This window comes from Mobula birostris, chromosome 18, assembly GCF_030028105.1.
Source record: "Mobula birostris isolate sMobBir1 chromosome 18, sMobBir1.hap1, whole genome shotgun sequence".
NCBI lineage: Eukaryota > Metazoa > Chordata > Chondrichthyes > Myliobatiformes > Myliobatidae > Mobula > Mobula birostris.
Genome location: NC_092387.1, coordinates 68285941 through 68430119, shown reverse-complemented (window position 1 = coordinate 68430119; position 144179 = coordinate 68285941). Strand labels below are relative to the sequence as shown.

At 43.2% G+C, this 144179-nt stretch overlaps 2 protein-coding genes across 12 annotated transcripts in view; one reads left to right on the top strand and one right to left on the bottom strand.

Moving 5' to 3' along the window:
• Nucleotides 1-6551, top strand: part of drgx (dorsal root ganglia homeobox) — a 13388-nt gene extending 6837 nt beyond the window's left edge. The window contains exon 6 of the mRNA XM_072282055.1: nucleotides 6289-6551. Coding sequence (XP_072138156.1) covers nucleotides 6289-6551 — 263 coding nt within the window. The remainder of the gene's footprint in view (nucleotides 1-6288) is intronic.
• Nucleotides 6552-40211: 33660 nt separating this feature from the next.
• c18h10orf71 (chromosome 18 C10orf71 homolog) lies at nucleotides 40212-134964 on the bottom strand. Of its 11 annotated transcripts, XM_072282896.1 has the most exons (6): nucleotides 134854-134964; nucleotides 133770-133901; nucleotides 61821-61923; nucleotides 54447-54620; nucleotides 53878-54027; nucleotides 40212-44249 (listed from the first exon to the last, which is right to left on the bottom strand). In XM_072282896.1, the coding sequence occupies exon 6, from the start codon at nucleotides 44108-44110 to the stop codon at nucleotides 40415-40417; it is 3696 nt and encodes a 1231-aa protein (XP_072138997.1). In that variant the 5' UTR covers nucleotides 44111-44249; nucleotides 53878-54027; nucleotides 54447-54620; nucleotides 61821-61923; nucleotides 133770-133901; nucleotides 134854-134964; the 3' UTR covers nucleotides 40212-40414. The 11 variants fall into 11 exon arrangements, with proteins under 11 accessions (XP_072138997.1, XP_072138998.1, XP_072138995.1 ...); XM_072282897.1 differs by lacking the exons at nucleotides 133770-133901; nucleotides 134854-134964 and adding an exon at nucleotides 130579-130598; XM_072282894.1 differs by lacking the exons at nucleotides 133770-133901; nucleotides 134854-134964 and adding an exon at nucleotides 110573-110777.
• Between the last annotated feature and the right edge of the window lie 9215 nt (nucleotides 134965-144179).

Below are 144179 nucleotides of genomic sequence, written 5' to 3'. Positions count from 1 at the left end.
TTTTACAGACCCCGACCATTGCGTCCTGTTGCAGATCCAATCGAGCTGTGATTTTAAACATTATTAAATGCGGCTAGAAATAAAATTGTCACCAGGTACTCACCTAGCAGATTTGAGCAGAGAGTAGTGGAGCGGTTGTGCCTCAGATTGGAGAGGTAGTCCCGTGAAATATAACTGATTTGATTCCGTTTTAATTATTGATCCGTGCACAGAGGTGCCGGTATCACATCGAGCGTGATTAAGGAGGCGAGAATTGCATCAATTAATGTCTGGACTGTAACATTCACAAACTATTGTCACTTTCAATATTTATACCACAAACTAACGAATCTATTGGAGACGGAAACAAATAAGCTTAGAAATAATTATATTTGAATCGGACGGATGCATCAGGTACAGATTCAGAAGAAATTGGGGTTGGGTTAAAGTTAAGCATGGGTGAAGGTCATGATTAAAGTCCCGATGAAGAGTTAGCATCCGAAACGTCCACTCTCCATGGATGCTGATGTGCCTGCTGAGCTCCTCCAGCATTTTGTGCGTGTTTCTTTGAGTAAAACTTGGCATTTTATCTCGTGTTCTAGTTAGCTGGTGGATAGCAAAGGAAACCATGCATTTTCTCGGTTGGTCCAGGTTTGATATGGGTTTTGAGTTTACTATGAATGACGTGTTTATAGCGTGGAGATCCACGACAGACCCTCAGCTTCAAGCTAAAGTATGGACAGATTTGTAAATCGGTCACAGTCGGGTCCATGGCAGAAATGCTGTACAGATTGCATATGTATCCCACAACAATGGCATTGTTCCTTCCAGTCACCATGAGAGTTGGTGAACAGCTCTGATAGTACTTGGTCCTCAAGCCCCTTTCGCCACAGAGAACTGATCAGGAAATTCGAAGCAAATTTCTCTCCAGATAACCCCAATAGGTTGTTTGAGCCACCCCAACACTGAACTGATTCCACAACCTATGCACTCACTTTCAAGGACTTTACAACTCATGTTCAGAATTGGAATCCTGTTTAATATCGCTGGCATGTGTTGTGAAATTTGTTGTTTTGCAGCAGCAGTACAATGTATATATAATAATGAAAACTATGTGACAATAGGTATATAGCCAACTGGTACTGAGGAAGTGTTGACGGGTTCATTGTCAGTTCAGAAGTCTGACGGCAGAGAGGAAGAAGCTGTTCCTGAAAAGTTGAGTGTGTGTTTTCAGGATTCTGTACCTCCTCCTTTCTCAATATTTATTAGTTATTTATGTACTAGTATTATTATTATCTTGTATTTGCACAATTTGTTGTCTTTTGTACTTTGGTTGCTTTTGATTTTCAGCATTTTTCAATGATTCTATTGTGCTTTCGTTTGGTATTTACTGTGAATGCCCACAAGAAAATGAATCTCAGAGTAGTATATGGTGACATATATGTACTTTAATTTACTTTGAAGTTTAAACTTTGAAATTTTACATGAGCAGGACTAAGTAGGATTCAGAGTCCAGATGAAATTATATCATCTAATTGTTAAAATGAGTAAAAATACCTTAATGTGTTCAGTAATAATTGATTAAATCCACATTCTGGAATTGTGGCACTATGAAACATACAGCAATTTATAAATAAATTTAATGCAAATTACTGTTTCTGGGCAGTTGATGATTTTACCATACAAAAGGACATGGTATGATAGAAGGTGATGGGGGTGCATCATTTTAAGGTGATTGGAGGAAAATATAGGGGGAGGATGTCAGAGGTAAGTCTTTACACAGAGTGGTGGGTGCGTGGAACACTCTGCCAAGTGTGATGGTAGGGACAGACACATTAGGAACATTAGGGTTATGTAGGAGGGAAGGGTTAGATATTCCTTGGAGAAGATTAAAATCCTGTACTGTGCTGTAATGCTCTATTTTCTATGATATTCTGTGCATCTCCAGAGCTCAAAGTCCAAGCACATGTTTGGTCAAGGGGCCCAAACATGTCCTTCCAATCTGGACCAAATAGTGGAATGAAATAGATGAGATCAATGACATTGAGGAATCTGAGTGAAAAGCTACGGTGGTGTAGCTGTTAGCACAATGCTATTACAGCCTGGGGCATCAGAGTTCAATTCTGGTATACTCCATCAGAAGTTTGTACGTTCTCCCTATGACCATGTGAGTTTCCTCGGATGCTGCAGTTTCTTCCCACAGTTCACAGATGTATGGGTTGGTAGGTTAACTGGTCATTGTCAATTGTCCTGTGGTTAGGCTAAGGTTAAATAGGTGGGTTGTTGAGGAGTGTGGCTCATTGGACCATAAGGGGTGTTCTGGGCACTACTTCTAAATAAAATAAAAGCAAGGTTCCCTTGCAGAAATCTCGGCCAATTGTTTTACAGGAGCAGATGGCAAGTCAGGTAACCAAAGTGGCATCAAGTATGTGTTGCTCATATTTGATCAGCTTTGTGAACTGGGATCAGACATCTAAAGTCATTGCTGTACAAAGCAATCCTTTAATCCCTGGACCTTTTAATGATATTTTACCTTTCCTACTTTTTTCTATTAATAGAAATTTAGGCATATATAAATTGAGATCAAAATCCAGAATTCTTTCAAACCCAGTTGATTGTAGCCATTAAAGTTTGAAGTGATGCTTCTTACTGTTCATATGTGGTCTATCAGTACCAAGGAATTGATCTAGTGCAACTTGATCTGAGACAGAGGATTCTATATAGTAAACTATAGATTTGCCAATGACAATACACAGTGGGAAAGAATTCAGTTTTGAGGAAGATGACCATTAATCTATTAAATGTCCATAAGACCATAAAATATCAGAGCAGAATTAGGTCATTTGGCCCTTCGAGTCTGCTGTGCCATTTCATCATGGCTGATTCATTTCCCTCTCAGCCCCAGTCTCTTGCCTTCTCCCCGTGTCCCTTCATGTCCTGACTCTATCAGAGCATATCAACCTCTGCCTTAAATATACCCAATGCCATGACCTCCACAGTCACCTGTGCCAACGAGTTCCACAGATTCACCACCCTCTGGCTAAAGAAATTCCTCCTCAGTTCCATACTAAATGGATTCCCCTCTATTCTGAGGCTGTGTCCTCTGGTCCTAGACTCCTCCACTATAGGAAACATCCTCACTACGTGCACTCTATCTTGGTCTTTCAATATACGGTGGGCTTCAATGAGATCACCCCTTATTCTTCTAATCTCCAGTGAATGCAGGTCCAAAGCCCATGAAACACCCTACTTACATTAACTGTTTCATTCCTGGAATCATCCTCGTGAACCTTCTCCAGACTCTCTTCAGAGAGTACAGACCCATAGCATCTACTATTCCCCTTTCATTCCTGGGATTATTCTCATAAACCTCCTCTAGAGCCTCTCCAATGCCAGCAGATCCTTTCTTAGATATGGAGTCCAAAAAAACTCACACATAGTCAGACCAATACCTTATAAAGCCTCAGCATTACATTCTTGCTTTTATAATGTAGTCCTCTCAAAATGAATGCTAAGATTGCATTTGTCTTCCTTACTACCATCTCAAATTTATTTATTTGTTTAGAGATACAACACAGAGTAGGCCCTTCTGGCCCTTCAAGCTGCACTGCCCAGCAACCTCCAACAATCCCGATTTAAAGCTAACCTAATCACAGAACAATGTTCAGTGACCGATTAACCTACTAACCCATATATCTTTAGATTGTGGGAGGAAGCTGGAGGACTCGGAGAAAACCCACACATTCCATGGGGAGAACATACAGAGACTTGTTAGAGATGGCACCAGAATTGAACTTCAAACTCCAACGATCCAAGCCGTAATAGAATTGTGCTAACCGCTAAGTTACAGTTGCAGCCAAAGCAAGTCAACCTTTAGGCAATCCTGCACTAGGACTCCCAAGTACCTCTGTATTAAATATTAGCTTATAAACTCTGCAAGATAGAGTATTTGTGTATAATTCTGAAAGATACTTGAGGTAACTGTGTATTTTTATTAATTTTTCAAAAGAGACCGGTTTTACATGTTATACTAGAAATCTGAAGTGAAGCAAAAGAATCTCAAAGGAAACTATCTCCACTGCTCTGCCAGACATGTCATTAATGCATTAACTACTATAAAAATTGAACCTGGGGGACACAGTTTTGGCTTTTTAGATACTGCCTGAGAAGGGCATTGTTGGTTCACCAGACTGATTCCTGAGATTGCAGGACTGCGGTATAACAAGTGATGGGTCAACCAGATTTGCCTTCACTGGAGTTTACTAGAATGAGGCTGAACTCTTATTGGAATGTATAATACTCAGACACGCTCAACACATTATTGCAGGGAGAATGTTTCCCTTGAATGCGGATCATCTGGAGTTAAGTATCAGAGAGACAGAACAGGGAACTGAGATAAAATGCTTATAAGAGGTTGGTGAAGCTGTGGAAATATTCTCCAAAGAAATGTATGGAGACCAAATCACAGGATTTATCTAAGAAAGCAATAGAGCATAGGACATGGGACAGTACAGCACACTAACAGGGCTATAGCTGAGTAGCAGCACATTTGACTGTGAATTTCTAGTCAACAGTGCTTTTTATTTTTGTAATCTACAATTTGTTGTGTGTGTGATTTGTATGTGTGTTGCTGTGTATTTCCGTTTTGTGTATTGTGTGTGTATTTGTGTTTTGTGTGTTATGTGTTTGGTATTATGTGTGTTCTGTGTGTGGTGTTGTATGTAACTGCTCTGTGTGTGCTGTGTGTATCTGTTCTGTGTGTGTTGTGTGTGTATTTCTAAACAAAAAGCATAAAGGACCAAAGAGAGAGAGAGTAGAAGTATGGTATTATGAAAGAGGATCTTCCGGAATAGAATGAAAAAGGAGCAGGCTTGAAGGCTGAATGACCCAATGCTGCTTCTACTTTTCTACAGTCTATGATTCAAGGACTTGACCAATCAGAACACAACTCCAGGGCAAGGTCTTTGCAGAGTGGATGTTAAGCTTTCCCAGGAATAAAGTTGGGATAGTGCACTGGTTTGCTCAATAGAAACCTTGCCTATGTGTTCATTACAATTTTAGTTAGCATGTTTCCTTTATTTCCTTCCCTAACTTTGTGGAACTGGTAGGAAGTTTTGTTTGAACTGATGCAGGTATGCAAAGTATTAGAGTCATACAGCATGGAAACAGGCCAGTCGACCCAACCTGTCCATGCCAGCAAGCAAGTCCCATCTACCTGCTTATGTTCCATAGCCATCTAGAGCTTCCCTCTCCATGTACTTAGCTGCATGGCTTTTAAATGTTGTTAATTGAAGCAGAGGCAGACTTAATTACTCAACCCATTGATCCTTGATCCTATAATTACTGATGGAAGGGTATCCTTGTCAGATGATTATGATAAAGTACTTTCGGTTGGACTGAAGTAATGCAGATTGTTGTGAAGTGTTGATGACTTTTGCAGAACATGCCACTTTCCACCAGATTTGCAACAGTGATTCCTTTAATTATTTCACAAAGAAAGGAAACATCTGTTTTAATGTTACCAAACGGTGACCTGTACTCTGTGCAATAATGCAACTAATTTTTTATTTATGGTAATTGTTAGTAAGATACCTTTTCATTAAAGATTAAAATAATAAGCTTTATTTGTCACATGTACATCAAAACTTTAAGATAATGTCACATTATTTTGCTGTCCTTTCACACTATTTAATTTAATTTTTATATATGTATATTTACTATTGTAATTTATGGTAGTTTTTATGTATTGTTCTGTACTGCTGCCATGAAACAACAAATTTCATGTAAATGTCTGTGATATTAAACTTGATTTTGATTTTCTTAAAATAGCAGCTCGTCAACTGATCTGGCTGGTCTTGGGTTGGAAAATATGATTAGAAACAGTGAGTTGTCAAATTGCCTAACCTGGAACTGTTCTCAGATTTATTGAACTGGATGCAAAGCACAACATGAATTACTAGAATGCATCATTTTTCAGTCTCAAGATACCTTATCCAACCACATTACTGTGTAAATTTTAAACTTCCCATATTAACACAAAATGCTGGAGGAAGTCAGCAGGTCAGGCAGCATCTTTGGAGAGGAATAATCAGTTGACATTTTGGGCCAAGACCCTTCATCATGGTCCTGATGAATGGTCTCAGACTGAAACGTTGACTGTTTATTCTTCTCTATAGATGCTGCCTGGCCTGCTGAGTTCATCTAGCATCGTGTGTTTGTTCCTCAGAGTTTCCAGCATCTGCAGAATCTTTTGTGTTGATGATTTCCATATGCAAAGGAACATTATTAATGTACTTGTGTTCATTTCAGGGAACTCCCTGTGTTCCTGTTGCACACCAGACCCAATGGGCCTGTCCTTCCTGCCACCATACGGCTGCCAGAGTAATCGAACGGCCAGCGTGGCCGCGCTACGGATGAAAGCGCGTGAACATTCCGAGGCTGTGCTCCAGTCTGCCAACCTGCTTCCGCCATCCAACAACAGCCCCGCCATTGGAACAAAGGCTGCCTTGGATGGCGACCAGGAGAAGGCAAGCCTCCCCAAAGAAAAGATGGAGAGTGAAAGGAACCTATGAATAGCATAACTGTAGAGACAACACTTGAGATCACTTTACGACATCTTTGTGAATGTTCTGACTATGCTGGATCTACACTACCATCAAGCCGTGACTTCGACTGTACAGAAGCTAAGACGTTCTTACCTGAGTCAAAGCCAAAAGATGTAAATAGAGGGATTCTGAACTTTTGCAGCAGAATGTTTGCCTGCTTTTGTTTCCTTTAACCATGTTCATTCAACTCTTGGATTAATGGGAAGGTAGGAACTTTTTAGCATAGCTGTGCAATGGCTGTGGTCTTGGTGTGGATGAATGTCGCCAAGCGTTTCCTCAGATCACATGCAGTTTTATCTATTCTCTGATCACTATGCAGGAAGGAGGTTATAATCCCTGTCAGGTAAGTCATCACCGACCAAATGTGAATGGACACAGTAACAGCAGATTACTGATAAATTTGCATATGCGAGTGGTTCTTCTGCAAACTGAGACCGTTGGTGTACGATCCAAGTTTCTAGGTCATTATGATATAGTAGATTTCTATTAAGTGGATAAACTGTTAATAGGAATTCATTTAAAATATTAATAGCACAATTTCTGGTATACTTTCCACTGCAATAGGATTTATGAATTTAATTTATGCTGTTAATTTTAACTTGAAGTTCTGATGAAATATGAATACTATAACAGTTACAAAGAGTGAGATATTTCAGGGCTCTATGTATTGTGGGCTGTAAATACGATTAAAATGTGTGATTTTAGAAAGAAAATATCTTGCATTTAGTTAAGGGGAAAACAAGAATGAAACATTAAAATGTAAAGATCCTAAATTTTTAAAAATGTTCATTGTTGCTACTTTATTTGAATTAATTGGGTGTTTTACTAAGAAAGTACAAGTGGGCACACCATGAATCAGATTTCTAAATTCCAGAGCAATATTCCACTGTAATTTCTTTAAATAGCCTCTGTCTTAGATTAATTGCCATATGCTGTAATAAACTGTGCATTCCAGTCTTTAATAATCAAGTTAATACCATTTCCTTCTAAAATATGATTAACTGGCATAAAATTCAACTTGATATGATCCAGGGTTCTTGTAACCTAACTTTCATATTTAATTGTTTGATTAAATTTGTATTTCCAACAGAAAGGTGCATAAATAAATGACGATTGAACAAATTAAGAATACTTAACAGCATTGCATCCGAAAAGTAGTTACACTGATTAAATTTTCTGTCCTTGTGGATTTTCAGGAAATTACTTTTGATCGTCAATAACACAATTAAGTAAACTACACGCACATTAGCATGAATAATTGATAAGAAATTATGTATTACCACGAAGTACTGATTTAATAATTCAGGATGCGACACTAGTGACTATTGCCATAGCAGATAACGTGGATTTCTTGCCTGGTGTTTGAGGCAGTGTGCAATTACAGGGGGTGGAAGGTTGTGTATTTATGATGCATGGTTTAACCTCTTTGTTTTAAAAAAATAAATTAATAAAGATTAAAAAGCTATTGAGATGGCTCAATTTATTTAACAGGACAATAAGCATTAGGAGAAGAATTAAATCATCCCACAGATCTGTTCATACAGTCAGTGCTCTCGAAGTGCTCAGCACACTAACCTGTTTTATTCATGGCAATTTTATCCTCGTAACTGTTGTTTTTGCAACTCCATTGGAGCTGTGAATTCCATTTTGAATCCCAAAGCTTTTAAAGTTATTTGACTAGGATCTGATCAATTGCCCAATCAATTTTGAGCATCTCAGCTGCAAATCATTAAAATACTATTCTTTGGAAATGTTGTGCATCCTGCAGGATCGCACTATGGGTGGATACTATAAAGCTTGTTCAGCAGCCCTGTAAAAGCATGGACGTGGTTCCTTTCTGCCTTATTGAATATCACTTCCGACCTCACTGTCAGTAATATATCATTGTTGAACCTGATGCCCCTCACTGCCAATCACTTCATTTCATTACTTAGACTCTTCTTTATTTGAAGCATTTTACAACCATTTTAGAATCAAGTGTAATATCACTGGTGTATGTTGGGAAATTTGTTGTTTTGTGGTAGCAGTACAATGCAATACATAATAATAAAAAGCTATAAATCACAATAGGAACTATATATATGTTCTTTACATATGTGTATGTTCATATATATAAATAAAAATTATATATATGAAATTAAATAACTAGTGTAAAAAGGAAAAAATAGTGAGTTAGAGTACATGGGTTCATTTTCAGCTCAGAATTCTGAGGACAGTGGAGAAGAAGCTTTTGAGCGTGTATCTTCCTGTTTCTGTACCTCCTCCTTGATGGTAGCTATGAGAGGAGGGCATGTCCCGGGTGATGGGGGTCCTTAATGATGGATGCCGCTTTTTTGAGGCATTGCCTTTTGAAGATCTTTATTTGATTGCAAAGATGTTCACACAAGAAGAAAGTATTCCAGATCAAACAGAGTTTAAACAATTGGCTGAGTGTGTGGAAAAGAATTTTCTTTCTGAAATTTCTCTACTCTACCATTGTGTTCTTCGGTCAGTGACCAAGACCTTGGAGAGGGTGCAGAAGAGGTTTACCAAGATGCTGCCTGGATGAGAGGGCATGTGTTATCACGAGAGGTTGGACAAACCTGGGTTGTTTTCTCTGGAGGGGAGGAGCCTGATTGGAGATCTGATAGAGGTTTATAAGATTGAGAGGCATAGATAGAGTAGAGAGACAGTACCCCTTTCCCAGGGTTGAAATGCATGCATTTTAGGTGAGAGGGGTTAATTTCAAAGGAGATGTGAGGGGCAATTTTTTTTTACACAGAGGGTGGTGGGTGCCTGGAATGCACTGCTGGGGTGGTGATAGAGGCAGAAATAGTAGGGACATTTAGATAGACACATGGATGTGAGAAAAATGGAAGGGTATGGACATTCTGTAGGCAGTAGGGATTGGTTTAGTTGGCCATTTGGTTACCAATTTAATTGGTTCAACACAACTGTGGGCTGAGGGGCCTGTCCCTGTGCTGTACTCTTCTATGTTCTATTTTTCTCTATTCCTCCCAAGTGTTCTTCAACTACTGACTGAAGTTGTACTCTGACTCCAAAGCTGCTGGCATTTGGAGCCAAAGACAGACTGCTGGAGGAACTCAGCAGGCCGAGCAGCCTCTAGAGGGAGGGTAAAGCGGGGGGGGGGGGTGGAGGGGTGAAAAGAAAGAACTGTCAAAATTTTGGGTTGAGACCCTTCCTTAGGACTTGCTACTTAACCAACTGTGTTCTCCTGGTATTTTGTTTTTTACCTCTCCAGTTTTTTGTGTTTCACATTTGGCATCAGCTTACTAGTTAATATTAGATTTGTGCAGCACAGGTTTTCTGCTGGTTTCTGGGGGTGATTTGCAACTGTACACCTGGTCCCTTATTCTTCACTTTCTTTAGCCAATATTTGTGAGGTTTGTTCATTTAAAACAGGATTTTTCTGGTCCTTATTTTCTTTGACTGGCATTAAACATAGTCAACAAAATAACCGTGATGAATGTTTTAAATTAGAGAGACAAGAGATCAGCAAATGAAGGAAATCTTGAACAGCACCCACAAGATGCTGGAGGAACTCAGCAGGTTGGGCAGAATCTTACCTCTCACCCGCCAGTTTAACATTTTCACCCTCCCCCTACCTTATTCTGCCTTCTGCTGCCTTCATTTCCAGTCTTGCTGAAGGATTGTGGCTGAAAATGGCGGCTGTTTATTAGATGTTGCCCGACCAACTGAGCAATTTTGTAACTGTTACTCAATGTTTTAACTTATTTGGAAGTTTATGTAATATGTTGATTTTTTTTTGGATTAGGTTCTTTAGGTTACTGCAGGGTTTCCCTGGCACCTCAGTCTGCTTCTACATCCCAGAATCCTGTGTGTTTAATTGGCCACAATGGCTTTCTCTCACTACAGGTGGGAGGCACAGGAGAGGATCATCTGCAGGATTTCTGGGGAAGTAAGGAGAGGGAATGAAATGAATTCAGACTTCATGTACCTGAAGGGCTTAATGGCCTCCCCAGGCCGTAATAAGCGAAGTAAAATGGTTGAAGAGTTCACAACAATGGAGTCACATTGATAAAAACAATGCTGGGAATTGTAATAATCTCTGTACAAAAATTCATGGAGCATCAAAAGCTGTTTTTCTAATTTCAGGCTCATTTAGAGGAACCATCCAATATTTAAATCCATTCCTTGCAAACCGTATTTACAGGGAAGGCTCTATATTTTACCTTCCCTACTTGCTGTCAGGACATTGATGGTGACTATCTACACCCCAATGCTTTTATGTTGAACTATTCCATGACTTTCATCCACTGACAATGAAGGAAAAACACTGTTTGAACTCAAACACAGGAGACTCTACAGATGCTGGAAGTTCAGAGAAACACAAAGTGCAGAGGAACTCAGCAGGTCAGGCAGCACCAGTTATGAGGAATAAACAGTCAACATTCTGGGCTGAGAGACTTCATCAGGACTGCAAAAGGAAGGGAAAGAAGCTAGTAAAGAAGCCTTTCCTGGCTTCTTCCCCCTTCCTTTGCAGTTCTGATGAAGGGTTTTGACCTGAAATGTTGACTGTTTATTACCCCCCATAGATATTGACTGACATGCCATTTGTAGGTGGCAGTGTTGCTGTGAGGTGCTGCTGCAGACGTTCAATTTGCTGAAGTGTGTGGATTTGGGAAGAGCTGCATGAGGAGCTTTTGGTGTCAGAAGATGTAGAGGTTTAACACACAATCAGAGCAGCCAAGCCGATTCAGCAGGAAATAACACTTTACTAATAAACTGCAAAATAACAAGCCACGGTGGCGGGCGGGCTGCCAAACAAGAGAGAACAGGTACCTAACGCAACAAGGCAATGAGGTAACTGAAGGCAAACAGCAACCAGCTGAGGATGGGCAACAAAGTTTGTGGATGAGAACTGGGTTTAACTAGGCTGCAGGTGATGAGCTGGAAATGAATGGCAGGTGGCTCCTGTTAGCTGGGTGGAGACTGGGAAGTGTTTTCCTGGGTGGAGACTGGGAAGTGTTAGCTGGGTGGAGACTGGGAAGTGTTAGCTGGGTGGAGACTGGGAAGTGTTTTCCTAGGTGGAGACTGGGAAATGTTTGTCTGGGTGGAGACCGGGAAGTATTAGCTGGGTGGAGACCAAGAAGTGTTAGCTGGGTGGAGACTGGGAAGTGTTTTCCTGGGTGGAGACTGGGAAGTGTTTGCCTGGGTGGAGACTGGGAAGTGTTAGCTGGGTGGAGAATGGAAAGTGTTTTCCTGGGTGGAGACTGGGAAGTATTAGCTGGGTGGAGACCGGGAAGTGTTAGTTGGGTGGAGACTGGGAAGTGTTTTCCTGGGTGGAGACTGGGAAGTGTTAGCTGGGTGGAGACTGGGAAGTGTTAGCTGGGTGGAGACTGGGAAGTGCTTTCCTGGGTGGAGACTGGGAAGTGTTTTCCTGGGTGGAGACCGGGAAGTATTAGCTGGGTGGAGACCGGGAAGTGTTAGTTGGGTGGAGACTGGGGAGTGTTTTCCTGGGTGGAGACTGGGAAGTATTAGCTGGGTGGAGACTGGGAAGTGTTAGCTGGGTGGAAACTGGGAAGTGTTTTCCTGGGCGGAGACTGGGAAGTATTAGCTGGGTGGAGACCGGGAAGTGTTAGTTGGGTGGAGACTGGGAAGTGTTTTCCTGGGTGGAGACTGGGAAGTGTTAGCTGGGTGGAGACTGGGAAGTGTTAGCTGGGTGGAGACTGGGAAGTGTTTTCCTGGGTGGAGACTGGGAAGTATTAGCTGGGTGGAGACTGGGAAGTGTTAGTTGGGTGGAGACTGGGAAGTGTTAGCTGGGTGGAAACTGGGAAGTGTTTTCCTGGGCGGAGACTGGGAAGTATTAGCTGGGTGGAGACCGGGAAGTGTTAGTTGGGTGGAGACTGGGAAGTGTTTTCCTGGGTGGAGACTGGGAAGTGTTAGCTGGGTGGAGACTGGGAAGTGTTAGCTGGGTGGAGACTGGGAAGTGTTTTCCTGGGTGGAGACTGGGAAGTATTAGCTGGGTGGAGACCGGGAAGTGTTAGTTGGGTGGAGACTGGGAAGTGTTTTCCTGGGTGGAGACTGGGAAGTATTAGCTGGGTGGAGACTGGGAAGTGTTAGCTGGGTGGAAACTGGGAAGTGTTTTCCTGGGCGGAGACTGGGAAGTATTAGCTGGGTGGAGACCGGGAAGTGTTAGTTGGGTGGAGACTGGGAAGTGTTTTCCTGGGTGGAGACTGGGAAGTATTAGCTGGGTGGAGACCGGGAAGTGTTAGTTGGGTGGAGACTGGGAAGTGTTTTCCTGGGTGGAGACTGGGAAGTATTAGCTGGGTGGAGACTGGGAAGTGTTAGCTGGGTGGAAACTGGGAAGTGTTTTCCTGGGCGGAGACTGGGAAGTATTAGCTGGGTGGAGACCGGGAAGTGTTAGTTGGGTGGAGACTGGGAAGTGTTTTCCTGGGTGGAGACTGGGAAGTGTTAGCTGGGTGGAGACTGGGAAGTGTTAGCTGGGTGGAGACTGGGAAGTGTTTTCCTGGGTGGAGACTGGGAAGTGTTTTCCTGGGTGGAGACCGGAAAGTATTAGCTGGGTGGAGACCGGGAAGTGTTAGTTGGGTGGAGACTGGGAAGTGTTTTCCTGGGTGGAGACTGGGAAGTATTAGCTGGGTGGAGACTGGGAAGTGTTAGCTGGGTGGAAACTGGGAAGTGTTTTCCTGGGCGGAGACTGGGAAGTATTAGCTGGGTGGAGACCGGGAAGTGTTTGCCTGTGCAGGCCTGACATCTGGAGAGTGTTTGCTGAACACCCACCCTACTCTATAACTCTATTAAGCAGAGTGTGCAGCCACATCGATATTCTTCCTTCCTTCACTCACGACGGCGTCTGTGGCTGCTGGCACTCATTTGCTGATGTCTCTGTCTATTGAATGATTTTTATAATCATATTGTATTAGCCCATGGCTCTTTACAGGGTGGTAACAGGTACTGTGCTTAACTTTACATTGCAATACAGCGTTCCTTTTTTTAGAGCCTTTTGTTTGCGCCCAGAGTTTTTTAACCAATGTTGCATTTTATAATGTTGCACTCACTGCAGTAAACCTGCCAGTGTTCACTATCACTGTCACTGTTGCATAGGGCTGACCACGATTCTGGCAGTTTACTGCTGAAATCGCAGAGCCGCAGAATGTGAAGCAGTATGTCGTCACAGAGAGGCCCATGCTCTCAGCTTCTCCATTGCAATCATTCTGACATCACCAGAACAGGCAGCATTGATGGAGTGGAATAAACAGTCCTGATGAAATGTCTTTGCCCGAAACGTTGACTCTTTATTCCTCTCCATAGACGTTGCCTGGCCTGCTATGTACCGCCAGCATTTTTTTGCGTGTTACCATCCATTTCACCTTTTTTACAAGCTGCTCTTGATATAAAATCAGCTTTGTGGTTCAACATGTTTTAGAACAGAGAACAGTACAGGCCCTTTGGCCCACGAAGTTGTGCCGACTTTTTAACCGATTCTAAGATCAATCTGGTACTTCCCTCTCAGACAGCCAGCCGTTTTTCTATCATCCATGTGTCTTTCTCAGAGTTCCTTAAATGCCTCTAATGTACCTGCCTCCGCCTCCACCCCTGGCAGAGCATTCCACTCATTTACCACTCTCTGTGTAAAAAAAATCTTACTTCTGACACCCCCTTTACTTTCCTTCAATCACCTTAAAGTTATACCCCCTTGAATGAACCATTTCCACCCTGGGAAAAAAGTTTTTGCACTTTTTTTTCTTTAAAAAAAAATCACACCCCCCCCGGCACTTTTTTGACAAGCTGCTTTTGATAAAAAATCTGTTTTGAGGTCTAAAATGTTTAATATTTCTAAAAATTACTTGTATTGTAATTTATTTGCATGATTATCTTATAGAATATAAAGGATTTAGTAACCTTTTTATGTTTTAAAACTTACCTTACTGTATTTGTGTATTCTGTCTTTGTTAACCATGTTTTATGTAGCATCACTCCCAAGTTTGCTTTAAGAGGGTGATTCAATGTCACTGGCTGCTGAACCAAGTGCAGGAATCAGTGCTCAGTAATAATGAACCGGATTCTGATCCTGAATCCTCTCGCCTGCAGGTGCCAAAATCCGGAACTTCCCAGCACTTAGGGGGTAAATGTCAGAGGGCTATCACAGAACTGCTGGCCTTTGCCAGCAAGATCTCACTCAGTGCTGGTAACAAAGATGTATTGCTAAAACATTCACTAAGGTCAGCAGAACTCAGACTTAGATAGTTCTCTGGCATGTCCCAACTTATTGATTTATTTATTGAGATACAGCCTGGAATAGGCCCTTCTGAAGTGCTTTACATTCTGATACTTTATTCCAGTGAAATCAAGGGAGGTATATACTTTCTGTGATCTCGGAATTTGCCACTTTCACAAAGACCTACACCCATCCTCATCAGACCCACAAGAGTGAAATTGTTTGTGCTCTGTACTCTGCATGCAAAGAGCAAGGTGAAGTGAACCTACCCGAAGAGCAATCGAATCCTTCCCTCCCGCATAGCCCTCTATTTTCCTACCATCCACGTGCCTATCCAAGAGTTTCTTAAATATCCTTAATGTAGTGTATCTGTCTCTATCACCACCCCAGCAGTGCTTTCCATGCACCCGCCACTCTGTGTTAAAGACCCACCTCTGACATCCCCCTACGGTTTCATCCAATCACCTTAAGATTACGTCCTCTCAGATAAACCATGAATATGGAAATCAGAGCACCTGGAGAAAACACAGGGAGAATGTACGAACTCCTTACGGGCAGTGGCGAGAATCGAACCCTGGTCACTGGCACTGTAATAGTGATTTGCTAACTGCTACACTATGGTACCACATAACCAAGCTCTTGCCCATCTGCCCACTTCAACTGATGGAGAGCCACCCAGACTTACTGCCTATTAAGACTCCTCATGCTGCCAGACGGCAGGACCCCAAACTATCCACTTGCAGCATCCTGAGCCGAATCTGACCTTTCACACCTGGTTGTCACCTAGGTAACGGAGTTCCATGGTCTAGGTTCACGTAACTATATAACAAGGTTCCCAACCTCGGAACATCCAAAAGTCATTGACAGCACAGTGGGGATCAGCCTTTTGTTCAAGTCGAAAGGGGTTGCTTTACTCTTCAAGCAAGGATGATGCACAAATTCTTGAAACATTCAATATTGTACTTCTTCAAGGATCCCCACCTTGTCATGGAGAAGAAGCTTGTGAGTTCTTCAGATCCTGAGAGCGATGCCCTCTGGAACTTAGCTCTGGTAGGGTCACCCATAGCCTTACAGTCAAGTGGAAAGTTCCATCCAACCAAGACCTCAGCGGCGAAGATGGTAGAAGATGATGACACATCACGACGGCAGTAAAGGGTCCCCAATCATCTTGCACTCCATATCACTGAACCTGACCCCGATCTGTCAAAGACTGTGTGGTGGCTGCCCATGAACCAGCCTCCCTACATTAGACAAAGTCACACGCACGCGTTCTCCATTAAGGGAATCCACACTAACATCCCAGTCCTTCTCATGTAGCATAGTTCCTTTTTGAACAGATTTCCTCCAGGTGTATCTATCGAGTGAAATGTCTTCCCAGTTTTTAGATGTAGTGTCGAATTTCCTCAGGCTGATGTTGATGTATGTTTCAAACATTTCCTTTGCCCACCAAGAGCTCGCTGATCTTCCTTCAACTGGGAGCAAAGGATCTGCTTGGGGAGATGAGATTTCGGTATTCGGTGACATCACGTATCCATTGGAGTGGTCCCAGTGGCTACACATTTTAATTCCACATTCCATTCCCATTCTGACATGTCTATCCACGGCCTCCTTTACTGTAAAGATGAAGCCACACTCAGGTTGGAGGAACAACACCTTATATTCCGTCTGGGTAGCCTCCAACCTGATGGCATGAACATCGACTTCTCTAACTTCCGCTAAGGCCCCACCTCCCCCTCGTACCCCATCTGTTACTTATTTTTATACATACATTCTTTCTCTCTCTCTCCTTTTTCTCCCTCTGTCCCTCTCACTATACCCCTTGCCCATCCTCTGGGTTTTTCCCCCCCTCCCCCTTTTCCTTCTCCCTGGACCTCCTGTCCCATGATCCTCTCATATCCCTTTTGCCAATCACCTGTCCAGCTCTTGGCTCCACCCCTCCCCCTCCTGTCTTCTCCTATCATTCTGGATCTCCCCCTCCCACCCCCTTTCAAATCTCTTACTAGCTCTTCCTTCAGTTAGTCTTGACGAAGGGTCTCAGCCCGAAACGTCGATTGCACCTCTTCCTAGAGACACTGCCTGACCTGCTGCGTTCACCAGCAACTTTGATGTGTGTTCATTGGAGTTGGTGTTGCTTTATCGTGGTGGAGATGCTGTTCATGTTGGCTTCCTCCAATATGTCGGTGTTAGTACATCTGTCCTTCCAGCAGTCTAAGCAGCCTATGGTTTTCAAATTTATTGCTCCTCAACTAGTAACAACAGAGGAGGCCATTCTGCCCATTGAGTCTAGGCCAGATCCCAGGGAACTAATCCATATCACCTCAGTTCCCCTTATTTGTGTTTCTCCTGCAATTTGGTCTCTCTCTATCTGGCCATTAACTTCCCTTGGATTCTTTCCTGCCAGTAAATTACACCATGTGCCATCTACAGTGGCTAATTGAAGTCAAAAGAAATTGATTATCAAAATAACTATATGTTACCACATACTACTTTGAGATTCATTTTCTTGCAGGCATCTACAGGAAAATAAAGAAATAAATAGAATTTATGAAAAACTATACATAGCAAAGACTGACAAGCTAGCAATGTAAAAAAGAAGAGAAATCGTGCAAATAATAAAAAAAAGACAATATTGAGAACATGAGATGCAGACTTCTTAAAAGTGAGTCTGTAGACTACAGAATTACAATAGTTCATTATTGAGGTGAGTGAAGTTGTCCTTTCCGGTTTAGGAGCTTAATAGTACAGTGTTCCTGAACCTGGTAGTGTGGGACCTAAGGCTCCAAGACTAGCTTACTATTGGCAGCGGTGGGAAGAGAGCATGACCTAGATGGTGGGGTCCTTGATAATGGATGCTGCTACCTTGTGGCAGTGCTCCTTGTAAATGTGGTCAACGATGGAGAGGGCTTTGCCCTGTGACAGACTGGGCTGTATCCATCAATTTTTGTAAATGTTTTTGTTCCTGGGCATCTGTGTTTGCATACCAGTTAGGATGCTCTCCACTGTGCATCTGGAGAGCCTATGTACAAGCACATTTCTGGGATGTGGGACGAAGTTGGAGTGCCAACCAGAAAACGCGACATCTATCGTTAAGGACCCACATGGCCCAGGACATGCCCTTTGCTCATTGCTACCATCAAGGAGGAGGTGCAAGAAAACGAAGACACACACCCAATGTCTACCATTGTTGGTAGAATCTCAGATGATGACGAGAGGGCATACAGGAGTGAGATATGTTAACTAGTGGAATGGTGTCGCAGCAACAACCTGGCACTCAACATCAGTAAGACAAAAGAGCTGATTGTGGACTTCAGGAAGGGTGAGACAAAGGAACACATACCAATCCTCACAGAGGGATCAGAAGTGGAGAGAGTGAGCAATTCCAAGTTCCTGGGTGTCAAGATCTCTGAGGATCTAACCTGGTCCCAACATATCGATGTAGTTATAAAGAAGGCAAGACAGCAGCTATACTTCATTAGGAGTTTGAAGAGATTTAGTATGTCAACAAATACACTCAAAAACTTCTACAGGTGTAGTGTGGAGAGCATTCTGACAGGCTGCATCACTGTCTGGTATGGGGGGGGGGGGCTACTGCACAGGACCGAAAGAAGCTGCAGGGGGTTGTAAATTTAGTTGGTTCCATCCTGGGTACCAGCCTACAAGGTACCCAGGACATTGTCAAGGAGCGATATTTCAGAAAGGCAGCATCCATTATTAAAGACCCTCAGCACCCAGGGCATGCTCTTTTCTCACTGTTAGGAGGGACAGAGGCCTGAAGGCACACACTCAGCAATTCAGGAACAGCTTCTTCCCCTCTGCCAACCGATTCCTAAATGGACATTGAATCCTTGGACACTGCTTCATTTCTTTAATATATATTATTTCTGTTTTTTTTCCACGATTTTTAAACTATTCAATATACATATACTGTAATTATTTATTTATCTTATTATTATTATTATTTTGTTTTTTTCTTCTATATTATGTATTGCATTGAACTGCTGCTGCTAAGTTAACAAATTTCATGTCACATGCTGATAATAAGTCTGATCCTGATTCTGAAAACAACTTTGTAGGAACAGCTTCTTCCCCTCCACCATCAGATTTCTGAATGCACAATGAATCCACACTACCTCACTACTTTTTCCCCCTTTTTTGGTCTCTTTTCGAGTTATTTAATTTTAAAAGATATTACCGTAATTTATATTGTTTTATTATTATTTATTGCAAAGTAGTGCTGCCACAAAAAATAATAATCACAAGATGCAGGGTATGCCAATGATATTAAACCTGATTCTGATTCTAATGTTGATTCTGAACTGCATGTGTTTGAGGAGGGAGCGTATAAACTCCACATAGACAGCACACAAGGTCAAGACTCAGGACTAAACCTGTGCAGGGTCCCTGGCAAAGACAAGTTGAGTGATAGAAGGATCAACAATTAGTGTGTCCTAAACTTTTAGTGCATCCCTTCAGAATTAGATATGGAGTTAGATATGGCCCTTGTGGCTAAAGGGATCGGGGGGTATGGGGGGATGGCTGGTACAGGGTTCTGAGTTGGATGATTAGCCATGATCGTACTGAATGGCGGTGCAGGCTCGAAGGGCCGAATGGCCTACTCCTGCACCTATTTTCTATGTTTCTATGTTTCTAATTACAAGTCACAGTAATAACGTTTGAGCAAAATATAATCTGTAGGTTCAACCTGACTGAATGTAACATAGAACATACAATAGAATACAGAACAGACCTGCACAGTACAGGTCCTTCGGCCATGATATTGTGCTGACCTTTTAATCTAGTCGAAGATCACTCTAACCCCTCCCACCCAAATAACCCTCCCTTTTTCTATCTTTCATGTGCCTATCTAAGATTTTTTTTAATGTACCTAAGGTATCTGCTTCTATCTGCACCCCTGGCAGGGCATTCCACCCACCCACCACCCTCTGTGTAAAAAGCCTAGCTCTGACACCGCCCCCCCCGGCACAAATCACCTTAAAATTATGTCCCCTTGTATTCACCATTGCTGCCTTGGGAAGAAGTTTCTGGCTGTCCACTCTATCAATGTCTCTTATCACCTTGTATATCTCTATCAAGTCACCTCTCATCCTCCTTCTCTCCAAAGAGAGGAGTCCCAGCTCACTCAACCTCTCCTCGTAAGACATGGTTTTCAGTCCAGGCAGCATCCTGGTAAATCCCCCCTGCACCCTCTCTAAAGTCTCAATCCCCTTGTTTTTAATTAGGTCTTATATCTGCAAATACAAAAATAATAAATTTATATTTTATGTTTCCACCTGAATATTGAAATTATTTCCATACCGAGATCATTCCAGAGTACAATTCAATCCTTTGAGTGCCACTAAAGAATGATTAAGATTTACATGTCAGTTTCAAGCCTTCTGCCTCGGGGCCTTCTACACAATTATTCCTTCATCCATGGAAATCTGGTGCTTGAATTAGGTTTTAATATTAGCAGCATTAACTGATCACTTACTTGTCCATGTATTTGGACAGGAGACTTGAAAAAAAAGCACCCTGGGTTCCATTCCACTGGTGCATGTACGTTATCCCCATGACCGTGTGGGTAACCTGGTTTCTTTCCACATTCCAAACACGTAGGTTAATGCTCAGTGGGTATAGCTGGGCAGCACAGGAAGGTCCTGTTACTACACTGTATTTCTAAATAAAGTTTAAAAAATAAATAAATGAAAATGTATAATACATATTGATTCAATATAAGCTGCACGTCCTGAGTACCTTCTATGATGTTGGATTTAAGCTGTTATTAAAAACTGACTGGAAGATCAAACAGACATTGATGTTTGACAATACTTTTTGGTGTTAGCTCCAAAGCAGAATCATCATACCGCGGGCGCCACGGTAGCTTAGCGGTTAGTGTGATTTTATTCCAGCTCAGGGTGTTCTGGAATTCGGAGTTCAATTCCAGCACCATTTTGTAAGGAGTCTCTCCACATCCTCCCCCGTGGAGTGTGTGGGTTGGTCCCGTGTGCGCCAGTTTCCTCCCACAGTCCAAAGATGTACAGGGTAGATAAAACAGTTATTTTAAATTATCCCATCATTAGGTTAGGGTTAATTGGGGTTGTGGAATTGCTGGGGCAGCGAGGTTCGAAGGGCTGGAAGGGCCCACTCCGCATAGCATCACTAAATAAACAAATAAACTCCCCAATCCCACCGTATGTGAGACTGGGAAATACACGTTCAACGCTCTGCCTCAATTCTTTCCTCTTTCTTCTGGAAGGTCTTGATTTCTGCATAGATGGTGACCCTGGCTTTGTTCGTCGGTGGCCATTGATCATCTCTCTGTTATCAGTTGTGCAGGCTCACTCTGACTGCAGCAAAAGGACTGGGATTTGCAAATCACCATCATAAGAAATCCCGCAGGTGCTGGAAATCCAGAGCAACACACACAACTCAGCAGGTCAGGCAGCATCTATGGAGAGGAATAAAGAGTCGATGCTTCAGGCTAAGGTCTTGGCCCAAAATGTCGACTGTTTATTTCTCATTCTGCAGATCTGTTTTGGTTTGAAATTTTCATTTTATGAAGATGGTTTATTTTCAACATACTACGAATTATAACCATTTGTTCATCCATCCTGTCATTGCTTCACCCTGATTTCTCTTCCCTGCCTTGTTTTCTTTTCAGGTGTTGGAAATCTTGAGAAAAACACACAAAATTCTGGAGGAACTCAGCCGGCCAGGCAGCATCCATGGAGGGGAATGAACAGTCAACGATTTGGGCTGAGACCTTCTCAGGACTGGAAAGGAAGGGGGAAGAAGCCAGAATAAGGAAGTGTGGATAAGGGAAGGAGTCCAAGCAGGCAGGTGACAGGTGAGACCAGGTGAGGGAGAACACTCCCCTTCCTCTGGCTACACTCTGCACACCCAGCTCCCCAGATCACACTCAGACTGAGACAGATGCCGCAGCATCAGGATTTCTCTGCAATTGGTGCTAGATTCTCGGAGTGAACTGTTCCAGGCCTCAGTTACACTGCTGACCAAGACTTATCGTCTCAGTGTTAATTCAAGATCAGACTCAGGACTTGCCTTGATCTGGTCAGGGCAGATAGCATAAAAAGACCCTTGAAGAGAAATGGATAGACTCAAAATGCTGGAGGAACTCAGCAGACCAGGCAGCATCTATGGAAAAAAGTACAGTCGACGTTTTGGGCCGAGACTCATCGGCAGTACTTTTTCCATAGATGCTACCTGTCCTGCTGAGTTCTTCCAGCACCTTGTGTGTGTTGCTTGCATTTCCAGCATCTGCAGATTCTTTCTTGTTTGTGAAGAGAAAAGGAAAGATTGTTATTCTGAAAAAGTAATTATCTTTGAATTATTCCCAAATTTACTCATAAAATGGAAATTTTTTTCTTTGGTTGTCTGACAGAAATTCTAACTGGACTTTTAACATGTAATAGCCTATTCATACTAGCATATAATTATTATATTTACCTTGTTTATGCAGAAGGATTGGAAGCAATTTAACTCTGTCACACTTGTTTATCAGAATCAGGTTTAATATGTCCAGCATATGTCGTGAAATTTGCTACCTTGGCGACAGCAGTTCAATGCAGTACATGATAAATATAGAGAACATAACTGTGAATTACAGTAAATATCTATATATATATATACTAAACAGTTAAATTAAATAAGTAGTGTGAAAATAGAAGTAAAAGGCAATGAGGTAGTGTTCATGGGTTCATTGTCTGTTCAGAAATCAGATGGCAGAGGGGAAGAAGCTGTTCCTGAATCGTTGACTGTGTGCCTTCAGGCTTCAGCACCTCCTTCCCTATGGTAACAGTGAGAAAAGGACATGTCCTGGGTGGTGGGGTTCCTTAATGATGGATGCCGCCTTTTAGAGGCATCGCTTCTTGTTGTCCTGGATGCTTTGGAGGCGAGTGCCTGTGATGAAGCTGACTAATTTTACAACTAGGTCAATGAATATTAGTTGTCTGTTCACTTGCATGCTACTTTAGCTTTCTGCAACATCCCTGTTATTTCAGTTTAAATGGTTATAGCATTCACAATTCAAGATTTAAGATTCAAGTTTATTACGCATGCATTGAAGCATACAGTGAAACGCGTCACTTGTGTTAAAAACCCGTGTGTGTGCTCGGGGCAGCCTGCAAGTGTTGCCACACTTAGAACCAGAATCAGAATCACATTTAATATCACTGACGTCTTTGGTGCCAACATCGCTTGCCCTTACGAACCTTCGAATGTGTGTACTGTGCCTGCCCTCGAGTTCCTGCACAGCTCTGGATGAAATAACACTAATTGATTATCCATACACTGGAGCAAAAATGAGATCATATGGATTTCCGGTCAAACAGACTCCATTATAGCTCAGAACCCTTTGCACTGCTGATTTGGTGTGAGTATTGTCACTGATTGTCTTTTGGGCCAAGATTATAAAGAAATAACACAACAATTCCAGCAGATCAATCAGCGGCAGGAGCAGGCCACAGGGCTGAGTTTCTCACAGGTTGGCGACGCTTGTTTAAAAGTGTAGAAGGGACAAGCGGGGCAGCCATTGCAGGGAGAAGGCCAGTGAGAAGAGTGAGAGTTTCAGGCTTTGACTCAAAGGAGGCTTCAGCTCGGAAGAGGTGTTGCCTCAGGGAAAGCTTCTATTAAGGTTCTCTTCTTTTTATCATCCTGTACCTAGTGTAGTAAATGGCCGTTGTGTGCTCCTCATGCTGGATGTTGGAGCCCTGGGGGACCTAGAGTCTCCCAGGGAACTACGTCTGCATGAAGTGCATCGGGCTGCAGCTCCTTGAAGACTGGGTTAGGGACCTGGAGCAGCAGTTGGATGTTCTTCGGCTTGCAGGAGGTGAGTAGCTGGGTGATGGTCAGGAGAAATGGAAATGTGAATAGGCAGTTAACACAGCGCACTCCTGTGGCCATTCCCCTCAATAATAAGTATACTGCTTTGGATACTGTTGTGGAGAATGACCTCTCAGGGGAATGCCATGGAGACCAGGTTACTGGCACTGAACATAGGTCTGTAGAGCAGAAGGGAAAGGGGAGAAGAGGGAAGTGGTAGTCATAGGGGACTTGATAGTGAGGGGAACAGACAGGAGATTCTGTGGATGTGAACAAGACACCCGGATGGTATGTTGCCTCCCAGGTGCCACAGTTAGGGATGTTTCGGATTGCATCCAGGAACTCTTTGCTATTCCTCCTATTTCATTGGCACCTATATGTACTAAGACATCTGGCTGCTCTCCCTCCCTCTTCAAATAGGTCCTGAAAAGAGAATTTAGAGAGCTAGGTAGAAAGCTGAGAAGCAGGAACTCCAGGGTAGTAATTTCTGGGTTGCTGCCTGAGCTACATGCCAGTGAGGGTAGAAACAGGATGATTTGGCAGATAAATGCCTGGCTGAGAAGCTGGTGTAGGAGGCAGGGCTTCAGGTTCTTGGATCATTGGGATCTCTTCTGGGGGAGGTATGACCTGTTCAAAAGTGACGGGTTGCACATGAACCTGAGGGGGACCAATATTCTCAAGGGCAGGTTTGTTAGAGCTGTTGGGGAGGGTTTAAACTAATTTGTCAGGGGGGTCGGAACTGGAGTAAAGGGACTCAGGATAGGACAGATGGCAAAAAACAAAGCTAGCGTGCAGTCAGACAGTTAGGAAGAGCAAGCAGATGATAGGACAAAATTGCAGCCAGCAGGGTGAGTATCAGTGCACTAGGGATGCAGAATCAAAAAGGGCAGCAAATACAGTACTCAAAGTGTAATTTATCAATGTATAGAGTATAAGAAATAAGGTGGATGATCTTGTTGCACTATTTCAGATCGTCAGGTATGAAGTTATGGCCATCATTGAATCATGGTTGTAGTTGGGAACTAAATTTCCAAGGTTACATATTGTATTGGAAGGATAGGAAAGCAGGTAAAAGTGGCGTAGCGGCTCTGCTGGTAAAGCATGGCATTAAATCAGTAGAAAGATGTGACATATGATCGGAAGACATTGAATCCTTGTGGGTTGTGTTAAGAAACTGCAAGGGTATAAAGAGGCAGCAACGGAGCAACGGAGGCCTAGAGGTGATTGGTGGAGACAACAGAGGGCAGCAGATGATGGAAGCTGTTGGGAAGGGGAGGTGATGGGAAGCATCATATGAGGGAAGGGTAGATGGCAAGTTGGTGAGTCCAATTGACGGGAGGGAGGGGTGGGGGGGTAAAAGGAGGAATAGACATGTGAGACAGAACAGGTCACAGGGGTACATGGGGAATACTGTTATGGGAATTTCCTGGGAGCAGGTATTGATGCAATTGGCTGAACGCCCACCCTCTAGATCAGGGGCTCCGAACCTGGGGTTCACAGACCCAGGTTAATGGCAGTGGTCCATGGCATAAGTAAGGTTGGGAACCCCTGCTCTAGAGCCTCAGACTGTAGAAACGGACCCTTCAGTCCATCAGAACAGAATTGTCAAAAAGTGCCCAGAAGTTTGCAGTGAATACACAGCTCTGTTGGGATGGTTGATGCTTCAGTAAGACGTAGGGTACAGTGCGGAAGAATACAGCTATGTAGAAGTGAGAGGGGCAGGTGAGGCAGAGGTCCCTCGGGGATAGGAGAACTGAATGAGAGGTTAATGATGTTGGTGGAGTGGGCGAGAGGAATGTTGAGACAAAGGCCCCTTAGTTACAGCCATCAATGTTTGCATCGTACATAAGATCCTGTACAAGGGATTAATATTGTGCCAGAATATCTTGGAGGAGCCATACTTGGGACAGGTCCAATTCTTTGCAGCCACCATGTAATGAGCAGCTAATTAGTCCCGATGGGGAGATCTTTGAAGGGCAAACTCTTATGCATCTGTAGGAGGGGGTACCTTGCAATTACTGAGTGGGTAGTGGGTCTCTCAACAGCTGCAACTATTGCACGTTGTGAATAGGAGTTTCAGAGTTTCAGAGCTGATGCTGATGCTTGTGTGCAGCGATTCCTTCAATAAACAGACAGAAAATGTAATGCAACACACACAAAATGCCGGAGGACTCAGCAGGTCAGGCAGCATCTATGAAAAGGAATAAACAGCCGACATTTCAGGCCAAGACTGTCCCGATGAAGGGTCTCAACCGAAATGTCAACTGTTTATTCATTTCCATAGATGCTGCCTGACCTGCTGAGTTCCTCCAGCATTTTCAATGTGTTAAGCTGAGTTTCCAGCGTCTGCAGAATCTCTCGTGTTTAGGAAACGTTATGTTCTCTGCCTTCGATCTGTCACTTCCTGGAGACCTGTTACTGTTTGATGGTTTAAGACTTGTGCTCAAACGTGTTGCCACCAGGGGAGATGTTGTAAAAGCTGGCTTTATTTTCTTGTCATTATAAGGCTGCCTTAGGTAGGTGAAATTAAGCAGCAGGTTTCAGATTAATGCCGTGCTAAGTTAGAACTCTCTGCAACCTAGCAATCCTGAAGTAAAGACATTAATTTGTAAAGACACTACCTGGTGTTCACTGTTACGTGCAGCTGGGAGGTAAGCAGCAGAGAAGTTGGTCATTTCAGATCTGAGGTTTCCTAATTTCTAGGAAGGATCAAAAATGTGGAGGATCAATTTATTTATTTAGAGATACAGCGCGAACAGCCTTTTCCAGCCCTATGAGCCACACCACCAGCGACTCACCTGTTTAACCCTAGCTGAATCACAGGGCAATTTACAATCTGCAATTAACCAACTAAGCAGTATGCCTTTGTACTGTGGGAGAAAACCGCAGTACCCGGAGGAAAACCACGTGCACACGAGAAGAACGTACAAACTTTCTTACACAGGACACTGGAATTGAAGTCGAATTCCGATGCTCCGAGTTGTAATAGTGTCGCACTAACTACTGTGCTACCATGGCACCCTAAGAAGGTTGCAGTGTAATCAGAGAGTCTGTGAACATAGGAGCAACATATACAAACTGCTGGAGGAACTCTAAATCAGGCAGCATCTACGGAAAGGAATAAACAGTCAACAATTTGGTCTCAGTCCAAAATGTCAACTGTTTATTCTCCTCCATAGCTGCTGCCTGACCTGCTGAGTTCCTGCAGAATTTTGTGCATTTTCAGCATCTGCAGAATCTCTTGTGTTTGTAAAAATGGAATCCTTGACGTAAACCAACACAAAAACTTACACAGAGAAATAGAGAACACCTTATAACACTCAGCAAGTCAGGCAGCAACTATGGAGAGAGAAGTAGCTAATGCTTCAGGTCAAATACCTCAGATCAGAACTATGAAAATGTATAAGAAGTCCATTGTAAGTTGTAAAATGCTGATTGTGTTGCTGTCTGCAAACAAAGGCATCGGAGTCGGTGCATAAAGATGGTGTGCAGTCTAACAGACTGTCTTAGATGTTTCTCTTGTGATCGTAAGACTCTATTGGATATTAGTAATGTAAAGTACTTCAAGCCTGGTTCACTGAAGGGGGAGGAGCTGCGTGGCCTCAGTTGTAGTGAAGACTAGGCCTTATGATGTGGTGTTGCCTGTTGCAGCCACCCAGGAGGGGAGATGCTGGGGGCAGCATGCTGTGATATATATCCATGCTGGGTTAGGGGCTGCTGTGGTATCTATCCATGCTGGGTTAGGGGCTGCTGTGATATATATCCATGCTGGGTTAGGGGCTGCTGTGGTATCTATCCATGCTGGGTTAGGGGCTGCTGTGGTATCTATCCATGCTGGGTTAGGGGCTGCTGTGGTATCTAACCATGCTGGGTTAGGGGCTGCTGTGGTATCTATCCATGCTGGGTTAGGCGCTGCTGTGGTATCTATCCATGCTGAGTTAGGGGCTGGTGTGGTATCTATCCATGCTGGGTTAGGGGCTGCTGTGGTATCTATCCATGCTGGGTTAGGGGCTGCTGTGGTATCTATCCATGCTGGGTTAGGGGCCGGTGTGGTATCTATCCATGCTGGGTTAGACACTGCTGTGGTATCTATCCATGCTGGGTTAGGGGCCGGTGTGCTATCTATCCATGCTGGGTTAGGGGCTGGTGTGGTATCTATCCATGCTGGGTGCGGCATGGTGTGGTATCTAACCATGCTGGGTTAGGGGCTGCTGTGGTATCTATCCAAGCTGGGTTAGGGGCTGCTGTGGTATCTATCCAAGCTGGGTTAGGGGCTGCTGTGGTATCTATCCATGCTGGGTTAGGGGCTGGCCCCTCCCATCAGTGCTGCCCTCCAGTGTTCACTTGGTGGAAGACACGCTGGATTGTGTGAGTTCATGCGTATGTTTGTTTGCGGACTTTTGAGAACTGCTTGTACTTGCCAATTACACCCATTTACCATCAAATTACAGGAGATGACACTCAGACAAAAAATATTATTTTTTTTGTGTGAATGTATGTTTACTTATATGTTCTGTATGTGCTTTATGCTGTGTGACTGTTGGTACTGTGATTTGTATCTTGGCTACAGAGAAGCACTGTTTCCTTTGGGCCGTGTTCATGGGCATTCATGAATGGTTGAATGACAATTACACTTGGACGTGAATAAGCAGCACGGTAGTGCTAGTAACTCTATTACAGCAGTGACACAGGTTCAATTCCGCTGCTGTCTGTGAGGCGTTTGCACATTCTCCTTGTGACCAGTGGGTGTCCTCCCACACTCCAAAGACATATGGGTTACCAAGTTCACATTGGTGTAATTGGGCAGTGTGGGCTCGTTAAGCAGAGGGGCCTGTTACCATGCTGTATCAATATGCCCTAGCCTGTCCAAATTCTCCCCATAACGCACTCCCTCAAGTCCTGTAATGTCCTTGTAAGTCTTTGTTGCACTCTTTCCAGTATAACAGCATCTGCCCTACGGAGCAGGGTTCCCAACCTTTTTATACCATGGACCAAAACCATTAAGCATGAGGTCAGTAGATCCCAGGTTGGGAACCCCTGCTACAGAGCATAATAAAACCTGAGCGCCTCACCAGGTTCCTACACAATCGTACCGCGACCTTCCAACTGACATGCTGATTAAATTGGGAGAACAGATTTTGTGGGCTGAAGGGCCTGTTTTCCTGAGTGGTACTGCTCCGTGTTCCATGTATCATATAGTGTACTTCCCTTGGCAGATCAGTCAGTATCTAGGAGACTTGCATTTACATTAATATGCAGAAGGGTAAGAAAGGTGCTACGAAACAGGCAGATGTGGAAATGTTGACTGTTTAATCTCCATAGATACTGCCTGACCTGCTGAGTTCCCCCAACACTTTTTTTCTGTTACATGTGGAACTCACAGTGCCTGAATGACTGGTAGAGGACAAAATATTCATTGCATTTCAAAACTATCAAATGAGCACTTCAAGAGCTCAAACCTTGAACACAAGAGATTCTGCAGATGCTGGAAATTCAGAACAACACACAAGAGCTGTGAACTAAGGTTGAGACCTCAGGGAGTAATTTGAATAGCTGTGATTTCAATTGACATGATGACAACAGTGTAAACAGTTCTTCTGCATCATAAATGTCCGTGATCTATTGAAGTCCAGGACGGCTATTAATGGCCTATACAAGGCAGCAGCCTCTGGGCCTCTGGACCTTTAGTGAGACATTATCAAAATGCATTTACGGAAACTACAAGCTGAGGCTTTGAAGCCTTTGGTCAGACCACACCTGGAGTACTGTGACCAGATTTGGAAGAAAAGATGTGCTGGCATTGGACAGGGTCCAAATGATGTTCATGAGAATTATCCTGGGAATGTAAGGGGTAACGTATGAAGAGCGTTTCACGGCTCTAGGCCTGTACCTGCTGGAATTTTGAAGAATGATGTGGGACTTTATTGAAAGATATTGAATATTGAAAGTGGTTGTGGAGAGAATGTTTCCTGTAGTGAGGGGAGTCCAGGACCAGAGGACAAAGCCTCGGCAGACAAGGACGTCCCTTTAGAACAGAGATGAGGAGGAACTTCTTTAACCAGGGCTGGTGAGTTCATGGAATTCATTGCCACAGACAGCTGTGGTGACCAAGTCATTGGGTAAATTTAAAGCAGAGGTTGATAGGTTCTTAATTATTAAGGACGTCAAAGGTTAAGGGGAGAAGGCAGGAGAATGGGATTGAGAGGGATAATAAATCGGCCGTAGTGGAATAATGGAGAAGACTCAATGGGCTGAATGGCCTAATTCTGCTCCTATGTCTTCTGATTTTACGACGTTCTCCCTGTTTCAGCTGGCATGGTGAAAATGGTCTAAACAGTCTGGGGTCAGTGAAATCTGCAACACTAATCCTGCTCACGCTGATGTGGACGAAGGTTTACTGTCTGCAGGTGAATGATGACAAGCCTAACCCTGGCAAGGTTCATACTGCATTTACTTTCAAACACATTCTTTAATGAAGGGGATCAGGAGGCTGGAGATGTTCCTGTCCTGGGATTGGAGGACTATGTATGTGTGTGTGGGTTGGTGGGTGAGAGGGAGGAAAAGGTCTTGTTTTGGTGTTGTTGCTTTCTTGTTTGTCCTGTTGGGTTTTGTGCTGTTCTATGTTGCTTTGCCAAGCACAGTCGGCATGCTACGATGGAGCTGGAATGTCCGGCGATACTGCAGGCTCTCTCTATCTCACCCTTGGATGTTCTAGTTGTTAATGCAAACCTCACATTTCACATATGCTTTGATGTATATGTGATAAATAAATCAAAATCTAGAATCCTGAAGCAATTCTAGTGGAATATTTGGAATCTTAAACCCTTTATTAAAGTGTGTGCTCCATCTTCATTGACAGTTCGACAGTAAACAGCAACCTCTAGTGCCTGATCCAAGTGAAAATTGTTCAGACTCTTTTTCACTTGCTGACCACTCTGTGACATTCATGGCCCCTAGCTCACATTTCCTTTCAATTCCAAATTCGTATCTTCAGGTTCAACATTTCACTGTATCACAGTACATGAGACAATAATAAAACAACAAGACATAGGAGCAGAAGCAGGCCATTTGGCCCAGTGAATCTGCCCCACCATTCTCTCATGGCTAACTTATTATCCTTATCAACCCCATTCTCCTGCCTTCTGCCCATAACTTTTGAAACCCTTCCTAATCAACCTCTGCTTTAAATATACCCAAAGACTTGGCCTCCACAGCCATCTGTTGTAATGAATTCCATTGTTTCACCAAAGTTCAAAAGTACAAAGTTTGAAGTAAAATATATTATCGGAGTACATACATGTCACCACATACAACCCTGAGATTTTTTTTCCTGTGGGCATACTTAGCAAATCTACAGAATAGTGACTGTAAGTAGGATCAATGAACAACAAACCGAGCAAATGCAAATATAAATAAATGCACTCTATCTAGGTCTTTCAATATTGGATATGTTTCAGTGAGATCTCCCTTCATTCTTCTAAACTCCAGCGAGTACAGGCCCAGAGCCATCAAGTACTGCTCACGCCCTTTAATTCCTGGGATCAATCTCGTAAACCTCTTCTGGACCCTCTTGAGATGCCAGCACATCCTTTATTAGATAAGGGACCCAAACCTACTTCCAATACTCCCATTGTGACCTGACTAATACCTTATAAAGCCTCAGCATTACAACTCAAACCAACACCCATTCCAATTGCAGTTTTACAGGGAGTGCAGCAAACAGAACCAGGTGAGCTACATGTCAAGCCACAGGGGTTTCTGAAGAGATGAAAACTCTATTGGAGTTTTTCGAGGAGGTTACCAGGAAAGTGGATGAAGGGAAGGCAGTGGATATTGTCTACATGGACTTCAGTAAGGCCTTTGACAAGGTCCCGCATGGGAGGTTAGTTAGGAAAATTCAGTCACTAGGTATACATGGAGAGGTGGTAAATTGGATTGGACATTGGCTCGATGGAAGTAGCCAGAGAGTGGTGGTAGAGAATTGTTTCTCCGAGTGGAGGCCTGTGACTAGTGATGTGCCACAGGGATCAGTGCTGGGTCCATTGTTATTTGTCATCTATATCAATGATCTGGATGATAATGTGGTAAATTGGATCAGCAAATTTGCTGATGATACAAAGATTGGAGGTGTAGTAGACAGTGAGGAAGGTTTTCAGAGCCTGCAGAGGGACTTGGACCAGCTGGAAAAATGGGCTGAAAAATGGCAGATGGAGTTTAATACAGACAAGTGTAAGGTATTGCACGTTGGAAGGACAAACCAAGGTAGAACATACAGGGTTAATGGTAAGGCACTGAGGAGAGCAGTAGAACAGAGGGATCTGGGAATACAGATACAAAATTCCCTAAAAGTGGTGTCACAGGTAGATAGGGTCGTAAAGAGAGCTTTTGGTACATTGGCCTTTATTAATCGAAGTATTGAGTATAAGAGCTGGAATGTTATGATGAGGTTGTATAAGGCATTGGTGAGGCCGAATCTGGAGTATTGTGTTCAGTTTTGGTCACCAAATTACAGGAAGGATATAAATAAGGTTGAAAGGGTGCAGAGAAGGTTTACAAGGATGTTGCCAGGACTTGAGAAACTCAGTTACAGAGAAAGGTTGAATAGGTTAGGACTTTATTCCCTGGAGCGTAGAAGAATGAGGGGAGATTTGATAGAGGTATATAAAATTATGATGGGTATAGATAGAGTGAATGCAAGCAGGCTTTTTCCACTGAGGCAAGGGGAGAAAAAAACCAGAGGACATGGGTTAAGGGTGAGGGGGGGAAAAGTTTAAAGGGAACATTGGGGGGGGGCTTCTTCACACAGAGAGTGGTGGCAGTATGGAATGAGCTGTCAGATGAAGTGGTAAATGCAGGTTCTTTTTTAACATTTAAGAATAAATTGGACAGATACATGGATGGGAGGTGTATGGAGGGATATGGTCCGTGTGCAGGTCAGTGGGACTAGGCAGAAAATGGTTCGGCACAGCCAAGAAGGGCCAAAAGGCCTGTTTCTGTGCTGTAGTTTTTCTATGGTTTCTATAGTTTCTGAGAGCTGGATCAACACTGTGTCATGGTCAGGTCTCTGAGTATCGGCAGTGTCCCTTTAAATAGCAAATTAACCGTTGGACTAGTGTGATGTGCTCCTGGATCTACAGAGACTATTCCATGTTAAAACATAGAACATTACAGCGTCATACAGGCCCTTCAGCCCAAACGTTGTGCCAACATTTTGACGTATTCCGAGATCAATCTAACCCTTCTCTCCCACATATCTCTCCATTTCTATCATTCAGCTGCCTACTTACGAGTTTCTTGGATGTCCCTAATGTATCTGCCTCCACCACCATTCCTGGATGGGCATTCCACGCACCCACCACTCCCTGTGTAAAAAACCCACCTTTGTCAACCCTCTATATTTTCCTCAGTGACTTTAAAATTATGTCCCCTCGTATTAGCCCTTTCTGCCCTGGGAAGAAAGTCTGTGGCTTTTCACTCGATCTGTGCCTCTATCATCCTGTACATCTCTATCAGGTCACCTCTCATCTTCCTTAGCTTCTGTAGCCTCCCGACTTAATCAAAACTACCTGCCCCTCCACCTATCTTCATATCATCTGCTGCCCTCAATTCCATCATCCAAGTAATTGACATACAAGGCCCAATACCAAACCCTGTGGAACACCACTAGTCATTTGCAGCCAACCAGAAAAGGCTCCCTTTATTCCCACTCTTTGCCTCCTACTAATCAGGCATTACCTACCAAATGTAGAAAGAACTAGATAAGGTGGATGTGGAGAGGATGTTTCCTTGGTGGGGGTATCCAGAACCAAAGGGCACAGCCTCAAGTTTGAGAAGCGACCTTTTTGAACAGGGGTAAGGTGGAATTTTTTTACCCAGAGAGGAGTGAATCTGTGGAATGCTCAGTGGAGGCCAAGTCCATGCGTATATTTAAAGTGGAAGTTGATAGTTTCCTGATCAGTCAGGGCATCAGAGGGTAGGTGTCTGGGGGTTGAGTGGGATCTGGGATCAGTCATGATGGAAAGGCGGAGCAGGCTCAATGGGCTGAATGGCCTAATTCTGCTCCTATATCTTATGGCCTCAGCCAATCCTCTGTCCATGCTAGTATCTTTCCTGTAATACCATGGGTTCTTATCTTGCTAAGCAGCCTCATGTGTGGCACCTTGACAAAGGTCTTATGAAATTGAAGCACACAACATCCACTGATTCGCCTTTGTCTGTACTGCATGTTATTTCTTCAAAGAATTCCAACAGATTTGTTGGCAAGATTTTCCCGTGAGGAAACCATGTTGACTTTAATCTATTTTACCATGTGCCTCCAAGTACCCTGAAACCTCATCCTTAACAATTGACTCCAACAACCACCCAACCACTGAGCTCAGGCTGACTGGCCTATAATTTTGTTTCTTCTGCTTCCCTCCCTTCTTAAAGAGTGGAGTGACATTTGCAATTTTACAGTCCTCCGGAACCATTCCAGAATCTAGTGATTCTTGAAAGATCATGACCAATGTGTCTCTGCAATCTCTTCATCTACTTTGTTTAGAAGCAATGTTCCTTCTAATTTCTAATGACCAGTGTGCGCAAAGATCTTGTGCTGTGCAATCTCTGCCCAGTGACAACATGTGCACACTGAATAATCTCTTCAATAAAAACAGTATAAATAAGCTAGTTCTAAAATCCGCGGACAAATCATCACAAACTCCACTTTGACTACACCGTCCGCATCAGAAACCAGAAAAGGAAATGTGATTGTGTACGATCATGAAATATGCTTAACATGCCAACGACGTAGAGGATGACAACCTTTTGTGCGCAGTTTAAATTCCTTTGTGCGTTAGTATCTAAAGGTATGTGCGCGCACACATGTGTACACCTGAGGGGGAACATTGTTCATTACCCTGGAGTGCTGTCCATCTGGTTCAGGTGACTTATCTACCTTCAGACCTTTCAGTTTCCCAAGCACCATCTCTCTAGTAATAGCAACTACACTCACTTCTGCCCCTTTCGAACATCTGGCATACTGCTAGTGTCTTCCACAGTGAAGACTGACGCAAACTTATTCAGTTCATCCGCTATTTTGTTCTCCTCTATTACTACCTCTCTGGCATCATTTTCCAGCGATCCGATATTTACTCTCATTTCTCTTTTGCTCTTTGTAGACCTGAGAAAACTTTTGGTATCCTGTTTGATATTATTGGTTAGCTTACCTTCATATTTCAACTTTTCCCTCCTTATAGCTTTTTAGCTGCCTTCCATTGGTTTTTAAAAGCTTCCCTATCCTCTAACTTACCACTAATTTTTACTTTACTATATGCCTCCTCTTTTGTTTTTATGTTGGCTTTGACATCTCTTGTCAGCCACAGTTACGTCATCTTGTCTTTAGAATACTTATTCTTCTTTGGAATTGCTCGCAGAAACTCCTGCCATTGCAGTTCTCTGATCATCCCTGCTGGTATTCCCTTCCAATCAACTTCGTCATGCCTCTGTAATTCCCTTTACTCCACTGTAATACTGATACATCGGACTTTAGCTTCTCCTTCTCAAATTGCAGGGTGAATTCTATCATATTATGATCACTGCCTCCTCGGGTGCCTTTTAAATCTTTCCCCCTCACTCTAATTTTGGATTTCCTGACCTTGAGGAAAAGTCTGTTACCAGCCCCCTTATCTATGCCTCTCATAATTTCTAAGGTCATCGTTTTTTCTCCTGTGTTGCAAGGAATAAAGCCCTACTCTGTCCAATCTCTCCTTATAACCCAGGCCCTCTAATCCTGGCATTTCCTCATAAATCTCTGCGCTCTTTCTCGTTGAATCGTATCTTTTCTATCACAGAGTAACCAAAAGTATGCACAGTACTCCAATTGTGGGCGATTTATACAACTGGAACAGAATGTCCCTGCTCCTACAGTCAAAGCCCTGACTGATGAAGGCCGGCATGCTAAATACCTTTTCCACCACCCTGTGATACCACCTTCAATGAACTAAGCATGTGTACTCCTAACCCTCTTTGTTCCATTACACTCCCTCGATCCCTACCATTCTTAGCAATATCCTATTGTTCTTACCCTACATTTATTTGACTTTCCAAAATGTATCATCTTAAATATATAGTGCCTTTAAGAAGTATTCATCCCCCTTGAAAGTGTTTATGTTTTATTGTTTACAACATTGAATCACAGTGGATTTAATTTGACTTTTTTGACACTGATCAACAGAAAAGACTCTTTCTTGTCGAAGTGAAAGCAGGTTTCCACTCTTCCCAATTTCATGTCATTTGGAGTTACTCCTTAATGCTCCAACACACTTTTAATTCACTTGTTTTTAGATGTTAAGCAGTAGAATCTTCCAGTAAGATGGTGGCGTGTTCAGTCACAGCAGCTTCTATGGGGTCAACAAAAGGTGCTACTCTCCTACTTAAATGTGTTTTTAATGATTGCAAGATCCTGCTATACATCTAAAGTACTGCAGGTCTACCTGCTCAGCGAGTTGCTCATTGGTGGAGAGAACAAAGGACTTGTACATCGTGCTGCTGCCTGAGTTGAAGGAGGTGTACAGTCTAACTGCAAGTGCCCGTCTCAGTCGCCTTTCTTGTGATCGCAATACCCTTTTGGACATTGCTAATGTGGAATGCGGCAAATTCAAATCACTGATTTATTGGTGGAGTGCAGGTGCGGATGGTGGAAGAGGTGCGTGGCCTCGGTTTTTGTGAGGACCAGGCCTCAATCCTTGGTGTCGCCTGTTTACAGCCACCAGGAGAGAGGCGTCGGAGCTGGTGTGCTTCACTGAGGGTGGTGTGGCGTGGTGTCAGGCGGGAGTCTGTGTCTCCCCACTGGTGTTTGAAAGACCGGCAGAAGACAAGCCCTACTGTGGTCAAGTGCAGATTTCTGTGGCTTTCAGTGGGCTCAGGGCCTCAGGCTGTGGTGTCGCTTGCTTACAGCCACCAGGAGGGAGGTATTGGAGCCGGTGTGTTCCACTGGGAGCGGCCTAGTGCAACATCTGAAATGGAGTTGGTGCTGCCCTCCCCGGTGTTCGGTCAGCAGAAGACAGGCTCTGTTGTGGTCAACGGCAGATTTCTGCGGCACCAAGCTTGAGTTTGGACTCTTACTGTGTGGCTGTATCTTACTGAATAACTTTATGTGCTTGCTATATTGTACGTCTATGTGAGCTTTGTGCTGGGTGTGACTGTTGGTACTCTGTTTCGCACCTTGGCCTGGGGTAATGCTGTCTCGTTTGGGTGTATTCATGAGTAATTATGTATGGTTGAATGACAATTAAACTTGAATTGAATTGAAAAATAAATTTTCTAGTGGATGCGGTCAGGACAGGAGCCCAAAGACTCACACTCAGTGTTTAAGGAGCACCTTCTTTCCCTCCACCGTTAGATTTCTGAATGGTCCATGAACTCATAAACACTACCTCACTACTTTTTGCTCTCTTTTTTGAAACACTTATTTCATTTTCTCCCTACCTACCCACCTTTCTATCTATCTATAATATTTTTTATTATTGAGATACAGCACAGAGTAGGCCGCGCCACCCAGCAATCCCCTGATTTAACGCCAGCCTAATCACAGGACAATTTACAATGAACAATCAATCTACTAACCATCTTCGGTCAATGACCAGTCTACCACAGTCTTTGGAATGTGGGAGGAAATTTGGAGCACCTGGAGGAAACCCATATTGCAATGGGGAGAATGTACAAACTTCTTTGCAGGCAGTGGCGGGAATAGAACCGAAGTTACCCGTACTGTAAAGCTTTGTGCTAACCACTACGCTACTATGCCACCCCAAATATATATTATATATACACACACACAGAGTGGATTCCGGTTAATTGCGACCAGTACATTTTGGCCCAATTAGCCGAAGCTTCATGGAAATAGTTAAAAAGGTATTTAAAAAACTGAGTAATGAATTATGTATTTAAATGAAATACAGAACAAATTAGAACACTACCAATACTACTGCAGTACCATGGCTCCCTCTAAGCTGCACAGTTGCATGGCCACATAATAACTGAAATGCTCCTGTGCACGTAGCCTTTGTTGCCACGCAGCTGGAATAAAGACAGATGAGAAAACCTTTATAAAACATGAAATATTTTCTTTGCTGTACTGTATTTCATTATATCATTCAATTAATAAATAAGATCAAAAGTATGTGAAATTTCAATAATGATAAGTATGCTTATTACAAAAAAAATATATTTCAAGTGCCATGCAGTTTTCAGGCTGTGTAAAAATTTCCTGCTCAGAGCATTAGTTGGTCCATGCATCCTGCAAATGTTCATTTGCATTGTAACGTTCAAGATTATTGTCGATACCTTCAAGTTCTTTGTAGGTCTTAACTCATTGAAGTAGTGAAATAATTTCATTTTCACTCCTGGCTATTTCTGGCATCTCCAAGCCTGAAAGCTTGAAACTGCAGTGAGCAAAATGGTTTTGAATTGTCTTACTGTTTATTTCTTGCCAACCATCAGTGCCAAAAGTCACTGCTTTTTAAACACAAACACATGCAACCGATGCCATTTAAAACCTGTTTGCTAAACAAAATACTAATCTACTATACACAGTACTGTGCAAAAGTCTAAGGCATGTATATATAGCTAGGGTGTCTAAGACTATTGCACAGTACTGTAGTAATTTTATGTATTGCACTGTACTGCTGCCACACAAAAAACACACACATTTCATGACATATGTGAGTGATGATAAACCTGATTCTGATATGGGTCTCTGTCGTCGACTGAGATAGGGAAGAGGGCAGGGAGAGGGGAATCATGATTAGGAAAAAGGGGAAAGGAGAGTGGAGGGAGTGGGAAGCACCAGAGAGACATTCTGTAGTGATCAATAAACCAATTGTTTGGAAGCAATTAACCTTGCCTGGTGTCTCAGGGCTGGGTGTGTCTGCAACTGCACCACCCTCTCTGCCCCGGCACTAAAATCAGATAGCTGATTATCACAGTAATGCAGTTGGATCTAATATGTTCTGAACACAATTATTGAATGAGATTCGTGTCTTTGTATGCATGAAGCATTGCATAGTAGGGATATGTGTAGTGGGAAGTCAAACTAGTTGGCACAAAATGCCATCTACAAACTTGCTGATGATACAACCATCGTTGGTAGAATCTCAGATGGAGCCGAGAGGGCATACATGAGCAAGATATACCAACTAGTGGAGTGGTGTCGTAGCAAAAACCTTGCACTCACATCAGTAAGACAAAAGAGCTGATTGTGGACTTCAGGAAGGGTAAGACAAGGAACACATACCAATCCTCATAGAGGGATCAGAAGTGGAGAGAGTGAGCAGTTTCAAGTTCCTGGCTGTCAAGATCTCTGAGGATCTAACTTAGTCCCAACATACCGATGAAGCTATAAAGAAGGCAAGACAGCAACTATATTTCATTAGGAGTTTGGCATGTCAACAAGAACACTCAAAAACTTCTATCGATGTACCATGGAGAGCATTCTGACAGGCTGCATCACTGTCTGGTTTGGGGGTTTTTGGTGGTGGGGCTAATGCACAGGACCGAAAGAAGCTGCAGAGGGTTTTAAATCTGGTCAGGTCCATCTTGGGCACTAATCTACAAAGTTCCCAGGACATCTTCAGGGAGCGGTGCCTCAGAAAGGCGGTATCCATTCTTAAGGACCCCCAGCACCCAGGCATATTCTTTTCTCACTGTTACCATCAGGCAGGAGGCACACACTCAGCGATTCAGGAACAGCTTCTTCTCCTCTGCCATCCGATTCCTAAATGGACATTGAACCCTTGGACACTACCTCACTTTTTAAATATATTATTTCTGTTTTTGCATGATTTTTAATCTATTCAATATACATATACAGTAATTTATTTATTTTTACTCTTTTTCTTCTATATTATGTATTGCATTGAACTGCTGCTGCTAAGTTAACAAGTTTCATGTCACATGCCAGTGATAATAAACCTGATTCTGATTCTGACAAAAGAACCTTATAAACTTGTTTTCTGCGGGAAAGCAGTGATCCTCCAAGTTTGACCACAGTTCAAGCAGTGTTATTTGAATTCAAATTCAAGCCAGCCTGACTGGGGATGCTTTTGTAAACATGATATGTTGGAGCATTGTTAGAACTTCTCTCAGTGTGAAGGGATACTTGGGCTAGGAGGACAACAGATTTAAGGAGCAGCATGGTGCTCTTTACTTCATATCAACATATTCAATCCTTCTGCTAAGAACCATCATTGAAACTCAGACTTTGCTACCTGCTCGGCTTCACAAAGCCTGAAATTTGGAACACAAGAGATTGGAAATCCAGATCAACGCACACAAAATGCCAGAGAACCCCCGATCACCTGCCAGCTTGTATTCCTACCCCTCCTCCACCACCTTCTTAATCTGGCTTCCTCCCCCTTCTTTTCAAGTCTTGATTAAGGGTCTCAGCCTGAAACATCGACTGTTAATTCGTTTCCATAGATGCTACCTGATCTGCCAAGTTCCTCCACCATTTTGCCTCAAATTCGGTATGGGTCGTTATCAGTCATGTGACCAAGCCTGCCAACGCACCGTCATTAGCTGCTCTCCCTTCGTCATTAAGAACCAATACATTTTTTTACACAACTTGTGTTTCTTTATTTCACTTTCCAATCTTTGATGCCACATCTAATTTAACATCTTAAGGGTTAAGAACCACAATACAAAGCAGCACGTGTATGGACGCCTCCATCTGTAACTTCTGAGTAGCTCTATGGACACCAGTGGCTGTGACTCCTCTCCAGCAAAGGCCTTTACAACCTTCATTGTCTCTATGTTAGTTGTTTTCTATGGCAATATCCTCCAGTTCCCCCATGACTATTAATTCCAAGTTATGGTCTTCTGGTTGGATCTGACTATTTATCGCACTACACCAGGTCTCCTTTTCACTGGCTGCCCTGCTCCCCGTGTGAGAGTCATATAGTGTCTCAATATATGGCTGGTTCTCTTGCTCCTCCGTGTGTCCCAGATCAAAGTTAGTCCGTTCATTCAGAGACTCCTCCTCCCTTTGGATGTCGAGGAGCACTGCTGGGGCTGACATTTGGGAAGGAGCCCTAAGAGACGATGTCAGTGGTAAGGACAGATATCCAGGATACAGCACGTAGGAAGTGTTTAAAAAGTCTAGTGTGGTATTTTGACCTGTTGAGGGTATGGACACTTGGAAATAATTCCCAGTTTCTGGATCGTACAATGTCTTCTGCTGCACTTGGATGGGAATATCTACAACAAAGTATTGACCAGTTTCGGGATCTTGAAGTAATTTCTGTTGGCTGAATGGGAATGAATGTAGAGGGGCAAAGGACTGAGCGCTATCTAATGCCAGGCTGTCGGGAAGGGCGGGGAAATCACATGGAGTGAGTGGCGGTTGAGGAGCTGGAGAGCAATTCGCGGGCAGCGGTGATGGGAGTACACCTGTGGGAGACATGGGCACACTTGGAGCAGCGTCACTTTCTGCTCCTTCGCTGCTCTGATATCTCTGCTTGCTCTCTGACCTTTTCCTCCTAGTCGCCAGCTTTTTGGCCCGGCGTAATGCTTTCTCTGACTTGGGAGGGACAACAGGTGGTTTTCCTGCTGCTTTTGAATCTAGGCTGCATGCTGATTCCGGTCTTGGATTGGGAGTGGCTGAACTGGCCAAACACATCTCAACTGAGTCAGGCTTGGCACCTTCTGGGGTTTCGTTTGATGGAGGTATGGTTGGTGTTTCAGCATCTTCACCCGCCCCTTTGGGCAGAGTTAGCTTGGTGGGTTTAGCTTCTGGGGCGGTTCTCAGTACATTCTCCTTGGCTTTAACCAGATCAAGTCTCGGGGAACTCGGAATGTTACTTCCTGATCCGTCTTCTTCCTGCTTCGAGAAAATACTGTAGAACTTTTCTTCACACATGACCGCAGAACCATTGTCCTTTGTCTTATTCTCTGGCAGGCCTCTCAACATCTCCTGAGGGGAATGACTTTGAAATGTCATCAGTGTAGTCTGTTTCTCCCCTCCCCTTTCAGAGCCTGAAGCTGGATCACTCAGTGCGTAATACTCCAACTCATTCCTTTCAAAGGTTTTGTCGTTTTCGGCTGTAGGGCGACTCTTCAACAAATTGGCATTATTTCCAGGACACAGCTCCTTCGGGTGGTGAACTGCCAGAGGCTCCTGGACCTGGGACTTGCTGGTACCTAAGTGAATGTAGGACTGAGCGGACAGCTTTAAATCCTGCCTAGTCCTGTCTTCTCTTATAGAATGGGAAGACCCCCGGATGCTCGATGCACTCGGGTCTGTGGTTGGGACACCAGCATCTTCCGATCTCCGTGACATCAACGTTCCCTCCTGCCTTCTGGAGTGCCTCTCGTGTGTGCGACCATCTTTCTCTGAGTGGCTGACCAAGTCACATTCAGGCTTTCTGTCACCGTGGGACCGACTCCGTCTTGTCTCTGCCTTTTCTTGCACAATTGGAGACGTCTCTGGACTACCACTGGCAATCACCGAGTCCTGTGAAGTTGTCGTGGGAAGATCTGTCTTCAATTTATTCAGCTGATGTGAAGCTCTTCTGTGTGAACTTCTTCCTGCATGAATCTCTGATGCAGTCATGGCCGACTGAGGTCTGGAACTTCTTGTTCTCCAGACGGGGTAGCTCCCACCTTCTTTAACCATCTGTGGTGATGGCAGGTTCAGATAGTTATCATTCTTCCCCATGTCCAGCTCACCTTTGGGAACCATGACAACTTTGAAACCATCAGCAGAAAGTTTTGCATCTGCAACACTGGACACCCTGTCAACTCTCCCCTGATCAGTGGCATCAGTCGCACTGTTTTCCCGGACAGCCAGCTGAACAGGAGCAGAAGATGTTCTTGTGTTGGTTTGATGGGCGTTTTGATAAAGATAGTGCCTGGCTTTTCTAGGCTCTGAAAGGTTCTGCGGAGCAACAGCTGAGGAGTAGGTGGATTTTACCCGTTTCCTGACATCCTTCAGATTGTACATCAGATTTGATGCTTTGGATTTATAGCCTAAAAGTGTGTGGTTGTCACCTTTAATCTCATCGCCCTGATTGGTGCATGGCTGACTGAAGGGAGGTGTCACCACGGTGGGCTGGTTTCTATGCAGTTCTGTTTCATTTGCAGTGTGGACAATGTTTGGAGTCAGGAGCTTTGAGATGCTGAAGGAAGGACTTTCCCCATGAGCAATTGGTTCAGCCAGTGCCACGGCTTCAGCTTTCGTGAAGGGTACTTCCACACCCACTGACTCAGCCTCCATTTGTATTTTGTTTCTTGGGTACCTTGAGTTCCTCCACAGCTGAAAACCTTTCTCCTCAACCCCATTTTCTACCATGCCACCACTATCCTCTTCAGGTCTAACCATTTGAGGACTACCAGCCTGATTTCCCTTGACAGTGTGGAGATTTTCTTCAGCCACAGGCACATGGGGTTCCACGTCTCTATTACAGGGTGAACGGTTGACTGGATGCTGTACCTCAGTTCCTTTCACTTTGTTAAGAGACTTTGCCTGCACTAATGAAGGGGCTTGTTTCTCAGCGATGATACTTTCATCAGAAGCCTTCAGATGGACATTGGGCTGAAGATTGGGGTTCTGTGTTTCAATAGGAGCATCCTCTTTAAACAGAGACTTACTGTGATCCTGCCAGGATTTGAATGCACTGCATTCACTGTGAAGGAAACTGTTCTTTGCATCCAACTTCTTCAGCCTGCTGACCTTTTCAGACAGGACCTTATCCAGTGTTTTATTGGAGTCATGAAGATTCCTAAAGTCAGTAGGTTTTCGATATTGGGAGGGTTTCAGATATCCGAAAGTATTGGTTTTGCTGCCTTTCTCTTGAGGAGCATGTTTTTTAGTTACCCAATAATTCTCCTGACAAGTAGCCGAAAAGCTGGACTTCTCTCTGTGCAAGCTGATGATGGCTGATGGGTCAAACTGAGCAATGTTTTTAATGACGTCGTCCCCAGGTGGCTCAAGGTGTGAAGATGGTTTTGCATTGACCCCAACAGTTCCAGTGAAATTTTTGTCACATTGATGAAAAGCTCCAATTTTTGATTTCTGCTGATTTTTCTCATTGGACTCCATGGTTTCAATTAGGAAGCCATTTCCCATGCCAGCTTTCTCTTCTCCAACAGAATATTGTCCTGTTGATTCCTGGAATGTCTCTGGCAACTCTTCTGCTTGATTCTTGGTGACTTTAGGTGACACGTTACAGTTTTTCAGTTTGCCTCCAGAATACTTTTTCCCTTCTGGGGCTGGGGCAGCATGATTCACACTGACAGCCAGCAGTGCTCTGTGCGCCTCAAACTCATTGCACGAACCTTCTTCTACAACACACAAGCTCTTGAAAGCACGTTCCGTAAGACTACTTACTTCTCTATCTGCTTCGTCCAAAATGCTCCCAGCACTTGATGTATCACTAAAACCATCCACGGGTTTAGAATGTGCCTGCATGATTCTCCTTTTAGCTGAACCTCTATTATTAAGTGAGTCCATGGCTCGGATCTGTTCCCCACAGTCTGTTTCGTTGAGGTTCTCTGCGTTTCCACGATACTTTGCTTGGTACTCAAGAATTCTAAAGCTTCTTCATCCTTCATCCATTCAGATACCAGGTCATGAAACAAGGATTTCTTTCCTGTGTAATAAAAACAATGCTTTAGTTTAAAGGTTTATCATATTGATATCTGTCACCATAATAGCACATCTGCACACTTTTGTTTGGATACCCTTGAATGGAAAAGCCTAGAAACAGAAATGGATTCAGCCCAGTGTATCAAGGGTAAAGCGCTCCCCACTATGGAATGCATCTGTGAGGAGAGCTGTCACAAGGAAGCATCAGGGACCCCCAGCATCCTGGCCACGCTCTATTCAGGAAGGAAGTACAGGCGCCTTAGATCCCACACCACAGGTTCAGGACAGTTATTACCCCTCAACCATGAGCTTGCTGAACCAGAGTGAACACTGAACTGACCCCAAAACCTATGGACTCGTGTTCAAGGACTCTACAATTCATGCTCTCAAAATTTATTTATTTATGTATGTATGCATTTATTTATTTTTCTTTTCGCATTTGCACTCTTGTCTTCTGCACATTGTTTGCCAGTCTTTGTGTGCCGTTTTTCATTGATTTTATTGTGTTAATTTGTATCTGCTGTGAATACCCTCAGGAAAATGAATCTCCCGGCAGTATATGGTGATAATAAATTTACTTTGAACTTTGAACTTGGAGATGGGGCAAAGGGAGAGTGCAGAGCTTTACAAGATAATAGTAAATTGGTAAAATTATAAGTAACAAACACAAAATGTTGGAGGAACTCAGCAGGTCAGGCAGCATCTCTGGAGAGGAATAAAGAGTCAACATTTGGGCTGAGACTCTTTATCAGTCTGGAATGGCCTTGCAGTGACTGAAAGTGACTTCCCCCTCACCTGGTCTCACCTATCACCTGTCAGATGGCAGCTTTTCCCTTCCCCTCACCTTCTGGCTTCTGTCCTCTTTCCTTCCAGAACAGAGGTGAAGAGGAATTTCTTTAGCCAGAGGAAAGCAAATCTGTGAAATTCATTACAGTAGATGGCTGTATATATTTAAAGTGGAGGTTGATAAGTTCTTGATTAGTCAAAGCATCAAAGGTTACACTGGGAAGGTAGGGGAATGGATTTGTGAGGGATAATATGTTTAAGTTCAATTTTATTGTCATCTGACTACATATATACATCCAAATAAAACATTGTTTCTCCAGACCATGATGACCAGCTCAAAACATATATCATGCATAGCACAGAAAACAAAATATTATCATAAGTAAGTCAATAAAATATAATTCCAAATGCATATAGTGCATAGCATAGGTAACTAGTAAGCAGCTCACTGTTCTAGTGACAAGACATTAGCGGTGGTACAGTAATCAATCTACCATAATGGAATGGGGGAACAGACTGATGAGGCCGAATGGCTTAATTCTGCTCCTATGTCTTACGGTCCTCTGGTCTAATTTTCCAGCTTCGTGCCCCATCTTGCTCATTCCCACAGATCACCATTTGAGGTACGGCTCCCACCTGCCTTAATCTCCATGGAATGAGCATTTTGGCTGCTCAAACAAATAAAAGTGGTGTCAAACCTTCTATTCATATTGATATTATATACTTATGGTCCATTTCCTAACTTCAAACATTTTACCTTCCTTAACCTTCTCTGAACTGAGAAATTTGGAGGACAGCAATAGGTGAAGCGTTGTGCATTCTGGGTTAGCACAACGCTTTACAGCAGGTGACTCGGGTTCAATTCCCACCACTGCCTGTAAGGAGTCTGTCCATTCTCCTGTGTCTGCGGAGATTTCCTTCGGGTGCTCAGCTTTCCTCCCAGATCACAAAAAAAGTATCAGTTGGTAGGCTAACCAGTCGTTGTAAATTATCCTGTGATCAGGCTAGCAGTAAATTGGGGGATTGCTGGGTGGTGTGTTTCGAAGGGCAGGAAGGGCTGACTCCATTCTGAATCCCAATAAATAAATACTTCATTAGGAGTTTGAAGAGATTTTGTATGTCAACAAATACACTGAAAAACTTCTATAGATGTACTGTGGAGAGTATTCTGACAGACTGCATCACTGTATGGTATGGGGGGGCGGGAGGGGGGAGTTACTGCACAGGACCAAAAGAAGCTGCAGAGGGTTGTAAATTTAGTTGGCTCCATCTTGGGCACTAGCCTACAAAGTACCCAGGACATCTTCAAGGAGCAGTGTCTCAGAAAGGCAGCATCCATTATTAAGGACCTCCAGCACCCAGGGCATGTCCTTTTCTCACTGTTACCAACAGGTAGGAGGTACAGAGGCCTAAAAGCATACACTCAGTGATTCAGGAACAGCTTCTTCCCCTCTACCACCTGATTCCTAAATGGACTTTGAATTCTTGGACACTACTTCACTTTTTTAAGATATAGTATTTCTGTTTTTTGCACAATTTTTAATCTATTCAATATACATATACTGTAATTGATTTAGTTATTTATTATTATCATTTTGATTTTTTTCTTCTATTATGAATTGCATTGAACTGTTGCTGCAGTTAACAAATTTCACATCACATCCTAGTGATAATAAACCCGATTCTGAAATAAGTAAGTAGGTGAGTAAATAACTAAATAAAGTAGGTGAATAAATAAATAAGGTGGTAAAATATGTTGTGAAAAACAAGAACTTGTCTCAGTAATGAAGAACTTCTTAGCTTCAAAAGCCTGCCTACTCCCTTTGGTTTTCAGTACTATAGTCACATTGCCAGAAGTGTAACTGTGAACAGAATGGAATTAAAGAATTGCTAAAGTTTAATCATTCAGTTGGGGAAGTCAATGTATATAGCAGTCTTAAAATGTTTAATAATTTTAAAGGGGCATTGACATATTTTTCTATCATTTTGCTTTCCTGTGTTTAAGTCACATGCAATACATTTTTGGCTTTATGTAGTCTGATAACTGTGATCAGAAATATTAATGATTGTAATTCAAAGTTTGTTTTCAATCCCACAGACCTTGAATTAAGTAACAGTAAAGTTGTTTAATTTTTAATTTATGTTTGTATGCAATAATCCATCTTCACTTCTCTTATTTAATTAATGAACAGGCAGATATGTGGGAAGGAGAGCAGAGTATTCAATCTACAGTATGTTTACTTTAGAAATAAATTCACATTCAGTTAATCACACACAAAACCCCCACAAAGTTCATTGTAGTGTCTGGAAATTATTTCCTTGAACTTAACATAAATTTTATCTAAATTTGGGATCACAATAATTGGTCTTTCAGAAATCTAATTTTTGATAAAGTATTGGTTAACTCTGTCCTTCAATCGGAGACAGAGATGGTGACATTAATCACAAGAGATTCTGCAGATGCTGGAAGTCCACACAGAAAATGCTGGAGGAACTCAGCAGGTCAGGCAGCGGCTATGGAAATGAATAAACAGTCGATGTTTCAGGCCAAATCCCTTCTTCAGGACTGAAATGGAAGGGGGAAGATGCCAGAATGAAAAGGTGGGGCAAGGGGAAGGAGGATAGGTAGAAGGGGATAGGTGAAGGCAGGAGGGTGGGAAAGGTAAGGGGCTGGGGAAGAAGGAGTCTGATAGGAGAATAGAGTGGATCAGAGGAGAAAGCAAAGGAGAAAATGACTCAGGGGGGTGATAAGCAGGTGAGAATAGGTGGGGAATAGAAGAAGAGAGAAGGGGATAAAGGAAGAAGAGATGGCCAGAGTGGGGAATAGAAAAAGAGGGAAGGGGATAAAGGATCTCGGCCCAGAACGTTGACTCTTTATTTCTCTCCACAGATGCTGCCTGACTTGCTGAGTTCCTCCAGCATTTTCCGTGTGTTGCTCAATGTTTAAAATTATTTGGAAGTTTATGTAATATAGAAACATAGAAACCCAGAAAATCTATAGCACAATACAGGCCCTTCGGCCCATAAAGCTGTGCTGAACATATCCTTACCTTAGAACCACCTAGTCTTACCCACAGCCCTCTATTGTTCTGAGCTCCATGTACCTATCCAGGAGTCTCTTAAAAGACCCTATCGTTTCCACCTCCACTACCGTCGCCGGCAGCCCATTCCACGCACTCACCACTCTCTGCGTAAAAAACTTACCCCTGACATCTCCTCTGTACCTACTTCCAAGCACCTTAAAACTATGCCCTCTCATGGTAGCCAGTTCAGCCCTGGGAAAAAGCCTCTGACTGTCTGCACGATCAATGCCTCTCATTATCTTGTACACACCCCAACATATCACAATACTACGCAATACTAGAATATAGCGGGTAATACGTTAAGCTTACGGCTTTGGTTCTTTCTGCGTTGACTTCCCCCAGCATCTCACTCTGCTGCTACAACCCAAAGATTTGTGTTTTTGATTGGCCACAGTAACTTTCTCCCACCACTTTAGGAGAGGATTATTGGGAAATAACAAGATAGAAAGGAACTCTCATACTTGAAGGGCTGATTGGTCACCTCCGAAGAAGTGTTTGCTACTCTGAACTTCCAGCATCAGCAGAATTGCTTGGGTTTATATAGTACAGTCCTCTTTTGCTTTCCCTTCGAGAACAGGGTTCCTCACTGGAAGAGCTGAGTATTGGGGAACTGTTTGTTCCATATCCAGGATGCCCTGCCAGTTGCTAGGGTGTAGTCCCACAGAAACTGGTCACCCACCTGTACCTGTGGAGAAGCTTTGCTGCAAATAGTGCTTAGTCTCAAGGTGAGGGATAGGTATGAGAGACATTCGCTCCATCCGCAACGGTGGCCAATCATTTAAATTCCACTGCCCATTGCTACTCGGATATGTCAGTCCATGGCCTCCTCTACTGCCACAATGAGGCCATGCTCAGACTGGAGAAGCAAAACCTCTTATTCCGTTGGGTAGCTTCAACCTGAGAGCATTGACATCGATCTCTATAACTTCCAGTCATTTCTCCCCCTGCTCTTTTCTTCCATTCCCCATTCTGACTTTCCTCTTACCTCTTCTCTTCTCCTCACCTACCTATCACCTCCCTCTGGTGCCCACCCCTTGACTTTCTCGCATGGTCCGCTCTCTCCTCCTATCAGATTCCTTCTTCTTCAACCTTTTATCATTTCCCCCTATCATCTTCTATCTTCTCATTTCATTCCTCCTACCCACCCACACACCTTCCCCCTCACCTGGTCTCATTTATCACCTACCAGCTTGTACTCCTCCTCCTCCCCGCCTTCTTATTCTGTCTTCTTCCTCCTTTCTTTCCAGTCCTAATGAAGACTCTCGGCTGAATTGTTGACTTTTTATTCCTCTTCATAGATGCTACCTGATCTGCTGTGTGTTACTCTGGATTTCCAGCATCTGGAGAATCTCTTGTGGCTACAGGAAATCTGTTGGACTCCACCCATATTGCAGAATTTACAGGTATACATGTTCTACCACAAGTTCTTCGATATAATGAATAAGAAATGACCAGATTGATGGTGCTTACCTCTACCCGAACATCAGAAAGACTACCGCTGGATGGGATAACTCAGAACAAAGGGCTAGCTTTAGAACTGAGATGACAAAAAATGGTGAATCATTGCACAAGGTGCTGTGGAGGCCAAGTCATTGGGTATATTTTAGTCAGGGATAGGTTCTTGTCTGTTACGAGGGTTAAGAAGGTGGGAGAATGGGGTTGAAAAAAATCAGCCGAGGTCAAATGGTGGAACAGACTCAAAGGGCTGAATGGCCAAATTCTGCTCCTCCTTATGGTGTAAAGATAAAAGATTAGCTTTATAAATTGAATCATCAAAGCGTACAGTCAAATGTCTTGTTTGTGTCAAATCAAATCAGTGAGGATTGTGCTGGGCAGCCTGCAAGTGTTGCCATGCTTCTAGCACCAACAGAGCGTGCCCAGACCTAACAATGACCAGTACAGTTCTTTGGACTGTGGGAGGAAATCGGAGCACCTGGAGGATACCCACGTGGTCACAGTGTAAATATGCAAACTCCTTACCGACTGCAGCAGATCTGAAACCAGATCTGCGATGACACAGTAGTCCTTGTTCCAAAGAGAAAAGTTCTAGCTTTCAGCTCAGAATTTGGCCAACAGTAGTGCGGTCACTCGAGTTGAGTATGATGTTCTCCTAAAGGGTTGTGTATTGATCGGACTTCATGTGGCTGTAGAGACTGAAGTAGGTTCCATATAACGATATGAGGGTGGATTTCCTTAATGGAGAATGGCTTTGTTTAACGTGGGGAGACTGATGTACGGACAGTCACCACACGGTCAGGGTCAGGCTGCAGTGCAAGATGACTGGGAACCCTTCCTCCACCTTCACTGCCCTTGTGATGTGTCGTCATCTTCACCCAGCTCCAATGTTGAGACCTTGGAGTGGATCACTCTTTGTCTGGAACCTCCTGCTTCAAGTTACCACCGCAGGTGCCCCTACCAGGAGCTAAGCACCAGATGGCTAAACTACAGGCACATCACCTTCGGGATCTTAACAACCCACAAGCCTCTCCAACATGACAAGGTGACGACCCTGAGAAAATATCCCTGAATGCCCAGGCCAATTGTACCATCCCTAAGCATGTCACTATCTAACCACCCACTTTGGATTGAGCCTGGGATCAGTTCAGTGTTGTGCTCAATGCCAGGCTGGGAAAGCTGTTTACTTATCAGCCAAGTTTTTTTTCAATATTAAATAAGTATCAGCAACATGATAATAAGAGAGATTACATATTCATCCTTTTGAATTCTGGTTTCAAACCCAGCTCAGACTAACAGGATGTGAGAACCTTGCTTTGTCTAGAATGGTTTAGGATGGACTCAGTCCAGTCCAAAAGGCTCACTACATAAAACTCAGCCTAGGTCAGCAGTAACTCACAAGCATAGCACTGAAAAGAGGAAAGTGGCATTTGTTGTAATTATTTTATTTTAGTTTTTATTTAGATGGTATATCATCTTAACCAGCCCTTCTAGCCTAGCAGACCTGCACCACCCAAAGACACTCATGTGATGAATTAACCTACTAACTGGCATGTCTTTGGAATGTGGGAGGAAACTGGAGCACCCAGATAAAACCCACATGGTCATGAGGAGAACGTGCGAATTCCTTACAGGCAGTGGTGGAATTGGGCCTGGGTCTCCGGTTCTCCAGTAGGATTATGCTAATCGCTACGTTACTTAGAGAAGGGATATGCTGCTAGGTAGAATAAGATGAGCTTTGCAAACACCAAGACTGGTGGACAGCAGGTATTGAAAAGGAAACCATCACATTCTGTTGCACCAACTGCTCATGTTGTGCATAATCCCAACAGGTCAGATCCAGTCAAACATGGGACTAATTTACCTTTTTATTTATTTTCGACGCAGCACAGAACAGGCCCTTCTGGCCCAGTGAGTCACACTGCCAGCAACCCGCCTATTTAACCCCAGCCTAATCACAGGACAATTTACAATGACCAATTAACCCACCTATTTAACCCCAGCCTAATCACAGGACAATTTACAATGGCCAATTAACCCACCGATTTAACCCCAGCCTAACCACAGGACAATTTACAACGACCAATTAACCTACAAACCATTACACCTTTGGACTGTGGGAGGGAAGCGGAGTACCGGGGGGGAAACCTACGCGTACACAGGGAGGACGTTACAAACTCCTTACAGATGGTGTTGGATTGAACTCTGAACTCTGACGCCCTGCGCTGTAATAACGCCACGCTAACTGTTACATTATCATGATATCCCCGGTGTAATGAGTTACAGAATCTCTGTAATTCCAATCTGAACTGTGACTGAATATATTTAAATTATTCATAAAAACACTATAAAGTTAATTAATGAACAAAATGCCTAATGGTGTTTATTATCAACAGTTAGGATAATGTAATCTTCAGGATGTATTAAGGGATTTTGCTTGTTGGATCTATTAGCCTACAGAGGCTTGCGGACTCTAGCAGCTCCATCACAGGCACAACACACCACCATCGAGGCACCTTCAAAACGTGGTGCCTCAAGAAGGTAACTAAAGACCCTCATCATCTGGGATATCCCTCTTCTCATCACCACCATCATGGAAGAGGTACTGGAGTTTGAAGACCCACAGTTGATGATTCAAGAACAGCTCTTTCCCCCCTGTCATCAGATTTCTGAATGAATGCATGAACACTACACAAGAGATTCTGCAGGTGCTGGAAATCCAGAGCAACGCACTCAAAACGCTGGAGGTTTCCTCCCGCAGTCTGGTTAGTAGGCTAATTGGTCATTGTAAATTGTCCCGTGATTAGGCTAGGGTTAAATTGAAGGCTTGAAAGGCCGGAAGGGTCTATTCTGTGCTGTAATTATCTATTTATGTAAATAAATACATAACTAGATGAATAAGTGAATCAATAAATAAACGGATTTACACAATATCATTAGCCATTTTGTCCAGTCCTGATGAAAGGTCTCTGCCCAAAATGTGGACTGTTTATTCATTTCCATCGACGCTGTTTGACCAGCTGAGTTTCTCCAGCATTCTGTGTTTGAACTGTAAATGTAGAACTCATTATTCTACATTTCTGATTTATTTATTTATTCAGATGGTGAGGGACTGAACCTCTATTTGTAATTAGTTGTATTTATGTTTCTGCAGATGCTGGAAATCCAAAACAACACACACAAAATGCTGGAAGAACTCAGCAGGCCAGGCAGCATCTATGGAAAAGAGTAAACAGTCGACGTTTCAGTCCGAGACCCTTCATCAGGACTGGGAAAAAAGGTGAGAAGTCAGAGCAAGAAGGTGGGGGGACAGGAGAAAGGAGTACAAAGTGACAGGTGAAACTGGGAGAGGGGGAGGGGGGTGAAGTAAAGAGCTGGAAAGCTGATAGGTGAAAGAGGTAAAGGGCCAGCGAAGAAGTAATCTGATAGGCGAGGGTATAAGACTATGGTGAAGGTGGGGAGGCAATTACTGGAAGTTGCCATTCCCATTCCCATTTCCCTCTCTTACCTTATCTCCTTACCAGCTCATCGCCTCCCTCTGGTGCTCCCCACCCTTCCCTTTCTTCTCTGTATTTCTTTCTCCCCCACCCCACCTTATTGCTCTAACTTCTCTTTTTTTTAACCAGTCCTGATGAAGAATCTTGGCCTGAAACGTGGACTGTTTACTCTTTTCCATAGACGCTGCCTGAGTTCCTCCAGCATTTTGTGTGCGATATTTATATATGAATTGTATTTATTGTCAAGGACCAAGCTTCAGCTTTATTCACCATATACTTTTACATATGTTGGGGATTTGCCGCGGTGTGTTGGCCGACATGCAACAAAAAGCAACATTCAACAATTATAATGAATAAAGAATAACTGAAAAAATAAAGTTGGCGATTAAAAAGTGCGGATATGAAATAAATTGTGCATAAAAATACACCAATACCAGTATGAATTTACAATGTATACAGCATTTAAAAAAGGGGTTTAAACTTATTATATTTAATTTACAATACCCCCTTGCATTCTGAAATAGACTTAACTGCAATATTTCTAAACATTACAAATCCCTAGGATTTTATTTGGTCAAGTTGTTTTTGAAATAAAGGGGGGATGAATGAGTTGAAGATTTGACTTTGAAAGTCTTTGTCTGCTGACAAGTGTCCCGCCAGCAGAAGGCAGACTACTCCATGAAGTGGAGGATCCTCACATCGATTGCTACCTAGTGAAGTACTGAGGCACTAGGCCAGCTGAAAGAGTTTTCAGAGCATGGTAATGACTGAAATTCAATCTCACTCCTAGCCAGTAACGGTGATACATTACACATAATCAGCGCAGTCCGTAACAGGTGGTTCAGTCTCTCCGTGCCTTCATACTTGGCTGTGGCCACCAGGATCATCCCCAGATAGGTCATTGACTGCTCTTCCTTAACCAACACAAAATGCTCGAGGAACTCAACAGGTCAGGCAGTATCTATTGAGAGGAATAAACAGTTGATGTTCATCAGGCGAGGAAGGGGGAAGAAGCCAGAATAAAATGGTGGGGGAGGGGAAGGAGTACAAGCTGGCAGGTGATGGGGAAACAGGAAAGGTGGGTGAGTAAGGGAGGGGAGGGGGGATGAAGAAAGAAGCTGGGAAGTGATAGGTAAAGGGCTGAAAAAGAAGACACTGTAGGGGAGGGCATGGTTGAAAGAGAAGGCGAAGGGGTACCAGGTGGGTTGGGGAGAAGGGAAGGGTTGAGAGGTAACCAGAATTTCTGTTTCTCGTTGTCTTGTAGATGGCCCTCAAAACCCAGTGGGCTAATGAGAACTAGAGACCTTCCCTCAGAGATTCCAGACCTGCTTCATGTTATCAACAGTTCAGGTAATGGATTATTATGGCTTTGTAACTTACATACAACTTGGCAGAACTGTCACCATGACTTGATTTGTTTATTTGGCATCACAAAGGTTCAGCTGGAGTCACTGCATTAAGAAACACATGGATAGTGTTTTCCAACATGCCAATAAGAGATCTGACACCACAGAAAATTTACGTCATGGAAGGAGGATATTTGGCCCTTCATGCCTGTGTTCAAAGTTCAAAGTTCAAAGTAAATTTATGATCAAAGTGCATATACTACATTGAGATTCATTTCTTTGCAGGCACTTACAGGAAAAAAGAAGTAGAACAGAATTTATGAAAAACAATACACAAGCAAACAAAGGCTGATAAACAAGCAATATGTAAAAGAAGACAAACTAGCGAATAAAAATAATACCAGGAAGAAGAGTTGTAATATGTCGTTGAAAGAGAGTCTGTAGGTCGTAGAAACAGTTCAGTGTAGTGGTGATTGAAGTTATCCCCTCTGGTTCAAGAACCTGATGGTTGAAGGGTAATAACTGTTCCTGAACCTGGTGGTGTGGGACCCAAGGCTCCTGTGCCTCCTGCCCGACGGTAGTAGTGAGAAGAGAGCTTGGCCTGCATGGTGAAGGGTGCTGCTTTCTTACTGCAGTGCTACTCATAATGGTGGGGAGGAGGGCTTTGCCTGTGATGGATTGGACTGGATTCATCATTTTCTGCATCCTTCTCCATTCCTGGGTATAGCTGTTTCCCTAGTCGGCCATGATGCAGCCAGTCAGGATACTATCCACTGGGCATCCATAGAGATTTGTCAAGGGTTTTGATAATGTGACTCATCTTCACAGACTTCTGGTTGAAAACCATTCAGATCTTCTCTAATTGGTCCCTCACCTTGCAGGTCACAGCTCTCCAAGTATCTTTGCCCTTATTTTATTTGTATATGCTCATCATTGAGAAAAATAAAATAAAAACCATAGGTTCAAAATCTCTTTCCCAGAGATGGGAAATCAAGAACTAGAGGGTGTAATTTTAAAGTGACAGGGGAAAAATTTAATGGGAACCTGAGAGCAACTTCTTCATCAGTATATGGTCAGTATATGATCAGTACATGGTCAGTATATGATCAGTATGTGGTCAGTATATGATCAGTGCATCAAATTTGCTGGTGAACGCAGCAGGCCAGGCAGCATCTGTAGGAAGAGGTGCAGTCGACGTTTCAGGCCGAGACCCTTCATCAGGACTAACTGAAGGAGCAGCATCTGTAGGAAGAGGTGCAGTCGACGTTTCAGGCCGAGACCCTTCGTCAGGACTAACTGAAGGAAGAGTGACTCTTCCTTCAGTTAGTCCTGATGAAGGGTCTCGGCCTGAAATGTCGACTGCACCTCTTCCTACAGATGCTGCCTGGCCTGCTGCGTTCACCAGCAAATTTGATGTGTGTTGCTTGAATTTCCAGCATCTGCAGAATTCCTGTTGTTTATGATCAGTGTATGATGTATATGGTCAGTATATGGTTAGTATATGGTCAGTATATGGTTAGTAGATGGTTAGTAGCTGATCAGTATATGGTCAGCATATGGTTAGTAGATGATCAGTATATGATCAGTATATGGTCAGTATATGATCAGTATATGGTCAGTATATGATCAGTATATGGTCAGTATATGAACTCAGCTGCCAGAGGAGGTGTTTGAAGGAAAGGAAGCAAGATTAGCTTTATTTGTTACATATACATTGAAATGTACAGTGAAGTGTGTTATTTACATCAAATCAAATCAATGAGGATTGTGCTGGGCAGCCACAAGTGTTGCCACAGTTCTGGCTCCAACATGGCCCCTGTGCAGGTTGATGGGAGTAGGCAGTTTAAATGGTTTTGGCATGGACTAGATGAGCTGAAGGGCCTGTTTCTGTGCAGTACTTTTTTTATGATCCTATGACTCAATTGCATGACCACAACCTGTACGTCTTTGGAATGTGGGAGGAAACTGGATGCAGGTACATTGGAGTCATAGAGCACTAACGCTCAGAAACAGGCTCTTTGGCCCATTAGTCCATTCTGAACTATTATTCTGCCTAGCCCCATCCACCTGCACCAGGAACATAGCCATCCATACCCATCCCAACTATGTACTTGGGCAAACTCCTCTCAAGTGTTGAATTTGAACCCGCATCCACCACTTCAGGGGACAGATCGCTCCACACTCTCACCACCCTCTGAGTGAATAAGATCCCCCTCGTGTCCCCCTTAGACATTTCATCTTTCACCTTTAACCCTTAATCTTATGCAGCCTCAGTGGAAAAAGCCTGCTTGTGTTTACCCTATCTATACCCCTTAGATCAGGGGTGGCCAACCTTTTACATTTCATGCGTCAATTTTTTCACTCACCAGTTCAGATGCACCATATAATTCTTGTGCCCCCATTCAATTCTTGTAAAAATATGTTAATGTAGAACTTGTGCGTGAAAAAAATTGCAGCTGAACTCATGCGCGAAAAAATTGATGCATGGAATGTAAAAGGTTGGCCACCCCTGCCTTAGATAGTTTGCTTGCTTGTTATGTGCCTTGTCGTATGATGTGGGCATTCATGGTTTTTTGCATGACCATTATTGTTCTTGGCAAAATGTTCTACAGAAGTGGTTTGCAATTCCCTTCTTCTTTACGAGGTGGGTGACCCCAGCAATTGTCAATACTCTTCAAAGACTGTCTGCCTGGTGTCAGTGGTTGCATAACCAGGACATGTAATCTGCACCAGCTGCTTAAACAACCATCCACCACCTGTTCCCATGGCTTCACGTGACTCTGAACGGGGGCTAAGCCGGTGCTACACCTTGCCCAAGGGGGACCTGCAGGCTAGCGGAAAGGAGGAGCGCCGAATACATCCTTTAATAGAGACGTATCTCCACCCTGCCATGCTAATTTTGTATACTTCTATCAAATCTCCTCTCACTCTGCGGAATAAAGTCCGAACCTGTTCATCCTTTCACTACAACTCAAATCCTAAAGTCACAGCAAATTTTCTCTGATATACATATCCTCCAAGACAGCCACAGCCAAGTCGTGGGATTTAGAGGCTAACATACCTCAATGGCCTGAAGAACTATGCTGGCCGGAGTCAGGGCTTTATGCTTTGGCTCTTGGTAGGGTCACCCATGCCAACAGGTCAAAGTGTAGAGGCTAAACTAAGAGTGGTCCACCGGTCCTCCAGGTTCAGGGGTTCAGCTCAGGGTTAACAACCCTGACTGGTCAAACAAAATCAATGGAAACAGCAATGAAGAATCCTTCTGCTCTGAGTGTGATGGTATTCCTGAGTCTCCACCCGGGACTTGCATGACAGACAGTAGTGAAAACCGAGGAAGCTACTGACACGATGAAAGAAGCCCCGAACAGCGCCCGAGATGGAAGAGCTTCGTGGCTGCCCCGAGGAATGTGAACTAAATACAAGCAGATGGGAGTGGATTTGATGGGCTTCTTACTCAGAACGGGTGAGCTGGGCTGAAGTTGCTGTTTCCATATTGTGTGTGCTCTCCATATCCTTCTGGGCTGAGAATGCCAAGCTCACACTACTCCCTGGGAAAATTTCATTTCCCATCATCTCTCAACCATCTTTCAAGTGCTTGATTTTCATCCCCACCCAGATTTTTGGCCCCTCTGCTGAAGGAAACAGGCCAATCCTATTAGTCTATCCAAATGCCTCATCATTTTATGCACTCATAAACCTCTGATTGTTCAGTCCACACTCCATTTCTGGGGTACCCAGTGTTGCATTGTTTCTCGTGCCAGGGAAGCCTGGTTGGTCATTGATATTCCATGGACAACTGGAGGGTAGGCTCATAACTTAGGGTATGCCACTGAGATTGCAAACGAGTACACAAGACATACTTACTTACTTACTGTCCATTTCACCACTGGTGTCTAGGGCAACAATGAAGGTCCTCCAGCTCTGTCTGACCATACAATCACATACAGGTGTATAATGATTCTTCATTGCTTTCCGTAACAATTTTTGTTTGACCAGTCAGGGTTGTTAGCCCTGAGCTGAACCTGAACCTGGAGGACTGGTGGACCACTCTTAGTCTGGTCTCTTCCCTTTGACCTGTTCGGTATGAGTGACCCCATCAAGAGCCAAAGCACAAGGCCCTGACTCCGGCCAACATAGCTCTCAGGGTCAATGAGGCACACAAGCCTCCAAACCCTATTACAAGGTTGTGGTTCCTTTGGAGGATAAGTGTACAAGATAATGAGAGGCATTGATCGTGTGGATAGTCAGAGGCTTTTCCCCAGGGCTGAAATGGCTAGCATGAGAGGGCATAGTTTTAAGGGCTTGGAAGAAGGTACAGAGATGTCAGGGGTAAGTTTTTTAAGCAGAGAGTAGTGAGTGCGTGGAATGGGCTGCCGGTGACGGTGGTCAAGGTGGAAACGATAGGGTCTTTTAAGAGATTCCTGGATGGATACATGGGGCTCAGAAAAATAGAGGGCTATGGGTAAGCCTAGGTAGTTCTAAGGTAAGGACAGGTTTAGCACAGCTTTGTGGTCCAAAGGGCCTATATTGTGCTGTAGGTTTTCTATGTTTCTAAGACGTAGAATGGGGTGGAATTAGGCAGGAAAAACTATCATGTTTTAGTTAAAGATTTAACCACAACTTGCAAGTCCAAATGAAATTCCATATTTTACAAGAATCTTAAACTATGATGGACACTTTCAAGAAGATGAATAATCTTGCAAACAAGTGCACTTCAGTAGGACCAACCAGGGTAGGTCTTACACAGTTAATGGTGGGGCACTGAGAAGTGTGATAGAACAAAAGTATCTGGAAATACAGGTCCATCATTATTAAAAGTGGCGTCACAGGCAGATAGGGTCAAAAAGAAAGTTTGTGGCACATTGGCCTTCATAAATCAATGTATTGAGTATAGGAGATAGGATGTTATTTTGAAGTTAGGCCTTACTCTTAGCCTATGATCTCTGGTACACGAAATGAAGCAACTGGGTACTCACCATATTATCTGATGTTTGGGCACGAGGCGAAGTTGGCCATTGACCTTTGTTTTGGGAATGACGAGGGTGACTTACCACGGAAGACTTATCTGAAGTATGTGTCTGATATGAGGGGAGAGCTGAAAAGGGCTTATGAATTGGCTGGTGTCGTGGCCACCAAGCAGAATCGAGGAAATAAGAGGAGGTATGATCAAAAAGTGAGGTTCTCCCAACTCCTGCCAGGAGACCGAGTCCTCATAAGGAATTTGGGGCTACCTGGAAAGCACAAGTTGGCTGACCGCTGGGCGGCCACACCCTATGTGCAGGAGAGTCAGATTCCAAACCTACAAGTTTTCCGGATGAAACCAGAGGATGGGAATGGGCCTGTCAAGATTCTCTATCGGAACCACCTGTTGCCCCGGGTCAAGAGTGCAGGTAGACCCAGAGCCCGACTTGGAGTCTACACCTGGTAAGAGGACTCTGTGAAAATGCGGGCGACTGCAGGGCCCACAGCAGGAGAGGTAAGACCGGCCCCCACCACTGAGAGGGATACTGATTCGGAGGATGAGGACCTGGATGTGTGGTATATGCTGACTTTCGCTAACTCCCCAGTGATTGAGGAAGAGGCTCCTGACCCTTCGCCCATTGAGTCAGGTGAAGTGGGGGGGAACTATCGGTGGGCAGCCTGGGTTACAGCAGGACCCTGAAGGAGAGGAAGCGGGGCCTGGACACGGGACAGAGGGCTCCAAGTTGCGGGGGGGGGGGTGATGTGGGGGCACAAGTGACAGGTTGGAGGAGACTCGCCAAGTAGACCAGAAGTATCCCCAGTAGCCTCTGAGCCTGAAGAGTTAGGTGAAGACGTACGGAGGTCTCAGGGAATTAGGAGACCACTGGATAGGTTGGCCTATGTAGCGCCAGGGGAACAGGGCGTGATCTCTAACATTTTGGGGAGCTATGTCACTGCCTTTTGCACCTGGATTGGGCTTTGTGTTTTGCAGGAAGGGTTGGTGAATTATCTCAATGTCATGAGGACATGACTAAATTTGGTGGGGAGAAAGTGTAACATGCTGTAATGGCTTCTCTGTAATGTTTCACTGCTAAGGCTAATGAAATGGCTTCTATGTAATGTTCACTGCTGAGGTAACGGTTTCTCTGTAGCAGCAATGTTTGGGTTATGGCTGGAGATAACAGGACAATGGTTATGCATGTTAGCCAATCAGGATTTTGTTGCCCTGTCTTGTGAATCTGGAAGGAGTTGTTTTTGCGGGCTTTTGCCAGGGAGAGAGAGATGAGGAGAGAAGACATGAATGGAAAGATTTGGTAGACTGCTGGACGGAGGTCGATGGCGATTGATTGGCGTATCAGTGAGCTCCAACATTGCACACAGCATGTTTAATAAGATTCGGCCCTTTTTTTCTTTTATTTCGTTTCTCTACTAACCATATAGTCAAAGTAAGAGTTATAAAGCTCAATCGTTTAATCGCATATTTTGTACTGTTTGTTATTTCGGGGTACTGATTTGTAACAGGAGACACATCACGCAGCATCCACCCAAATGCGATTTCTTAAGTTTGGCCGGGCCAGGGTTTATCACCCCCTATATTGAGCCGCTAGGCGAAGCGAGAGTTACAGTGAAACGTTTAAGGGGAACATGAGGGGGAACGTCTTCACTCTGAGGGTTGTGAGAGTGTGGAATAAGCTGCCAGCACAAGTGGTGCATGCGAGCTTGATTTCAATGTTTAAGGGAAGTTTGGATAGGTATATGGATGGTAAGGGTATGGAGGGCTATGGTCCCAGTGCAGGTCAATGGGAGTACGCAGTTTAAATTATTTTGACATGAACTAGATGGGCCGAAGGGCCTGTTTCTGTGCTGTATTTCCTTAAGGCTCTATGAATCTATTTTCATTTCAAATACAGTTGAATATTCAATGGCATAATTTTAGATTCAAGGTTCAAGATTGTTTAATGTCATTTCCAGCACACAAGTGTAAAGGAGAATGAAATTATTGCTACTCTGGATCCGACACAGCACGAAAAAAAATACACTAAGACAAAGATCACAACAATAATAAAAAAACACAATAAATATAAATATATAAGATAGCTTATAGACATGGATTGATTATCTGTCCATAAAGTGACACTAGAGACAGGAGTGTCTATACATAAGGTGACTGACAGGAAATGATGAAGTAGTGGATGTTGGGGGTGTGGAGGGGTGGGTTAGTGGGTGGAGGTGTTGATCAGCCTCACTGCTTGGGGAAAGGAACTGGTTTTGAGGCTGGAGGTGATGGTGTGGATGCTACATAGCCTCCTCCCTGGTGGGAGTGGGACAGTCTATGAGCAGCGTGGGTGGGGTCCTTCATGATACTGGCCTTTTTCCAGCTCCTCTCTGTATATATGCCCTTGTTTGTGGGTAGATGAGAGAGACAAGGTGTTGGTGTTAAACATACCTGTGTTGTCAGTTGCAGCAGCGGGATCTGTGTGCATTCCGTCCTGGTTTCTGTACATTTAACGCCTCTCGTCACACCTTCATTTGGTCTCATTGCTGCCCATCTGGAGGGAGAAGTTAATTTTAATTCCATGCACAAGATCCTTTGCTTGTAAATCTTTAATGAAATGTAGCTGTGACCTTCAGTCGTTTTGGCAAGATTTGAACACCCTGAGTACATGGAGAACAGGTTCATCATTAACACAGAAATACTGACTGCAAACTCAGGCTAGTTAAAATAAGCATGCCTACTCTTAAACTGTCCATACTGACTACAGGATGGACAACATGAGGAAGAAGGGCAATGCCTCAAAAAGGAGGCATCCATCATTAAGGCCCAGTCACCCAGGACACGGCCCCCTCTCATTACTACCATCAAGGAGGTAGCTGAAGACGCATATTCAATGCTTTTAGAACAGCTTCTTTTCCTCTGCCATCAGGTTTCTGAATGGACAACGAATGAACCCACGTACACGATCTTTTTGCTCCCTTTTTACGCTTCTTATCTAATTTAATTTTTAGAAGTATATTTCTTATTGTAATTTATAGTCTTTTATTATTATGTATTGTGATGTACTACTGCCGCAAAACAACAAATTTCATGACATATGCCAGTGATATTAAACCTGATTCTGATTCTGAAACCAAAGGTCTATGAGCCAGTCTTCCTTAGGGAAAGGGATTTGGAGAGGATCAGCAACCTCAAATTTCTTGGCATTATCATATCAAAGGATCTGTCCTGGGATTATCACACAAGCACATCGCAAAGAAGGCATAGCAGTGCCTCAAATTTCTTAGAAGTTCCTGCAAATTCAGCATGTCATCAAAAAATTTGACAAAGTTCAAGTTCGCACATTAAATACAATGCTAACTGGTTGTTATGGAAACACCAATGCCTCAGAATGGAAAATTCTACAGAAAGTGGTAGATACAGCCCAGTGCAACACAGGCAAAGTCCTCCCTACCATTCAACACATTTTACATGCAGCACTGCCACAAGAAAGCAGTATCTATTGTCATAGACCCCTGCCATCCAGGCCATGCTCTTTTCTTACTACTAAGATCGGGTAAGAGTTACAGAAGCTTATGTCCCACACCACCAGATTCAGGAACAGTTATATCCCAACAACCAGCATGGATAACTTACATATATGACTATAAGACCATAAGACAAAGGAGCAGAAGTCAGCCATTCGGCCCATCGAGTCTGCTCTGCCATTTTATCATGAGCTGATCCATTCTCCCATTTAGTCCCACTCCCCCGCCTTCTCACCATAACCTTTGATGCCCTGGCTACTCAGATACCTATCAATCTCTGCCTTAAATACACCCAATGACTTGGCCTCCACTGCCACCCATGGCAACAAATTCCACAGATTCACCACCCTCTGGCTAAAAAAATTTCTTCACATCTCTGTTCCGAATGGGTGCCCTTCAATCCTTAAGTCATGCTCTCTCGTACTAGACTCCCCCCACCATGGGAAACAACTTTACCACATCCAATCTGTCCATGCCTTTCAACATTAACATTAACATATCAGCTCTCTCCTACTACCAACCAGCTCAAGTGGCTTTCTTTGCTTCTCTATTTTTGGAACTAATAAGTGAAAGTTCACAAAGAAAATAAAGAAAATGCACAGTGTATCAAACATCTTTATTTATGCCCCCATCTCTGCAAGGGGTGTGGCAGCCTAAATAGGAGAGGAATTTCTGTCCTTGCTTTTATTGGGAGAAGTCACTGTAGTTGGATCCTTTCCATTCTAATAACTGAGAAAATTGGCTTTGTGAAGGGTCAAGAATCAGAGATCAAGTTTATTCACTGTACACATTTACATTGGAAGGTGTTGAAACATTGTGGATAGAGCTAAGGAACTGCAAGGGTAAAAAGACCCTGATGGGAGTTGTACAAAGAACCCAAAACAGTAGTAAGGACATAACCTACAAATTACAACGGGAGATAGAAAATGCATGCCAAAAAGGCAATGTTACAATAGTCATTGGGGACTTCAACATACAGATTTTTTTTTTGTGTGCCATACTCTGCCAGAGCCTCGGCGACCACTTTTCAAGTGGTTGTCTTGGAGGAAGGATTCTGTGAGTGGTCCCCCACGTCCTTCTCACAGCGCAGTTTTTTTTACGAGGCCGAGTTGCGAGCTCGACACTCAACCCGGCACGGATGGAAAGCGTGCCCGGGAGCGGCCCGACTGGGTTCGAACTCTGAAATTTGAGAAGGAGGAGCTAAAGTCAGATGTATCAGTATTACAGTGGAGTAAAGGGAATTACAGAGGCATGAGAGAGGCATTGGCCAGAACTGATTGGAAAACAACACTGGCAGGGATGACCACAGAGCCACAATGGCTGAAATTTCTGGAAGCAATTCGGAAGGCACAGGATATATACATCTCAAAGAGGAACAAATATTCTAAAGGAAAGATGACACAACCATGACTAACAAGAGAAGTTAAAGCCAACAAGAGGGCATATCATAGAGCAAAAATTAGTGGGAAATTAGAGGATGGGAATAGTCGGCTGGTGGCATAGTGGCATCAGCGCCGGACTTCAGAGTGAGGGCTCCTGAGTTTGAATCCAGCCGGCTCCCTTGCACGCTTTCCATCCGTGCTGGGTTGAGCGTCAAGCTATCAACTCAGCCTCGTAAAAATAAGAAAGTCTGCTTAAAAAACGCCGTCATGACGGCGTCCCGATGACTCCACTCGGAGTTAAGGGCTTTCTTCTTCTTCTTCTAGAGGACGGGAAGCTTTTAAATACCAACAGAGGGCAACTAAAAAAAGTCTTCAAGAAGGTAAAAATAGAACATGAAAGTAAGCCAGCCAATGATATTAAAGAGGATACCAAAAGTTTCTTCAGATACATAGAGTATAAAAGAAAGGTGAGAGTGACTATCAGTCCGTTGGAAAACAATGCTGGAGAGGTAGTAACAACAAAATAGTGGATGAACTGAATAAATATTTTGCATCAGTCATGACTATAGAAGAGACTAGCAGTATGACGGAACTTCCAGGTGTCAGAGGGCATGAGGTGTGTGAACTTACCAGAACTAGAGAAAAGGATCTTGGGAAACTGAAAGGTCTGTAGGTAGATAAGTCACCTGGATCAGACGGTGTACACCCCAGAGTTCTGAAAGAGGTGGCTGAAGAAATCATGGAGGCATTAGTAATGATCGTTCACGAATTACTAGATTCTGGAATGGGTTCAGAAGACTGGAAAATTGCAAATGTCACTCCATTCTTCAAGAAGAGAGAGAGGCATAAAAAGGGATACTACTGACCAGTTAGTCTGACCTCAGAGGCTGAGAAGATGTTGGAATTGATTGTTAAGAATAAAGTCTTAGGGTACTTGGAGGCACATGATAAAGTATCCCGTAGTCAGCATGGTTTCTATAAGGGAAAATCTTGCCTGACAATCTATTGGAATTCTTTGAAGAAATAACAAGTCGGGTACACAAAGGAGAATAAATTGGTTTTGTACTTGGATTTTCAGAAGGCTTTTGACAAGGTGCGACACATGAGGCTGCTTAACAAGCTAAAGCCCATGGTATTGCAGGAAAGATTCTAGCATGGTTAAAGCAGTGGCTGATTGACAAGAGGCAAAGAGTGGGACTAAAGAGAGTCTTTTCTAACTGGTTGTCAGTGACTAGTGGTGTACCACAGGGGTCTGTGTTGGGAATGATTCTTTTTACACTATATGCCAATGATTTGGATGATAGAATTGATGACTTTGTTGAAATGTTTGCAGATGATATGAAGGTAGGTCGAGGGGCAGGTAGTTTTGAGGAAGTAGAGAGGCTACAGAAGGATTTAGATTACGAGAATGGGCAAAGAAATGGCAGATGGAATACAGGAAGTGTATGGTCATGCATTTTGGTAGAAGAAATGAAAGGGCTGACTATTTTCTAAATGGAGAAAAAATACAAAGAAAAACTGAGGTGCAAAGGGACTTGGGAGTCCTTGTGCAGGATTCCTTAAAGGTTAATTTGCAGGTTCAGTTTGTGATGAGCAAGGCAAATGTGATGTTAGCATTCATTTCAAGAGACCAGAATACAAAAGTAAGGTTATGTAATGTTGAGATTTTATAAAGTACAGGTGAGGCCTCACTTGGAGTATTGTGAACAGGATTGGGCCCCTTTCTCAGAAAGGATGTGCTGAAGAGGGTTCAAAGGAGATTCAGAAAACTGATTTCAGGATTGAATGGCTTGTTATATGAAGAGTGTTTGACGGCTCTGGGTCTGTATTCACTAGAATTCAGGTGACTCAAATTGAAACCCATCAAATGGTGAAAGGCCTTGATAGAGCTGATGTGGAGAGGATGTTTCTTATGGTGGGAGAGTCTAAGACCTGAGGACTCAGCCTCAGAATAGAGGGGTGCCCTTTTAGAACAGAGATAAGGATTAATTTCTTTAGTCAGAGAATGATGAATCTGTGGAATTCTCTGCCACAGGCAGCTCTGGAGGCCAAATCTCCATCTGTATTTAAGACAGAGGTTGGTAGATACTTGATTAGTCAGGTCATGAAGGGATACGGGGAGAAGTCAGGAGACTGGGGCTGAGAGGATAATTGGATCAACCATGATGAAATGGCAGAGATGACTCAATGGGCCAAATGGCCTAATTCTGCTCCTTTATCTTATGGTCTTACATGTTTTGGGAATTTGCAAGAAAAAAACAACAACATTCAAACATTTTACAGAATAAACAATTATATAAAAAGTAAGGTTGGATGTTAAAGTACAGATGTGGAATAAGATATGCATAAGTACATAGACACGGTAATGTACTTACAACGTAAACAACTTTATAAAAGGTGGTCTAAAGTGCAGTAATAGCTAGAGGGGGATGGGGGAGTTAACTAGAATGGTTAATCAGATTAGCTGCTTGGAGGAAGTAGTGTTTAAGATGGTGTGAAGGTTTTGTTTTAAAAGCCTTAAGGTGCTCTCCAGAAGGGGACTGTTTGCAGGGTGGGAGGTATGTACAAATATACTTATTTTTATTTTTATTTAGCGATACTGCACAAAATTGGCTCTTTCTGCTCTTCGAGCTGCAACACCCAGCAACCCCCGACAACTCTCATTTTACCTGAACCCAATTGTCATCATCATAAGACCATAAGATATAGGAGCAGAAGCAGGCCATTTGGCTCATCAAGTCTGCTCTGCTATTCAATCATGGGCTGATCCAATTCTTCCAGTCATCCCCACTCCCCTGCCTTCTCACCATACCCTTTGATGCCCTGGCTAATCAAGAACATATCTATCTCTGCCTTAAATACACCCAATGATTTGGCCTCCACAGCCACTTGTGGCAACAATTTCCACAGATTTACCACCCTCTGACTAAAGTAATTTCTCCGCATCTCAGTTCTAAATGGACGTCCTTCAATCCTGAAGTTGTGCCCTCTTGTCTTAGAATCCCCTACCATGGGAAATAACTTTGCCATATCTAATCTGTTCAGGCCTTTTAACATTCGGAATGTTTCTATGAGATCCCCCTCATTCTCCTGAACTCCAGGGAATACAGACCAAGAGCTCTCAGGCAATCCTCATACAGTAACCCTTTCATTCCTGGAGTCATTGTCATGAATCTTCTTTGAACTCTCTCCAATGTCAGCATATCCTTTCTAAAATAAGGAGGCCAAACCTGCACACAACACTCCAAATGTGGTCTCACGAGTGTCTTATAGAGCCCTCAACATCATATCCCTGCCCTTATATTCTATACCTCGAGAAATGAGTGTCAACATTGCATTCGCCTTCTTCACCACCGATTCAACCTGGAGGTTAACCTTTAGGGTATCCTGCACAAGGACTCCCAAGTCCCTTTGCACCTCTGCATCACTGAGTGCCGAGTCATATGATGTGGGCAATCATGATTATTCTTGGCACATTTTTTTGCAGAAGTGGTTTGCCATTATTTTCTTCTAGGCAGTGCCTTTGCAAGACAGGTGATCGCAGCCATTATCAATACTCTTCGGAGATTATCTGCCTGGTGTCAGTGGTCACATAACCAGGACTTGTGATCTGCACCAGCTGCTCATTCGACCATCCACCAGCTGCTCCCATGGCTTCATATGCCCCTGATCGGGGGGCTAAGCTGGTGCTACACCTTGCCCAAGGGTGGCCTGCAGTCTAGCGGAGGGAGGGAGCGCCTTACACATCGTTTGGTAGAGATGTATCTCCAGCCCCTACCGTGACAATTTAGAGTAACCAATTAACTTAATCAGTACATCTGTGGGTTGTGGGAGGAAACTGGAGATCCCAAGGAAAGCACACGCACAGGGATGTACAGGTATTTCTTACGCATGACACCAGGGCTGCACTCCAAGCTCAATGCATGGTGCAGTAATAGTGTCGCGCTAACCCCTACACTACTGTGTTTTCTAATATTAATAGTAATGTGTGAGTTCCTTTAAATTAATGTCCCCTTTAAGAAGATCATGTCACACTAGTGCTGTGCAGAGCCTAGATTTGTGTTGACGAGAGAAGTCAATTCAGGGCATTAACATGTTGATCCTCACACAAAACTATCACCACTGACCCTCTTTAAAGTGCCACGTTGACTCACGTCAGTGAAGTTGGTGACTAAAAGGCACATCGGGCAGAGAGAGCTAAGTTTGTACATTGCAAGTGCACACTGTTATCTCTATTGGATTTAGATCTTTCAGGCAGATAACCTGATATGCTTTCAACAGCAGACTTACTGACAGATAGTTTATTTCCCAGACATTGGTGTGTGGCTCTCAATAACAGATGGGAGGTGAATGCACCAGATAACTATAGCTTGGTTTGTAGTTAACAGAAACATAGAAACATAAAAAATCTACAGCACAATACAGGCCCTTCGGCCCACAAAGCTGTGCTGAACATGTCCATACCTTAGGCATTACCTAGGCTTACCCATAGCCTTCTATTTTTCTAAGATCCATGTACCTATCCAAGAGTTGCTTAAAAGCTCCTATTGTTTCCGCCTCCCCCAGCGTCGCTGGCAGCCCATTCCACGCACTCACCACTCTGTGTAAAAAAACTTACCCCTGACATCTCCTCTGTACCTACTTCCAAGCACCTTAAAATTGTGCCTTCTTGTGCTAGCCATCTCAGCCCTGGGAAAAGCCTCTGACATGATCAACATCTCTCATCATCTTACATACCTCTATCAGGTCACCTCTCATCCTCCGTCGCTCCAAGGAAAAAAGGCCAAGTTCACTCAACCTATTCTCATAAAGCATGCTCCCCAATCCTGGCAACATCCTTGTAAATATCCTCTGCACCCTTTCTATGGTTTCCACATCTTTTCTATAGTGAGGCGACCAGAACCGAGCACAGTACTCCAAGTGCAGTCTGATCAGGGTCCTATATAGCTGCAACATTACTTCTCGGCTCCTAAACTCAGTCCCACAATTGATGAAGGCAAATGCACCGTATGCTTTCTTAACCACAGAGTCAACCTGTGCAGCAGCTTTGAGTGCCCTGTGGACTTGAGTCCCAAGATCCCTCTGATCCTCCACACTGCCAAGAGTCTTACTATTAATACCATATTCTGTCATCATATTTGACCTACCAAAATGAACCACCTCACACTTACAGTGTCATGCAAAAGTTTGGGCACCCCTGGTTAAAATTTCTGTTACTGTCAATAGCTAAGCAAGTAAAAGATGAACTGATTTCCAAAAGGCATAAAGTTAAAGATGACACATTTCTTTAATATTTTAAGCAAGATTACTTTTTTATTTCCATCTTTTACAGTTTCAAAATAACAGAAAGGAAAAGAGCCCAAAGCAAAAGTTTGGGCACCTTGCATGGTTAGTATTTAGTAACACCCCCTTTGGCAAGTATCACAGCTTGTAAACGCTTTCTGTAGCCAGCTAAGAGTCTTTCAATTCTTGTTTGGGGGATTTCCACCCATTCTTCCTTGCAAAAGGCTTCTGTGAGATTCTTGGGCTGTCTTGCATGTACTGCTCTTTCGAGGTCTATCCACAGATTCTCGATGATGTTTAGGTCGGGGGACTGTGAGGGCCATGGCAAAACCTTCAGCTTGCGCCTCTTGAGGTAGTCCATTGTGGGTTTTGAGGTGTGTTTAGGATCATTATCCTGTTGTAGAAGCCATCCTCTTTTCATCTTCAGCTTTTTTACAGACAGTGTGATGTTTGCTTCCAGAATTTGCTGGTATTTAATTAAATTCATTTTTCCTTCTACCAGTGAAATGTTCCCCCGCCACTGGCTGCAACACAAGCCCAAAGCATGATCGATCCACCCCCGTGCTTAACAGTTGGAGAGGGGATCTTTTCATGAAATTCTGCACCCTTTTTTCTCCAAACACATCTTTGCTCATTGCGGCCAAAATGTTCTATTTTAACTTCATCAGTCCACAGGACTTGTTTCCAAAATGCATCAGGCTTGTTTAGATGTTCCTTTGCAAACTTCTGATGCTGAATTTTGTGGTGAGGACGCAGGAAAGGTTTTCTTCTGATGACTCTTCCATGAAGGTCATACAGTGATATGCAAAAGTTTAGGCACCCCTAGTCAAAATTTCTGTTACTGTGAATAGTTACGTGAGTAGAAGGTGAACTGATCTCCAAAAGTCATAAAGTTAAAGATGAAACATTCTTTTCAACATTTTAAGCAAGATTAGTGTATTATTTTTGTTTTGTACAATTTTAGAGTGAATAAAAAGGAAAAGAGCACCATGTAAAAGTTTGGGCACCACCACTCCAAAGTCTGCTGAATCTTCCTGAAGGTCTTTTGCAGTCAAACGGGGGTTTTGATTTGCCTTTCTAGCAATCCTACGAGCAGTTCTCTCAGAAAGTTTTCTTGGTCTTCCAGACCTCAACTTGACCCCCACCGTTCCTGTTAACTGCCATTTCTTAATTACATTATGAACTAAGGAAATACCTTCTCCTGCTTTGTGGGCACCATTTATTTTAATTTTCAGAGTGCTAGGCTGCTGCTTAGAGGAGCTCATGGCTGCTGATTGTTGGGAAAAGGTTTGAGGAGTCAGGGTATTTATAAAGCTTTGAAATTTGCATCACCTGGCCTTTCCTAACGATGACTGTGAACAAGCCGTAGCCGTAACAAGCTAATTAAGGTCTGAGACCTTGGTGAAAGTTATCTGAGAGCACAAATCTCTTGGGGTGCCCAAACTTTAGCACGGTGCTCTTTTCCTTTTTTTCACTCTAAAATTGTACAAAACAAAAATAATACTAATCTTGCTTAAAATGTTGAAAAGAATGTTTCATCTTTAACTTTATGACTTTTGGAGATCAGTTCATCTTCTACTCACTTAACTATTCACAGCAATAGAAATTTTGACCAGGTTACCCAAACTTTTGTATACCACTGTATCTGGATTGAACTCCATCTGCCACTTCTCAGCCCAGTTTTGCATCCTATCAATGTCCCGTTGTAACCTCTGATAGCCCTCCACATTATCCACAACACCTCCAACCTTTGTGTCATCAGCAAATTTACTAACCCATCCCTCCACTTCCTTATCCAGGTCATTTATAAAAATCATGAAGAGTAAGGGTCCCAGAACAGATCCCTGAGGCACACCACTGGTGTCTAACTTCCATGCAGAATATGACTCGTCTACAACCACTCTTTGGCTTCTGTGGGCAAGCCAATTCTGGATCAACAAAGCAATGTCCCCTTGGATTCCATGCCTCCTTACTTTCTCAATAAGCCTTGCCAAATGCCTTGCTGAAATCCATATACACTACATCTTCTGCTCTACCATCATCAATGTGTTTAGTCACAACCTCAAAAAATTCAATCAGGCTTGTAAGGCACAACCTGCCTTCCACAAAGTTATGCTGACTATTCCTAATCATATTATCCCTCTCTAAATGTTCATAAATCCATATTAACTTACTAAGCTCCTCCAACAGTTTGCTTTTTGTTCTGCAGTCTCCTCGGCCCCCATTAAAATGTGAATTGTTGTATCACAGCAGTAGAACCAAAGAGACATACAGGCAGTGCCACATGAAGGCAGGGGGCTGATGGCTTTGTCAAACAGGTAGGTCTCAAGCAGAGTCTCAGTGGAAAAGATATCAAGAGACGCTTAGAGAGGCAGTTCCAGAGTATAGAACCTAAAGGTTCAGAGGGTAGCTGATACCTGGGACAAATAGAGGTAAGGTCATATAAGACCATAAGATATAGGAGCAGGATTAGGCCATTTGGCCCACCAAATTTTCTCTTCCATTATGTCATGGTTGATTTATTAACCCTCTCAACCCCATTCTGCTACCTTCTCCCCATAACCTTTGACACCCTTACTAATCAAGAACCTATCAATCTCCACTTTAAATGCACCCAATGACTTGGCCTTCACAGCCGACCGTGGCAATGAATTCCACAGATGCTCCATCCTCTGGATAAAGAAATTCTTCCTCATCTCTGTTCTAAAGGGATGTCCTTGCATCCAATCTATCCAGACCTTTCAATATTCGGTAAGTTTCAATAAGATTCCCCTCATTCTTCTTAACTCCTGCTAATACAGATCTAGATCCATCAAACACTCCTTACATATCAATCTTTTCAGAAACAGAATCAGAATCAGGATCACTTTATTGCCAGTGTGTGAAACAGACCAGAATTAATTGCCGTTCGATGCCAAGCATAAAACACAGGACAATACTATAACAGACAACTCAATAACAACCAACAATTTACAGGACAATAGTGCAAACAGCCATGAATAATCAGCAATTAGCAAAATGGTCACATGTAAAATGTCAATAATCAAACTTAAATAAAGGTGAACAAACTCAATAACTATCAACACAACAAGAAGAGCAGGGAGACCATTTCATGGATGTTGCGCAGGGACAGTCAGGGTATTACACCTGAGTGAGTTTTGTTGAGAAGCCGGATAGCTACAGAGATGATGTGTGGTCCTGGTGGTGATGGGCTTGTAAGGTGTCCATGATGGCAATTTGGTGAATAGGTGATGCCCAGGAGGGGTAGAGTTAGCAGTCATTTTTTCAGCTCCTTTCTTCACTCTGGTGATGAGCAGGTCTCGTAATGTTGGTAACTAACAGCATATTCATTCCTGGGATCATTCTCATCAACATCCTTTGCACACTCTCCAATGCCAGCACATCTTTTCATAGATAAGGACCTCAGAGTTTTCAAGTAACTGTAAAATTAGAAATAATGTTCTGAGATAGGAAATTCATCAGTGGGTTTTATACCTAGATTTGGTTGGATATAATTCTTGTATATTAATGGCTTTATTTTCTGGTTAGTCCTGTGTCATGATATAAGCCACATTAGTAGTTTTTGGGAGTTAAATGCTCTGTTAGTAAGTCTGTAGATGCCTAGAGTATATTGACGAGTGACATCACAGCCTGGCATGGACACACCAATGCCCCGAATGGAAAATCCTACAAAGAGTAATGGATAATTGGCCCAATCCATCACAGGTAAAGCCTTCCCCACCACTGTGCCAATCTCCATGAAGCGCTGTCACAGGAAAGCAGCATCCATCATTAAGGACCACCACCATCCTGATCACGCTCTCTTCTCACTGCTGCCATCGGGAAGATGCCTCAGGACTCACACCACCAGGTTCAGGAACGATTATTACCCATCAACCATCAGGCTCCTGAACCGAAGGAGCTAACTTCACTCAAGTTCACTCACCCCATCACTAAACTATTCCCACAACCTATGGACTCACCTTCAAGCAATCTTCATTTCATGTTCTTGATATTTATTGCTTATTTATTTATTATTGTTATTATTTCTTTTTTTTCTTTTGTATTTGTACAATTTGTTGTCTCATTTATACTGGTTGCCTGTGATCTTTCATTGATTCTGTTACAGTTATTGGATTTACTGAGTATGCCTGTGAGAAAACAAATCAGGGTAGCTATATGCTAACACGCATATACTTTGATAATAAATTTACTTTGAACCTTGAAGAAACTATATCAGGTTATCTGCCTGAAAGATCAAACTCCAATAAAGATAAGTATGCACTTGTAATTTACAAACTTAGCAGCGTCTGATCTGAGCTCCGGTGAATGTTTAGCTGAAGAGTTCACAAATATTGTGCAAAATGCATAACACAGAAATTAGACCCTTTCACACACTCCATGCGAGCACCGGGAGAAGTTAGAGTAAGGAGGTGGGGGGAGGGGAAGGAGCACAAGTTACTTGGTGGTAGGGGAGATCAGGCGAGGGGAACGTGGTGGGTGGTGGGGCGGGGAATGAAACAATGTTGGGAGGTAATAGGTGGCAAAGATAAATGGCCTGTACTGTTCTGTAGTTTCTATGTTCTAAATGTTATGACCTCAATAATGGAAAGGAAACTGTTAAATTTGCTTTCAGAGATGCCAAGTGCATCTTTGGGGCGGCTTTCTGCTGTGGCCAAGGTGTCAGTTAACTGACTCACAGACATAATCCTCCACTGATAAACCACCTTCACTAGAATGAAATGCGTTGGGAACTTGATATCTTTTGATGAGCAATGGATATAAACAGGACACCTTGTCAACCTCATTGGAAAACTTTGGTCTGGTTTAACAAATTAAGCTTTTGAATTACATGCACGTTAAAGGCATGTTCACTTAACTTCATGTCAGAATCTGAATCAGAATCAGGTTGAATATCACTGACATATGTTGTGAAATTTGTTGTTTTGCAAGAACTGCACAGTGCAATACATAAAAAATCTATAGTTTACAATAAGAAAGACAAATATATGGTACCGTGCAAAACTCTTGGGCAAATATATATAGCAAGGGTGCCTAAGACTTTTGCACAGTACCGTACTGTCAACATGGAGCAGAGAGCAAGTTTGTAAACCTGGCAGAAGCAAAGGATTTTGGGAATGGGGAGGGGTGTGGGGCAGGTGGCAGAGAAGGAGTGCCAGGGGTGGAGGGTGACACAGGTACAGACACAACCTTCCCTGAGACACCAGCCAAGGTCATTTGATTGCAAACAATTGGTTTTATTGATCGTTACAGAACGTCTCTCTGGTGCTTCCTGCTCCCTCCCCTCTCCCTTCCCCTTCCCCTAAACACGATCTCCTCTCCCTGTCCCCTTCCCACTCTCAGTGCACAACAGGGGCCCATATCAGAATCAGGTTTATCATCACTCACATATGACATGAACTTTGCTTTTTTTTGCAGCTGCATTACAGTGCAATAGAAAAAATTACTACAGCACGTGTAAAAGTCTTTGGCATTGAGCTATATATATGTGCCTGAGACTTTTGCACATAAATATACGAATAAATATAATACAATAATAGCATTGCACTAACCATAATGCTACTGTAAAATGTACATAGTCTCTTCTAGCCTTCCAAGCTGCACTGATCAGAAATTCCAAGCAACCATAATTTAACCCTAACCTCACCGTACCCAACCAGTATGGCTTTGCACTGTGGGAGGAAACCGGAACACTTGGAGAAAACCCAAGCTTTCCACAGGGAGGGCACACGCAGACCCCTTACAGAGGATGCTGGAAATGAACCACAAACTCTGATGCCCCAAACTGTAATAGTGTCCTGCTAATCGCTTTGATACTGCCTCTCAAATTCCACTATTGAATCTGTTTCCACAACCACCCTGGACAGCTCACTGCAGGCACCTACCTGTGTTAAAAGAAACTTTCCTTTTCTCCCCTTAAATACATATCTCCAGGAAAAGAATTTGTCCACTCTGTCTTTATCTCTCATAATGTCATAAAATTCTATCAGGACTCCGCTTAGCCTCTGATGCTCCAGGGTAAACAATTCTTCTTTGCTTATCTATACTTTTTCATAAATTCTATTGTATTCCTTTATTTTCATGTAAGTACATGCAAAGAAATGAATCTGAAAGCTGACATACATTCAGTGGCCTTTTTAATAGTTACACCTGTACACCCACTCGTTAATGCAAATATCTAATCAGCCAATCATATGGCAGCAACACAATGCATAAAAGCATGCAGACATGGTCAAGAGGTTCAGCTGTTGTTCAGGCCAAACAATCAGAATGGGGAAGAAATGTGATCTAAGTGACGTTGACCATGGAATGATTGTTGGCGCCAGACGGGGTGGTTTGAGTACCTCAGAAACTGTTGATCTCTTGGAATTTTCACTTACTACAGTCTCTAAAGTTTACAGAGAATGGAGCAAAAAGAACAAAACAAAAAAAAATCCATCCAGTGAGCGGCAGTTCTGTGGGCAAAAATGCCTTGTTGATGAGAAAGGTCAGAGGTGAACGGACGGACTGGTTCAAGCTGGCAGGCAGGCAACAGTAACTCAAATCACCACATTACAAACAGTGGTGTGCAGAACAGCATCTATGAACACACATGTCAGGCGTTGAAGCGGACGGGCTACAGTTTCAGAAGACCATGAACATACACAAAGTGGCGACTTTAACCTAATAATGTGGCCACTGTGTGTATACGTACTTTGACAAGATCTTTACTTTGAACTTTGAGTTTGTTCCTCTCATAAAGGACCCAGAAAATCTTTGACCTGATGCAACATGCACCAGCAAGTTGTGCTGTGATGTTACTGTCCGTTAGGCTGCTGGCATTTAGGGCAGCGATGGAGGCCCTCCATCTCTGGCTGTCCTTGGCCAACTTCTCTATTGTGCCCCAGGTGGGGTTCAGGATCCTCAGTTCTGCCTCTACGGTACAGCACCATGTCGTCTTTGGCCCTTCATTGAGTTTCCTCTCAGTTTTCACTACTGTCAGTCATGCAAGTCCCGGGTGGAGACTCAGGGATACTGCTGCACTCAGATATAGGAGGACTCTTCACTGCTGTTTTCTTAACAATTTTGCTCTACCAGTCAGGGTTCTTAGCCCCGAGCTGAATCCCCGAATCTGGAGGACCAGTGGACCACTCTAAGTCTGACCTCTGTCCTTTGACCTATTCGGCATGGGTGACCTTCCCAAGAGCCAAAGCACAAGGCCCTGACTTCATCCAACATAGCCATCCGGGTCATTGACGCACGCAAGCCTCCAAATCCTATGACAAGGTTATGGTTCTCTTGGAGGGCTGTGATAAGTCTTCATTTAAAACCTCCCAGTGGTTGGGTCAATGCTGAAGTTCCAGTACTTCCAATGACCTTGATGAAAGCTCACCACCCACCAAAAATATCCAGCAACCTCGATGACAAAGAACTTTGCAACTTTGCTCCTACTGCCATCCTTCTATTGGCAGGCATCACCTCAAAGGGACTAATCGCATCCAGCTGCTGCGGTGACATCGAAATGGCTGAATAGCCAATCATACCCTCACATGCAGGAAACAGGGAATTTATAATTCTATTCTTAACTTCATACAGCATGCTAAATAAAGACTGGAATATATTGACGAGTGAAGTAGAAAATAGAATATTATAAAAAGGACATTTTAAAGTACATCACACAAAATGCTGGAAGAACTCCGCAGGGCAGGCAACATGGATGTTAAGGAATAAAGAGTTAACGTTTCAGGCCGAGACCATTCATCAGGAATCACCTCGTGAAGGGTCTCAGCCCAAAAAGCTGACGGCATAGTAATTTCCACAGATGTTGGCTGACCTGCTGAATTCCTGCAGCCGTTTGTGTGTGCTGCTCTGAATTTCCAGCATCTGCAGAATTCCTTGTGGTTAACCTATATTAACAAGGATAGTATATTCTACAAATTACAAACAGTCTGGTGAATAAACTATGTAATATTACAGATTGTTATGACATAAACAGTTGCTTTGATTTGTAACTAAGCATAATATTTTCAGAGCATTTTCAGAATGGAAGTAATTTGTTAACATAGAAGATAGAGCATTACAACACCGTTCAGGCCCTTCGGCCAACATGTTGTGCTGACTCTTAACTTACTCCAAGATCAATCTAACCCCTTTCTCCCACACAGCTCTTCATTTCTCTATCATCCACATGTCTGTCTAAGAGTCTCTTAATTGCTGCTAATGTATCTTCCTCTCCCACCATTGTGACAGGGCGTGACATTCACCCACTTCTTTCTGTGTGAAAAAAACCTACCTCGGATATTCTCCCTATACTTTCCTCCAATCACCTTAAAATTATGCCCCTGGTATTAGCTATTTCTACCCTGGGGAAAAAATCTGGCTATCCACTTGATCTATGCCTCTTGTACATCGCTATCAAGTCGCTACTCATCCTTCTTTGCTCCATAGCGAAAAGTCTCAGCTTGCCCAAACTTTCCGCATAAGACATGCTCTCAAATCCAGGCAGCATCCTGGTAAATCTCCTCTGCACCCTCTCTAAAACTTCCACATCCTTCCTATAATCAAAATGATGCCAGTGTACAATGCTCTTTCGGTCAACAGCTTCCAGATAGCAAACAAAAATAGCTTTTTTACTTCTTTTACGTCTGTTTTTCACCAGAGAAGGAGTGTGTGTGTGTGTGTGTGTGTGTGTGTGTGTGTATGTGTGTGTGAGAGTGTGTGTGTATGTGAGTGTGTACATCTGTGTAAGTGTGTGTGTATATGTGTGAGTGTGAATATGTATGTGTGTGTGTATATGTGTGTGCGTGTGTGTATATGTGTGCGTGTGTGTGTATATGTGTGCATGTGCGTGTGTATATATATGTGCGTGTGTGTATATGTGTGCATGTGTGTGTGTGTATATATGTGTGTGCGTGTGTATATGTGTGCGTGTGTGTGTGTATGTGTATATGTGTGTGTGTGTGCGTGCGTGCATGTGTGTATGTATGTGTGCATGTGTGTGTGTATGTGTATGTGTGTATGTGTGCATGTGTGTGTATGTGTGTATGTGTGCATGTGTGTGTGTATGTGTGTGTGTGTGTGTGTATGTGTGCATGTGTGTGTGTGTGTGTGTATGTGTGCGTGTGTGTGTGTGTATGTGTGCGTGTGTGTGTGTGTGTGTGTGTGTGTGTGTGTGGCCTATTGCTGTGCGTCTCGCTGCGGCCAGTGGGTAAGCCTCTCTGTCTCAAGCAGTGTCCCTCTCTTTTGATGAATGTCAGTGATATCATATGATGGTATCATGCTTCTGCCTTTATGACTGTGGACTTTTTCAGACTTGTGCTTTTTATATTCTGTGTTTTTCTCATCACCCATTCCTTTTGCATTTTATTGTGTGAGGGGAGGGTGTTTAGGGTTGAGGTTCTGTTAGGATTTTGTGCAGGCGGAGAGGTAGATTTTTGGGGTCGGTGTTCTTGTTCTGTTTTGTGTTGGGGAGGTGTTGTTAATTGGGATGCCTTTTTTTGTACAGAGGGGATGCATTTGATGTTTCTCTCTTAACGACTTTCATGTTCTTTCGTCGTTTTGTGACTGTCTGGAAAAGACAAATTTCAGAGTTGTATAAGGATACATGCTTTGATAATAAATGAACCTTTGAAACTTTTAACCTTTAATAAGGCAGCCAGAACTGAACATAATGTTCTAAGTGTGGTCTAACCAGGGTTTTATAGAGCTGAAACATTACCTTGTGGCTCTTAACGCTCAATCCCCCGACTAATGATGTCAACACACCATATGCCATCCTATTAACTTGTGCGGCAACTTTGAGAGATGCATGTACGTGGGCACCAAGATCCCTCTGTCCTCCACACTACTAAGAAAAATGCTATTAACCCTGTACTCTGCCTTCAGGTTCAACCTTCCAAAGTGAATCACTTTACACTTTTCTGGGTTGAACTCCATCTGCCACTTCCCAGCTCAACTCTGCATCCTGTCAATGTCTGATTGTAACCTACAAAAACCTTCTACACTATCCACAAACTTTGATGTCAAAGTGCCATCCTGCCATTCAAGATTATCCCAGGAGTTTATTCCAGAGAGCTGCCTGTTCTCTTTCCCTATTTCTCTGAATATTAATACATAAAGGACTGCCTTTGTTCTAGACATTTCTTAATGACCTACTTCCTTGATGATTTCTCTGGATGCTGGTCAATTACCTGACTCATTCCTTAAGCTGATGATTTAATGCACAGGTATTGCATTTACTCAAATCAGGGTGTAACCAACCAAGTTGTTAAACAACTTATTTCATGTCACTGACTTGTCCAATTACAAGCATCATTTGGAATCTTTCTGAATGCTTTCCGCATTACTCTGTGGCCACACTTCTATGGGGAGTGCATTGTTTAGGGAGGTTCTGAGAATGTGAAAGGTTCTGCAGTTTTACATCTGTTTCAACCCCTTCTTGTGACATTTACCAGGAGTGTTGCAGAAGAAGGCCCTGAAGCATTGTTGGGAATTCCTAGCAGCCATCCCACAATCCCTTTGACCCTCTATCGGCAGGAAAGAGGTACAAAAACAGCCAGACTGGGTTCCATCTTCCCTCAGGCTGTGAGACTAATGAGATGAATACCCTGCCTCCACCAAGGTCTTGTCACCAGGCCAAAGAACTGTTTACTTTTTACTGGACTGTTTACTGTTTATCTGTGTTGTGCACTACTTGCACTTTGAACTATATATTATTAATTATTTGTGGTAATATTTTGCTTTATGTTCTGTTTGTGATAAATGTTTTGCGGGTGCTCTGTGGTCTGGAGGAATGGTATTTTGTTTAGTTGTACAGTTAGATGATAGTAAACCTGAACTTCAACTTTTATAGCTTAAATTGAAATATGTTGAACAACTAATTATTAACAAACAATAGCAGGATTCAGTTTACTGAATTATTTCCCTTTGGTTACTACAGCCATTTAGACATCACAAACTCACAATCCTATACGGTAAGTCACTCATTCCATTGACTTGATACTGGTTTATAATGAGCAAAGCAACTAATACCAACACTGGGTCATTTCTCTACAGATTACAATTCTTCAGCACTCATCCAAGTTCCTTTTAAATAGAGTCATAGAGCACTACAGCACAGAAATAGACCCTTCTGCCCGTCTAGTCTATGCTGAACTGTTATTCTGTCTAGTCCGATCAAACTGCCCTCCATACGCCTCCCCTTCATGTACTATCCAAACTTCTCATCTCAGGGATCAGAAGGCAGGTACACGCTTCTGAGTTGGATGATCAGCCATGATCGTACTGAATGGTGGTGCAGGCTCGAAGGGCCGAATGGCCTACTCCTGCACCTATTTTCTATGTTTCTATGTTTCTATCTCATCTCATCTCATCCCATCCCAACCATCTCATCCCCATCCCATCCCATCATATACCGTCGCATCTCATCCCATCCCAACCCATCTCATCTCCGTGGTGTGTACCTCAAATAGCCTCTGACAACCAAGTGCTACTCCTGGCCTTCACCTGTGATTTAGCTACTACACCCGGCGGAACCATTTCTACTGACAGGAGAAGGAACAAAGGTGGGTTACTAGTACTTTAAAGCTGATTGTTTCGGGTAGATGGGGCTAGTCAGCCATGGTTGGCAGCTCACCTAGGAGAAAGAAAACTCTGACTTCAAGCCTCCGCTGCCTTGCATCTAGACCCTCTCACAAGAAGGCTTCAGCAGTAAACTCTGAGGGAAAACCTGCAGCTGGAGTCTCTAAGGAAGTCCTTCATTTAGTCAGTGGTGACTGGTAACTCCTGAGATGCTGCTGGTTCCAAACTGTGTTGGTCTCTGCTGTTCCTTTGGATTCTTCAGCTGTGTGGAGAAGTGGCGCTTGTACATGGGCAACAGCTTGCTCTCCATCATGTACTAACCCTGGCTTCCATGTTGCGTAGACTGGAATGGAATATCCTCGCTTGACCCGACTAATGGGGGGCCTCAGCCAGATCAGCACCCAGAGGATGGCACCATGGATCCAGAAACTCCTGCCAGGACAGCTGTCAAATTTAAACTCAAGCAACAAACACAAGAGCTACTGCAGATGCTGGAAATCCAGAGCAATACGCACAAAATGCTGGATGAACTGTGGTCCTGATGAAGGATCTCTGCCTAAAACATCAACTGTTTATTCCTCTCCATAGCTGCTGTCTGACCTGCTGCGTTCCTCCAGCATTTTGTGTGTCTGTTAAACTCAAGCAATAGGAATTCAGAGTTCAATGCCAACGTCATCTACAAGGAGTCTGTCTTTCCTCCTGATGGAACAGGTGTGTTTCCTCTGGGTGCTCCAGTTTCCTAACACAATCCAACAATGTACAGGTTAGTCGGTTATTTGGTCATTGTAAATTGTCCGTGATTAGGCTAGGGTTGAATAGGTGGGTTGCTTGGCGGTGCAGCTCAAAGAGCTGGAAGGACCCATTCCACATTGTATCTCAATAATAGTAGTAATAATAATAATAATAATAATGTGGAATTAATTAAATCCAGAGTAATATGCACAAAATGCTGCTCATAAACTCTCAGAATGGTTATAAAATCTCATCTGGCTCCGGGAAAGGAATCTGCAGTCTGCCTGCAGGTGACTTCATATCCACCCGTGACTGAGCTCCTTCTTTAGTTTACTGATTTATTTATTTAGAGACAGAATGGAACAGGCCTTTCTGGCCCTTCAAGCTGCATCTCCCAGCAACCCTGATTTAACTCTAGCCCAATCACGGGACAACTTACAATGACACCTAACCAGTATGTCTTTGGACCGTGGGAGGAACCCAGAGCACCTGGAGAAATCCCACATATTCCAAAGGCAGTAAGTACAGACTCCTCAAAGAGGACACCAGAAATGAACTCTGGACTCCAGATTGCTGAGCTGTAATAGCATTACGCTAGCTGCTACGCTTCTGTGGCACGTCGTTCAGGAAATCAGGAATGACTGATAAATGCTGACATTGCCATTGTGGTCAGAAAGTGAATACGAAAATCATCTTAAACATGAGAAAGTCTGCAGATTGCTGGAAACCCAGAGCAACACACACAAAATGCTGGAGGAACTCTGCAGGCCAGGCAGCATCTATGGATATGAATAAACAATGTTTCAGGCCAAGACCCTTCTTCCAGACTGAAATGAAAGGGTGAATAATCTGCTGTTGTTGGTCTCACCTGATGCAAAAGCTGACACTAACTGACATTTTGGTTCATAGTGTTAATTTGCCATTGATAATCCTGTGCCCATGAATGGTTCCTCAGTGGTGATAGTAGTCATTCAAAGCTGGTTACCATCCCGAGGAAAGGCTTGAATCATCAAACACAGAACAACTGAAGACTGTAAACCTTTGGTTCCCTGCTCTGTGCTCACAGTGAGAAGAGGAATGAGCTGGCCGTTGTCATGGTTTCATCTGCTGAACCAGCCAGAGTGTTATAAATAGTCATTGAAGAACAAACAGGTTTAGATTTCTACAGAACCTCTCAGAGCTCACAAACCACTCACAGCTAGTAAGTGCTTGTCATGTGTAAACACTGATGTAATATAGAGGGAAAAGTATCAATCAATGTGTGCACAGCAAGATTCCACAAGTGTTGCAATAAATGAATAATTAATTGGATATGTGAGTAATTAGACATGTTCTGCTGTTGTTGGTTAAGAGTAAATCATAATCAGAACATTCCAACAAAAACAAAATACAGAAACAATTCAACAGATCAGACAGCATGCATAGAACAGTCAATGTTTTAGGTTAATGGAGCTTTATCAGTTAGCAGCACCAATCAACAGCTCCTCCCTCAAACATCTATTAAACACCCCCTGTCTGTTCTTTGGGCAATTGACTTAGGTTTGTTTTTTCTCTATGTGATAAAAGCACATTCAGCTGTTACTTTGAAATGAGCAGTTTCAGATCTATATTAGGTCACTTCCTGAGCAGTCAGGAAATAGTAAGTAGGAAAGCATATTAGCTGGCAGAAGGCCAGAGGTTTATGTTGAGAGCTAAATAAGCTTCTATCCAAAGCCATTGTGTTGTTTTCTCAGCAGCAGCTTTGCTTGTAAGTTAATCTAAAGGTATGAATAAGATTTGGCTGAAATAGATTGATATTTTTGAGTTTATTAGACACTAACTTAGATGCTAATGGTTTACACATATTACTTCTCTGTTGTACATACTTGTTGGAATCCTATAATACTTAACTGCAGGAAACTTAACTGAGTTTTTACTTATCTGTGTATATTTACTTCTGTGAGTGGAACAATGTGGTAATTGCACTGTATTTTGTTGTTTTCAGTTTGACTCCCTATTCATGATGTCATGCCACTGAGTCTGCAATAAACCCAAGGAGCTTGGATGTTACACCCTGACTCTCATGTTATTTTTGAGTGGAGTTTGGTTGACTGTCTGGTTAATATTACGATACCTCAACAAAGGCAATACACCTCCGTTTGTGCTAAGCTTGTACGTTGGCTTTCAGCAGAGTAGTTCCAGTATTCTGGCAATGCAGCCTTTCTACTGGCCGTATCACCATCTGCTATGGAGGCTCCAAAGCACGGGATCAAAAGAGACTGCAGAGGATTGTAGACTCAGCCAACTCCATATTTTATTAATTTATTTCTGGTAATATTTTATTTTTTGTGCTATGTTTGGTGGATGCGCCGTGGTCCGGAGGAATGTTGTTTTGTTTGGTTGTATATATGTACCATCAGATGACAATAAACTTGAACTTGGCATAACCCTCTCCACCATTGAGGATACCTTCAAATGGTGATGCTCCAAGAAGGGACACCCATCATGAAGGATCCTCTCTATCCAGGACGTGTTCTCTTTTCTCAGGGAGGAAGTACAGGAGCCTGAGGACGTAAGAAAAGTGTTTTTCTTTCCTCTGTCATCAGATTTTTGAATGGTCAAGACTACTACAAGATTTAGATCTCGTTTTGCACTATTTTGTTACCTTTTAATATATTCTTATTGTAATTTTAATGTATTACATTGTACTGCTGCTGCAAAACAACAAATTTTATGAAACATGTCAGTGATCCTGATGAGAGGATCACTGGGGCCTCTTATCCACCCATCTGAGATATTTATCAGCAGTGCTGTGTGTGCAGGCCCCTTAGCATTGTCAAGGATCCCTCCCATCCACACGTCAATCTCTTTGACCCCCTACCATCAGGCAGGAGGTATCGTAACATCAGGACAAGGACTGTTAAGATGGGAAACAACTTCTTCCCCCAGGCTGTGAGACTACTGAACTCTCTGCCTCCACCCAGGTCTCATCAAGTTTGGAGTGCCAAGAGCAAAACAGTATTTACTTTTTAACTTATGTTGTAAATGCACCTTATTATTTGTTAGTTTATTTGTGATAATATTACTATATATGTCGTTTGTGAGTTATAAGTACTGTGTTGTGCACCTTGATCTGGAGAAACATTGAATTGTTTGTCGGTATACGTGCATGGTGGAATCACAATGAACTGGAACTTGGTCTTGATTCTGATTCTGATGTCATTAAATTTGGTGTGAATTCTGCCATGAGATGCTGAGGTGTGTTTTACAGTGATCGTCAACAACATGGTCCCATGGTGGATTCCATGTGCTTGTCTATTTGTTGCCGGGGTCTGGCGGTGGAATTGGCACCTTTCATGGAGAGACTTGGTTGGGTATTCCTCTCATTGCCCCCAGGAAAGACTGAACCTTTCCCATCAGGCATAATCTCACGCGACTGCTGCCTCATTTAGTTTCAAAACTAAGCACTGAAATAGGAGCTAGAGCAACATAGCGATTTGCTTTTCTTTCACATAGAACTGAAGCTCTATGATATCGCTCAGCAAAGCCCAATGTTTCCAAGTTGCATAAACCTTCCAGCATACAACGACTGAGAATTCACATTGCTTCATCACCCAAAGAAATCCATGTTGGTGACATGGACAGGATTAATTACTGACCATATGAAAATATAAGCTTTTAATTCCCACCATGTTGGTACATGGCATGTGCAAAGTACAAACATTATGATGTATGAGAAAGGGAGAATATTATCTGGATAATTTGATCCAGGACCAATCACACTGAGGTTGGACAGTGGCCAGGGATGAAAAGTTTTGAATTGAAGCCCGGCAGGTACAGGGGCTCGGAAGACCGGAAGACATAGGAGCAGGATTAGGTTCTTTGGCTCCTCATCCCCCTCCTAAAAATATGAAATGCTTCACAAACTTGCATGTCATCCTGTTATAAACTGGAGCCTCAGCCTTTGATCTTCCCCAGGATGAAATATTTCATAATTCTCAGTGAATATACACTCCACTGGGATATAAGGAGCCTATGAGAAAAGAGACCCATCTGTGGCTAAAGAAGGGTGAGGTTAGATTGAAAGAAAAGGGCTCAAAACGTCGCAGACTTCAGAAGGGGGACTGGGGACTGGAAGAATTTTAGATGACAACCAGTGGATGATAGAGGAGGAGAACAAAGCATGAACGAGGAATATAAAACCCACTGTAAAGCTTCTACAAGCATAGTTCTAAAAGGGAACATTGAATTGGTTGTCTTCCAAGATTCCAGAAATGGAATTTCAACAAACAACACTTTGCAATTAGAGCATAGAACATTACAACATTTACAGGCCCTTCGACACACGATGATGTGGCAACCAAAAAACCTACTCCAAGATCGAGTTAACCCTTCCCTCCCTCATAGCCCTTTATTTTCGATCATCCATGTGCTTACCTGAGAGTTTCTTAAATGTCCCTACCGTATCTGCCTCTACCTCCACCCCAGGCAGGGTGTTCCAAGCACCCAGCACTCTGTGTGCAAAAAACGTAACTCTGACATCTCTCCTATACTTTCCTCAAACACATACGAGGGGTGATTGATAAGTTCGTGGCCTAAGGTATAAAGAGTCGATTTCAGAAAACCTAGCACATTTATTTTTCTACATTTACACACTTAGTCCAGAGGTTGTGGAGCATACCGATCCCTTCTTTGTAGAAGTCGGCTCTTTGGACCTCCAGCGGTGGTCCACAGAAGGGGTGATTGATAATTTTGTGGCCTAAGGTAGCAGCAGATGAGTTATTAACTTCAAACTTTCTGCATTTTTGCTCAAAGAGTTGAACTGCATGTGCATATAATGAGAGCTTTCTAACTCATCTCCTTCTACCTTAGGCCACAAACTTATCAATCACCCCTGCTGTGGAGCACTTCTACAAAGAAGGGATCTGTATGCTCCACGACCTCTGGACTAAGTGTGTACATGTAAGAAGGGACTATGTTGAAAAATGAACATGCTAAGTTTTCTAAAATTGACTCCTTCTACCTTAGGCCACAAACTTATCAATCACCCCTCGTATAATCCGATCCAATTGGGAAGTCAATATTAAAATTCACTTTCTGGACAGAGGCTGTACACGTAAAATGTTATAGCACAGTGCAGGTCCATTAGCCCATGATGTTGTGTCAATCTTTTAACCTGCTCTAAGATCAATTTAACCCTTCCCTTCCATATAGCCCTCCAATTTTGTAACATCCAGTCGCCTATCTGAGAGTCTCTGAAATGATCCTAGCATATTTGCCTTTACCACCACCCCTGGCAGTATGTTCCACACATCCACCACCCTCTGTGTTTAAAAACCTACCTTTGACATTCCTCCCAAAGCTTTTTACCAATCACCTTAAATTTATGCCCTCTCATTTTAGCCATTTCCACCCTGGGAGAAAGGTGCAGACTGTCCATTCTATCTGTGATCTTATGATCTCTATCTTCTGGTCTTATCATCTTGTACAAGTCACATCTCAACCTCCTTCACAAATCATAAGACATGGTCTCTAATCTGGAGAGCATCCTAGTAAAGTTCTTCTGCAGCCTCTCTAACGTTTCTTCATCCCTCCTATAATCAGGTGACCTACAGAGATTGTTTATTGATCGATTACTGAGCATATAAAAATATGAGCTTTTAATTCACCATACAGACTTGATTCTGGCTTTATTTGTGAATGCAAATCCTGTTTGTATCACTGGAATGGATTTCTTCAAAGGGTGAAGCAACATTGAAAAGTTGCAGTTTTATGGATTACGTAACATTGGTATGTCACCGAAGACACTCGCTGATTTCTACAGATGTACCGTGGAGAGTGTTCTAACTAGCTGCATCACCGCCGGGTATTGGGGGGTGAGGCACTGCACTGGATCGAAATAAGCTGCAGAAAGCTGTGAACTTAGTCAGCTCCATCATGGGCACTAGCCTCCCCAGCATCCCGGATACTTTAAGGAGCAATGACTCAGAAAGGCAGCATCCATCATTAAGGACCCCCATCACCCAGGTCATACCTTGTTCTCATCAGGAAGGAGGTACAGAAGCCTGAAGGCACACACTCAGAGGCTCAGGAACAGCTTCTGCCCCTCTGCCATCCGATTCCTAAATGGACATTGAACCCATGAACACTACCCCACTACTTTATTTCCCCCTTTTTGCACTACATATTTAACTTTGAAAAAATAACACTTCTTACTGTAATTTACAGTTTTTATCATTACGTATTGCAATGTACAGCTGCCACATAACTGCAAATTTCACAGCATGTGTCGGTGATATTCAGCCTGATTCTGATTTCTCAGTTCACTGGTATAGGAGAAAAGCAATTTACTTAAAAATAAAAGGTGGGATATTAGTCACAGCTACTGTCTAAAAATATTTGGGTGGTGGTTAGCTCATGAGATGCAGGAAATAAACCTGGTGAACCAAACATGAGGTTGCCACTCAGCCCCTTGCTGTTCAATATCATCATGGTTGATATTTAATATCAAGAGCTCCTCCCTGCACTGATCCCATATTCCAAGCATTATTCCACACTCCCTTTTCATTACAGCCATCAGGCAGGAGTTCCCACACCACCATGTTCGGGAACAGATATTATCATCAGGCTCCTGAACCAGCGTCAGTCACCACCACTCTGAACTGATTCTACCGCCTACAGACACACTGTCAAGGACACCTCACATCTCATGTCCTTAGTATTGTTTTATTTGCACTATTCACCTTCATTTGCACATTGGCTGTGTGCCAGTCTTTGTGTATGTATAGTTCTTCATAAATTTGAAAGTATTTTTAAAAATTCCTGTAAATGCCTGCAGCAAAATGAATCTCAAGGTAGTATATGGTGACGTGCTGTATATGTGTTGGTTGTCCATAGATCCAGCAATGACAGGAGCCCTGTGTGGGAGTTGTTTTATAGTGGAGAGTCTGTTGCACTGGAGCAGTTCCACTCTCTTGACCGAATTTTGGGTCCAGTAGTACGAGTAGTTGTCACAACCTGGAGTCTTCCTTGGTTGCAGTGGATGACCATGACTCCTTCTTTGCTGTGACATGTCCTCTGCTCTCCACGAAGCATTGCAGAACCACCAAGCCGGTCGTTTCCCATGATGGGGGAGTCTAGTACGAGGGGGCATGACTTAAGGATTGAAGGGTGCCCATTCAGAACACAAATGAGAAGAAATTTTTTTAGTCAGAGGGTGGTGAATCTATGGAATTTGTTGCCACAGGCAGCAGTGGAGGCCAAGTCATTGGGTGTATTTAAGGCAGAGATTGATAGGTATCTGAGTAGCCAGAGCATCAAAGGTTATGGTGAAAAGGCAGGGGAGTGGGACTAAATGGGAGAATGGATCAGCTCATGATAAAATGGCGGAGCAGACTCGATGGGCCGAATGGCCGACTTCTGCTCCTTTGTCTTATGGTCTTACTATTTAACTATTTATGGATTTATTACTATTTAATTATTTATGGTGCAATTGTAACGAAAACCAATTTCCCCTGGGATCAATAAAGTATGACTATGACTATGACTATGACTAATGTGCACCTGTACTTTACCAATTTCTACTTTGCCATACTTCACCACTCTTTTTGGGAGCCTACTACAAGCTCAAATAATGGGCCTTTCCCCTCGTTCTCAACCACCAATACTTTATCATTTCCTGTCAGCCACCTTATGTAGCATCACTTACCTAGCATCACTTTATACACACATAATCAATGTCCATGTGTATAAGCTATCTTGTATATTTATGTTTATTAAACTTTTTAAATTATTATTGTGTACTTTATCTTATTGTGTATTCTTTGCACTGTATCAGAGCTGGCGTAACAATTAATTTGCTCCCCTTTAAAATTGTGTGAAAAAAATGACGTGAAACAATCTTGAAACTTGCTGATGCTGAGCTGAGATTGCTCTTCCTCCTGTCCTTACCCATTTACTTATCTCTTTATCAGAGTTAGCAGTTCTAGTATATTTATTTTCCAGCCTTTGCAACCATGCCTTAGTAACTAGATGACCCAGTTATTGCGTACAAAATTATGAGGGTAAATGCAGGCTGGGTTTTTCCACTGAAGTTGGGTAAAACTAGAACTTCAACAGAGTTCATAGGTTAAAGGTGAAAGGTGAAATATTAAAGGAGAACCCGAGGGGAAACTTCTTCACTCAGAAGGTGGTGAGAACGTGGAACGGGCTGCTAGCAGACATGGTGTATGCAGGTTTAGTTGCAAGATTTAGGAGACGTTTGATAGGTACATGGATGAGAGGAGTATGGATGGCTGTGGTCAAGGTGCAAGTCGATGGACTAGCCAGAATAACAGTTCAGCAAAGACTAGATGGGCCAAAGGGCTTGTTTCTGTGCTGTAGTGCTCTATGATTGTGTGAGTCAATTTCCATTTCTGCTATCAGCTCACCCATCTTGTTATTAATCCAAACACATGAATCAGAAGTAGACTGCTTGATCTTCAAACCCGTTCTGCAATTCAAAATGCACACTGATCTGACTGCCACATCAAATTGTTTTCCTTTTCAACCACAGAACTTTACAGCTACTGCCTTAAAAGTATTCAATGACTTCACTTCTAGCTCTCCTTGAGGAAGATCGTTCCAAAAGTCTTGCTGGAAGAAAAGAAAATCTCCCCATCTCTTTGTTATCCTTAAATAGTAAACACTTAATTCTAGAATCTGCCACCAAAGGAAATGACCTCTCCACATTGATTCCATCAAGACCTTTTAGTATACTGTATGCTTCAATAATCATTCATCCATACTTTTCTAAACACTCAATGCCTCCATACAGAATCTTTATTCTTGACTTTGTACCAATTTCAGAATCAGAATCAGGTTTAAGATCACTGGCATATGTGGTGAAATTTGTTGTTTTTCAGTAGCAGTACAGTGCAACACATGATAATAAAATCTATAAATTACAATATACTGTGTATGTATATATATACACACACACACACATACATATAGTGCAAAAGAGGAACAAAACTAGTGAGCTAGTGTTCATGGGTTGGTGGTCTGTTCACAAATCTGATGGCTGAAGGTAAGATGCTGTTCCTAAAATGCTGAGTGTGTGTCTTCAGGCTTCTATCCCTCCTCCTTGATGGTAGCTATGAGAAAAGGGCATATCCTGGGTGATGAGGATCCTTAATGATGGATGCTGCCTTTTTGAGGCATTGCCTTTTGAAGGTGTGCTTAATGCTGGGGAGGTAGTGTCCATGATAGAGCTGGTTGAGTTTGCAACTTTATGCAGCTTTTTCCAGTCCTGTGCAGTGGCCCCTCCAATACCAGATGAAGATGCAGCCCGTTAGAATGCTCTCCATGGTACATCTGTCGAAATTTGTGACTGAGTGCCTTCTTTGTAATTGAATCGTGCCTTCTTTGTAATTGAATCAATATGTTGGGCCAAGGATAGGTCTTCAGAGATGTTGACTACCAGGAACCTGAAACTGCTTATCTTTTCCACTGCTAATCACTCGATTATAACTGATATGTGTCCCCTCGATTTCCCCTTCCTGAAGTCCACAATTAATTCCTTGGAGTTCCTGACATTGAGTGCAAGGTTGTTGTTACAACACTACTCAACCAGCTGATCAATTTTTTCTGATGTGATGGAGGCTATGTTCCACCCTGACACTTTTGAAAATTAGTTATTTGTTAGTCTTTGTTAGTCAATGTATAGTTTTCTACAATTTTTTTGCATTTATTTATTTTCCTGGAAATGCAAGGAAATGAATCACAAGGTGGTGCATGGTAAGATATACATACGAACTTTGATACTAAATTTTACTTACTTTGACTTTGACAGTGCCTTCGTGCACATCCAGTATTGAAACATTTCTATACCCAGGCTTGAATCTACAACTTTCAGGCTCAGAGGCAACATTTACCAACTAACCAAGGCTGATGCTGAAGTCCCCTCAGTATACAATCCTGGCAGACTATACAACACACAGTGTTATTGATTCAGTTACTTGTCCTCACCTCTGGAATTCCTAATCCACTGATTTCTCTGGAAGTTCAAAGTAAATATATGTCACCATATACAACCCTGAGATTCACTTTCCTGTGGGCATACTCAATAAATCCATAACAGAATAACAACCATAACAGATTCAGTCAAAGACCACACCAATTTGGGCATTCAACAAACATGCAAAAGACAACAAACTGTGCAAATATAAAAAGAAAGAAATAATAACGATTAATAATAAAATAATAAATAAAATAAATATCAAGAACATGATATGAAGAGTACTTGAAAGAGAGCCCATTAATTGTCGGAACATTTCAGTAATGGGCAATTGAAGTTGAGCGAAAATATTCCCTTTGGTTCAAGAGCCGGATGGTTGAGGGTAATAACTGAACCTGGTGGTGTGAATCCTGAGGCTCCTGTAGTACCTACCTGATGGTAGCAGTGAGCAGAAAATATGAACAAGATGCTGGAAGTCTAAGCTACACACACAAAATGTTGGAGGAACTCAGCAAGCCGGGCAGCATCAATGGAAATGAGTAAACAGTCGACGTTTCGGCCTGCCTGGCCTACTGACCTCCTCCAGCATTTTGTGTGTGTTGTTAAGAAGAGAGCATGATGAAGGATGCTGCTTTCCTGCGACAATGTTTTGTGTCGATGTGCTCAATGGTGGGGAGGGTTTTACTCATGATGGACTGGGCAATATCCACTACTTTTTGTAGGATTTTCCGATCAAGGGCATTGGTGTTCCCATGCCAGGCTGTGATGCAGCCAGTCAATACACTCTCCGCTACAAATATATACAAGTTTGTCAACATTTTAGATATCATGCCAAATCTTTGCAAACTCCTAAGGAAGTAGAGGTGCTGCTGTGCTTTCTTCATAATTGCACATATAGTACATTCTAGGACAGGTCCTCCAAAATTATAACGCTGAGGAGTCTGAAGTTGCTGACTCTCTCTAACTCTGATCCTCTGATGAGGACTGATGTTGGGAGAGCAGCAAACAATTGACCCAAAAGATCAACTGTAATTTCCTTCTACAGATGCTGCCTGACCTGCTGAGTTCTTCTAGCAGCTGGGTTTTGCAGCTGAATCTATCTAATTGTTTTTACACAATTATCAAGCTTGAAAATGAACATTGGCTTTGTTCTGCATTTTTCTGTAAGATAATGTTGTGTTAAGAATTCTTCTGCAAAAACATGGCAAGAAAATGGAATCACACGCAGAAAGATACAAGGGCAACTTTTGAAATATTACAAAGAAGCCTGTAAGACAGGACGAGTTTGTGAACATCGTTATCATTTCGCAAAGGCAGCAGGCAATCCAAGTTGTTGCTGGTTGGTGTTCATGTGTACGTTGTGAATGAGCCAGGTAAGTCAAATTCTGAAGCAGCTTGATTAACAAAGGGCATCGAATTGGATCTGATTCATTGTCACACCTAGTGATGCACAATGGGAGACAGAAGATGCGTAACGCTTTGCAGCGCTAGCAATCGGAGTTTAATTCCACCGCTGTCTAAAAGGAGCTTGGACGTTCTCCCCATGACCACACAGGTGCTCTGGGTTTCTCTCACAGTTCAAAGAGGTATGGGTGAGGTTTAGTAAGTTATGGGCATGCTATGTTGGCACTAAAAGCATGGGCACACTTGCAGGCTGCCTTCAGCACATGCATGGGATATGTTGGTTGTTGATGCAAATGACGCATTTCACTGTATGCTTCGGTGTTTCATTGTACATATAACAATAAAGCTAATCTTTAAAATGTTTAATCATTTAGAACAATCTGATATTTGAAAGTATTCCAATTAAGGAAGACTTATACACACACTAATGTTTAACCGATAGTGGGTTACTTCACTGCCTATTTCAGAGGAATGACCCTCAACTGTTAATCTGTAAAGGAATTCAGATCAGTTCCCCAGCAGCGCAGAAAAGGCCTGCCCAGATTATTTCAGAAAGAAAAGCTCAGGAACCTCTCAAACTCTGTTCAAACTTCAAAGTAAGTTTATTATCAAAGTACATTTACTAAATGTCACTATATAGAAATATTAGATTCATTTTCTTGTGGCCATTCACAGCAGAATAGAGAAATATAATAGAATAAATGAAAAACTATACACAAACAAAGACTGACAAACAATAATACAAAATGCTGGAGAAACTCAGCAGGTCAGGCAGCATCTATGGAAAAGAATAAACAGTTGACTTTTTAGGATGAGACCTTGATCAAGACTTTATCAGGTCCCAATGAAGGTTCTCAGTCCAAAACATCTAGTATTTATTCATTTCCATTGCCTGACCTGCTGAGTTCCTTTAGCATTTTGTGTTTGGAGTAGTTGTTTGGATTTCGAGCATCGACAGGAGCTCTCATGTTTTGGACAAACAACTAATGTGTAATGAGCTCCAGCTGTCTCTGATCCCAGAGAAAGTCCTAAATCATGTCCTTGAGCCAACAAAGTGAAGATACTGATCTGATTCTATGAGGGCTGGAAAGAGTGAGATGTTCAATGCAGACAGAGGAGATGATTTCATTGCTGCTATTTCTAGCATCCCTGGTGCAGCATCTGTTTTATAAATTCAGAACACAAGGCAAAGGTTAAAGACGAGTGAGGGAAGATAAATCCAGATGAGTGAATGAGTGAGGTGAAAATTTTGTTGTGTATTATTCCAGCAAAGACACCCAACAACCCAGGCCCTGTCCTCATCTCATTACTGCCATCAGGGAAGAGGTACAGGAGCCTGAAGACCCACATTTAAACATTTCATGAACAGATTCTTCCTGTCTGCCATCAGATTTCTGAACAGTCCATGAACTCATGAACCTATCTCACTATTTTTGCTCCCCTTTTGCATTACTTTTTTTGTATTCTTATTGTAATTTTAGTATTTTTATGTAATGCACTGTACTGATATTGCAACACAACAAACTTCATGCAATGGGAGGGGGTGCAATGGATGCATCCCCTTCTGGATTGTATCCTTTAACATCCCAGAGTTGCAACAGAATGTCACAGAAAACTTTGATAAGAGGACATGTCCTAAAGGGTGAGGGTCTTTCAAGGTGAATTCTGCCATCTTGAGGCATCAGCTTTTTGAACAAAGGAGGGAGATAAGACCCTATGATGGTGCTGGATAACTTTACAACCTTCTGCAGTGTTTTCCAATCCTGTGCATTGGATTCTCTATACAAGACAGTGACGTAACCATGCTCTCCATGTACATATGTGAAAATTTGTTACTGTCTTTTGGTGATACACCAAATCTCATCAAACCCCTAATGAGATATAACCATGGGCATGAATTATTGGCAATTGCATCAATAGGTTGGGGCAAGAATAGATCTTCAGAAGTGTTGATTCCGAGGACAAGAGGCTTTTACTAGGTGATAGTCACTAAGGTAGCTCACACTGCTCTTCTTAGGCACCTGTATGATTGGTGACCTTTTGAAGCATACAAGGGGTGTCATTTACCAGGACCCCATGGTTAACGTAGACTTTACAGAATCACTCTTCAACACAGATAAGACAATCCTACATTCATTTCCCCTATTACTTCCTCAATAACCTGTCCAGTCATCTGTGGTGGTCGTCACGAAATTTCAATATAAAAGCTTGGATGACAGTGGGTCCCTCTTCTCCTTTGCCATGCTTCATCAGCTCCTCACTGCTTTCCCTTCCAAATCAGCTTAGATATACTTCAACAAGATTGTCCATTCAGTGTGAGCCCTATTGGGGGGAATGAGGATAAAGGGGGAGAAAATCTGTTAGGAGGGGTTGGGGTTCAGGAGTAGGGATCTTGATGTTGAAGGAGGGATTCAGATGTCAGAGTTCTGTTTAGGGTGAGATTCTAAGGTTAGGGCCCTGTTTTGGGGGGAAGTTCAAGGTTGGGCTCCTGCACTGGGTGGGCTTCAGGGATTGGAGTCCCAATTCAGGGCAGAGTTCAGGGTTGAGCTCCTTTACTGGGGTGGGGTTTGAAGTTGGAGTTCTGTTTCATGGCAAGATTCAGGGTTGGTGTCTTGTTTCCAGAATATGTTCAGGGATTGGGTTTCTGTTTCAAGGTCAGATTTAGGGTTGGGGATCTATTTCAGGGTGGGGTTTCGGAGTAGGTGTTCTGTTTCAGGGTGGGATTTAGGGATTAGGGTTCTACTAAAGGTGGGGTTTAGGGGTCTGGTTGTGTTTTAGGTTGGGATGGTACCTACAGTGTGAGGTAGGATGAACGGTGCATGTTGACCCTTCACGGTGAAGTTAGATAACTGTCTATAACACATTTCTTCAATACTTCTTGCATAGTAGAACCACACCTGCCTTGTTTCCCCATGAAGCTCAGGGTTTAGAGGAGGAATATAATTTTCCTTTCCATTATGCATTATGAACTACTTCAACTAAATAACCTAAACCTGAGGCTATTCTCTGATAGGACCCTCTGGAGATCACTGTGTGGCAAGGAGTTTAGAGAGATAGATACTTCATTGATTCCAAAGGAAATTACAATGTCACAGTAGCATTACAAGTGTGCAGATATACAAATATTAGAAGAGAAGTAAAAAAAGAATAAAGAATAAGTTACAACAGTCTAACAGGAGAGGTCATCACTTCCCCGGCTATAGGTTGATTTATTATACAGCCTAATGGCCAAGGGCAAGAATGACCTCAAATAGAACTCTTTGGAACAGCGCAGTTATCTTAGTCTATTACTAAGAGTGCTCCTTTGTTCAGCCAAGGTGGCATGCAAGAGGGTGAGAAACATTGTTCAGAATCGCCAGGATTTTCTGTAGGGTTCTTTGATCTACCACAGCCTCCTGTGTGTCCAATTTGACTCCTATAACAGAGCCAGCCTTTCTAATCAGTTTATTGAGTCTGTTGGCATCACCTGTATTGATGCCATTGCCCCAGTACACCACTGCATAGAGGATTGTACTGGCAACAACAGACTGCTAGAACATGCATAATCCAAAGGACTTCATCTCCTCAGGAAGTAGAGGTAACTCTGGCCCTTCTTGTACACAGCCTCTGTATTGGTGCTCCACTCAAGTCTGTCATTCAGAAGCAGCCCCAGGTACTTGTAGGTCCTCACCACATCACCTCCACTTCCTCACCATCAATATTAACAGGGAGCAGTGCACGATTAGTCTTCCTAAAGTCCATGAGCATCTCCTTTGTCTTACTGATGATGAGCTGCAGATGATTCCGCTTGCACCATTTGACAAAGTCCTCCAGCAGGGCCCTGTATTCATCCTCTCATCCTCCCTTTATATACCCAACAATTGCTGAGTTTAATTCTGTTACCTGCCGTTCTATGGTAGTGCAGAACCCCACACACTTCTGGCCACTTTGAATCTACTCTGGTAACTAGTCCTCCTCTTTCACTGGAGTAACTATGGCTCTACTAGATTGGTCTTGAGAAAGGGTTGCATTCTGAAACCTTCGCAGACCATTCGCATGCTGGATCAAACTGGTGAGTAACCATTGAGAAGTGACGTTGAAGCAAGAACTTCTGAAATGCCACAACTCCAGGTATAATTTAAACACGAGGAATTCTGCAGATGCTGGAAATTCAAGCAACACACATCAAAGTTGCTGGTGAACGCAGCAGGCCAGGCAGCATCTCTAGGAAGAGGTACAGTCGACGTTTCAGGCCGAGACCCTTCGTCAGGACCAACTGAAGGAAGAGCTAGTAAGAGATTTGAGAGGGGGAGGGGGAGATCCAAAACGATAGGAGAAGACAGGAGGGGGAGGGATGGAGCCAAGAGCTGGACAGGTGATTGGCAAAGGGGATATGGGAGAATCATGGGACGGGAGGCCCAGGGAGAAGGAAAAGGGGGAGGGGGGGAAGAACCCAGAGGATGGGCAAGGGGTATAGTGAGAGGGACAGAGGGAGAAAAAGGAGAGAGAGAGAAAGAATGTGTGCATATAAATAAATAACAGATGGGGTACGAGGGGGAGGTGGGGCATTAGCGGAAGTTAGAAAAGTCAATGTTCATGCTATTAGGTTGGAGGCTACCCAGATGGAATATAAGGTGTTACACACATTCTTTCTCTCTCTCTCCTTTTTCTCCCTCTGTCCCTCTCACTATACCCCTTGCCCATCCTCTGGGCTTTCCCCCCTCCCCCTTTTCCTTTTCCCTCGGCCTCCTGTCCCATGATCCTCCCATATCCCTTTTGCCAATCACCTGTCCAGCTCTTGGCTCCATCCCTCCCCCTCCTGTCTTCTCCTATCATTCTGGATCTCCCCCTCCCCCTCCCACTTTCAAATCTCTTACTAGCTCTTCCTTCAGTTAGTCCTGACGAAGGGTCTCGGCCCGAAACGTCGACTGTACCTCTTCCTAGAGATGCTGCCTGGCCTGCTGCGTTCACCAGCAACTTTGATGTGTGTTTCCAGATATAATTTCACATGTTTCATTTCCACCCAAGTGCATCTCTGTTGACTCCATCATCAGGGACTCCCTCCACCCAGGTCATGCTCTGTTTTCGCTGCTGCCATTGGGAAGAAGGTACAGGAGCCTCAGGACTTGCACCACCAGCTTCAGGAAGAGTTAGGCCCATCGGGCTCTTGAATTAGAGGGGATAACTTCACACAGCTTCACTCATCCCAACACTGAACTGTTCCTACAACCTATGGATTCACTTTCAAGGACTCTTCATCTCATATTCTCGGCATTTATTGCATATTTATTTATTATTATTATTTTCTTTTGTATTAGCACAGTTTATTGTCTTTGTGCACTGGCTGAATGCCCAAATTAGTGTGGTCTTTCATTGATTCTATTATAGTTATTATTCTATCTTGGATTTATTGAGTATGCCCACAAGAAAATGAATAGGTGATATGTATGTACTTCGATAATCAATTTAGTTTGAACTTTGTACTCAGTGCGTCTGTGATGCACAAAGAACAGGCTCCCTGAGACAACTGTCCATGACATTAACAGTCACCGTCCGGCCCCATAGTTGCAAGTATCACAGCCAAGATACAACACCGAAGTGGTGTCATGATGCACCAAAAATAACCGGCTACGGAGGCTTTCTTTGTACAGATGCTGCACCGTCCCCCACAACTGCAACTCTTCATCATTTAGCAGCCAGTGTCAACGCTGTGGCATGCCTGGTTAACAATCCGATATGGTTTGGGAGCATCGACTGGAGCTCAGCAAAGTTTTCAGCCTTCTTGCCTCTACTTCACTAGCTGCAGCCAACTATCAAAATACAAAGTAATTTTTCTTTGACTGGGTACATATATGTCACCATATATTACCTTGAGATTCATTTTCTTGCAGGCATTTACAGGGAAATAAAGAAATACAGTAGAATTTATGAAAAACTAAAAATAAGAAAGACCAACAAACAAACAAAGAGTACAAGCAGACAAATCGTGCAAATACTTCAAAAAATAAGTTGTAGAGTCTTGAAAGTGACTTTGTAGGTTAAGGAATCAGTTCAGTGTGGAGGTGAGTGAAGTTATCCACTCTGGTTCAAGAACCTGATTGTTGCGGGGCAATAACTGTTCATGAACATGGTGCTGTGAGACCTAATACTCTTCCAACTCTTGCCCAATGGTAGTAGTGAGAAAAGAGCATGGCCGGGATGATAGAGGCCCTCGAGACATGGATCCAAATAAATCTCTTCCTTCTGCACAAAGCCATCTACTTCTCTCAGTTTGACACTGAGTTCTGAACTGCTGATCCAGAGACAACAGTTCGCATCCGGTTACACAGCAAACATATTCTGGTTATCCCAAAAGGCTCAGGGTTTGCAGTTCTGTTCTCCATTTTATTGAACTCTTTAGTTAATGGCATCTGATTATGTGTGTTGCTGGAGTAACTAGATAAACCCCACATTGGGGACCATAAAGCTACATAATGGTAAGAAAGCCCATCTGGTTTGCTAATGTCCTTCTGGGAAGGAAATCTGATGTCTTTACACAGTCCGTCCACGTGTAGCTCCAGACACACCAATGTGATTGACCCTTAACCACTCTTTGTTCAGGGCATTTAAGGATGGTCAATAAATGATGGCATTGGCAGTGACCTCCACATCTTATAAACTAATAAAGAAACACTCCAAAGACATACAGGTTAGGGTTGGTGAGTTGTGGGCATGCAATGTTGGTGCCAGAAGCATGGTGACACTTGTGGGCTGCCCCCAGCACATCCTCAGTCTGCTTTGGATATTGACACAAACGATGCATTTCACTGTATGCTTTGATGTTTTCAATGTACACGAGACAAATAAAGCTAGTATATAATCATCTTTCAAACAAAAATGGTGGTGAAGCCTTCTAAACACTTTCTCAAATATCAGTAAAGCTTTGCTTCCCTCATAACACTCACACAAGATGCTGGAAGAACTCAGCAGGTCAAGCAGCATCTGTGGAGGTGAATAAACGGTTGATATTTTGGGCCAAGACCTTCCATCATGATGCCTTCAGTTAGAATGGCCTGCTGACAGCACAAGCAACACAGGGCCCCTGCAGCACCTTGTCCATTACTGTTGCGAAGGGTTCAGTTGATGATTTCATCCCAATGTTTAGAACACTGTTTGATGAGGGAGTTTAGAGAAGCTGCTATCATAGGTGTCCTGCTCAGGGTGAAGATAGCTGCAATGCCAACCTGACTCTCTGCAGGTCAGTGTGAATACGTGTTCATCATTAAGAAACACTAATTCACTCTGTCAACATTAAACTGGTGAACCATGCAATGGGTAGATCTCAGTCCTGATGAAGGGTCTTAGGTCGAAATGTTATCTGTTTATTTCCTTCCATAGATACTAACTGACCTGCTGAGTTCTTCCAGAATTTTGTGTACGTTACTACATAATTGGTAATCAGAAGGACTCTCCATTACTCCTATCACAGGGTCAACACGGAAAATGTAAACTACCCTCTTTGCTTCCTCAGATGCTGTTTGGGTCTGTTGAATCCTTGCAGTGGTTTGTCCTCAGGTTCTGATTCCTTTATCTGCAGTCTTGTACCTCAGAGGACTTGAATGATGAACAGACACTGAAAAATCCTTTATACTGTTGAACAAGAGGCCTGGTCTTGTTTGAACTCAAACCCAGAGATCCTTGACCTGATTTAAAGTTCAAAGTTCAAAGTAAATTTATTATCTAAGTACATAAATGTCACCACATACCACCCACTTTCTTGAGGGCATTCATAGTAAATACAAGTAACACAAAGACCAACCCAACAGAATGGACAACCAATGTGTATAAGACCAGAAAATGTGCAAATACAAAAAGAAAGAGAAAAAAGAAATAATAATAATAATTAATAAATAAGCAAGAAATAATATCGAGCTCACCTCAGCCTCACCCCAGTGAGGTCACCCTCAATGTTTCATATTTTTCTCACTGATGATGCCAAAGTGAGAGCCGAGATTATCAGGGCTCACTCCAATGGCTATCACTGAACACATGGAGTAGATTTGTTCTTCATACTCTTGCATGCCCACTATGACTGTCCACACTACATGCTTCCGCAGTCTGGCTGGGCTTCTCCAGTTAACATGGACAAGATCAGCGCCTCTGGAAAAACCAGTCAGTGTAACTTCCGATTCTGAGTGAGAATGCAATCAGCAGAGCTGCACCAGAGACAGATTCAGGCTCAGTGGGTGTGACCCACTGCCCTAGCTAAATTGGAAGCATTATTCAGCTAGTACTCCATATAAATTCAGAACAATTTACAATGACAGAAGTAGTTAAGAGATTTGCACAGTTTATTATGTGTAAGAAATGCCTCTTGTGTATCACTTTCCAGGAAAGATTGCTAGACTAATGCTTAGAACCAGAATGAGAATGAGGCTAATATCACTAAAATATGTTGTGAAATTTATTGTTTTGCATCAGCTGGACAGTGAAATGTATAAAATAACTATAAATTGCAATTATATATATAAATTAAATAAGTAGTGCAAAATTGAAAGTAGGGCTTTGACATGAGGCATTAAACCAAAGCCCAAACTGACCTCTCCACTGAATGTATAGTAAATACCTATGTCTTGAACATTCCCCCACTGTATTACCTTTTAACCAACATAACTAAGGTGGACAAATTCTTGTCCCACAGAACAAACCAATTTTCCCCATGGACACTCAATCCCTCCAGAGCTCCGCTTGATACCAAGATGGTCTGAGAGCTATTCACTTTTTCCTTGAACAAAGGCCCAATTGATCATGTGATCATGGTGATCCTGAGTCCTTCCACACTTCCCACTGCCTCAGATAAAGTTCAAAGTAAATTTATTATTGAAGTACATATATGTTACCATATAAAACCACAAAATTTGTTTTCTTGTGGGCATACTCAATAAATCTATAAAATAATAACAATAACAGATTCAATGAAATACTGCCCAACCAAGACTTTCAACCAGAGTGTAGAAGTCAACAAACTAGCAAATACAAAAAGAAGAAATTATAATAATTATCGAGAACATGAAATGGAGTCCTTGAAAGTGAGTCCATTAGTTGTGGGAAAGTTTCAATGATGGGGCAAATGAAGATGAATGAAGTTATCCTCTTTGATTCAAGAGCCAAAGGGCGTAATTTCTCTCTTCTCACCTCTCCCATCTCACAGAACATACAAAGCCTTAAAAGAACATCCCACCAGACTAAAGGGCAATCTCTATCCCATTATCAGAATCGACAATGGACATCTCATATGCTAAAGATGAATTGTTGATCTCCGAGCCAACCTTGTCACGAGTTTTGAATTTCATTTGTCTTCCTGCCTTGCTCTTTCTTTCTCTGCAGCTACAACACTATATTCTGCATTCTCCTTTGATTTTACTACCTTGAAGTACTTCTTCTGGTGTCTTCTTCCCTTCTGCCATCCAATATCTGATTTCTGAATGGACATTGAATCCACAAAGACTACCTCAATACTTGTTTTTGCACTATTTATTTAACAACTTTTAATGTGTGTATGCATATATATATATTTACTGTAATTCACAAATTTTACTGCTGTCACAAAACAACAAAGTTCATTACATACGTTGGTGAAATTAAACCTGGTTCTGATTCCCGTTTCCTTTCCAATCCTGATGAAGGGTCTCAACCTAAAATGTTGACTCTTTATTCCTCACCACAGACGCTGCCTGACCTGCTGAGTTCCTCCAGCATTTTGTGTGCGTTGCTCTGGATTTTCAGCATCTGCAGAATCTCTTCAGTTAATGATTTATGAACAGAAGTTTTTCACTATATCCTGACACAGCCAACAATAATAAACAAAAATGTAGTGGGAAGCTCTCAGATCTCACCATGCTTCTGGCGCTGATATTGCATGCCCACAACTTACTAACCCTGATCCATACATCTTTGGAATGTGGGAGGAAACCGGAGCACCTGGAGGAAACCCATACAGCCACCAACCTGTAGTCAAAACGTTCCTGTAGGCCACTGTTATACAAAACTGCAGGGGAGAGAACTGTGACTAAATTGGGACTAATGACCCGATGGACTTGAAAACCAGAGTTTTCTGCTATGAGAAATATGTGTGATATACAAGAGAACTAGATTCAGAAGCAGGGATAAATCACCTGGGCCAGATGGACTACATCCCAGAGCCCTGAGAGAGGGAGCTGAAGAGATAATGGACGCATTGGTCGTGATCTTTCAAGAATCACTTGATACTGACATGGTCCATGAGGACTGGAAGATTGCAAATGTCGCTCCACTCTTTATGAAGAGAGGAAGGAAAGAAGAAGGAGGAGTTTAGGAGGATTAATGGTGCCTAATGGCAACTCCTTTGCTTGCATCTTCAGAAACAGCTCTATTTCTATCTTTCATATCTCTATTTTTCCCTTTCAGGGTTCTTTTGAAGACCCTGACCTGGAGTTACACGCTGACTATGGTTCTTTGTGGGAATTGGACCCGCTCTCGGGGTTTCATGACTGGCTGTTATTCCGCATGCCAAGGGCCCACCCTAAGAACTCAGCTCACCTTCGGAGGGCCGAGATCTCGTGGGTCTAGACACGGGCGGATCGAAGGTTGGTGTCCGGGCAGAGCAGTGTGTCGTGGGAGATGGAAGATCTAAGGCTGTGTGCCCAGAGACCCGAGATCTTTGGGCACAGAGCTTGGAAAAAGCGATGCAACGGACTTTTAACATCGTAAACCAGCGAGTTATTTGTTATACCTCCCCTCTTGTTGTGCAATGGAGACATTTCTTTCTCCCTTATTAGGGAGAGAGAGAGAGAGCCTGTGGTATGTCGAATACCGGGTGAACGAGTAGTCTTTGGGGTGGTGCAAGTCTGTGTCTTTGCTGTTGCTTCGTTCATGCTTGAGTGCTCGGTGGCTGGTGCCAATGCTTTTTTTTGCCGGTGCGGGAGGGGGGATCTTTGCTTGCTGCCGCTTACATATGGGAGGGAGGGGAGCTTGGGGGGAACTTTGGGGTTCTAACATTTAACTGTCATTCATTCTTTGGGGCACTTCTCTGTTTTCATGGATGGTTGCGAAGAAAAAGAAATTCAGGATGTATATTGTATACATTTCTCTGACATTAAATGTACCTTTGAAACCTTTGAAAAGGCAAAAGAAAGGAGATTATAGGCCAGTTAGCCTAACCTCAGTGGTTGGGAAAGTGTTGGAGTCTATTATTAAGGATGAGGTTTTGAGGCACTTGGAGACTAATGATAAAATATGTTGAAGTTGGCATGATTTCTCTAAAGGGAAGTCTTGCCTGACAAATCTGTTAGAGTTCTTCGAGGAAGTAACAAGCAGGGTGGACAAAGGAGAGGAAGTGGATGTCATTTGCTTGAATTTTCAGAAGGTATTTGATAAGGTGCCACATATGAGGCTGCTTAACAAGATAAAGTCCTACCTATGGTGTTACAGGAAAGATGCAGACTTGGATAGCGGAATGGCTGACAGGCAGGAGGCAGTGAGTTGGAATAAAAGGGAACTTTTCTGGTTGGCTGCCAGTGACCAGTGGTAATCCTTAAGGATCAGAATTGTGTCCACTACTTTTCACATTGTTTGTCAATGATTTGGATAATGGAATTGATGGCTTTGTGGCAAAGTTTGTGGATGATATGAAGATAGGTGGAGGGGTAGGTAGTGCTGAGGACGCAATGCGATTGCAGCAGGACTTAGACAAATTGGAAGAATGGGCAAAAAAGTGGCAGATGGAATACAGTTTTGGGAAATGTATGACAATGCATTTTGGTAAAAAGAACAATTGTATGGACTATTATATAAATGGGGAGAAGGTTCAAACATCAGAGGTGCAGAGGAACTTCAGAGTCTTCATGCAAGACTCCCAGAAGGTTAATTTACAGGTTGAGTCTGTGATAAAGAAGGCAAATGCAATGCTGGCATTTGTTTTAAGGGGAATAGAATATAAAAACAAGGAGATAATGTGGAAACTTTATAAGCCACTAGTCAGGCCGCACTTAAGAGTATTGTCAAGAGTTTTGGGCCCCATATCTCAGAAAGGGTGTGTTGTCATTGGAGGGAGTCCAAAGGAGGTCCACAAGGATGATTCTGGGAATGAAGGGGTTAACATATGAGGAGTATTTGGCAGCTATACTCATTGGAGTTTTGAAGAATGCAGGGGCATCTCATTGAAACCTACCGAATGTTGAGAGGACTAGATAATGTGGATGTGGAGAGGATTTTTGTTATGGTGGCGATATCTAGAAGTAGAGGGCACAGCCTCAGAATTGAGGGGTGAACTTTTAAACAGAGGTAAGGAGGAATTTTTTTAGCCAGAGAGTAGAAAACCTGTAGAATGCTCTGCCACAGACTATGGTGGAGGCCAAATTCGTGCGTATATTTAAGGAAGAAGTTGATCATTTCCTGATCAGTCAGGGCATCAAAGTGATGGTGAGAAGGCAGGTGTATGGGGTTGAGTGGGATCGGGATCAGCCATGATGGAAGGATGGAGCAGACTTGATGGGCTGAATGGCCTAATTCTGCTCCTACATCTTATGGTCTTAAGAGACTCTTACGTACCCCTAGTGTGCTTACCTCTACCACCACCCCTGGCAGTATGTTCCACAAACCCACAACTCTCTGTGTAAAAACCCTCTGACATTCCCCCACCAACCTTTCATCCAATCACGTTAAAATGATGCCCCTCATATTAGCTTTTTCTGATCTGGAAATAAAAAAGTCTCTGGCTCTCCACTCAATCCTTGGCTCTTACCATCTTGTACATTTTTGGTCAACATTTCCATGGTTTAGACCAGAAATGTTGATTCCTCCTTTGTCTCTGCAGATGGTGCCTGACCCAGTGAATTCCTCTGGATTCCAGCTTTTGTATTTTGCTCCAGATTCCAGCATCTGCAGTCCAGTGTGTCTCTGACTGAACCCAATCCCTACCAGCGTTTGGTTTCCTCTCTCCACGTCAATGCTCATTTTGCATCTGGTTAACCAAGTTGTTTCCTGTCCACTCGCCAATTCAACATTCCTTGACTATCTGTCTGCCGAGGATAGGATAAAACTCTTTAAATACACAGAAGTTCGCAAATACACAAACACGAGAAGATCTGCAGATGCTGGAAATCCAGAGTTACACACACAAAATGCCGGAAGAACTCAGCAGGTCAGGCAGCATATACCGAAAAGAGTAAACAGTCAACTTATTGTGCCAAGACCCTTCATTGGGACTGGATAGGAAGGGGAAGGAGTCAGAGTGAGAAGGTAGGGGATGGGAAGAAGTACAAAGTGGCATGTGATAGAAACCGGGAGAGGTGGAGAGGTGAAGTAAAGAGCTGGGAAGGTGAATGAGAGAAAGGGCTGGAAAAGGGGGAATCTGATAGGTGAGTGTGGAAGAAAGAGGAGGGGGAGGAACACCAGAAGGAAATGATAGGCAGGTGAGGGACAAACACAGGTAGACAGCGGAAGAATAAAGAAGCCATATTCACTTTTTTTGTTATGGTACTTTCACTAACAAAGCAAAATGAAGAAGTGATGCGACTTTATACAAGACAAGCAGATCCAAAATTTCAAGTTATGTTATTATAGAACAATTCCATCTTATGTCAGTATGTTTAACTACTGATAATTTACCCTTAACTGTCAAAGGACGTGATTGTACTTCTAAAATGTTTTAACTTTAAAGTGTAATTGATCCTGCCGCAGTTACACTACAAGACAAATATTACATCCTCTATCCTATCACCCTGCCAGATGGGTTTCACACCAGAACGGAACTTCCAAATCAGCTGACCAAACAAGCACAAAAAAAAAATCAGCATCCAGTCCAAGATAATAATCCTTAACTTCAACTAAAACATGACAGAGAGTGTTTGTTTTTAATCAGCGTAGCCTTGGAAATGTTCTCCACAAGAAATTATTTTCTTCCGTCTTGTAGTTAGCTATGATTGGTCGATGTTAGAGGGAAAAGTTTTAATTACTGTTCAGGTTTGAAAATGTGGAGGTATTGCAGTTGTTCAGGTGTGAACTTAGATCATGGGATGGAGGTCATTACCACGCACACTCAAACTATCCTTCAGGACATTTTTGTAATTATATATCACTGCAAGTCATGTAACCGTGCATAAGACCATAAGATATAGGAGCAGAATTAGGCCATTTGACCCACATCTGCTCCGCCGTTTCATCATGGCTGATCCAATTCCCTCTCAGCCCAATCTCTGGCTTTCTCCCCATACCTCTTCATGCCCTGACGAATCAAGAAACTATCAACCTCTGACTTAAATATATCCAGTGACTAGGCCTCCACAGCTGCCTGTGGCAACAGATTCCACAGATTCGTCATTCTCTCGCTACAGAAATTTTTCTTCATCTCCATTCTAAGTGAATATCCCTCAATAGTAAGGCTGTGCACTCTGGTCCTAGACACCCTCAACTACAGGAAATACGTCTCCACATCAACTCTAGCGAGGTCTTTCCACGTTTGATTGGTTTCAATGAGATCCTCCACATTCTTCTGAATTCCAGGGAGTAGAGGTGCAGAGCGTTAATTTGTCCTCATATGGTAACCGTTTCATTTCTGGAATTATTTTTGTGAACGTCCTTTGAAACTTTTCCAAGGTCAGCACTTTATTTCTTAGATAAGAGGCCCAAACTTGCTCACAATACTCCGTCAGGTCTTTATAAAACCTCAACATTACGTCCTTGCTTTGATAGTCTAGCCCTAGAGGTGGTAGTAGAGGCAGTTAGGGACAATAGGGACATCTAAGAGATTCTTAGATGCACGAATGAAAGAAAACTGGAGGGCAATGTGGGCGGGAAGGGTTAGATTGATTTGGAGGATTTTAAAGGGTCGGCACAACATTGTGGGCTGAAGGGTCTGTACTTTCTATATGATTCTAAATTCACTAAAACTATAATAGGCACCAAGGCTGCGAGTGAGGCTGTGGAATATACAAATGTACAATCAGAAACAGGGAGAGGTCACAGGCCGATCAAACCTTCTCCATCAAAACTGATCTGATGATAACCTTAACCCTACAATAATCTTTTACATCTCCCTGGTAAACATTCAAAGACTCATATCTGTTACCCTTCGGAGAAGAGAGTTCCAAAGATTTAGGATGCTCATAGAAAAGAAAGATTGGTTCATCTTTATCTCAAATAGGCAATCACTTGTATTCAAACAGTCACTCCAAGTGCAAGATCATCCCAACGAAAGGAGAGATTCCCTCCACACCCACCCTGTCGGGTCTCCTCTTACTTCTCTAAACTCAAGTGGATATGATCTTATTATGGAATAAAGACAGAGACATTGGGACTTGTCTAAGGTCACGGTTTAACATGCAAGAACAGAGAAGTCGCAAGTATTAGAGTTACGATTGGAGTAGCATACTGTATTGTTCTCCACTTACACAGATTTCACGTGCCACCATGAACCCTGGCACCAAGCCACAATAGGAACATCCAGCCTTCTGAACTTTCTTTGATTGTTTTGAGTAAAACTTAAAAGCACAGACATTTTTCCTCTTTTGTGGAAGCAACAGTTTGTGGCCAAGTTTTACTGTAAATGAGAGTTTACACATTTCAACTAAAGTCCAAATTCACCCCGAGGGTGGATCGTGTTCTTCATACTCAGTATAAGTTCTGCATTTAGTTAGACTGTACACTGTGTTCGTTGCCACAGAAGAGCTTAATACAAACGAAAAATATGCTTTTACAGAACCTGAACCACGATGCAATACTATTACTGGCAGAAACACAGATACGACCAGAAGACATAGGAGTAGAATTGGGCCATTCAGCCCATCGAGTCTGCTGCACTCTCTCAAATCCATTCTCCTGCCTTCTCCCCATAACCTTTGATGCTCTAACTAATCAAAAACCTGTCAACCTCCACCTTATATATCCCCAATAACTTAGCTTTCACAATTGTCTGTCAATGAATACCACAGATTCACTACCCTCTGGCTAAAGAAATTTTTCCTCATGTCTGTTGTAAATGGATGTGTCTCTAGTCTGAGGCTGTGCTGTCTGATCTTGGACTCTCCCACTATAAGACACATTCTTTCCACATCCACTCTCTGTAGGCCTTTCAGTATTTGATAGGTTGCAGTGAAATACCCTCCTTAATATGGGGTGGCATATTAGCATAAAACTTTACCACAATGACCAGGTTCAATTCTAGCTGCTGCCTGTCTGCTCTCCCCATGACCGCGTGGGTTTCCTCTGGCTGTTCTGGTTTTCTCCCACAGTCCAAAGATGTATCGGTTGGTTGGTTAATTGGTGATTGCGAATTGTCCCTTGATCAGGCTAGGATTAAATTGGGGGATTGCAGAGTGCTGGCTATCCCAATAAATAAATAAAATAAATTATTCCTCTAAACTCCATTCTTCTAAAGCCCAGAACCATCAAACACTCCTCATATGTTAAACCTTCCATTCCCAGGATCATATGTACCAACACAAATCAATCTGAACTAACAGAAATGATTTACATAAATGTACAATATTTAATTCAAAGTCAAGAAGATCATTTGTATTTCAGCTAAGTGACCCAGTTTGTCATCTGGTGTTGAGATCATTTCTGTATCTGGTCTATCTGTGCGATTCAGGGCTCAGTGTCACACCCTGCCCACACTGAAAACACTGGCCACGCTCCCGTCAAGTGAAGGGAGTAAATAAGTAAACAAATACAAAAGTTAGTACAAAAAAACTGAAATCTATTAAACACACATTAAGTGTACCGGATTACTTTTTCCTATCTGCAGTTAAGCTTTTGACCACAATGTTGTGCTGAATCAATTAAATTAGTAATCAAATGGCCAACTAAACTAATCCCCCTTGCCCACACAATGTCCATATCTCTCCATTTTGCTCATATTCATGTGCTGATCTCCATGCTTCTTAAAAGTCCCTAATGTTTCTGCCTTCACCACCACTGCAGGCAAAGCATTCCAGGCACTCTGTGTGAAAAACTTGCTCCTCACATCTCCTTTAAAATTGCCCTCTCACTGCTTAAATGCATGCCCTCTGGTATTCAGTATTTCAACCCTGGGAAAAAGATATCGTTTGTCTACTCTATCTATACCTCTCATAATATTAGCAACCTCCATCAGATCTCCGATACCTCCTCCATCAAATATGAAAATGACTGAGGTTAACTTACCATCACTGTCTTTTTCCTGGTAATAAGTTAAAAAGTCTTCATTCCTAAACCTTCCTTGACATTAGTTTCAGTTATTCTTTTCATTCAGTTCAAAGCAGCTGTGTTGAAATCAAGTGACTGTGTTACTCTTGTTGTGTGATCTTACCACACTAAAAACAATATCAAAGGAAGGGTACTTGCCAAACTTCTTGAAGATCTCGGGTGATCCAGCAGAAGGGAGTGAAAAATCGCCGGGGTGGGGGGGGGGGGGGAGGAGGTTGCTTCAGGAAAGGGAGCTTAAATAGACCCTATAAAAGCAAAAACCTAAAGCGGGTTGATGAGATGGAGAAGTCAGTGCATGCATCACAGTTCTGCCAGTGTCGAGTATCACACAGATGAAACTAAAAGATTGGTCAGCTATTTTTATATTTGGATAGCTATTTTGACGACCCTACTTACTCAACTAGAATGAAGTCCACAGATGCATTAAAACATTCAGTCCTTCTCTGAAGCATAATAAATCCCCATGCATTGAGACATGTTTATTTCCCAATAATTTGTTATTGTGTACTTTAAAATGACACAAGGCTTTCAACAGAAGTGGCATATGATTCCTGGGCACAGCTCTGTCCCGTAAATAGAACAGTTGCATCACTGGGTCAAAATAAGTTTGCTCATATCTCTGGCAGATGAACAGTCATCGGCTGGGACGATGCCTGAGCTTTCCAGTACAGTACATCATCTCGTCATCTCCCTGTGTGAACACGAGGGAGCTATGCTTTTGTCGATGCCTCAACACGTCTGGCATTGAGGGGCCACTACACAAGATCAGAAAAAACAGTAGAGGGTTACAAACGCAGCCAACTCCATCATGGGCACTGGCCTCTCCAACATCAAGGACATCTTCAAAAGACGATGCCTCAGAAAGACGGCATCCATCATTACGGACTTCCATTACCCAGGATATGCCCTCTTCCTATGACTACCATTAGGGAGGAGGTACAGGAGGCTGAAGACTCACACCCAATGTTTTAAGAACACCTTCTTCCCATCCACCATTAGATTTCTGAACGAAAATGAACCCATGTACACTAACTCACTATATATTCTTTGCTCCACTACTTATTTAAATATATATATTTATTGTAATTTACAGCTTTTTATGTATAGCAATGTACTGCTGCCCAAACAACAAACTTCATGACATATGCCAGTGATATTAAACCTGACTCTGACAAAGTCTCTCAGTAAATCCTGTAATGAATTACTTTAATCCATTGCTGTTGCGTCGGTAACAAATCCTGAAGTTGTGGGTATATAAAGCTAGGGTTCCCATTCCCACCCCCCAACATTTCTTCAAATTCCAACTTCAAGAATATTTGCCCACCTGATCTAGGACAATCTAAAACCAAAAAGAAATTTATAGGGGATTTCTTTTCTAAGCGTTTTAGCCACTTGTGTTTCAATAAAGAACATCAGAAGCTGTGATTGAGATATCTCAAACAAGAGAACAGCATGCTTTCCAGACCTTGGCCTAGTCAAGTAATTTCCCCTCCAGCCTTGTATGCAGCCAAGCAATACTATAATAGGCGATGGATTTGGTGGCTAAGTTCCCAGAAGCCTTCAGCACAGTGATGTCACCATGCAGGGTGATGGACATTGACACGTGTTGTGGGATGGGGACTGGGGGCGGGGAGGTTGTGCAGTAGCGAGGAAGCAACCAGCCTCTGTTTCAGTAAGGATGGCAGACATTAACCGGTCCACTGCCACACCAGTGTGAGAGGGACAGAATCCCAGACAGCTGGCTCTGCAAGACATCAATTCAGAGTCTTTTGAAGTCAAATGTTTAAGAACAACAACGTGCATTACCATAGCGTTGTTTCTGGAAAAGCACTCAGTAGCCACATTATTAACTACCTTCTGTACTTAATAAAGTGGCCACTGAGTGTACATTTGTGGTCTTCTGCTGCTGTAGCCTATCCACTTCAAGGTTTGATGTGTTGTGCATTCAGAGATGCTGTTCTGTACACCACTGTTGTGACACATGGTTATGTGGGCTATTATCAGATTGAACCAGTCTGGCCATTCTCCTCTGAGCTGTCTCATATGTCCACAGAACTGAGTTTGCACCACTCTCTGTAAACTGTAGAGACTGTTGTATGTGAAAATCCCAGGAGATCAGCAGCTTTTGAGATACTCAAACCGCCCTGTCTGGCACCAACAATCATTCAACAGTCAAAGCCACTTAGATCACATTTTGTTCCCATTCTGATGTTTGACTTAAGCAACAACTGAACCTCTTGAGCATGTCTGCATGCCTTTATGCTTTGTGTTGCTGCCACATGATTAGCTGATTAGATATTTGCATGAACAAACAGGTGTACGTAATAAAGTGGTCACTGAGTGTATGTCCCAAGGCATGACAAACTCATCCACTGTGGGTGAGTGAACTGAGGCCTGGTGACAGAGGAAGCTGAAATAGGTTGATGAGGCAGTAAGCTGAGGGATTTTAGGAAACACAAAGAGGCTGCAGATACTGGAATCTGGAACAGTAAATCAACTACTGGAGGAAATCATGTAGGGTTAGGCCCACCACGGAAATGAAAGTCAACATTTCAGCTCAAGGTGCCGAAAGCTTCAAAAGATTAAAGATAAGCTCTACTTGTCACAGATGTATCAAAACAGAGTGCAAGGATGTGCAGAGGGCAGCGCGCAAGTGTTGCGACACTTCTGGCACCAACATAGAATGCCCACAACTAACCCTAACTGTCTGTCCGTGGAATGCGAGAGGAAACCACTGCTGTCCTGGGAAAAAGACAGACCTCCCACAGTCAGCAGCAGGAATTCAACCCCGATCACTGATGCTGAATCATTCCTAGCAGGTTTGGAGGCAGAGAAAGAGGAGTTTGAAGAAAAATAAGGATTATATTGATGCCAAACCCATATAAACTGTCTCCTGATGATGCATTTTCTGTCCCTCCAACCCTGGTTCCAAAATTACACCCTCTTCTTATGGAGTTTCACAGTTAAGATGGGTAAGCCCAACTGCAGCCTGAGAAATTGAGTGTAGGGGTGAACTCACTGAGGGACCGTGACGAGCAAAACAAATTCTGTGAGTAGAGTGAGAGAAACTATTTCCTCTCGTTGTCAGTGCATGGTGAAACTCTAACACCTTAATGAGACCATAGTGTCTGAACCACTTCCCCGAGTTAAAACACTCCTCACAAACAACACACATCAAAGTTGCTGGTGAACGCAGCAGGCCAGGCAGCATCTCTAGGAGGAGGTACAGTCGACATTTTGGGCCGAGACCCTTCATCAGGACTAACTGAAGGAAGAGCTAGGAAGAGAGTTGAAAGTGGGAGGGGGAGGGGGAGATCAGAAGTGATAGGAGAAGACAGGAGGGGAGAGGGATGGAGCCAAGAGCTGGCCAAGAAAGGATATATGGCTGTGATAGCGAGTCTGAGTCAAAATGTGGTAGAAAAGTTGAAGAGCTGAAGAAATTACAGATGGGGAGCAGTGAGAGATGGTTTCACTGAACTCCCGTCAAAGAGAAGATTTAAACTTCTTCAGTGTAGGCATCACCAGAAGAGGCTTCACAGTAGTGAATTTAAAAACACAAACACGAGCAAATCTGCAGATGCTGGAATTTCAAACAACACACATAAAAGTTGCTGGTGAACACAGCAGGCCAGGCAGCATCTCTAGGAAGAGGTACAGTCGACGTTTCGGGCCGAGACCCTTCGTCAGGACTAACTGAAAGAAGAGCGCAACTTTTATGTGTGTTGTCTGAAATTCCAGCATCTGCAGATTTCCTTGTGTTTGTGTTTTCAAATTCACTTCTGCAAACCCTCTTCTGGTGATGCCTACACTGAAGAAGTTTAACACATTGTCCATAATCCAACTGTATAGGGGAGAGACCGAGGGACTGAATGGTTTTCTGGAGCAGAAATTACAACTGCTCCTGAAAAATAAGATATAAAGGTCTTTTTTTGTTTTGTCCTCCAGATTCCAGGTTTCTGGATGAAGTTTTTGTGGTATAAGCTGACATGGAGGTGTTCAGACTCTGCCAAAACAGGTGATGTACGGGTACAATGAAATCTTGCTGGCAGCAGCACCAAAGGCTTATAGGTACAGACAACACACAGAGTACGTTAAACAGAAATTAGATGATAATTATACCATGCAGAGCAAAAGCATGATCCAAGGATAAAAACAAGCATAATCAGGAACAACATGGCTCAGATTTGCATCTGCCCCAATCAGCAATGTGAAGCTTCAGTTTCCCGACACTGAACATCACCAATTGCCTGTTCTGGTCCAACAACGTAGATGCCATGGGTAAGAAAGCTCACCAATGCCTCTACTTCTTCTGGAAACTAAAAAATGTTTGACATACCCACTTTGACCCTCATCAATTTTTATTGATGCACCATAGAAAGCTTCCTATTTGGATACTTCACGTCTTGGCACAGCAATCGGTCTACCCCTGCCTGCAGGACACTGTAGAAAGGCGTGGTCACAGCTCAGCACATCACAGAAACCAACTTCCCATCTTTGGACTCTGTTTACACTTCTCACCTCCTCAGTATATCAGCCAGCAATATCAAATCCCCACCCACCTCAGTCATTCTCTCTCTCCCCTCCTCTACCGGGTGGAAGATACAACAGCCTGAAAGCACATACTACCAGGCTCAAAGACACCTTTTATCCCACTGCTATCAGACTATTGAATGATCCCCTTGTACAATAAGATGGACCTTGAGTTCACAAGATGAAGTTTATTGTCATGTGACAGTACATATATATTTGTATTTATTTATTGAGATACAGCATGGAACAGACCCTTCTGGCACTTCGACTTGCGCTGCCCCCCGCCAATCTCATCCTAGCCTAATCACAGGATATTTTATAATGACCAATTAACCTACGAACCCATCTGTCTTTGGTCTGTGGGAGGAAACCGGAGTACCCAGGCAGTCATGGCAAGAGTGTACAAACCCCTTACAGGCCGTGGCAGGAATTGAACCTGGGTCCACTACGCTACTGTCCTGCCTCAAACAACCAAATGAAACAACGTTCCCCTGGACCACGGTACACCCACAAAACTTATAACGTACACAGTGCATAAACCAAAATATTACCATAAATTAATTAATAAAATACAATTGCAAATGCATGCAGCACAGGTAAACAGTAAACAGCACACTGACCTAGCGACAATCTCCGTGGTGACGGGGTATTGATTAGTTATCCGCCTACCTCTTGATGATCTTGCACCTTACTGTCTGCCTGCTCTGCACTTCCTCTGTAATTGCTACACCTTATTCTGCACTCTGTTAGTGTTTTACCATGTACTACCTCGATGCACCATTGGAATGAAATAATCTGCATAGATGGCTTGCAAGACAAGTGTCTCACCATACATCCGTACACCTGAACCATAAGCCAATTCACTAATTGACCAGAAAGTTCATAGAACTTTCTGCTACTTAAGGACCTTTTATGCTTCTGTAAAGAGTGCACGTTTAGAGCTCCTTTAAAGTAGTGACACTGGTGGGTAGGGTTGTGAAGAAGGAAGTCAGCACGCTTGACTTCATAGTCTAAGGTATGGAGTAAAAGAGTTGGGATGCCACGTTGCAGCTATACAAAACGTTGGTCAGGCTCCACTTGAAGAATTAGTCACCACTACAGGAAGGGTGTCAGAGCTTTGGAAAGAGTGCAGAAGAGTTTCACCAAGGTGTTCCCTGGAATGGAGGGCTGTAGTTATAAGGAGAGACTGGAGAGGCTGGGTTTATTCTCATTGGAATATCGGAGTCTTAGTGAGTTTTTTTTAAATACATGGTAAATTTCATTATATTTCATTATACTTTGAGGAGTTTTGGTATCTCACCAATGACTCTGGCATATCTCTACAGAGGTACTCTGGAGAGGATTCTGCCCGGTTGCATTACCACCTGGTGTGGATGTGTCACTGCACAGGACTGGAAAAAACTGCAGAGGCTTGTCGACTCAGCCCGTTCCATTATGGACACAAGCCTCCTAATCATCGATGACATCTCCAAGAGGGAATGCCTCAAGAAGGCAGCGTCCTCATTAAGGACACTCATTGTCCAGGACATGCCCTCTTCTCGTCACTACCATCAGGGAGGAGATACAGGAACCTGAAGACTCACATTCAATGTTTTAGGAACAGCTTCTTCCCTTACCTGGATGATGGAGTGAGGATGTATTTCTACCAAAGGAAGTGTAAGATAGACCATGACTGTCCACATCATATGACACAGCACATAACGATGATTCTTCCCCTATGTCATCAGATTACTGAATGGACCACAAACCCATGAACATTACCTACCTTTTGCTTGGATTTTGCACTAATTATTTATTTCCTGATAGTTCTTATTGTTGTTGTTAAGTCAATCATCCTACTGAGGTATAGGACACTGATAGCAGCTCTGTCCTGGCATTGACAGTCTTTCAAGTTATCCTGAGAGATGTATATCTTCTTTGTGAAGGTCCTTCCTCTCCCAGGGATGAGGTCTTTGGAGCTTCTGTTGGCGTTTCTATAGCTCTGGGTTTTTACGGGATGGGGTTGCTAACCCTATGCCCAACCCTTCTCCTTTCACTGCCAGGCTTGGGACCGTTTATGGCAAAGATAGTTTTTATAATAATCTTATAGTAATTTTTTTACATATTGCATTGCACTGCTGTGACTAAACAACAAATTTCATGACAGTGATGTCAGTAATAATGATCCTGATTCTCGTTCTGAGATAGAGTCCTTTTTCTTGAGGTGCTGAAGTCCAGATAGCAGAGGTTAAAGGTGAAAGTGGAACAACCTAAAGAGACCATGGGGGGGTAATTCTCACAAATCGAGGGCATGTGGAATGAGCTGGCAGACAAAGAGGAAGAGGTGGATATTATTACGGCGATCAGTGGAAGATAGGACAAATGCAGGTAAATGGTATTAGTTCAAAGTTCAAAGTGAAATTTATAGAAACATAGAAAACCTATAGCACAATACAGGCCCTTCAGCCCACAAAGCTGTGCCGAACATGTCCCTACCTTAGAAATACCTCGGCTTACCCACAGCCCTCTATTTTTCTAAGCTCCATGTAGCCATCCAGGAGACTCTTAAAAGACCCTATTGTTTCCACCTCCACCACCGGCAGCCCATTCCACACACTCACCACTCTCTGCATAAAAAACTTACCCCCGACATTTCCTATGTACCCACTTCCAAGCACCTTAAAACTATGCCCTCTCGTGCTAGCCACTTCAGCCCTGGGGAAAAGCCTCTGACTATCCACACGATTAATGCCTCTCATTATCTTGTACACCTCCATCAGGTCACCTCTCATCCTCCATGGCTCCAAGGAGAAAAGGCCAAATTCACTCAACCTATTCTCATAAGGCATGCTCCCTAATCCAGGCAACGTCCTTGTAAATCTCCTCTGCACCCTTTCTATGGTTTCCATGTCCTTCCTATAGTGAGGCGACGAGATTTGAGCACAGTGCTCCAAGTGGGGTCTGACCAGGGTCCTATGTAGCTGCAACATTATCTCTTGGTTCTTAAACTCAATCCCATGTTGATGAAGGCCAATGCTCCGTATGCCTTCTTAACCACAGAGTCAACCTGCGCAGCAGCTTTAAGTGTCCTATGGACTTGGACCCCAAGATCCCTCTGATCCTCCACACTGTCAAGAGTCTTATCATTAATGCTATATTCTGCCATCATATTTGACCTATCAATGTACATATAATGTATGTCATCTTGTATTACCTTGAGATTCATTTTCCTGTGGGTATTTACAGTAGGTACAAAGAAACACAATAGAGACAATAAAAAAACTGCACACAAACAAAGATGGACAAACAACCAGTGTACATAACAAGACAAAGTGTGCAAATACTAAAAAAGTAATAAATAATATTGAGAACATGAATTGTAGAGCCATTGAAAGTGAGTCTGTAGGTTGTGGAGGTTGAGGCCAGTGTCGAGGTGAGTGAAGTTATCCATGCCAATTCAGGAGCCTTATGGTTGAGGGTTAACCTGAACCTGGTGGTGTGGCTGATGTAGCTCCTGCCTGATGGCAGCAGTGCCATGGCATCTTGGTCAGGATCTGCAAGTTGGGCTGACGGGCCTATTTCCATGCTGTATAACTCTCTGACTATACAAGTTACAAGGCTGCAGGAAGTAACACAGAAAAAGTAAATCCCTCTGTCCTTAGCAGCTGAAGATTAGTTTCACTGCAGGGAGGATAGGAACGTGAAGAACTTTGGCTGAAATGTGGGATTAGCGTGAGGAAGGAAGACAAAAAGAGACAACTGACGGAATGTGAACAGTCTAACAGCATTTTATATCATCCTATATGACTGGAATACACCCCCTCAATCTTTTTCAAAGCTTCTTCCACTCTTAGACTTGGAAGTGATAATCTCCAGATAATCCCAATGTACCATGGTTGCATGAAGCAATCCATCTCCAGAGACACTTGCTCAACAGATACATTTTCTGCTTTGCTTCTCAAGTATCTTTTCTCCCTCCTAAGTTCCTATTGCCATTTGTCACTTCCATTATAAAAGAGTGGGCATTCTAAATTAATCATCGCATCTCCATTGTGGTTCAATACCACCCGTGGCTTAAAAACAAGAACACAGCTCTCAGAATAGACAAACTGTAGTCAAACAATACAATTTTACATTACAAAACATTTACTACATATATTAAGTAAATAAATTTATTACCAAAGTACACGTATGTACATATATGTCCCTATATACTACCTTGGGATTCATTTCTTGCAGACATTTACAGGAAAATAAAGAAATACAATAGAATTTATGAAAAAACTATACACAATCAAAAACTAACAAATAACTAATGTGCAAAAGAAGATAAATCCTGCAACTAATAAAAAAGTAACTACATAGTACTAAGGCTAGCATGAGTAGATGGACTAGATGGGCTGAAGGGCCTGTATCTGAGCTGTATGTCTATGACTATGACGAGTAGTGTGGTTGGCATGGTAGCACTGCAGTTAACATACAAACATTACAGTTCTGGCGACTGGGGTTCATTTCCTGCCACTGTCTGTAAGGAGTTTGCACATTCTCCTGGTGAGCTTGTGGGTTTCCTCCAGGTGCTCCAGTTTCACCCCACATTCCTATGATGTACGGGTTACCAGGCTAATTGGGCATGTGTTTGTAATTGGGTGGTATCTGGAGCAAACCCAGAAGTTATCGTGCTGTATCTCTAAGTAAAATAATTAAGAATATGAGTTGAAGAGTCCTTGAAAGTGAGTCTGTAGGTTGTGGAGTCAGTTCAGAGTTGAGGTGAGTGAAGCTATCCACACTGGTTCAGCAGCCTGAAGGGTAATAATGTTGCTGAACTTGCTGGTGTGGATCCTGAGGCTCCTGTACCTAGACATTATTCACAAAGGTTTAAGACCTCTGTTATTTTTTTGTACACTTGTTGTTCCTTCAAAAAATTTTTAACCCTTTCTAGAGTGAAATAAATCTCTGCTATGGACGGTCCCAAGCCCGGATGCAAATGGAGGAGGGTTGGACACAGGGCTAGCAAACCCATCTCATCAAAACACAGTGCTACAGAAAAGCCAACAAAAGCTTCAAAGACCTCATCCCTGGCCAAGGTGAGATACGCCAAAATGATGGGCGATACCTGGGAAAACTTGAAAGACTGGACAAGGACAGAGGACCCTGGTAAGCTGCTGATGGCAGCCTCTGCCCCAGGAGGGGTGACAGGCTATACCAAAAGTGAAATATCAATGCAGGTTCTGTATCCGACTTTCTGTTACAGAGTTGGTGTAAATCAGCACTTCTGTCATCTGGGCAATTTGGGCCTTGTTGTCAGCTAGGAGCCAGGAGTGGGGACTTGGCTTGCAGATCAGGATCTAGGTTTAGGCCATAGGTTGTGGGAATTGGGAAGGAAGGGGAGTTGCAAAAAAAATCAAATCGACTGTGAACTGGCTGACTGCTGCAGCAAGTCCAAAAGACCACAGAACCTGGTGCTGCTCAATTCTTACTCAAATCATACTAGAAGAGAACTAGAACCCAAATATAAAATCAAGGATGTAAAGCTGAGGCTTTATAAGGCATTGGTCAGACCACACTTGGAGTACTGTGATCAGTTTGGGCACCTTATCTCAGAAAAAAATATGCAGGCATTGGAGAGAGTCCAGAGGATGCTCAGAAGAATGATTCTGGAAATGAAAGGGTTAATGTATGAGGAGCATTTGATGGCTCTGGGCCTGTACTTGCTGGATTTTTGAAGAATAATGGGGGATCTCATTGAAACCTATTGGAAGGCCTGGATTGAGAGAATGTGGAGAGAATGTGTCCAATAGTAGAAGAGTCTAGGACCAGAGGGCACAGCTCAGAATATAGAGACATCCACTTACAAGAGAAATGAGAAAGAATTTCTTGAGCTAGAGGGTGGTGAACGTGGGGAAGTAATTGCTATGGCAGCTGTGGAGGTCAAGTCATTTAGTATATTTAAAGCAGAGGTTGGTAGTCAGGGCTTCAAACATTACCAAAAGAAGGCAAGAGAATAACCATATATAACCATATAACAATTACAGCACAGAAACAGGCCATCTCGGCCCTTCTAGTCTGTGCCGAACTCTTACTCTCACCTAGTCTCACTGACCTGCACTCAGCCCATAACCCTCCATTCCTTTCCTGTCCATATAACTATCCAATTTTACTTTAAATGACAACATCGAACCTGCCTCAACCACTTCTGCTGGAAGCTCGTTCCACACAGCTACCAATCTCTGAGTAAAGAAGTTCCCCCTCATGTTACCCCTAAACTTTTTCTCTTTAACTCTCAACTCATGTCCTCTTGTTTGAATCTTCTCCCACTCTCAATGGAAAAAGCCTATCCATGTCAACTCTATCTATCCCCCTCATAATTTTAAATACCTCTATCAAGTCCCCCCTCAACCTTCTACGCTCCAAAGAATAAAGATCTTGTTCAACCTTTCTCTGTAACTTAGGAGATGAAACCCAGGTAACATCCTAGTAACACACATCAAGGTTGCTGGTGAACGCAGCAGGCCAGGCAGCATCTGTAGGAAGAGGTGCAGTCGACGTTTCAGGCCAAGACCCTTCGTCAGGACTAACTGAAGGAAGAGTGAGTAAGGGGTTTGAAAGTTGGAGGGGGAGGGGGAGATCCAAAATGATAGGAGAAGACAGGAGGGGGAGGGATGGAGCCAAGAGCTGGACAGGTGATTGGCAAAAGGGATATGAGAGGATCATGGGACAGGAGGTCCAGGAAGAAAGACAAGGGGGGGGGACCCAGAGGATGGGCAAGAGGTATATTCAGAGGGACAGAGGGAAAAAAGGAGAGTGAGAGAAAGAATGTGTGCATAAAAATAAGTAACAGATGGGGTATGAGGGGGAGGTGGGGCATTAGCAGAAGTTAGAGAAGTCGATGTTCATGCCATCAGGTTGGAGGCTACGCAGACGGAATATAAGGTGCTGTTCCTCCAACCTGAGTGTGGCTTCATCTTTACAGTAGAGGAGGCCGTGGATAGACATGTCAGAATGGGAATGGGATGTGGAATTAAAATGTGTGGCCACTGGGAGATCCTGCTTTCTCTGGCGGACAGAGCGTAGATGTTCAGCAAAGCAGTTTCCCAGTCTGCGTCAGGTCTTGCCAATATATAAAAGGCCACATCGGGAGCACCGGACGCAGTATATCACCCCAGTCGACTCACAGGTGAAGTGTTGCCTCACCTGGAAGGATTGTTTGGGGCCCTGAATGGTGGTAAGGGAGGAAGTGTAAGGGCATGTGTAGCACTTGTTCCGCTTACACGGACAAGTGCCAGGAGGGAGATCAGAGGGGAGGGATGGGGGGGAACGAATGGACAAGGGAGTTGCGTAGGGAGCGATCCCTGCGGAATGCAGAGAGGGGGGGGAGGGAAAGATGTGCTTAGTGGTGGGATCCCGTTGGAGGTGGCGGAAGTTACGGAGAATAATATGTTGGACCCAGAGGCTGGTGGGGTGGTAGGTGAGGACCAGGGGAACCCTATTCCTAGTGGGGTGGCGGGAGGATGGAGTGAGAGCAGATGTACGTGGAAAGGAACAACACCTTATATTCCATCTGGGTAGCCTCCAACCTGATGGCATGAACATCGACTTCTCTAACTTCCGCTAAGGCCCCACCTCCCCCTCAAACCCCATCTGTTACTTATTTTTATGCACACATTCTTTCTCTCACTCACCTTTTTCTCCCTCTGTCCCTCTGAATATACCTCTTGTCCATCCTCTGGGTCCCCCCCCCCCCCCCCCCCCCGGCTTGTCTTTCTTCCCGGACCTCCTGTCCCATGATCCTCTCATATCCCCTTTTGCCTATCACCTGTCCAGCTCTTGGCTCCATCCCTCCCCCTCTTGTCTTCTCCTATCATTTTGGATCTCCCCCTCCCCCTCCAACTTTCAAATCCCTTACTCACTCTTCCTTCAGTTAGTCCTGACGAAGGGTCTCGGCCTGAAACGTCGACTGCACCTCTTCCTAGAGATGCTGCCTGGCCTTCTGCGTTCACCAGCAACTTTGATGTGTGTTGCTTGAATTTCCAACATCTGCAGAGTTCCTGTTGTTAACATTCTAGTAAATCTTCTCCGTACTCTCTCTATTTTGTTGACATCTTTCCTATAATTCGGTGACTACAACTGTACACAATACTCCAAATTTGGCCTCTCCAATGCCTTGTACAATTTCAACATTACATCCCAACGCCTATACTCAATGCGCTGATTTATAAAGGCCAGCATACCAAAAGCTTTCTTCACCACCCTATCCACATGAGATTCCACCTTCAGGGAACTGTGCACCATTATTCCTAGATCCCTCTATTCTACTGCATTCTTCAATGCCCTACCATTTACCATGTATGTCCTATTTTGATTAGTCTTACCAAAATGTAGCACCTCACATTTATATCCCTCTGTTTAGGGTTGAGTGGGATAATAAATCAGCCATGATGGACTGGGTGGCCTAATTTTGCTCCTACATTTTAAAATGGTTTCAGATTTCCTTCTCCAAATGACCCTTACCATCTGAACCATGTCCCCTTCTTGCTATTACCATCAGGGACAAGGTACAGGTGACTGAAGATTCACACTCAATGATTCAGGAACAGCTTGTTCCTCTCTGCCATTCTGAATGATCATTTACCCATGAACACAACCTCAACAGTCTTTTTTTGCACTACTTATCTTGTAATTTGGAGTAATTTATGTCTTTACACTGTACTGCTGCTGCAAAACAATACATTTTATGACTCCTTTGCCCTTCCATCATGGCTGATTTATTATTTCTCTCATCCCCATTCTCCTGCCTTCTCCCCATAACCTTTGGCACCTGGACTAACGAAGAACCTCTGAACCTCTGCTTTAAATATACCCAATGACTTGGTCTCCACAGCCGTCTGTGGCAATGGGCGAAAGGAAGAGGTTAGACAGAGTTGGCTTGTTTCCCATGGAACATCAGAGGATGAGGGGAGATCTGATAGAAATATACAACATTATGAGAGGCAAAGATAAGGAACACAGTTTGAATCATTTTCCTGAAGTCAAAACATCACATTTCCTGGAGTACAGGAGAATAAGACAAGATCTTATAGAAGTATACAAGATTATGAGGGGTATAAATAAGGTCCTTTCCCCTCCGGTTGGGTGAGACTAGAACTAGTGGACATTGGTTGCAAATGAAAGGTGAAATATTTAAGGAGAGAACCTGAGGAGGATCATCTTCATCTGAGGGTTGTGCGAGTGTGGAACAAGGTACCAGCGGAAGGAGTAGATGTGGGTTCAATTGTAATATTCTGGAGAAATTTGGATAGATACATAGATGAGAGAGGTATGGAGGAATATAGGCTTTCAGGTAGATGGGGCTAGGCAGAAAATCAGGTTTGCATGGACTAGATGGGCCAAAGAGCCTGTTTCTGTGTCATCATGCTCTGTGACCCTATCAAATACCGAAAATGTATGTTTAAGGTGAGAGGGCATAAGTTCACAGGAGATGTGCAGGGCAAGTATTTTTTACACTGGGAGTGGTAGGGGTCTGTTATGGTCATGGAACAGATACAATAATGGTATTTAAGATGCACTTAGATAGACTTGTGAAGGTGCAGGGAACAGAGGGATATGGATGATACATGGTTGAATGTGGCATCATGTTTGGCATGGGACATCATGGGCCAAAGGGCATGTTACTGTTCAATTTTAATTTAATTTTATTTATTTAGAGATACAGCACAGTAACAGGCCCTTCCGGCCCAACAAGCCCATGTGACCAATGAATCACTAACCCGATGTGGTTGGAAAGTGGGGGGAAACCCACGCAGTCATGGAGAGAATGAAAAAACTCCTTACGGGCGGCAGCAGGAATTGAACCAGCATTGCTGGCACTGTAACAGCGTAACACTAACCACTGCGCTACCGTGCCAGCCCCTATGTTCTGTTGTTTATCATTGTGTAATCCACAGCATTCAGGGTGCTGACTATTCGCAAGGTGAAGTTAATTAAACCATAAGACATAGGAGCAGAATTAGGACATTTGGCCCACCAAGTCTGCTTCGCCATTCAATCATGACTGATTTATTACCCCTTTCAAACCCATTCTCCTGCCTTCTTCCATAACCTTTGACACCCTTACTAATCAAGAACCTATCAACCTCTGCTTTAAATATACCCAATGACTTGGCCTCCACAGCCACCTGTGGCAATAAATTCCACAGATTCACCATCCTCTGGCTAAAGAAATTCCTCCTCATCTCCATTCTAAAGGGATACCCTTCTATTCTGAGGCTGTGCCCTCTGGTCCTAGGCTCCCTCCAAGAGAGAGGAAACATCTTATCCATGTTCACTCTCGGGTGGCCTTTCCACATTGCTTTTGGAATGGAAGTTGGGGCACTAACCCTCTGCAAATGAGATGGAGGGTTTAGCAGTGCAGTTTTCAAAGGGCTAGCAGTTATGTGAATTACAAGATCACCTGTTGGGAATAAGGCAGAAACAATCGAAGGGTATCAGAGGCTGAATGGAAAGTTTCTCATCCAATGTACCCAGTGACGGCTGAACGAAATGGAAGCAGAGAGCCTATTGAATATGTATCCTCATTGATTAAGGGAAGGAGTCAGTAAGCAAACAGCTTCAGGCCAGTTAGCTTAATATCTACATTAAGGAAAATGTAAGAAGACACTGTTAACAATGTTCTAGCAGGGCATCTAGAAAAGTTCAAAGTCATCAGATGAAATCAATATGGTTTGGTGAAAGAAATCCTGTTGGACCAATTTAGTCCTGATGAAGGGTCTTGGCCTGAAACGTCGACTGTTTATTCCCTTCCATCGATGCTGTCTGACCTGCTGAGTTCCTCCAGCGTTTGGTGTGGTGTTCTGCAGAACCACTTCAGTGTGGCTCGCAGTCTCACAAGCCATGAAGTCAGCTCTTTATTATCCTAATAGTTCAAAGTCAATTTATTATCAAAGTATATATACTGTGTGCGTGTATGTGGGTTTCCTCCAGGTGCTCCAGTTTCCTCCCACAGTCCAAAGATGTACTGGTTAGGTTAATTGGTCATTGTAAATCGTCCCGCGATTAGGCTAGGGTTAAATGAGTGGGTTACTGGACGGCACGGCTCAAAGGGCCAGAAGAGTCTGTTCCAAGCTGTATCTCTAAATAAGTAACTAAATATACAACCCTGAGGTACATTTTCTGCCGGCATTCACAGTATCTACAAAAAATACACAATCCATGAAAAAAGTGCACTCATGAAAGATGGACAAACTACCGAAGAGCAAAAGACCCCAAACATAGAAAATACAAAATGAAAGAAAATTATAATAAATAACTACGATAAATATCTGGAACAATAAATATCGAGAATAGGGGCAATAAATTCTGACATCAGCATATTACCCTCATCTTGTGAATGAAACTAAAATATTACAGTATCCAATAATGAAGTTACTTTCAAGTTCCAACGTGTATCAATGATTGCATGTAAATATGATCAACAGAATTACTTGAAACAGACTTCAAGGAAATTGATTTATTATCACAGCTCTGACTTTATCCATTGTGAAGTCAATTATAGATCATTCCAGTCCATTACCTAGATTTCAAAGCCAGCTACAGAGCAGAGACTGATCTGCGGGTCAGAGACCATGTTCCCTGACCCAGGTTCACTCTGTAATTAACTCCAGAGCAGAATGGAGATGATTTAACATAGTGAAAGGAATGCAAATTGTTTCAGGAAATCTGGGGCCTCAATGTGTGAATTAGTTATTTGAAGGAGTTGAAGATGTTGAAGCACATTAAAAAGCAACACACTGAGTTATAGGAAAAGGCTAAACAGATACAGACGTTACTTCCTGAAGCACAGTAGAATGAGTAGAGATTTGATAGAGGTACACAAAATTATGAGAGGAATAGATAGGGTAACTAGAATTGTACAGCACAGTACAGACCCTTCAGCCCACAATGTTGTGCCGACTCTCAAACCCTGCCTTCCGTATAACCCCCACCTTAAATTCCTCCATATACCTGTCTAGTAGTCTCTTAAATTTCACTAGTGTATCTGCCTCCACCACTGACTCAGGCAGTGTATTCCACGCACCAACCACTCTCTGAGTAAAAAACCTTCCTCTAATATCCCCCTTGAACTTCCCACCCCTTACCTTAAAGCCATGTCCTCTTGTATTAAGCAGTGGTGCCCTGGGGAAGAGGCGCTGGCTATCCACTCTATCTATTCCTCTTATTATCTTGTACACCTCTATCATGTCTCCTCTCATCCTCCTTCTCTCCAAAGAGTAAAGCCCCAGCTCCCTTAATCTCTGATCATAATCCATACCCTCTAAACCAGGCAGCATCCCTCCACTTATGAAAGCTAACACCCCATAAGCTTTCTTAACTACCCTATCCACCTGTGAGGCAACTTTCAAGGATCTGTGGACAGGTACCCCCATATCCCTCTGCTCCTCCACACCACCAAGTATCCTGCCATTTACTTTGTACTCTGCCTTGGAGTTTGTCCTTCCAAAGTGTACCACCTCACACTTCTCCGGGTTGAATTCCATCTGCCACTTCTCAGCCCATTTCTGCATCCTATCAATGTCTCTCTGCAATCTTCGACAATCCTCTACACTATCTACAACACCACCAACCTTTGTGTCGTCTGTAAACTTGCCAACCCACCCTTCTACCCCCACAGGCTTTTTTTTAGAGATTGGGTGAGACTAGAACTAGAGGACATGCGTTAAGGGTTAAAATTGAAGAATTTAAGGGGAACCTGAGGGGGGTGGACTTCTTCACTCAGAAGGTTGTGAGAGTGGAACGAACCGCCAATGAAAGTATTGATGCAGGTTTGAGTGCAACATTTAAGAGAAGCTTGGATGAGAGGGGTTATGGAGGGCTGTGATTCAGTGTGACTTGGTGGAATAACAACTTGGCATGGTCTAGGTGGGCTGACGGATCATTTTCATTTTCAGTGTTGTAGTGATATGCAGCTCTATAACACAAAATACTGGAGAAACTCAGCAGATCAGGCAGCATCTATGAAGGGAAATAAGGAGTCAATGTTTTGGACCATCCTCCAAGAGGACCACAACCTGTTGTGGTTTAGAAGCTTGCGTGCCTCATGACCCAGAGAGCTTTGTTGGTTGGAGCCAGGGCTTTATTTTTTGGCTCTTGGTAGCGTCATCCGTGCCAAATTGGCCAGACTAAGAGTGGTCCATCAGTTCTCCAGGTTTGGGGGTTCAGCTCAGGGCTAACAAATATGAGTGGGAAAACAAAACTGAAGCAGCAGTGAAGAATACTTTTACATCTGTGAGCAACAGTACTCCTGAGTCTCCACCTGGAAATCGCATGATTGACAGGAGTGAAAACTGAGCTACTGACATGATGAAGGAAGCCCTGAACACTGCCAGAGATGGAGGGCCTTCATTGCTGCCCCAAATACCAGCAGCATAACAGGCAGGGGTAGAGCACTTGGGTCACGACACTTCAACAGGACAAGTATTAAAGAACGTGTCAGATTAGTTGCTTTATGAGTTCTGAAGAACGATGGCAGCTCCTGGGCTTGATAACGGGTCTCAGCCTGAAACTCTTTCCCATAGATGCAGTCCGACCTCCTGAGCTCCTCCGGCATTTTGTATGTGTTGCTGAGACATATTGGCCTCGTGTTCAACCACAAAGTGACGAACATCAGATCTGGCCTCCAATTTAAATCTTCAATGTGGTAGAATTTTTCAGAATCAGCCACAAATATTGCTATATAACCTGCTCTGACACTCAACATGAGAGAGAGGGGAATGTCATCTGTAATCCCAATCATGAACAGACAGATACTCCTGTAAGCCACATGAGATGTACGTGCCTGGACTTTAATAACCATACAATTGGGGATGGCAGATCTTATCTTTTCAACAAGAATCTTATTACATCCAGAGAGTGGGCATGTCAAGTGGGAAGGTGACATAGGTATTTATTATTTATGTATTTATTGAGTGATACAGCACAGAACAGGCCCTACCAGCCCAGTGAGCCACTCACCGCACTGCAGCCCACCCATTTAACCCTAGTCTAATCACAGGACAATTTACAATGACCAATTAACCGACTAACTGGTAAATCTTTCGAATGTGGGTGGAAACTGGAGCACCCAGAGGAAAACCATGTGGTCACTGGCAGAACTTACAACCTCCTTACAGACAGCGCCAGAATTTAACTCCAAACTCCAAGGCCTTGAGCTGTAACAGTGTCGTACTAACCACTACCCTGCCGTTATTAGTAACTAGGTCTGTAACAGTGTCATACTAACCACTACCCTCCCGTTATTAGTAACTAGGTTTTACTAGTGTTATTGGGTAGTGATTTTAATGTCTAGGCCAATATGTGAAAGTATCAACACCAGCACAAATTTCCATTCCATCCTTTCTGTCACAAAATAATTCAAAGAAGAATAAATCTGATATTATCCCTTGTTTGCTTGGTGAAACCATGGAGTCACAGAGTCATGAAGTATGAGATCAGGTCACTGGGCCCGCAGACTCCACAGAAAGAAATAAACACACACTGTCATGAGAACACAGAACATAGAACATTACAGCACAGTAAAGGCTCTTCAACCCATGATATTGTGCCATCCTTTTAACCTACTCCAAGATCAATTTAACTCTTCCCTCCCACATAGCATTCCAATTCTCTATCATCCATGTAAAAGGGGAGGGTTGGGCATGAGACTAGCCACCCGATCCCATAAAAACCCAGTGCTACAGAAGCGCCAACAGAAGCTCCAAAGACCTCATTCCTGCGAGGAGAAGGATCTTTGCCTAGATTATGTATGAAGTTGTGTGGTGAAACCGCAAGACCGTGGAAGCCAGAGGACTGATCAATCTTCTATTATCCAGGTGAAAGTCTTGCCCAGGACAGAGGACTTTGGCAAGCTACTGTCGGCAGCAAATGCCCCAGTAGGAGTGATGAGCTTAAGAATAAGATGTGCCTACCTAAGAGTTTCTTAAATGCCCCTAATGTATCTACCTCTACCACCACCCGTGGTAGTGTGTTCCATGCTTACTGTGTCAATAACATACTTCTGACATCCCCCGCTGAATTTTCCTCTAGTCATGATAAAATTATGGCCCCTGGTATTAGCCATTTCTGCCTGGGAAAAAGTCCTGTCTGTCCACTTGATCAATGCCTCCTCATCCTGTATACTCCTGTATTCCTTCCAAGTTTCCTACAATTGCCCCAGATTTTACCATTCACCTACACACGATGGGCAATTTAATATGGCCAATTAACCCAGCTCCCTCTGTGTCCTTAGGATGAAGGTGGGGGGAAATCAGAGGACATGGGGGGGTGCGGAATCTATGTGGTCACAGGAAGAGCATGCAAACTTCACGCAGACAAAATAAGAGATCAGGATCGAACCCAGATGTCTGGAGCTCTACCTCCAAAACTCCAATGACTGCAAACAAAGACGTGATTATCAAGGTTCAACCATCCCAGTCCAAGGACCACTGCAGGAGCTCCTCAGGGAAAGATCCTAGGCTCAAATACCTTCAGATGCTTCACCAATCCCTTCCTTCCTTGAACCCATGAATATTGCCTGACTATTTTGCTCTCTGTTTGCATTATTAAAGTACTTTTATATATAAAAATCATTTTCATTGAGCACCTACCTGCACGCTCGTCCGCCACAGTGGGATCTCTGGGTGGCCACTAGCTTCAATTCAATTCCCCATTCCTGTTCCGATATGTCTATCCATGGCGTTCTCTACTGTCACAATGAGGCTACATTCAGGAGGGAGGAGCAACAGCTCATATTCCATCTGGTAGCCTCCATCTTGATGGCATGAACATTGATTTCTTGCTAGCAATTTCTCCACCCTCCCCCTTCTCCCTTCTTCCCTCTTATCCCTTCTCTTCTCCTTAGCTGCCTATCACCTGCCTCTGGTGACTTTCAAATCTCTTACTATCTTTTCTTTCCATTAGTCCTGATGAAGGGTCCCGGCCCGAAACGTTGACTGTACCTCTTCCTATAGATGCGTTCACCAGCAATTTTTGTGTGTGTCACCTGCATCTGATGCTCCTTTTCCACCTATCACCTCCCAGCTACTGACTTCATCCCCATTCCCCCACCAACCCACCCTCTCCCTCACCTGGCTTCATCTATCACCCACCAGCATGTATTCCTTTCTCTCCCCAAATTTCTTATTCTGTCTTCTGCCCCTTTCCTTACCAGTCCTGATAAAGGGTTTCAGCCTGAAATATCAACTGTTTTTTTCCTTTCCATAGATGCTACCTGAGCTGCCGAGTTCCTCCAGCATTTTGTATATGTTATTCTGGATTTCCAGCATCTGCAGAATCTCTTGTGTTTGTTATTTTCAATATCTCTGGTTGTAACTTACAGTAATTGCTTTAATATCTTGCACTGTACTGCTGCTGCAAAATAACACATCCTGCAACCTACATCAGTGATAATAAATCTGATTCTGATTCCTCTGTCAGAACATTAAACGCTGGGGATGTTCACTGATGACTTGCAATGTTCAGTTTCTTTCTCAGTCCCTCAGTAAATAAAGCTGGCTCCCGGCACCTGTATGTTTTGGAGAACATTCAGGCATAGGCTGGGGAGTCAGAAGTGGCATTTGAGTCATAGAAATGCTTATGATGTCCATCACCAACAAGACAACATCTCACCACCCACCTTGACTTCCAAAGCATTAGCAGCATCTAAGCCCCACTGCCATTGACCACAAGCACAGCTTGATTGGCCCCATAAATACCGTGGCAAAAACAGAGGCTGGTTATCATCTGGCAAGTGACTAGCTCCTCTGTAAAGCCTTTCCACCATCTACAAGGGCATGGGTCAAAGGCTATAGAAGGTTGTCCACTTGCCTGGATGAGTGCAATCCCAACAACAATGCGGAAACTTGAGGAAGCTCACATGGCTGGCCTTCAATACACAAATTAAACATTAATTCCTTACACATATGACTGAGCTATACTGCTTTCAGATCTACGAAAGTCTCAATTAGTTAACCCTCTCCTCGTTTCTAATTCTTGGATGTGTATATACATCATTTTAGTAAGCATTTGATGAGGTTCCCCATGGTAAACTTATTCAGAAAGCTATGAGGCATAGGACTCAGAGAAATTTGGCTGCATGGGTTTGGATTTGGCCCTCAGAAGGTAAAGGGGTGGAGTGTATTTTTCTGGAGGTCTAATGACTAGTGATGTTCCACAGGGATCCATTTTGAGACCATTCCTCTTTATGATATTTATAAATAACTTACATGAGGAAGCGGGAGTTAGTAAGTTTGCAGATGACACTAAGAAGGTGGTTACAACAGGACATTGATAGGATGCAGAGCTGGGCTGAGAAGTGGCAGATGGAGTTCAATATAGAGAAGTGTAAAATGATACACTTTAGAAGGTTGGACTTGAAGGCAGAGCACAAGGTTAATGGTAGGATTTTTAGCAGTGTGGAGTAACAGAGGAATCTCAGGGTCCAAGTCCACGGAACCCTCAAAGTTGCTGCACAAGTTGATAGGGTGGTTAAGACGGTGTATGTTGCGTTGGCCTTCATTAGTCAGGGGATTGAGTTCAAGAGCCGTGAGATAATGTTGCAGCTTTATAAAGCTCTGGTGAGACCACACTTGGAATATTGTGTTCAGTTCCGGTGACCTCATTATAAGAAGAACATGAAAGCTTTAGAGAGGGTGCAGAGGATGTAGCCTTGATTGGAGAACATTTCTTATGAGAATAGGTTGAGTACGCTAGTGCTTTGTTTTGGAGTGAAGGAGAACTAGAGGTATTTGAAGAGAATGATAAGAATTTTATGGTTTTATGGTATGTCAGAGGTAAGTATTTTTTTTTACACAGAAAGTGGCAGGTGCGTTGAACAAGCTGCCAAGTGATAAAAGTAGATGCATTAGGGACATTTAAGAGACTCTTAATGGAGGAAAGAAAATGGAGGACTATGTGGAAGGGAAGAGTTAGGTTGATCTTGGAGTAGTTGAAAGGGTAACACAACATTGTGGGCTGAAAGGCCTGTACTGTGCTGTAATGTTCGACGTGCTAACTCATCTGCTGACATCCAGTGCCCCAGCTCACGCTGACAGATTTCAGGCGACCATCCGTCACCATGGAAACACAGCCAGCTCTAGCTAGGAGAAATGGCAGATAGAAATAACAAGGCAAGATTTGAAACTGGTAATAATGAACATTCTGGTGCCCTATGTTTGTGAGAGAGAGAGGAGCAGAGAGGGCATTTTGCAATGGATATTTAGAAGAGGGATTTGAGAACCAACCTGTTGGGAATAGATTCACAGAAATTCACGTTTATATTATCACCTGTATCACAGATTCAGAATCAGAATCAGATTTATTTTCACTGACATATGTCGTGAAATTTGTTTTTTTGCAGCCATACAGTGAGCAACACATAAAAATCACTGAATGTTGCAAAATTAAATAGAAAGTTCAAAAGAGGAATGATGTACTGTAGTTGTAGTCATGGGTTCATGGACCTTAAAGGAATCTGATGGGAAAATGTGGCTGTTTCCATGGCAATGGATGGACTCCTGAAACCTCCTGCCTGTATGAGCTGGGGCACTGGATGCCAACAACTGATTTAGAACATACAACAGTGCAGCACAGTACAAGTCATTCGGCCCACGATGTTGTACCTATTCCGAGATAAATCTATCTGAGCAGAAGGGAGGATGCTCTTCCTGAATCATTGGGTGAGGCTCTTCAGGCTCCTCTACCTCCCCTCGAAGCAACCCTATCAATAAGAGAAGCACCAGTTTAGCCCTTGGGGGGTGGGGGTGGTTACATCAATGAACGTCAGCGACGAAGCACTTACCCAGGCCGGTCCCCCCGTGCTTACTGGTCAGTGCAGCACACACGGCAATGCTTCAGTCATCTCGAGAGGACAAATTCCAACTTGATACCCTTCATTTCCATTCGGGAAGCAACCGAGGTGTCTGTGGAGATTCTGCAGAGGAAGAAAGCAGTGTCATATTTGTAGGTCCAGGAACGCGCTTGTAGAGACAGTGACAAACCACGTTATTGGGACAACACACACAAACTGCTGGAGAAACTCAGGTCAGGCAGCATTTATGGAGAGGAGTAAACACTCGTATTTCGAGCCGGGACTCTTCATCAAGACCTGACTGGACCAGCATTTTGTGTGTGTTGCTCTGGATTTCCAGCATCTGCAGAATCTCTTGTGGTCACACTGGGATGCCTCTTCTCATGCTGAAACCCACCGTGGGACTGCTCCTCGCCCAGGGACCGGTACCGAATAACACTCTCGGCACTCCTGAGTTGCACGCAGAACCGGACTGAGCGTCTGGGAAGCAGGAACCGCGGGACCCGAGGAGACCGGTCCGGTTAACCCTCCAGGGTGGGGGTTCACCTGGAGACTCCTGGACCTCGCCCTCCCCGGGCAACGGGCCGAACCCTCGATACTGTCGGCGCTTGGCACAAGATTTGACCGGGTTCGGAGCCTTTTGTCCGCTTTAGCAGCCACACAATGCGATCGAGTGGTCAGTTCCGGTGCCCTCGTCCTCTGTGCCCGCAGACTCAGCCACAATCTGAGCAAGCACAACAGCTTTGACCGATTCCCATACAATTTAACGTGGCTGCAATAACCACGTTATTATAGCACCCATCCCCTCAAAATAAACACCGCAACATATTTAAACACAATAAATTCTGCAGACGCTGGAAATCCAGGGCAACACACTCAAGATGCTGGAGGAACTCAGCAGGTCAGGCAGCATCTATGGAAATGAATAAACAGCCGACGTTTCGGGTCGAGTCCCTTTTCAGTTCTGGAAAGGAGGGGGGAAGACGCCAGAACCGCAATATTATTTTATCGCGAAGACACAGGTACAATTATTATTTTCTGCACGAAGCATCGGACTGCCGGATAATACGCTCACCTGCCCGCCGCCGCTCCTGGGCCCGGGCCCGGGCTCGGTGCCGGCTGCAGCGGCTGCGGATCCCCGGCTGCCGGAGCTCGGAGCAGCGGGGGGTGCAGACACTGACAGCGACGTCAGTCCTGCGGGGAATCAGCGGCAACATTTCGCGTCGTGCGAGGAGGAGCGGGAAGGGTGGGTGGAGGGTGTGAGTGAGAGACCGTCAGTGGATCCTCCGCCAATCCCGTGGGAGCCTCGGTCAACCTGTCCCGGGATAAAGCGGGTCACTGACCCCCACGGCACATCGGGCGGCGGGGTCGAGGCTGCAATCTGACCCGAGGTATACCGCAGGCTTCACATCACCTCCCGAGCGGACACTGGTCACTGACTGACCCACAGCGGTCCCGGAACCTGGAGGTCTGCCTCTTGGACGTCTCCGTGGTATTTTGCACCCCAGGGGCCAAACGCTTTATGTATAAAGCACCTTGCTCTGTTCATCTCCTTTGAACTTAACCTTAATTGCACGCCCTCTGGTATTAGACATTTCAACCCTGGGAGCTGTCCACTCTATACCTCTCTCTCCTAATCTTAAAAAAAACTCTCCTCAGCCTCAGCTGCCCCAGGGAAACCAACCTCTCCTTGTAGTTCATATAAGCAACATCCTGGTGAACTTCCTTCTGCACCCTCTCCAAAGCCTCCTCATTCTTCCTGTAATGAGATGACCAAATTTATACAAGGCATAACTAGTGCAAGCAGTTATAACTTATTGACTCTTGAACTCAGTACCTCGACTAATAAGGACCCTCAGTCATCCAAGCGTCTAGTCCAATTGAGTTTATTGTTGGGAGCACAAGTCTGGTGAGCTACTGTCCCTTGATATTTTTTTAACAGCTGCATGGGCCAACCAATGCTCTGAGCAGGAAATTTTTACACAGCCTGAAAACTGTGCAAAACTTTAAATGTTTTACCCTTCAATGCTTTTTAATTTATTTTTGTAATTTAAATGTTTTCACTTTAAATGTTTTTGTAATATGCACACGATGGATATTTATAATGAAAGTTGAAAAATCACATACCTTCTGATTGTATTTATCAATTAAAGGGTATAATGAAATACAGTACAACCGAGGAAATCTTTCACATTTCATAAACCTTTTCTAACAGCAACTAATTCAAGCTGCACAGCAACGATGGCTATGTGCATGGGAGCATTTCAATTACTGTGCAGCCTCACACCCACACAGCTCGGAGGGAACAGTAATGGTGAGGTACAGCTACAATGCAAGACAACTTACAACAGCATTGCAGGCTGATAGCTACATACGGTAACGCACTGAACATAAACCATACAAGACGATGCAGAGAAAAAGAGACTGCAAAACAAGGCTACAGTTCAGGGGTCTGGAACTGTCCCACTAAATCACTTACCAACAGACAGCAGTCCAGGAGTCTGCAAATGTCCCACTACTGATTGACCTACAGTAGTCCATCATAGGTTTGAAGATGTCCCACTGAGGATGCCAAATGTCAAATGTCAGTCACTTACTAATTGACTGATAGCAGTCATGGAGTCTGAAAATGTCCCACCAAGGGCGCCAAACACTGTTCACTTACTGACTGGCCAATGACAATCATGGGTGTGAAGATGTCCCACAGAGGGTGCCAAACTCCATTCACTTACTGATTGCCCTACAGCAGTCCATGAGTCATGTTTGGTGTCGGTAGGGCCTTTGTCCTCGCTCCCCTACCGAGGCAGCGAGAAATGTAGATCAAGTGAATGGAGAGGAGGTTAGCTTCCATCACATGATAAATTTCTTATGGTCTTGGGCAGAACAGTTAGGTACCAGCTGCAAAGTCACAAACACATTTGGTGTCATTGGGGAAAGGACCGGTTGCATGGTGAGTTATTGACCCTCTCCACTTCTGACCCTCTAACGACGACCAGCTCATGGACCTCCAGTTTCCTCCTCCTGTAGTCAATCATCAGTTGTTTGGATAAATGTGCTCAGTTATCTTCACTGTTCTGATGATTTGTGAGATTAATCTCAAGTATAAATATATTGTCTGAATAACACACACAAAATGCAGGAGGAATTCAGCAGGTCGGGCAGCATCCGTGGAGAGAAATAAAGAGTCAATGGTTTGGGCTGAGACCATTCATCATATTGTCTGAATACAGTGTAAAATGGGAAACAAATACTTCATAATTAGATTTCTTACTGAATTCCAGATATTTACAAAAATGATGCAGGCTATAAATATTAGGATGTTCCATCTTGGCACGTTGTTGATGGATGACTAATTACTAATTTCCTTCTGTTTGAATTTACTAATTAGTTTCAAGGCATTACACCAAAGTATTTGTAAAAATAAAGGTCTTGTAAGGAAGTATGAGCTATAAATGTTTGCAGAGACTGCAATGTTTCTTAAAATAATATAAGAAATTTGAGAATGGAATAGATCTTTATCTTTTTCTCTTTTATTGACCGTGTGTCATGGTGAATGCTGGCAGTGACTGATCCCAAGTGTGGAGGAAAGACAAACTCCCATGTAGCGACCACAACAAGAGTTTATACATTGGGGTTCCAACAGAACATCAATTGGTTTGACTGAGACACACCGCTAAGTGAAACATTCTCCAAACTAGGACCCCGCGATAAGCGCTAAGGAGCATCCACTAAATAATGCAGGAACACGGAATCCCCGAGACTATCAAAATAAACTTAACAAGGTTAAACAATTAACGACTCTTGTTAAACAACAACCAATTAAGGATAAGAAACCTCGGAGGCCACTGCACTCCAGCTCCCCGCACGGGCCTGAAGAGCTTGTTACGCTGTGTGCGTGTTTCAGAAAGAGATCATCAATACTCCTACTGCAGGGTGGCTGGCTCTTGGAAGGAAAGTTTGTCAGCCACATGTCTTTTTTACAGACATTAATCGGCTGAGAAAACTGCAAACCTAGACAAATGAAAAGGGGAACACATTCACTCTATAAGTGTCAAGAAATTTGGAATTCCTACATGAACATAAAATTCATCAATTTCCTAACCAGTTTCTTCCAATATTTCAAAGATGTACAGGTAAGAGTTAGTAAGTTGTAAGCATGCTACATTGGTGATGGACACAACAGCACAACGAGCCCTTTTCCCGCACCCTCACACACTGACAGACCTCAACCCCAGGACAAGCAGTCGTGACTTGACTCCTACTTCGTGGCCAGACTGGATAGGTGACAGACTGAGCAGGCTGCCCTCAGCACATCCTCAGACTGTGTTGGTTGTTGATGCAAACAATGCATTTCTTGGAAGTAGTGATCATAATACGATTGAGTTCAGTTTCAAATTTGAAAAGGAGAAGCTGTTATCAGGTATATTGATATTTCAGTGGAACAAAGGAAATTACAGTGGTATGAGAGAGGAACTGACCCAAGTCGATTGGAAAAGTAAGCTAGATGGGGGGACAGTAGAGCAGAATTGGATGAAATCCCTACAAGAATTAAGGAAAGTGCAGGAAAAATATATTCCAAGAAAAAAGAAAATCATGAATGGAAAAATGCCACAGATGTAGCTAACAAGAGAGGTTAAGGCTAAAATAAAAGCAAAAGAGACAGCGTACAAGGAAGCAAAAATTTGTGGGAAAACTGAGGACTGGACAACTTTTAAAAACTTACAGAAGGAAACTTAGAAAGTCATTAGGAAAGAAAAGCTGAATTATGAAAGGAAGTTAGCAATTAACATAAGAATACTAAGAGTTTTTAGTATATGAAGAGTAAAAGAGTGACACGGGTAGATATAGGACCGATTGAAAATGATGCTGGAGAAATTATAATGGGTAACAAAGAGATGGCAGAGGAACTAAATGAGTATTTTGCATCAGTCTTCACAGTGGAAGACATTAGCAACATACCTGATAGCCAGAGGTCTCAGGGAATAGAATTAGGTACAGCCAAGATTACTAGAGAGAAAGTGCTTGGGAAGCTAAATGGACTAAGAATAGATAAGTCTCCCGGACTGGATGAGGTGCACCCACAGGTTCTGAAGGAGGTGGCTTTGGAGATTGTGGAGGCATTGGAAGTGATCTTCCAGGAATCAATAGACTCTGGCATGGTTCCGGAAGACTGGAAGGTCACAAATGTAGTTCTGCTATTTAAGAAAGGAGGGAGGCAGCAAAAGGAAAATTACAGACCTATTAGTCTGACGTCGGTAGTTGGAAAGTTATTGGAGTCGATCATCAAGGATGAAGTTATGAAATACCTCGAGGTGCATGACAAGATAGGCCCAAGCCAGCATGGTTTCATGAAGAGAAGATCCTGCCTCACCAACCTACTGGAATTTTTTGAGGTAATCTCGAATAAGATTGATAAGGGAGAGGCTGTGGATGTTGTGTATTTGGATTTTCAAAAGGCCTTCGATAAGGTGCCGCATATGAGGCTGCTTAATAAGATGCGAGCCCAGGGAAATACAGGAAAGATGTTGGAATGGGTGGAGCATTGGCTGATAGGCAGAAAGCAAAGGGTGGGAATAAAGGGATCCTATTCTGATTGGTTGCCGGTTACTAGTGGTGTTCCGCAGGGGTTGGTGTTGGGGCTGCTTCTTTTTACAAGGTATATCAATGATTTAGATTATGGATTAAATGGTTTTGTGGCTAAATTTGCGGATGGCACCAATATAGGTGGAGGAGCAGGAAATGTTGAAGAAACAAAAAGGTTGCAGAGAGACTTGGTCAGTTTAGGAGAGTGGGCAAAGAAATGGCAGGTGAGATACAATCAACAGGAATTCTGCAGATGCTGGAAGTTCAAGCAACTCACATCAAAGTTGCTGGTGAATGCAGCAGGCCAGGCAGCATCTCTAGGAAGAGGTACAGTCGACGTTTCAGGACGAGACCCTTCGTCAGGACTAACTGAACGAAAATTTAGTAAGAGATTTGAAAGTGGGAGGGGGAGGGGGAGATCCAAAATGATAGGAGAAGACAGGAGGGGGAGGGATGGAGCCAAGAGCTGGACAGGTGATTGGCAAAAGGGATATGAGAGGATCATGGGACAGGAGGCCCAGGGAGAAAGAAAGGGGGAGGGGGGGAACCCAGAGGATGGGCAAGGGGGATCGTGCTTTTCAAATTTGGAAGACTAAGGGTATTTCACGGTTTTTGGATTTATTTTTAGATGGTTCCCTTATGTCTTTTGAACAATTATCTAATAAATATAATTTATCAAGAATACATTTTTTTAGATATCTACAAGTTAGGAATTTCCTAAGTACTATACTTTCTTCCTTTCCAATGCTTCCTCCTACATACATTTTAGATACTATAATTAACCTTAATCCATGTCAGAAAGGTGCATTGGCTATGATTTATAATATTATTATGAAACTTAGGAAAGCTCCATTTGATAAGATTAGGGTAGATTGGGAACAGGAATTGGGGTCTATCATTTCCGTGGATGACTGGGGGCAGATTTTACAATTAGTCAATACTTCCTCTATCTGTGCTAAACATTCCCTAATTCAATTTAAAGTTGTTCATAGAGCACATATGTCCAAGGATAAATTAGCTCGTTTTTATTCTTATATTAATCCTTTTTGTGATAGATGTCCGGGGCAGATAGCCTCTCTAATTCATATGTTTTGGTCTCGTCCTACTCTGGAAACTTTTTGGAGAGACATTTTTAATATTATCTCAAAGGTATTGAATATAGATATCTCTCCTCACCCTATTACTGCTATCTTTGGATTACCTAAAACTTCCAGTAATCTTTCTCCTTCAGCCCGTAGAATGATTGCATTTCTTACTTTAATGGCGAAAAGATGTACCTTACAACATTGGAAAGAGCTTAATGCTCCATCTACCTTTTTTTGGTTTTCTCAGACGATATTATGCTTGAATTTGGAGAAAATTAGAAGCAATCTTTATGATTCCTCAGTTAAATTTGAACAGACCTGGAGATCTTTTATTCAATATTTTCATTTAATGTAATTTTTTTCCTTCCCCTTTTTGCTCCATATTTATATTCCCTTCTTGTTTTTTTCTACTGTTTTTAATGGAGGTCGGGTTTGAGGACGTGATTTTAAGTCTTTTAACTCTACTTGTTCCAAGTTAGCCTATTTCCTTGCCTTGTTTTTAGTTTAGTTGCACGGTGGTTTTTTGGGGGTTTTTTTGGGGGGGGGGGTTTCCTTTTTCTATTGATATATATATATATATATATATATAAATTAGTATACTATTATGTTACCTTATTATTTTATGTTTAAATTACATTGTTTGTATCATTTCTTTTCTGTTTTAATATCTCCTGTAATTTTATTATATTCTAACAGTGTATTAGTGCCTATATGGCTTACCTTTTGTATACTTATTTAATAAAAAGATTTAAAAAGAAAGTGAATGCAGCAGGCCGGGCAGCATCTCTAGGAAGAGGTACAGTCAAAGTTTCGGGCTGAGACCCTTCGTCAGGACTAACTGAAAGAAGAGCTAGTAAGAGATTTAAAAGTGGGAGGGGGAGGGGGAGATCCAAAATGATAGGAGAAGACAGGAGGGGGAGGGATGGAGCCAAGAGCTGGACAGGTGATTGGCAAAAGGGATATGAGAGGATCATGGGACAGGAGGCCCAGGGAGAAAGAAAGGGGGAGGGGGGGAACCCAGAGGATGGGCAAGGGGTATAGTGAGAGGGACAGAGGGAGAAAAAGGCGAGGGAGAGAAAAAGAACATATATATATATATGAACAGAAGTTCGAGGAGTCAATGTTCATGCCATCAGGTTGGAGGCTACCCAGACGGAATATAAGGTGTTGTTCCTCCAACCTGAGTGTGGCTTCATCTTGACAGTAGAGGAGGCCGTGGATAGACATATCAGAATGGGAATGGGACGTAGAATTAAAATGTGTGGCCACTGGGAGATCCTGCTTTCTCTGGCGGACAGATCATAGGTGTTCAGCAAAATGGTCTCCCAGTCTGCGTTGGGTCTCGCCATCTTTCCCTCCCCCCCTTTCTGCTTTCCGCACGGATCGCTCCCTACGCGACTCCCTTGTCCATTCGTCAACCCCCATCCCTCCCCACTGATCTCCCTCCTGGCACTTAACCTTGTAAGCGGAACAAGTCTTTCTCCCTAGGCCTCCTGTCCCATGATCCTCTCATATCACTTTTGCCAATCACCTGTCCAGCTCTTGGTTCCATCCCTCCCCCTCCTGTCTTCTCCGATCATTCTGGATCTCCCCCTCCCCCCTCCCACTTTCAAACCTCTTACTAGCTCTTCCTTCAGTTCGTCCTGACAAAGGGTCTCGGCCTGAAACGTCGACTGTACCTCTTTCTGGAGATGCTGCCTGGCCTGCTGCGTTCCACCAGCAACTTTGATGTGTGTTGCTTGAGTCCTGTGTAACTACCACACTGCCCAACTTTACCCTTTCCTGCTGAGCCTCAGTGCCAGCTGGCCACAGTGCCACAAGCCTGGCAGACCCTGGCATGACCTGATGAGTCATTCCACCCCCAGTATTATCCAAAGAGGTATAGTTGTTCCCTTACCTCCTGGTCCTCATCTATCCACTGTCTGAAGACTGTACACAGGGTATGACCACTGATGCACCATCAATAACTCCAAAAGACTAGAAGCAGAGTAAATACTGAAAGGCTTTTATTTGCAGTAAAATGTGACCTCCACCATGCTGAGTGTCTGCCCCTGGACTGAGGGAGGAGCCATGGCCCAATCGCCTTTATTCAGGGGTCTGTGGGAGGAGCCACAGGGGCAGTCAGCAGAGGAGCGTGTCCAGACAGACAACATATATATACATGGTTTACCACCACCACCTCTTCAAAGGTCTCGAGTATAATATCTTCAGCTTAACGAATGATCCTCAGTGCATTCGACTCCAGTTCCAGCTTGACACGGTCAGTCAGGCACTGAAACTGGGTGCACAATAATAAATATATATAAAAAAAATAAATAAGTATTGCAAAAATAGTCAAGTGGTATTCATGTGTTCGTTGACTGTACAGAAATCTGATGTCAGAGGAGAAGAAGCTGTTCCTAAATCATCGAGTGTGTGCCCTCAGGCTTCAGTATCTCCCCGCTGATGGTCATAATGAGAAGAGGGCATGTCCTGGATCTTAAGGGTCTCTGGTGATGGGTGCCGCCTTCCTGAGACACCGCCTCTGGAAGATGTCCTCGATGGTGGGGAGGGTTGAGCCAGTGATGGAGCTGGCTGAGCCTACAAACACCTCCTCATCCTGCGCGTTGGAGCCTCAATACCAGGTGGTGATGCAGCCAGTCAGAATCTTCTCCACCGTACAACTGTAGAAATTTGCTTGAGTCAAATCTCCTTCAACTCCTAACAAAGCACTGTAGCTGGTGTGCCTTCTGCATGATTGCATCAATGTGTTGGGTCCAGGACAGTTCCAGATGTAGGAAAGTATGTAGAGTTTGGACAAACCTTCAGAAATACGGAGGTTTCTTGAGACTGGATGGAGATGGAGACAGGGAAGATTTTAGGACTGGAGGTTTAGGGATTCAGAGACAGACTAGGACCAGGGAGAGGTTTAAACACAGTGACGGCCTTTTTACCACTGAGATGTAGCCGGTGTGTGTTTACTTCAGTGAGCCCAGAGCAATCATGGTGAGTGTTGGGTTCTGATGCCAGGTGGGATTTGAGGTTCAAAGTTTAAAGTAAATTTATTATCAAAGTGTGTTTATATTATCAAATACTACTCTGAAGTTCATTTTCTTGCAGACGTTCAAAGTAGAGCATAGAAATGCAGTAAAATCAATGAAAGGCTACACGTAAAGACTGACAAGCAACCAATGTGCAAAAGAAGGCAAATTGTGCAAATATGAAAAAACAAATAATAATAAATAAAGAAGTAATTAAATAATACTGAGCACATGAGCTGTAGAGTCCTTGAAAATGAATCTCTAAGTTGTAGAATCGGTTTAACGTTGGAGTGAGTGAAGGTATCGATGACAGTTCAGGAGCCTGATGGTTGAGGTGTAATAATTTTCTGAACCTGGTGGTGTGAGTCCTGAAGCTCCTGTACCTCCTTCCTGATGGTAACAATGAGAAGAGAGCATGGCCTGGGTGGTGGGGGTCCTTGATGAGGGTTGTTGTAGATATGCTCAATGGTGGGGAGGGCAATTGTGCAATTACTGACTCCACCCTCTGAGATTTCCCTGTCCGGAGGCACAGACACCTCTTAGAAAATAGGTGCAGGAGTAGGCCCTTCGGCCCTTCGAGCCTGCACCACCAATCAGTATTATCATGGCTGATCATCCAACTCAGAACCCTGCACCAGCCTTCCCTCCATACCCCCTGATCCCTTTAGCCACAAGGACCATATCTAACTCCCTCTTAAATATAGCCAATGAAC

Bases quoted from the DNA above. Each gene is read 5' to 3' on its own strand.
- c18h10orf71 (XM_072282896.1), bottom strand. From the start codon at position 44,110: ATGGACTCACTTAATAATAGAGGTTCAGCTAAAAGGAGAATCATGCAG.